Source organism: Nicotiana tabacum, chromosome 4 (assembly GCF_000715075.1).
Source record: "Nicotiana tabacum cultivar K326 chromosome 4, ASM71507v2, whole genome shotgun sequence".
NCBI classification, from domain to species: Eukaryota; Viridiplantae; Streptophyta; class Magnoliopsida; order Solanales; family Solanaceae; genus Nicotiana; species Nicotiana tabacum.
In genome coordinates, this window is record NC_134083.1 from 1,205,938 (window position 1) to 1,350,116 (window position 144,179).

A 144,179-nucleotide genomic window follows, 5' to 3' on the forward strand; every position below is an offset into this window, starting at 1 on the left:
GCATGCTTAGGAATTGAGCTCGGTCTAAATAAATAAAAACTAAAAAGTAAAAAAAAAACATGAGCATGATTTAGAGTTTTTGTTTTATTTAGTTATTTATTTATTTATTTATTTTATTATATTATTCGCTAGTAGCATGTTTAAGCCGATCACACTTGGGTAGGCAGACAAGTCCTTGCCAGCTCGAAGCAGCTAATCAAATAAAGCATGACAGCGGCAGAAGTGGACACCTTCAGCAACGATGCTACAAACTAACCACTATCTTTTCAAACTAACAAGATTTTCTTTGTCTGAAACAGGGGCAAGAAATTTTGTTTGCTCTGCAGGGATCCTCCATGAGGAAAGCATGTTTCAATTAAGTTCAGTTTTAAATTTTAAGGACCCTCATGGATAATGGGATTTAGTTTTTAGTTTTCAAGACCCTCCTAGATAATGGGATTTAGTCTTTAAGTATTCAGAACCCTCCTGGATAATGGAATTTAGTTTTAAATTTTCAGGACCCTCCTGGATAATGGGATTTAATTTTAAATTTTCAGGACCCTCCTGGATAATTGGATCTAGTTTTAAGTTTTCAGGACCCTCCTGGATAATGGGATTTAGTTTTAAGCTTGCAGGACTCTCCTGGATAATGAGATTTAGTTTTAGGCTTTTAGGACCCTCCTGGATAATGGGATTTAGTTTTAAGCTTTCAGGACCCTCCTGGATAATGGGATTTAGTTTTAGGCTTTCAGGACCCTCCTGGAGAATGTGATTTAGTTTTAGGCTTTCAGGACCCTCCTGGATAATGGGATTTAGTTTTAAGCTTTCAGGACCCTCCTGGATAATGTGATTTAGTTTTAAGCTTTCAGGACCCTCCTGGATAATGGGATTTAGTTTTAACTTTTCAGGACACGCCTGGATATTGGGATTTAGTTGTAAGTTTTCAAGACCCTCATGTATAATGGGATTTAATATTTAAATTTTCAGGACCCTCCTGGATAATGAGATTTAGTTTTAAGTTTTCAGGACCCTCATAGATAATGGGATTTAGTTTTAGGTTTTCAGGACCCTCCTGGATAATGGGATTTAGTTTTAAGTTTTCAGGACCCTCCTGGATATTGGGATTTAGTTGTAAGTTTTCAAGATTCCCCTGTATAATGGGATTTAGTTTTAAGTTTTCAAGACCTTCCTCGATAATGAGATTTAATTTCAAGTTTTTTAGGACCCTCATGGATAATGGAATTTAACTTTTAAATTTTTAGAACCCTCTTGGACAATGGATTTTGCTTTTAAATTTTCAGGACCCTCCTGGATAATGAGGTTTAATTTTTAAGTTTTCAAGACCTTCCTGGATAATGGGATTTAGTTTTAAGATTTCAGGACCCTCCTGGATAATAGGATTTAGTTGTAAGTTTTCAGGACCCTCCTAGATAATGGGATTTAGTTTTAAGTTTTCAGGACCCTCCTGGATAATGGGACTTAATTTTAAATTTTCAAGACCCTCTTGGATAATGGGATTCAACTAACACTCACAAATGTTCCTGGTACAAACTAGGGTAGAAAATTTTCTTTGTTTTGTCTGTTTTGTTGTGATTGCAGGCACCCACCTAGAGAATGAGAAAATTTATTTCAAGTTTCAAGTCAGTAGCAGGCGCCCACCTGGAGAACGAGGGAATTCATTTCAGAATTCATTTCAAGTTTCAAGTCAGTAGCAGGCGCCCACCTGGAGAACGAGGGAATTCATTTCGGAGTTTATTTCAAGTATCAGCATTAGTAGCAGGTGCCCACCTGGAGAACGAGGGAATTGACTTCAGAGTTATTTCAAGTCAGTTGTAGGCGCCCGCCTGGAGAATGAGGGAATTCATTTCAGAGTTAAATTTAAATTCAAATCAACAGTAGGATCCCGCCTGAATAATAGGGTCAATTCAAGTTAGAAGTAGGAGAAGCTCGCCTCAAGAATACCAGTCAACAGTTCGAGATGCACAACAAGACTATAGAAGATTCAAGATAGAACAGTAGATAAGATTTTGTAATTTTTCTTGTAATTTTTATTTTATTTTATTTTTATTTTTGATGTAATGACAGGAACCGCGAATCGGAACCTCTACTACACTTCACTCGACTCTCCACCTCGGTAACCTTCTCCAATTTTACTACTTCTGAACTACATGTTACCTGATTCCTTTCTAACCAAAGATATTTAGGCAGCACAGATACCAGGGCTCGGTCACATTATCCTTTCTTTTAGTTTTATTCTCTTTTAAATAAAGATCGGGTCAAAAACTTGTCTTGTCTTTTCATTGTCTAAAAAATATTTTGTATTTCTAGCCAAAGAGGGGCAGCTGTAGACATGTAATTTTTTACCCTCCCCGAAAATTTACACATTTTTAGCCTTTAGATGTTTCATTTAATTCTTATATTTTTACTTTGCCTATTTTTGACCTTTTTGCTTTATTTTCTCTTAAAATAAAAATTACAAAAATATTTTCCTTTATTTTAGCTAATAGGTATTTTATATAGTTACTTTTAATTTATCTTACTTTCCAAGAAATTAAAAAAAAATACTAATATAGTTTTGACACTTTGTTTTACAAAAGATAGTAAGAAAAGTTTCACAAAAATAGTTTTAATTAGTTTAGTGTGATTTTTAAGTTGTAGGTCTTTAGCGAATACTAAGTAGAATTTAGATTTTTCTAATATGATTATTTTCTTTCTCTTTTAATATTACCTATTGTCCTAGATAATTAGTAATTTACATAACTATGTTTTAAGTTAGTCCTTAAAAGGAAAAAAAAAAGAGAACGAGGCAAATATTGGAAAGAAAGAAATGAGTTCTTCTCTAGGCTCTAGAAAAATCCAATATAGAACCCTTTTGGGAATTTATTTTAACTTTTATTTTTATTGTTATAAACAACTTTTGAATTTTGTCTTCTTGTATAACAAATTTTAGGTGGACTCCCTATTTCAATTAATGCCCTCACCACCCACAAAAATTTCCCATCATATAGTGCACACTCACGATTGAGAAGCGAGCACCAATTTTGTTCACAATTTTTATTTCAAGCACGGGTCCACACGAGATTTTCTCTCTCTCTAAGTAAATAAATAGATAAGTTACAATTACACACAACAATTTTTTAGAGGGAGAACGGATAGAAAAATTTGGAAAAAAAGCAGAGGAAAAAGATAGGGTTTTAGGTTCTCCTCCAATTTTCTTTTGATTTTCTGCTAGAGTTGATTCATATATTAAAAAAAGAAAAAAAATCAGTTTTGTTTTCATTTGATAATCGAAAAATACAAAAAGATTTTGGGTTCTTCTTTTACATTTTTGTTCAAGAACAAAATGGATGTTAGTTGAGGTTTGAAGCCGATTCGAGTTGTCGTCCGTTGTTCGAGCTCACGGTTCTTGCCTTATTCTTGCTGTTGTTGTTTGTAATTTATGGTTCGAGTTCTCGTCGCACTGTAATCACCAGAAATTTGAATATATCAAAAGCGATTTCAGGTCCATTTCCTTTCTGTTTATCTTACTGTTGGGTTTGATTATAAGTATGATAAGAACTTTGGTTTGAAATGAGTTTAAAGGTTTAAAACTCGGTTAAGTTTGTTAAAAAAGGGGGATGAACATGAAATGAATTCAGTTAAGGTTGTTAATTCCGAATGAACTATAGAGTTCATGGCTTGGCTTCATGGTTTGCTTGATGTTTTCTGTACTGATCTTCCTTGTCTTTTTCAGCATGAATCTTAATTAAACTATCAGGTTTGTTTGGATTGTTTCAGTTTCATGTTCTGTTGGAATTCATGAGTGATATTCCTAGTTTGCCTCAAATGTCTCTTGCTATAAAATCCTCACGAGGCAGTGCTATTGATTTTAAATTTTATGTTCTCAAATTGATAAAACAAAGTTAATCCATGTGATGTTAATCTTGAGTTTTGAATGAACTGTGATTAAACTTGGAACATTCTGATTATTTAAGTTTATGCCAATTATGTTGGAGACATTAAGTTTGAAATTGGATCTTGTTTGAATAAAAGGTTAATCTATTTTGTGAAAATGGCATGTGAATAGTTTAGAAATTATTTATTATGTGAAAATAGCATGTTAATGGCATCGTTGGTTAGTGTAAATGGATTTTTCATGAAACGTATCTCTATTTTAACTCTAGTGTAATGAATATGAGTCGTGAAGAATTATGCACTTTGTTCTCCTATGAATTGTAGCGGAGTGTATCGTTTGTTTTAAAAATGGATGATAAATTGTGAAAGACTATTACCTCAGTGAAAGGGTACTTTGTCTTGTTTGGGGTTTTTGAATTAAGAGATGATATTAGTGGGTTAAATGGCACAATTGGGATTTTAACATAGCTCTTATCATACTTATAATCTGCCTTTCATTATTTAGTCTTATTTTATTTTTTTATCTTTCCTTTATTTTATTTTATTTGCTTGCTAGTTTCATGTGATTTGGGTAAATGTTGTGATTGAATGATTATTTGCCTTCCGCACATTTTGTTAAATGATATTGGGTCTTGGAAAGTGGGAAGATCGAGCCTGTTAGCTATTAACCTTGACTTGCATGCTTAGGAATTGAGCTCGGTCTAAATAAATAAAAACTAAAAAGTAAAAAAAAAACATGAGCATGATTTAGAGTTTTTGTTTTATTTAGTTATTTATTTATTTATTTATTTTATTATATTATTCGCTAGTAGCATGTTTAAGCCGATCACACTTGGGTAGGCAAACTTTAGGTCTTTTCTTTTATCTTAGGTGAGAGGTCGTCCCTTTAGTTTATTATTTATCTGAGGAATGCCCCGTAGTACTTGTATTTGGAGGCCGTGACGAGCATCGTGAAGGAAACAGTGTAGGATAGATTAGAATTTTTATTATATTTTCTTTTAGTATTTTCTTTGCTTTTCTCTTATTTTTCTTTTATTAGGTGGGGACGACCTCGAGCTTCTTTTGTTTTTATTTTCACTTTTGTGTGTCTCTACCTCAATCAGAATAATCGTAAAAGCCAATCTGATCAAGTATGCAGTCCTACTAGTTACAGGACTTGGGGAGTGCCTAACACCTTCTCCCCGAGTCAAATGAACCCCCTTACTTGGATCTATGGTGCAAACTAGTTTTGGAGTCTAAATGTGTTTTAAAAGGAAAAATCATTCTTAAAAAAAATGGTGACTTAGCACACTTAAACTAAATGTCAAGTGGAGACTCTGAAAATCCTTTGAAACACAATATTTGTCAGTTTTCAAATTGAAACCCTTTGAGCTTTAAAATCTTTTTATTCTTTTAAAGAGGGGTTAGTGAGGTAAAAAAAAAGGGGTGTGACATTCTCCGCTCTGCATAATTTGGAATAATTATATTTGAATTTTGATCAAAAGGAGAGTCCCATTCAATCCTAAACCCCTCGATCTTATCAGTTACGAAATAAACCGATTTCATTAAAACATAGTCCAAACCACATTAAGTGCCTAGATTCTAGGGACACTCTTCAATGTCTTTTCAAACTGAATTTTAGTTTGATTAGACTTCTGTAAAGGCTGTTGTTACCCAATTAAAGACTTCCACTTTAAATTGATTAAGCCTCAGTTTCTTCCTCACTTCTCAATTCTCAAGCGGTCAAGAATTTCTCTCTTCTATCATCTTCCAAGCTCACACAAACCCAGTTTTCAAAATTCCCAAATACAGAAATGACAAACCCTTCTGAGAATCCCTCATCACCACCTAAAGAAATCACACCTATACCATCTATCACACCTTCAACCATGCCCACCTCTAAAAAAAGCAGAGTCAAGATGCTTGCTCCCAAGGTTGTTACGGGTAGAGGACAAATCAAGGAAATAAATGAAAAATTAAAAGTGGGTAGGGAAGAAGAACCCCAGAAATCTGAATAATTATTCAAGTCTGCTACTGAGGGGAAAGAAATGGTTTCTTCTGAGATAGAATAGGTAACATCTGGCCCTAAAGTTACTCCTGAAATCATATCTGAGGTTGCTACAAATCTAAAAACTAGGGTTGTTCTAGTAGGAACTGTGGCAGGTGTTGAAACTACTGAGTCTGGAAAGGTTGGTGGTAAAAATGAAAAGAGAAAAGAAAAGGAGAGTGAGGGTGCTCGAAGTGCTGTGAGGGGTATGGGAAAAGGAGTGGTTGATTCTTCTGTCATGACCCAAACCGATGGGCCGCGACGGGTACCCGGTACCTTACTCAATCGAGTACCAACATAACGTATCTCTTTGTATCATACTATCATAGATAACTGAGCCGGAAAGGTTGTCTTGAGATAAGTTGAATATAACATAAAATACAAACTTATACATGTGACATACAAGCCTATACGACCGACATGAATATTTGTAAACTCAAAACATAGGCCGACAAGGCCATACAAGTATCCATATACATGACATCTGTCTACATGCCTCTAAGAGTACATAAATGTCATAAAGACCAAGACAGGGCCCCGCTATACCAATCAACACATGTCCTAATCATACTGACCAAATAGAAACTCCGGAGCAAATGGAGCGCACCAGCATCTTCCGCTGAGCTGATAGCCTACTTGGAGGACTCTCGACCTGTCTATCGGGACCTGCGGGCATGAAACGCAGCGTTCCCAGGCAAAAGGGACGTCAGTACAAATAATGTACCGAGTATGTAAGGAATGAAAATCAGTAAACAATAGACATGAGAGAAATATGGAGTAAAAAACTCGACATGTATATCTGAATAACTCTGTGAATCACTTAATATTTATAATGTCATGCATATGCATATAAATGTCATACCATACATAGGTATATGCGTTCATAACATCATCAAGCCTCTGAGGGTATCCCATTATATCATTTCGGCCATTGTGGGCAAATCATCAACGTATACCAGCTGATCAGGTGGTGGTGCGTATATAACATTGTAACCTTTTTCCATATCCTATATACATATAATATACATATATACGCATATATAACGCCATCTGGTCATGGGTCAATGTAAATGAATGCAATGCATGAGAAGTACGTCAATAAAATCTTTCAGAGTGTTTGATTAATATCATGAAGTAAACTTTATCAACTTACATATTTTCTGAGACCCATGAATAGATGATAGAATAATAGGACACATGGGGAATCAAGAACATAAGCATCGCTAGCATTTCTATGAATAGAGTCATTTATGGAAGTTGTGCATTTACTCGTTTCGTTTGTATCATATGGATCATGCCAAAAGGAAAAAAAAGGATAGCCTTAACATACCTGAACCGATTCTCTTGATAATTCCTCTAACACGTGTCTTGCGACAACATGTAATGGCGGATCAAAGTAGGAAAAAATCCGTATGATATTCTTGAGAAAGATTATACCGGGCTTCTTTAGAGTCACGTTGCTAAGAGACTTAAGGAACTTCTTGCTTGAATTCTTGAATTCTTGCGTGAATATTCGTTGCCTAACATTCTGATATAAGACCTTTCTTTAAGAGTGGATATGTGAGTGACTCTTTCTTAAAAAAAGATATGTGGCTCACGTTTTGAAGAATAAGATCTTTGCTTTCATCCGTAAGCTTCAAGCTTATGTATTTCCCTCTTAACTTATGTAGTATATTAATCTCTTATCTTTGAGATTTGTGGGGCCCACCCTTTTGTGATGTTTAAGCCACAAAATCCTCCAAATTTGCCACCTATTTTATGGACTTAAGAGTCACAATCCATGTCTTTGTGGGCTACCACGTTTTTGGCTTTATAAAGATTATCCAATAACTTAATTAAGCTTATCCACAAATCCTTAATTAACTTATTAATCTTCCACTAACCAATAATTCACATAATTAGGAATTATCTCAAATTACTTAAAATACTACTCACTTTTAGCATACTTTATACACCTTACTATCATGGCCATGTGGTACCTTGTATGACACTAGTCCATAAATATCGGGTATTTTAGCTCGGGCCGTAGTTTATCCCAAAATATCAAACTTCGACGAAATTCATTTTCTTCGTTTTGCTTACCCTCTCACCTTCACGAATTTACTTATCACTTGTTTGAAATAGCATAATCCTTATAATCCCAAAATGATCTCATTCCCGAACCTACGTCGATTAACTTACGACGAAGCTTTAACGTACGAAAATGCGGAATGTAACATCTCATTTCCAAGCTTACACTAATTTACTTATGGAGTACTTCCACATACGAAAACATGGGGTGTAACATCATTCCCCCCTTTGGAACATTCGCCCTCGAATATTGACTGATGCACTTATCATTTTCATGACTTATGTCTTCCAAATACTTTAGTACTCTGCTTGCTATCTAGGCAATTGTTCTGTGAATAATTCCAAAGGCCAGGGCATTCCCCCTTTAGGCCTCTTTCTCACACCACGACTTGTGGTCGGAATCCTTTCAATCTTGTAACTGTTGCTACCTTTTATCATGCAGCATGTACGACTCTGACTTTGTAAGTGCGCCTATGCGACTCTTCTCTCCTTTTTCCTCCAGCTTTTAGCCAATCTCTAGGCCTCACTTTGTAAACATATACAGAGCTTAATAAGATGTCCCTCTGGGCATCTATAGGTATACTGAAGTTCTTCTGTCGGTACTTTGTCGACCTTACAAATATTGTTAAATCTTATTTCATAGACCTGGTTATTCATCCGTATGACTTTACTGCATCTTGGTTTATCGTTGCTGAGCTCTGCTACAAAATTCCAGCTTACTCTCGTTGCTTATCCTATATGTATAAGTCTAAGTCCTTTAATGCTTCCTCATTACTGTTCATCTTAAGTCCTTTAATGCTTCATCATTACTGTTCATCTTAAGAATGGCGGCCTAATCTCATCTCATACTTTGTGACTTTTGTCCATCCATTATTGATTCACCTCAATATTGATCTACAATATACCACTGATAACTTGAAACTTCTTACGTAATACCTTGCCACTAGGGCTTACGTTGCATCGAGGAATATTTGAAGTGACTTTTCTGATCCACATGGGGGCGATACGATACTATACTTCCATAATCGTATTTCATAGTATCCCAATGTGATTTACCTTACACGGGTATTTTAATCCTGTACAATTCATGAAATCATTACTCAATCGAAGGCCTAAATGTCATCCTTCATCTATCACAATTACACCCTCATTCTACTACCAGGGCAGCATTCCATTTCTTCTAAATGCTACTAGTCTTAGACTCTTTTGAGTTCATTCAGGCTATACTGAGCTTTCTATGACTTAGACAAACCATAAGCTCTCTTGTTTTCATGGGCTTAATCCCGAGGACTTATCCATTCTCATCACCTTCTCACTCGCCCTTTCTTATCCTTATTCCTGTCTTCCTAAAACCTTGTCGATTTACCATAGTTTAGCTTGCGACCTACACATATTCGTTTAAACTACTTGCAACCTTCCTTCAACTTGCTTGCACCACAGATTTCCTTGCATTATTCTGTAATATCAAGCGAGACATCGCATCGTCTCTAACTCTTCTTCACTCTCTTAACTAGACTTCTCGATACCTAGAAACCATAGGCTAGAAGGTATGCCATTGACGACGCTGCTATCATTCTTGGATATTGAATCCTAGCGCTTCTAGCCTCCTATCTGAAGTATGGACTATTCACAACCTTTCTTTACATTACTTGCCTTAAAATCTCGTATCACATCTTTTATCTCTTTCATAACCTTCCTTCCACATAGGTATAATTCACATTCACAACTTGAAGCTCTATTATAATACTTGCACCTTTGGTGCATACCCAATCCGGTGAGAGCTTCATACTGACTTCTTATGAGGCTGGTACTCTTCTGACTGGCTCTATCGTAGAGCCGTTATGGAATATAGCTATTGTACTATCTCTCTTGTACCTCTGATATTTAAGAGTGATCCTGCAATGTTCTCAATCGCGAGGTCTATAATTTTCTGGGTCCAATAATCAGACTCCTGATTTACTTAGTTAATGTAACTTTTTAGTTTCCTCTTCCTTCTGATCAGCCTTTATGTAGGCTTAAGCTATCTTTAGACATGCAGCTCTTGGTATTAGTTATTACTTTAGCCTTTCATGGGCGCTATGGAATATCCATGACACAATCTTCTAACAATTCAATCATTTGTCTATGCCCTGGGCTCAATTCTTTCTTTTAACTTATACCGGAGTCTTCTACAGCTGTATGATTGTCAACATATATACTGCATGGATAATACTCTGAAACCTTAAGTGCTTTCATAACGTAACTAACTCTGGATCATTGATCAAATGATTCCTTCCGTTCCTTCTCAGCTTCCTTTAAACATAAGTTATTACTTTTCCTGGTCTTTCTGACCCTTTGTTGCGTGCATACTTATCTTATCTTAGTTTCCATGCATGTCGGAATTCCATACCAATCATATGATCTTGAATATCACTTCTGATTTTACTTCCCATTTATTAGCCACGGTAGGTGCCACTTTCTTATGGAGTACATACAATGTCGTTGTGAGACTGTTGTTATAAGACCATTCATTCTTTAGGTCATTGAGCTTAGGTTGGAGCCTTCTTCCTTATTTTCTTAGCAAATCTTTTGTTATAGTACTTAGGGATACCTTCTGGCCCTAGTAAAGCTGCGAGCTTATTACATCGTATACCCAATGGAATTCTTGATGTTCGTACTCACCTATAAAATTCCTTAGTTACTTACCTCCACACTTATGTGCTTGTACGATTGCTCCTGAACTGAAGTTTTGACTGTCTTCCCATAACACTCATACTGTATCTTTAACTATCCCAACTCCTATCTGAATATTTCTCAAGGTCACGATGCCATATCTGCGAGACTGAATTTCCCATGTTGGGGTTCACTCTATTTATCTTGCACGATCTATTGATTTATCTGTATCCTCTTTTCTAGCCATAACTAGGCTCTTTCTGAATCAACTACTAACTAATCGTTGGCCCATTCTCATCTCAATATTCCGCGTAATCTTTCTTGGGTTATTTCCTTTGTCTTAACTTACGTCTCGCACTGGCTCCTTATCTATTAATGACATCTCGGGTAGGAACCCTTACTTCCTCTCCTTGACGTCGTGCTTGCATAATGTTCTGGAATCATAGCATATCTGTAGGATTTGAATGAGTGCAATCTTATCCCTTTTTCATTTTTGTCGCATTCTTCCTTTACCATTCCATAGTTACTAGAACCACTTAATTCTGACTTAATGTCACATCACACCATATCCCCCCCTTTAGGGGAGTACTAAGAATTGGAGCTACGATGATCTACATATAGATGTTTTACCTTTTCATCTTTGGCATCTTTTCACATTATCGATGATCCTTACTCTCCTCGCGGTAATCCTTCTGTACCAAGGATAACGAAATTCCTCACTCGCGAGGGTGACACTTAGTGTAACTGGCACATACAGTCCCTTAATCTTAACTTTGCTCACCTTGCTTGCTTTAGGGAAGCGTCTTCCTGAATGACCTTTAAAGGGTATTCTTCTGTCCTCCATTCTATTATCGCCGAGACGCAATCTCTGAAATTCTCATGATGCTGACTATTACTCAGTCCCTAGTTCATGTTTAGTTTATCTTGTTCATCAGTCCATGCTGATTTCTTATTACACTGGGGTCTAACTTTTCCTTTTGGTAATCATGTTGGAGTCACGAACCTATTTCTCGAAATGAGGATATGACTTTATGGCCTATACTCTTTTGTTGTCTCAAGGCCTATCACCTCTCGTCTTTTCCTTCACTTGACTATAGACTCTGTAATACTGTCACCTTTTTGATCTACCTTTGTCATCCATGTATCACATCTTACTCATAATGCTTCATTAACTCTCTTCTTATTTCCCTGCCAACATCTCTATCTATCACTTTATTCTGAAAACTCGAACAAGACATTCTTTTGCTTTTTAGCTCCCCTTGCTCCATCTACTGGCTCTTCGGGTTGCCTAACATTCTTTCTCTACTAGGGACGGAAGCCACACTAAGGTAATATTTATCCCTTCAAGGCTTCAAGTGCCTATCTTTGTAGTACTCATATTTAGCTGTACTATTTTAGAGTGCACTATCTGGGTGTCTCACAAGGAGATCTATTATCATATTTGCACTATCCTTCGGAAATGTCAACTAACGCAAACAATCCATCAATCATTTTTGGTTACTCTAACCCCAGCCAGATCCTGATATCCCGTACTCCTTTTAAACCATATCTGTTAGCTCCCATAGGGCATATCTGATATGGGTGTGACTAATTGTACATACTTCTATTACAATTGAAGGTAACTCAAAATGCTTATATTTCTCTGCTTGAATTGTAAATACTGTTTAATCTTCATTAACTGGGTACCTCGTACCCTTCTTCACCTTGCTTCTTTCACTTGCTGAAACTTGTGTCTACCTTCTGAATCTCTCATTGCTTTTCACCTTATGGGTGGATAGATATCCATGCCTTAGGGCTCCTTTTCCAGAAGCTTAAACATCTTAGTACATACATGATCTGCTGAATATCTCATATTTATCCATCATAAGCATGATGCAAATATTTATGAATAAGATAGAGTTTAGGAAATTGAGTTCATACAACTGAGCTCTACCACACGATCTAGAGTAAGAACAAAGAGTGACAACCCTAAATTCCCTGTAGCCTCCTGCTTATAAGTGTAGTGCAAAACACATCCATAAACAAGACTCTACTAGACACGGCTTGTAGACTCCCTAGGATAGAACTGCTCTGATACCACTTTTGTCACGACCCAAACCGATGGGCCGCGATGGGCACCCGGTACCTTACTCAACCGAATACCAACATAACGTATCTCTTTGTATCATACTATCATAGATAACTGAGCCGGAGAGGTTGCCGTGAGATAAGTTGAATACAACATGAAATACCAACTTATACATAAGACATACGAGCCTATAAGACCAATGTGATCTATTATATACTTAAAACATAGGCCGACAAGGCCGTACAAGTATCCGTATACATGACATCTGTCTACAAGCCTCTAAGAGTACATAAATATCATAAAGGTCGGGACAGAGCCATGTCATACCAATCAACACATGTCCTAATCATACTGACCAAATAGAAACTCCGGAGCAAATAGAGCGCACCAGCATCTTCCGCTGAGCTGATAGCCTACTTGTAGGACTCTCGACCTGTCTATCGGGACCTGCGGGCATGAAACGCAGCGTTCCCAGGCAAAAGGAACGTCAGTACAAATAATGTACCGAGTATGTAAGGAATGAAAATCAGTAAACCATAGGCATGAGAAAAACATAGTGTAAAAGACTCGACATGTATGTCTGAATAACTCTGTAAATCATTAATATTTACAATGTCATGCATATGCATATAAATGTCATACCAAGCATGGGTATATGCATTCATAACATCATCAAGCCTCTGAGGGCATCCCATTATATCATTTCGGCCATTGTGGGCAAATCATTAACGTATACCAGCTGATCAGGTGGTGGTGCGTATATAACATTGTAACCTTTTTCCATATCCTATATACATATAATATACATATATACGCATATATAACGCCATCTGGTCATGGGTCAATGTAAATGAATGCAATGTATGAGAAGTACGTCAATAAAATCTTTCAGAGTGTTTGATTAATATCATGAAGTAAACTTTATCAACTTACGTATTTTTTGAGACCCATGAATAGATGATAGAATAATAGGACACATGGGGAATCAAAAACATAAGCATCGCTAGCATTTCTATGAATAGAGTCATTTATGAAAGTTGTGCATTTACTCGTTTCATTTGTATCATATGGATCATGCCAAAAGGAAAAAAAAGGATAGCCTTAACATACCTGGACCGATTCTCTTGATAATTCCTCTAACACGCGTCTTGCGACAACATGTAATGGCGGATCGAAGTAGAGAAAAATCCGTATGATATTCTTGAGAAAGATTATACCGGGCTTCTTTAGAGTCACGTTGCTAAGAGAATTAAGGAACTTCTTGCTTGAATTCTTGCGTGAATATCCGTTGCCTAACATTCTGATATAAGACCTTTCTTTAAGAGTGGATATGTGAGTGACTCTTTCTTAAAAAAAAGATATGTGGCTCATGTTTTGAAGAATATGATCTTTGCTTGAAGCTTTTTCATCCGTAAGCTTCAAGCTTATGTATTTCTCTCTTAACTTATGTAGTATATTAATCTCTTATCTTTGAGATTTGTGGGGCCCACCCTTTTGTGATGTTTAAGCCACAAAATCCTCCAAATTTGCCACCTATTTTATGGACTTAAGAGTCACAATCCATGGCTTTGTGGGCTACCACGTTTTTGGCTTTATAAAGATTATCCAATAACTTAATTAAGCTTATCCACAAATTCTTAATTAACTTGTTAATCTCCCACTAACCAATAATTCACATAATTAGGAATTATCTCAAATTACTTAAAATACTACTCACTTTTAGCATACTTTATACACCTTACTATTATGGTCATGTGGTACCTTGTATGGCACTAGTCCATAAATATCGGGTATTTTAGCTCGGGCTGTAGTTTATCCCAAAATATCAAACTATGACGAAATTCATTTTCTTCGATTTTCTTACCCTCTCACCTTCACGAATTTACTTATCACTTGTTTGAAATAGCATAATCCTTATAATTCCAAAATGATCTCATTCCCGAACCTACGTCAATCAACTTACGACGAAGCTTTAACGTACGAAAATACGAAATATAATATCTCATTTCCAAGCTTACACTAATTTAATTATGGCGTACTTCCACATACGAAAATATGGGGTGTAACATCTTCACCTACTCTTGTTGGTTTAACTAAAGAATCAAGTGCTATGGTAGTTTGGAGTGAGGAATCCATTGGAGAAGAAAAGAGTGTGAGAGAATCAAAGGGAAGTGGGTCTGGAGAAGCTGCTGAAGGGTTGGTTCGATTAGGGAAAGATGCTCAAGAACCTGTTCCATCTGACTAGGAAACCATCGCAGACCTGCTGAAATGGGTGACTGACAGTTACAATTCCAAAAAGAAAAGGAGTTCAGGAGTCAAAGTTCCTGGCACTGCTAAGGCAAACAAGAAGAGAAAGCTGCCTCTTCTATCCCTGTAGAGATTCCTCCTACAAGAGGAAGAGCTACAAGGAGTCAGAAGGAGCAGAGTGAGGCTGAACTGGAAAAGGCCTTAGCAGAAAGTAAGAGAAAAGTTGTTGCTAAAGGAAAAAAGAAGGTGGTTGAGCCTGTTGAGGCTGTTGAAATTAATGAGATGGACCTGGTCCTTCGAGATGAAGAGGAGACAGAGGAAATGGAGGTTGTGACTCCAAAGGAAAAGAAAGCCAAGGCTTCCACAAAGAAGTCTATTTCAAAAGCTAAGTCTGCGGAGCCATCTACTTTGGCAAAAAGAACCAGGTCTGCATTGAAATCAAAAAAAGTGAAAATAGTGGAGGAAGAGGAATGGAGTGGAGAAAAAGAAGAAGAAGAATCTGATGCTGAGAAGGATATGATGGTTAAGTTTGGGAAGAGAATCATCTTAAAAGGTAGACTCCTCAGGGATTTGGAGGAAGCAGGTATGGTAATGCTACTGGAGAAGTTACAATTGCAAGGATAGAAGGATATGGCCTTTCAGATGGATGAAAGGCTGGCCAGAACTGAAATTGTGGAGTTCATGGCAAATTGTGAGATCAAAAATGGTAGGGTCACAAGTGTGGTAAAGGGGGTGAAAGTGAGTTTTGATGATAAAGAATTGGGAGAGATCTTAGGTGTACCTGCTGAAGGGTATAATGATTATAAGAAGCTTAAATGGCCAAGTATAGAGAATCTCCCTACTACCCTTGCCGTTACAAGAAAATTTGGTGACAATGATGAAGAGCTTGAGCCAAAGATTATGTATAAAAGTGAGATGAAGCCTCCCCACAAAGTGTTATTCGAATTTGTTAACAAAGTTATCCTACCTAGGCAGGAAAGGAGGCACATTGCCACATTCATGGAACTGGTCCTTATGGAATGTTTGGACATTGGGAGGAAAATCAATTGGCCTCGATTCATTATTCAGCTTCTTGATAGGGTTCTAACTGGCACCAAAAATCATTCCATACCCTATGGCTTCATTCTCACGGCTGTACTTGCACACTTCAAGGTACCCATAAAGAAATGAGAGGTTAGTACAAGCAAGGATCACTTTGGGGCAAATACGTTGATTGCTTCCTACTATGAAGTACACACCACTCCCAAAGAACCTGGTTCATCCAAAAAGGTATCTGTGAACAGCAAAGTGCGAGCTTTGGTGCAAGAAAGTGAGGCTAAAGATGCTGAGATTGATAGGCTGAAGAAGAGGTTGGCAGAGGTGGAGACTGAGAGAGATACTCTTAGAGCTGAGCTGGCAAAAGAAAAAGAGAAGAATGATGGCATTCTTCAGGATATGCTGAAACTGCTCCAAACCAAAAGCCAAGAACCTAGTCCTTCCCAGCCTTATGCTTCCTAGCCTAGTATAGATCAACTAGTGACCCAGTTCGGAATTTTTTTTGCTTCTTTTGCTCATTATCCAATGTTTTTATTTATTCTTATGCTCTGTGGTAGGATTTTATCAATCAATAAAATTCACTGCTTTTTTCTCTAATTGTTTGTAATATTTCTTAGATGGCTAATATCCTTAGATTGATAGATGATGATTGACTCCATGATTGCATTTGAAGTAGCCTCAGTGTACATGAGTAATTTCTATTTAAAATCTGGTTATCTAACAGTATTATACAACTTTTCGATGATGCCAAAATGGGGAATTAGGTTATGCTTTTACTTTGGACTGTGATATTTATAACCTAATAAACATGGTCCTTGATGATAAGTGACTTTAAAAAGGTAAAATGTTCTAACATTGTGTTGATGTTGAGCTGAGTTGAAACAGGGCCTACGCTTATGAAAAGTACAGAGTTTGTCATCATCAAAAATGGGAAATTTGTTGGCCTAAGTGAAGTTTGTTTTGAAGATTGACAAAGGAACTCAGGCATGAACCAGGTCCATCCCATGTGTACACAGACACGGGCAGATTCGAGTATGAGGGATGCACGTGAAGAAGATAAGCTTAACTTGGTATATCTGATATCTCCTGATCGAAAAGGTTGCATAATTGATGAGTAGAAGGACTCCTTACTCAAAGAGAATACTATCCAAGATAAGGGAGGAGTTAGAAGTTGAAGTTAACTAGAACTCTTCCACCAAGGAAGAGTAGCATTAGAACTCTAGTTATTTCTTATTCTACTAACTCTATATATTGCAGGATGTTCTCATTCTACAGGTACGCACAAATGCTGAAGTTAAACGTGAATTGAGAGCAAAATAGCAAGGCATTTTGCAAGCAATTCTTGTGTGATTCAAGTGTGCGAACCTGAAGCTACATGAACCGGATAGAAGAACCAGTTCCAATTGTCTTTCTTTTATTCTAGTTTCATTGTAGTAGGTGGATTTCAAATTGTACCTTTCAGCTTTAACTAGAAGCAATTGTATTAGGTACTCTGAGTATTTAAGTTAGAGTTAACTTGAAGTTGTCGCAACAGTTAGAGGCTGGCTGCCACAATGGGATTAGAGTTAATCCTTAGGTTTAAAAAGAGTTTTGTAAATGCTGTTTTGGCTCATTGATTTAGTGAAGTGTTGGAAAAAATCCTACTGTTCACCTTTTGAGCCGGGTGTTTTCCACATAAAAATACTTGTGTTCTTTACTTTCCACATTTACTATTTTTGCAACAGTAGTATAAGGAACACTTAGAAGAACCAGGTCCTTCTTTAATCAGTGCATGCGAAAATTGGGCACCACACAAATCACCCCCTCTTGTGTGGCATTGACATATAAAATATCAATTTACCTTCTTTTTTTTTTTTTTCGTCGTACTAGTTAATACTATAGTATTTACTAAGGAAAACAAAAAATATATAACCTCTCACAAAATAAATAATCTCTCACAAACTCGATGCCTTTAATTTTTGCGAGCTATGTCTTGAGATTGCACGTAAACTTCAAATTTTGAATTTGTCTAGGTAAGGTATTGTGAGCTAAACGAAAGTTGCTGATGACCCTTCTGCATCTTCTTCTTTTTGTTTTATTAGTAGAGCTTGTGCTACTTCAGGTAGGGTTGTTTGTTGGTTGAAGTGATGAGAGTAGTATTTCGTAACAAAATGGATACAACTGATGAGGGTAAAGCTGATGAGAAAAACAGCGCAGAAAAACAAGAAGATGGTAAAGAGGAGATGAGTCGCTAATTTGAAGTATTGCTGCTTCCTCAATAAATCTTTAGGGTGCAGCTCCCAATTTCCCAACACTAATGTCCATAGTATACCGGCAGCCATGCACGCGAACACCAGCGCTTTTATTCCTGGATCCACTTCATAATCACCTCCCCTTTCTTCTTCGTCTTCTTCTTCGCCCCATGACCTCATATATATTATGTGCAATTATATCCTGAAAAATTTAACAATGCACAGATAACAATATATAGATAGTATATGCTCTTTTGACAATTCTCCCTACTTCTACGGTATATAATCTTTGTTTTATTCGACGACGGAGACCAATGCAGAGTTAAAAAGTGAAATCCATATTTATCATGTTATGTAAAATCCTATTTGGTTACGATGTCAAACGCTTAAGTCTTAAGTAATTCAGTAGAAAATACGCCTGGCCCTGTTCGTTTGTTGTTCGTATAGTTCCCTACTCTAACTAAACTCACACTGCATAAGTCTATTTGGTTTCAAATCCTACTTCAACTCTGCTTCAAACGTGATCTAACCGGTATCTTTCAATATCCAAAGAATTCCCCTTTTCTACAAACTCTTCTAAAAGTCTGTTTGTGTCTGTGAGTTTATTTCAAGATTATACATCTTGGACCTAACCTACTCACAGAGTAACAATCGTTGAACGTGCCTTTGGTGATATCTGATAAAGAAAAATAGCAAAATAAAATTATCTTGAACAATTTTCAAAGTCAGAGACATCATTTTCTTGGTCTACGATTTTATCTTCCAAAACAAGAACGACTCTTGTGGAAAAATAGATAAGAAAAGACAAGAACGACTCTTCATTTTCTTTCACCTTCTCTTCAAAACGAAGACAATTTAGAGTGTTTTTTTAAACTTGTCATCCGTTCTATATTGACGTAAAAGACAATGTGAAACAAGCCTTTTTATCTGTTTACATTGTTTTCAGCAATGCATAAAAAGAGTCAAAAGAAGGCTAACCAACCAAATAGGATAATCTCTCCTAAAAGGGTACCAGCCGCTGGATCAAAGGAAAATTTTGCCAGACTAAATCCACGCCGTTGTCCTGCCGACTGAACGTAAAAACATGCGATCAACTAAGCTGTTAATTTTTTTCCCTCAAGTGCAGCTTAGAGAAATCTAGAGATTGGTGATAGCAGCCGCAGATTGTATAGTGCCGGCCAAAATATGCTGCCAACAGTGGCGGAGCCAAATTGTTTTTAAGGGGTGTCAAAATATATAAATATTAACATACGAAGGTTTAAGAGGATTCAAAATAATATATATGTATAAAAGAAATTTTTTTACTCGACTAAAGTATTCTTTTTCCGGCAAAGGAATGTCAATTGACACTCCTTAGACTAAGGTGGCTCCGCCACTACCAACACCCATGACTTTGGAGTTTTTACGTTATGTTGTTCTATCCAAGTTTTGTCATTGCAACAAAATATGCTGATCCACGGTCTTACATGTAAATGAAAAAAAGAGTCTTAGAAGAGCTCCATTAACCGACAGCTTATGTGCTCACAAACATTCTTGTGCTGCACCAGAGATGAACATATTACGTTCCCGCTGCAACTGCAAACACTCACCAACTTACACTATCCTACTGAGCAATTACACTGATCAGCCTCCAAAGTTCAAATCAATCCGTCGAGAAAAAGAATGATGTATCAAGAAATTGCAGCTAATAATTGCATCAAAAATTGCATAGCGAATCCAATATTAATCAGAGTCCTGTGTACTCTATCTTTTTCAGTTGTTTTGCCTTTTCAAACTCTGCAGCATGGAAATTCTTTTCTACTTCCCAAGCTAGTTGAGACATACAATTGAAAGATGATTTTGCGCCCTTCTCGTCAGTAACTTCTCTGGGGAATGGGATACGGGCTTCAAATACATCATTTTGAGGAGACCTGAAGCGGACATCAAAACCTAATCTATCAACCCAGAGCATCTTGGCATCAGAAACCTGCGAGTCCAGCCCAAGAAAAGCAAATAAATAACTAAGTCATCAAACAATGGTGAAGAAACAACCAGTAAAAAATTGTAATTTACTTCAAAGCACACAATAAACTAGGGAAGATTAGATTACATTCCTTGAACTGGAGCACGGGTCACAGATATAAGCATTCAACTAAACTACTAGGTAATGGATAATATTACAAATCTATACTGCAAACTTAGCGAGCTTTTACTTAAAAATGGGACATGGAGAAAATGATCAAATGTTACCTATCAACTAGAAAGAGAGCGAGATAACGATCAAACACAACTCTCGAGCCAGGTAAAAGGGCACATATCAACTATTAATGCAAACCAGGGCCATCACAATGCTACAGCTAATCCTATTTCATAACACAAAGTCTGACAAGAGGGGGTTGCTCAGATGGTCAGCACTCCCCACCTACAACCCCAAAAAAAAAAAAAAACCAAAGCCTAAGCTCCGCAAAGTTCTTTGTCTGTTGCTCTGGGAACTCTTATTTTTATTCATCTTGCGTTAAAATCTACAGCGCCTAGATGGTCTATATGCCCCTATCCCAACATTATCTTCTGGACTATTAGAGTTCCTTAATATTCCCTTTGTCTCAAAAATATTGTCCTACACTCCTACTTTCCCTTTTCAGCACTTTTCTAAGAAGGAAATTGTAATATATTTCGAACAACTTTTACTCTTTTCAACATAACTGTGGCCTCAGTAGCAGAGCCAAGATTTTCACCAAGGGGGTGTCAAAATTTAAAGAAGTAAATACACAAAAAAGTCAACGGAATGCAATACATAGTATATATATACATAAAAGAATAATTTTTACCTACCTAAACGGTGTATTTTTCCGGCGAAGGGGTGTCAGTTGACACCCCTTGGAGCTATGTAGCTCCGCCACTGTGTGGCCTATAAACTTCTCTACCTTAACAAAAACATAAGGGTGGAATTTTGTAATCAATATGCAAGTCACATGTTCCACAAGTAGTGAACAGATCTTAATGTCTACATGAAAACCACACAGTAAGTACCAGAAATTTTGTCATTTTATATGCATATGTCGGAAGTAAAATATTTTCAAGTAAATATATACAGAAAACTCAAACAGGCTTAGAACTGTTCTATATTGTATTTCAGACGAAAAAGAGAGAGAAATCTAAAGATATGAAAGTCCAAATATGAATATGATATAGGTAAAAACTAAAAATTAGTCAAGGTGCACAAGTGGCTCGGACACCACCTTGATTACCAAAAGAACAAACAAAATTAACTAATCTGAAACTTGGCTAGTTTATCTTATCCTCACACAAAGGACACTACTTGAAACAGAAAAGAGTTGGTACACCAAGACCTATAATGGAACTAAAGTGAAAAAGAAAAACTAAACTGGAAGTAAGAGAAAGTCAAAAGCTATGTTCCTTACAAACCTGGAAATCCAAGTCAACATAGATATTGCAAAACCGTAATATGTCTTCCCTATTGTGAGTATTTATCTCTTCAATCATTCTTTCTGCAAAGTCTCGAAGAGGATCAGGGTTCGCCAACTTGTAGTCTGATGAAGTGACCCAAATTCCATCCTGAAAGTAGTTTATCATCTCATATTATCATTATGGTAGCTGCAATCAGCAATCAACATGAACTATACTATACTACTTAGGGCGAAAGAATAAACTTGAAGCTGTTTAGTGTGGATAATGTAAATTGTTCTATTATTTAAACAAATGTTATCATATCGTATTTGACTAAAGCTAACCTGTTCTGTTAAATGATAAAAAGGAATATTAACCAAGCATGTTATCAAATGGAGATTAAATCAGGTTAAGTAATCTCAACCAAAGAAGCCAAAACAAAGCTATGACTGGTTCATGGAAATCAATGAAATAACCATAGCAAACAGACAAACAAACCTCTGCAAAATCTTCAAGTTGCAGTACCCGTTCCACAGAAAGCAAAAATAAGTGGTCTTCATCTACTTCATGCCCAAATCGTTTTTTCCAAACTGAATGAAGCTTCTAAAACAAGAAACTTGGTGTCATCAATAGAGAGTTCAGATTATCATCGAAGATCAAAACTTGGTAAAATTCATCAAAAATAAAGCATCAACTTAGAACATATGACATCATTAAAATTGAAAAAAAAAAAAAGCACAAAGAACTGAAGCACAATAAATCCAGTCATGCTTAGTTACTATCAACTCTACATTTATTGAAATTAGTGAATATCATGCTTGGGGATAAATGTTTCAGATAACCTCAGGAATATGTTACTATGTAATATTCCTTTCAAAATGACAACACTTCTTTTACACTGGCAAAGCACTGAAGCAGAGAAAAATCGCTGGACGATAATGGATATGAAAGATGGAATATCTCCATATTCAATCTATTCCTAGGTATCGCTTCCCTCTAAAGTCCTACATTTCATCACATCTGAGGTGCATAGACGATTTTCCATCTTGTCCTAGTCAGGTGCTGAAAGATCAACTTGCATGCTTTCTTCACTCTCTTTTAGTAACCAAATGACATTATATATAACTCGAACGATACTGTGCACTTAACTATGCTGGAAATTCATCTTAAGAAATGCAATAGTCAGTGTAAATTCCTAGTTTGTATTCACAACTTTTGCCAGTATATGCATCCATCCCAAATTCCCAACTCCAAAACTCCAATAAAAGTTCGATCGGATAGACAAGTGACATAGCTTTATAGTTTCAATCCAGTATCACCTTTAGCATATAGTAGAGTAATGCATAAATAAAAAATACATTTTTTTCACCTTCAAAGCTGTCGTATCTTCTGGCTTTTCAAGAGTCCCCTGTATCGTGCACTGTGGAGTCCGCAATCCATATTGCTCAAACTGATATCAAGTTCAAATTTTTCCAACATCAAAAAATCAAGTTGATAACTTTAATTAACACATATGCATAATGTTTAAGATACATCTGTACAGACCTGAACATGGATGCTAGACTTGCAATTGACAGATAATTTGGAAGTGGCGTCATTCAAAAAGAGGACAGGAGTTCCATGTGGGTCAACAGCGAAACGGACACCAAAGCCTAAAGGCCAACCATCTAGGGTGGGCGTGGATAAAGTTCCAACTGAAGATAATTCCATAATTGTCCTCGAAACTTCAGCTGGGTATGGTTTCCCATTGTTGGTTTTTTCTGATTGAATTGGCTCCGATACAACTGAAACTGCACATCTAAGAGGCCCAATTGAAAATCTTGGACATTTTGGGAAGGTGAATTGAGCTCTATTCCAGGATTTACTGAAAGGTAGTGCAACTTTAGAGAGACGCGTCGAGGGAAGAGATGAAGTTGGAAGGTGGGTCGTCATTCAGATTCAGTTTCTCAGAGAATTGGGTAACTTCAGGAGCAGAAGAAGATGATGAGAAGCAATCTTTTATCTAAAACGGCATATGCAAATTCAGTTCAGAAATTTTCTTTTCTGCTCTTTTTTATTTTTAGTTTTGTAGGATTAACTACACTGATTTCAAAAATCGTACTATTTGTTTTCAAACTACAGAAAATAATTAGAGTTGATATTATTGAAATAGAGTGTTTGGATTGACTCATAAAAAGTAGCTCCAAAAGAAAAAGTCAATAAGTTTGTAATACCCAATTTTTTTATTTTTGGTTTATTTTTATATTTTTCATGCCTAAAATAAGCGCTTTTAAGCCTCTTTTAATTTTCAAACATCACAAAAATTAGAAAAATACTTAAAAGACAATAAACACTTAAAATAAATCAATTCATCAAATAATACTATTGTTACTTCAAAACACGTGATATTATATTATATATCAGAAATAGTTGACAATCAGATTTTCATTGTTTTGAACATTAAAATCAACCGTTAATTTGGACATAGAAAGTGGAGTATGCAATATCTAGAGAATGTTCTCAATTACACCTTTTATCCTAATTGTTTACCCGAAAAACGAATAGAGTTGAATTTATACGTAGTTCTAAGGATATGTGATATAGCTTGGTACAAATCGAAAAAGTATGTAGAAAAATATCGAATATTGACTGTAAAAAAGGAATGAAATACAAACCAAACTAAGTAGAAAACGATTTACGGATAAGCAAGATAAATCAATGTACAAGGCTCACAAAAGGATAATTTCTCCTGTATCTATACGTGAATATCAATAATCTTTTCAATAAGGGAGTGTGTAGATGCCTTAATATTCCATGCTTTTACAGAAACGATAGCCACTTTTTTATAATGGAGGGATCTTACTTTGGATATAATAAAAAAATACATAGTGGGGATCTCATGATAGATTAGTTAATTTAGTTTTTTCTTAATTTCTGTCGAGATTCTCTCCCCAAGTGCGGCTACAACAGGTCTTGTCTCTTAGCTCGATCTTGGTCGGACTTGATATTGGTCGATCTCCAGATTTCGAGCTTGATACTGACTCGAGCTCGATGTTGACTCGGGCTCGGTGTTGGAACGGGCTCGGGTCTTGAGTTCGATGACGCCACTTCACATTATAGTTCGATTTGGACTCGAGCTCGATAATGACTTCGAGCCCGGTATTGATCGGTCCCTTAATCTTGAGCTTGGTAACCTGGCTTCGGATCTCATCCCGGTATTATGAAAACGACCCTTGATCCATCATGTTCCAATCTTGACTAACCACATGAAGAGCAAAACCGGTTCTGACCGTATACAGATAGTCCCCTCGTTTCTCGGGAAGAATGTGGCGAGAAACGACATGATTTTCCAATGATACGACTAGATATACACTGACGTTTGCATCGAGCTCGACCATGACGTATGTGATAACTGTCCCGTCGGTTCAGTTACCAAGGCATTAAATGTGTGTCAGGCGATTGTCGGCCACTGCTGATATTGAACCGTCATTGCCAACTCTGTAAATAGTCCCCCTCTTTACCATTTTCTACTTTTAGATCTTCAATCTCTAAATCTTCTAAGTTCTTTTTCGCATCTTTTGAGTTCTTCATCTGTAAATCTGTGATTTTCACTGCAAATTCCTTTCTCAAAACACCAAAATACTTCTGATCTTTGTTCATAGAAATTTAGATGGCCAAAACGTCAAAAATTCTTCCTCAAAAAGAGAATGCCTCTTCATCACAGCCTGCCGGCGATAAAACACCGATGGAGCCAAGACCTGAGGAGTGTGTTCTCGGGGTGTGTGTTCTCACTTCTGATTTTAAGACCGACAAAGCCTCGCCGATTCCCGGTCGATGCGAGCCAGTATCGAGGTATATGTGCTCGATAACTGAGGGATATCTTAAACATGTAAGGAAAGATTGCAACTCGGAGAACAAAGAAGTGATAATCCCGGCTCCCGAAGAAGATATTACTACTCATGTGAAAGGGTTTTTAAATGTTTATACTTACCCTTTCACGTTGGGCCCCCTCGACCCTGTTGTCATCGATTTTTTCCGACAATACCGCATAACCCTAGGCCAAATCCATCCTTCTTTTTGGCGAATCGTTATTCCGATCCGCTTCTTTGTAAACAAAATCGAGGGGATGCCTTTCACCCTCGACCACCTCATCAGGTTGTACAGCCTTCGCCTCTATCGAGGTGGGTTAATAAAACTCCAGCGCCAGGCCACCAAAGTGTTATTCTCGAGCATAGACGAGGACAAGGACCGAGGCTGGATGGGCCGATTCGTTCGAGTGAAGACTTCTGACCTAATCCCGGCCGAGAAGATGCCATTTCCCGAGCAATGGAATATGAAGCGTAAATACAATCCTACTGTTAACTCCCATTGTTTTGCTCCTTTGGTTCTTTCTCACCGATATCCTTTTCCGTGATGTAGCGGTTGCTTGGATGCCCGGTGCAATTCCTAACCTTAAGAGCTGGGTATGGGACCTAGCCTCGACCTCTAAATATGCCGAGCACTCGTGGCGCGATTTATTAAAGGGCCGATGGGAGGCCAAAATACATGGTAAGCTTCTTTCCCCCGTCTTTGTTGACTTCATAAAGCGTTTCTTACATTTTTTTTTATACAGGCCTTGGCAAAGATGTCATTATGAGGCCCTTATCTGGTGAGGAAGAGACTTCGATCCCGGCACCGAAACAGGCAAAGGACAAAAAGAGGAAAAAGATTTCGACCTCCGAGGATCCGGAACCTAAGAAGAAGAAGGCCCGTAAGCCGAGGAATAATATCATCTTTCTGACCGAAGACTCTGTTCGACATCTTAGGGATGAAGATGAAGAAGAGGAAGATGATGACTCCGGGCTGGTGGCCCGAGTGAAAATGAGCACCGAGGCCCCAAAGGCTATTTAATCGATGAAGGCAGCAGAGATTCTATCTCGTGATGGGGGAATCTCGGAAAGAGAATTGATCAAAGTCCTTGAGTCATTGAGGATCGAGGCTACCTCTCACTATAATGAGCCAATGGTGGGTACGACTGCAGGGGCTGATCTCGAGGCTCCCCGAGATGGAGAGAATGCCCCAAGTGATTTACTCGGGGCAATAGAAATTGGAGGCTCCCCGTTTTCGAGGAAGCGATTCAAGAAGCTCGGGCCTTGAAGACCCTTTCTATCGAAGGGGTCCACGGAAGGGAGGATCCCTTCCGTGATTATTTTACTGGGGTCGAAGATGCTATCGGCCTAAGTGACTTGGAGGTCCCGAGGAAGGACTCGGGCAAGGCATCGAGCCTTTTAACGAAGTGCAGCGAGCTGTGAATCAGGTAAGCCTTAACTTCCCTTGTTGGTATTACCCTTGTGTTTGTTTTTCTCTTTTAACTTCTTTTCTTCTTTCTGTGTAGGCCTCAGTGCTTCATCGGGAAGCATGAGACCGACCTTCGAGGGCTCTCGGAGGAGAGAAATACCCTTAAACTTCTTTGCGGGGCAAAGAGAAGAGGAAATCAAGGACCTCTGAGTTGAGTTGGCCAAGGCTCACCAAGATCAGTCCGACCTGATCGAGTACGTAATGAAACTCTTAAAACCTCATGGGCTCGATTCAGGAACGGTGGCTAATATTTCGATCTCACACCTGAAGCAAAAAATCGAGATGATCGGGCAGCTCCGTGAGGAGGTCGACATGATAAAGGCGGAGACCTTGGGGTGGAAAGAAGGCATGGACCGCTTCGCTACAGAAAAAGAGACCGCTTTATCCCAATTGTCATCGGTCGAAAATCAGCTTCGAGGCATGAAGGAAAAAAGCTCGATTCAGGCAAAGAAAATAGAATGAACTTGAGGCCCGTTTGGCTTCTGAAATTGCAAAGGCCAAGTTTGAAGCCGAAAAGGCAAAGGCCGAGGCAGAGGAGATCGTTGCCTTCTATCGGGCTGATGCTAAAACCGCTCAAGTACAAGCGAGAAAGGCAGTCGAGACCACTCAAACTCGAGCATATTGGGTTGATGAACTCGCCAAATGCCAATCTCGGAGGGAAACCCTCGAGGAGATCCATGTTCTAGGTTTCGATCTTACCGAAGAGATTATAAAGGCTAAAGAGCTTGAAGCTGAAGCTGGATCTCTGACTTCTGATGATAATGATGATGAAGACGAGAGCAAGAGCGGGTCTGAGAGTAGGGAGGACCTCGATGGAGAAAAAGCTGCCCCCTTAAGTTTTTCCATTTTTGAACTTGTAAATGTAGGGTCCTCGATGATGATGTAGAGTCCTAATCGGACTTTGTAAATGTTTTCATATATATATATAAAGATCTCTTTTTCCGACTTGTCTTCATTTCATTTTCTTGCCTTGTGAAAATTTTTTCATTCATGCCTTATGAAAGTTTTGTTCATAAGTTCGAGGCTTTAGGCAATTTGATCGAAGTCGGACCTTGTAGTCATTACGATTGAGTTTACCTGAACTCGCATTAAGAGTTGTCCTTGGGCTTAATAGTCGAGTGAGCGTTTGCTCAAACTCGAAGTAATGTATCCCTTAGGCTTTATGGTCGAGTGTTTGATCGTACTCGAAGTAAGAGTAGCCCTTAGGCTTAATAGTCGAGTGAGTTCGTTTGAACTCAAAATGAAAATAGCCCTTAGGCTTAATGATTGAGTGAGTGTTTGCTCGAACTCGAATTAAGGTAGCCCTTAGGCTTAATAGTCGAGTGAGTGTTTGCTCGAACTCGAATTAAGAGTAGCCCTTGGGCTTAATAGTCGAGTGAGCGTTTGCTCAAACTCGAAGTAATGTAGCCCTTAGGTTTTATGGTCGAGTGTTTGATCGTACTCGAAGTAAGAGCAGCCCTTAGGCTTAATAGTCGAGTGAGTTTGTTTGAACTCGAAATTAAAACAGCCTTTAGGCTTAATAGTCGAGTGAGTGTTTGCTCGAACTCGAATTAAGGTAGCCCTTAGGCTTAATAGTCGAGTGAGTGTTTGCTCGAACTCGAATTAAGAGTAGCCCTTGGGCTTAATAGTCGAGTAAGTGTTTGCTTGAACTCGAAGTGAAAACAGCCCTTAGGCTTTATGGTCGAGTGAGTATTTGCTCGAACTCAAAAAATTGGTAGCCCTTAGGCTTAATAGTCGAGTGAGTGTTTGCTCGAACTCGAAGGAATGTAGCCCGTAGGCTTTATGGTCGAGTGAGTATTTGCTCGAACTCGAAGTAATGTAGCCCTTAGGCCTTATGGTCGAGTGAGTGTTGCTCGAACTCGAAGTAATGTAGCCCTTAGGCTTGTCGGTCGAGTGAGTGTTTGCTCGAACTCGAAGTAATGTAGCCCTTAGGCTTATCGGTCGAGTGAGCGTTGCTCGAACTCGAAGTATTGTAGCCCTTGGGCTTATTGGTCGAGTGAGCATTGCTCGAATTCGAAGTATTGTAGCCCTTGGGCTTGATAGATAGTCCCCAAGTGAGAATGGTTGCTCAAACTCGAAGTGAAAACAGCCCTTAGGCTTTATGGTCGAGTGAGTATTTGCTCGAACTCGAAATAATAGTAGCCCTTGGGCTCGATAGATAGTCCCCGAGTGAGAATAGTTGCTTGAACTCGAGTTGAGATAGCCCTTAGGCTTTATAGTCGAGTGAGGATTTGCTCGAACTTGAAATGAAAATAGCCCTTAAGCTTTATGATCGAGTGAGTGTTTGCTCGAACTCGAATTAAGGTAGCCCTTAGGCTTAATAGTCGAGTGACTGTGCTCGAACTCGAAGTAATGTAGCCTTTAGGCTTATGGTTGAGTGAGCGTTTGCTCGAACTCGAAATGAAAACAGCCCTTAGGCTTAATGGTCGAGTGAGTGTTTGCTCGAACTTGAATTAAGGTAGCCCTTAGGCCTTTCAGTCGAGTGAGAATGATTTCTCGTACTCGAATTAATGGCAGCCATTGGGCTCGATTGATAGCCCCCGAATGAGAATGATTGCTCGAACTCGAGTTGGGATAGCCCTTAGGCTTTATAGCAGAGTGAGTGTTTGCTCGAACTCGAATTAAGAGTAGCCCTTGGGCTTTATGGTCGAGTGAGTGTTTGCTCAAACTCGAAGTAAAAACAGCCCTTAGGCTTTTCAGTCGAGTGAGTATTTGCTCGAACTCAAAATAATGGTAGCCCTTAGGCTTAATAGTCGAGTGAGAATAGTTACTCGAACTCAAGTTAGGATAGCACTTAGGCTTTATGGTCGAGTGAGTGTTTGCTCGAACTCGAACATATGTAGCCCTTAGGCTTATGTGGGGCTTGATCTCGTTGATTTTTCGGTTGGCAGTCCCTGATTTATGGGGTAATGGTCGGCCCTTAAGCCTGTTTGCCTAATAGATCACGAAATAGAGGAATTTTTCTAAGATATGAGATATCGGTAAAGAAGAAATTTCTCTTTATAAGTCATTATACATGTGTTCATGCTTTGTGCCAGGGTTCGAGCAAACTATACGAGCATGGTTCATTTTGACCATTTGGCCCTTATAATTTTTCCTATCGAAACCCTGTTGTCATGAATTAACTTTCTTGCATTGAACTTGATAATCGAACTTGATATATTCGAGGGTAATGTCCCCCAGTATTCGAGGTTGATTGTAAAGAGGCCTCGTATACTGTTGAATTGTTCTAAGTTAGCACGATCAATGGTTGCCTCATTAAAAACTTTGCCGAAAAACCTATTTGAGATAAAACCGGTCTAAGGGAAAAAGAGTGCAACGCGTGCTTTCAGGCCTAAAGGCATCGAGTTGAATAATCCATCACTGTTTCTGGTCGAATTCCTGCAAGGGTTAATTTCAAAATATAAATGAACATAGGAGGGTCGTACCTTAGCAGTAATATCGTTTTAGGTGCGAAATGTTCCAATTGCTCGATAGTTGTTTGCCGTTTATCACGCCGAGCTTGTAGGACCCCTTTTCCGACGATTTCGAGGACCTGATATGGTCCTTCCCAGTTCGGAACCAGTTTTCCTTCATTCGGATTTCGGGTGTTGAGGGTGACTTTCCTTAGTACCAAGTCCCCGATTTTAAAATATCTAAGATTGGTTCTTCGGTTGTAGTATCTTTCGATCCGCTATTTTTGGGCGGCCAATCGGACGAGAGGGACCTCTCATCTTTCGTCTAATAATTCAAGGCTTGTGTTCATGGTCTCGTTATTCGACTCCTTTGTTGCATATCGAAACCTGATGCTAGGTTCTCCGACCTAAACCGGGATCAAAGCTTCGGCGCCATAAACCAACGAGAATGGCGTTGCTCCGGTACTGAATTTCGATATTGTGCGATATGCCCATAGGACCTCGGGCAGTATTTTTCTCCATTTTCCTTTGGCGTTGGTCAATCTCTTCTTGAGATTTTGGATGGTGGTTTTGTTGGTCGATTCGGCTTGTCCGTTTCCGCTGGGATGGTACGGTACCAAAAAATATTGCTCATTTCTGCAAACTCCCCACAACCCCATAAACCAAAACACATGCTCCTCCATAACTTTGCTTATATTAACCAACACATCACACCCTACTTCTTCCCTCTTCCTACTCATCAACTTTCTTCTATTTTCCAACTATTCTGTATTCTTTGTATGTTTTCTTGATCTGGGTATTTCAAGAAACTAGCCAGAGATGATAACTTTATCTAATTTCTATCATGTTATGACTGCTGTTGTGCCACTTTATGTGACTATGATATTAGCTTATGGTTCTGTTAAATGGTGGAAGATTTTTTCCCCTGACCAGTGTTCTAGTATTAACAGATTTGTTGCACTTTTCGCAGTCCACTTCTCTCTTTCCACTATATAGATGGTAATAATCCTTATACAATGAACATATCAAATTAAAAATATCCCACCATTTGACAATCTAATCTCCATCCAATCAAGAAATCAATTCAAAATATAGTGCCTTGAGAAACAGGATTTTAGCTTACCAAATTCTCAGCACCAGGAAGGTTTCCGTTTTTGGCAAGATTGACAGCAAGCTCAAGATTATTCAACTGCAACAAAATTTATAAATTTTTTTATGTCTTTCATGGTCATAGATTACCAAATTTTACAGTACTGGAAATGCATCTACAGATACATGGCACCAGAAATCGAGAAAGAAAAGAAAGAGGGAAACTTGATTCGCTTCACATTAATTTTTTTAAACCTAGGGTTTGAAATAGTATAAAATCCCTAAGTTTCAAAGTACTTTGGGGGAAATCAACAACTAAAAAGTAGGGGGTGAGTGTGTGAGAGAGAGATAGAGAGAGAAGGGGGAGGGAGGGTCGAATTACCTAGATATGGAGTGAAGATACAGAGGGGAAAATACGATATGAAGGGAGGCGTCTTGAGGGAGGGAAGATACAGAGGGGAAATGCTATGTGAATAGAATGAGGGAAAACTTAAGGTTACGTGAATAATAATACTTTCCCACTACTACCCTAGGAAATCTCCGTGGAAAATCTTTTTCATAATTATAAGAAAAATTTAAATATTTAAAAATATCCGTTCACACTGAGTCTATGGGAATATGTAAAAAAAAATTATTTATTGTTTAAGTTCCCACTGTCCTCACTGGGAAATTTTTCAATTTTATATAATTATTTTTTTAATGACTTTTCCCACAGAATTAGAGGGAACGAAGTTATGTGCATTTTTGCGCCAAAATGTTCCCACGGATCTTCACTGGCAAAGGATATTTTTTTTCTAGGAAAAGAAATTTTAATTTTCCCATTGTATTTCGGTGGGAATTTCCACTGAAAATTTTTCCGTGGAAAAATGATGTGTTTCTAGTAGTGGGTGTTGATAGGATTCTTTTGATTTATGATCCTCGAGAAATTTAGTTACTTTGCTGCCGATGAATTATTTTCCATTATCACATACAATCTCGGCTGGCACCCCGAATCGACATATGATGTGGTCCCAAATGAAGTCTATCACTTCTTTTTCCCTGACTTTTTCGAAAGTCTGTGCTTCAACCCATTTGGAAAAATAATCAGTCATAAACAAAATAAACTGAGATTTACCTGGGGCCGATGGGAGGGGGCCGACGATGTCCATCCCCCATTTCATGAAAGGCCATGGAGATAAGACCGAGTGGAGGAGCTCCCCGGGTTGGGCGCATGTCTTTGACATTTGTCGTATTTTCGAACGAACTCCCTTGCATCCTTGTTCATACCGGTCCAATAATATCCTGCTCTGATTATTTTATGGACCAACGAATCGGCACTGGAATGATTTCCGCAGGTGTCTTCGTGAATTTCTCGTAAGATGTAATCGGTGTCTCCTGGTCCCAAACATATTGCCAGTGGACCATCGAACGTCCTCCTAAATAGCGTTCCGTCTTCGGACAAGGTGAACCGTGCTGCCTTTGTGCGCAGAGCCCTCGAATCTTTTGGATCTGACGGAAGCTTCCCGTTCTTGAAGTACTCTATGTATTTGTTTCTCTAATCCCAGGTTAAACTCGTGGAGTTTATCTCAGCGTGGCCTTCTTCGATTACCGATCTCATGAGTTGTACGACAGTCCCCGAGTTAAGTTCGTCATCTTCGACCGACGAACCTAAGTTTGCAAGAGCGTCGGCCTCGCTGTTTTATTCTCGAGGTACATGTTGCAAAGTCTATTACGTAAATCGATGTAGAGTAACTTGTAGTTTATCCAAGTACCTTTGCATTCGATCTTCTCAGACTTCAAAAGTCCCGTTGACTTGATTTACCACGAGGAGGGAATCACATTTAGCCTATATGACTTCGGCTCCCAAGCTTCTAGCTAGTTCGAGACCTGCAATCACGGCCTCATTGTTAGTCAATTTTGTAGTTCTAATAGACTTCCTTACTACATTACCTGTGGGTGATTTTAGTACGATGCCCAGTCCAGACCCTTTTGCGTTCGAGGCAACGTCCGTAAAGAGGGTCCAGACCCGAAGAGGTACCCGATTTTATCAATAATTCCTTTTCAATCTCGGGTACGAAGGCCGGCGTAAAGTCAGCCACGAAGTCTGCTAAGATTTGGGATTTGATAGCGGTTCGAGGTCGATACTCGATGTCGTACCCGTCGATCTCTATGGCCTATTTGGCCAATCGACCTAAAATTTCAGGTTTATGCAAAATATTTCGAAGAGGATAAGTTGTGGATATCTAGTTTCGGCCTCGCCTAAAGCTCGACTGACATAATAAATAGGGAACTGTGTACCTCGTTCTTCTCGATTCAGGACTCCACTTACCGCTATCTCCAAGACAGCTAAATACAGATAAAGTTATTCGTCTGCCTTCGGGGTATGGAGAAATGGCGGGCTCGATAAATACCGTTTTAGCTCTTCCAAAGCCTGCTGACAATCCGGAGTCCATGCAAAATTGCTTTTCTTCTTAAGTAGAGAGAAAAATCGGTGGCTCCTATCTGAGGATCTCGAAATGAATCGTCCCAGGGCGGTTATCCGTCCCGTTAGTCTCTGTACGGACTTTACATTATCTACCACTATGATGTCTTTAATAGCTTTGATCTTATCGGGGTTAATCTCGATTCCTCGATTAGACACCATGAAACCGAGAAACTTGCGCGAGCCGACCCCGAATGCACATTTTTCGGGGATGAGCTTCATATTGTATTCCCTTAGTATGTCGAAAGTTTCCTGCAAATGCTTTAAATGTTCCTCTGCTCGCAGGGATTTAACTAACATGTCATCAATATAAACTTCCATTGATTTTTCTATTTGCTTTTCGAACATTCGGTTTACTAGGCGTTGATAAGTTGCACCAGCATTTTTTAGACCGAATGACATTACATTATAACAGTAGGTACCGTACTTAGTGATAAACAAGGTCTTTTCCTAATCCTCCGGGTCCATCTGTATTTGGTTGTACCCAGAATAAGCATCGAGAAAACTGAGAATCTCGTGGACGGCTGTGGCATCGATCATACGATCGATATTGGGCAAAGGAAAAGAATCCTTAGGGCATGCTTTATTCAGGTCTTTATAATCTATGCACATTCTAAGTTTGTTCCCCTTTTTAGGGACTACCACCACATTTGCTAGCCATTCGGGGTATTTTACTTCCCGAATGGATCCTATTTTAAGAAGTTTGGTCACCTCGTCTTTGATGAAGGCATGTTTGACCTTATACCGGGCCCTCATTTTTGGTTTTACCGGGTGGAATTTTGGGTCGAAGCTTAGCCTATGAGTGGTGATTCCCGGTAGGATCCCTGTCATGTCGAGATGGGACCAAGCGAAATAGTTCATATTAGCTATAAGAAATTGAATAAGCTTTTTCCTGAGCTCGGGATCTAACCTCGTGCCCAGGTATACCTTTCGTTCGGGCAGATGTTCGATTAGCATAATTTGCTCCAGTTCTTCGACCGTTGATTAGGTAGCGTCGGAATCATCGGGGACCACGAAGGATCGAGGGACCTCGTGTTCATCATCTTCATCAGTCTTCTGATTTTCTAGTTGGGTCAAAGCTGACGTTTGTGATTGCTATTTGGTATTTCGTCCCCCCTTCGAATCCGATCCTTTTGTCGATGATAGTGAGGATATCGAAATTACTTCATCGACGACAAACATCTTTTTCGCGGCTGGTTGCTCTCCATAGACCGTTTTGACTCCCTCCGATGTTGGGAATTTCAGAACCTGGTGGAGGGTCGAGGGTACAGCTCTCATATTGTGGATCCACGGTCATCCAAAAAGGGCGTTATACCTCATGTCGCCTTCGATTACGTGAAACTTCATTTCTTGGATGGTTCCGGCCACGTTTATTAGCAGAATTATCTCACCCTTAGTAGTCTCACATGCTATATTGAATCCGTTTAGAACCAGGGTTGAAGGCATAACCTGGTCTTGTAGACCGAGCTGCTCTACGACCTTCGATCTAATAATGTTGGCCGAACTACCTGGATCAGTTAACACACGCTTAACTTGAGTTTTATTCATAAGTACAGATATTACCAGTGCATCGTTATGGGGTTGCATGACTCCTTCTGCATCATCATCATTAAAGGACAAGGTTCCTGTATGTCACAACCCAAACTAACCCCTGTCGTGATGGCGCCTATCATGAAACTAGGCAAGCCGACTCATTTCCAAAACAAACCGATATTTTCATTTCAAAGATAATTTTAATGTTATTTAACATAAAAACCTTCGTAAAAGAGTTCAAATGAAAGAAAACAGAAGTGCAGAAAAGAAAAGCCTGACATCGGGGTGTCACTAGTCATGAGCATCTACTACAATCTGTCTAACAATATCAAGGCTAACTCAGCCTGAAAAATAGCTAAATACAACTAGAGAAAGATAAGAGGGAGAAGAGCAGGGCTGCAATCGCCAGGCAGCTACCTTGCTATCCCTCGAAAAATCTGCAATCAGAACAATCAACAACCGCTACGGTGTCCAGCTACACCTGGATCTGCACACAAGGTGCAGGGAGTAACGTGAGTACGCCAACTCAGTAAGTAACAACAATAAATAAAGACTGAGCAGTAGTGACGAGCAATAAAGCATATAACGCTCATATCAGGAAATCTCAGTAAAATACCACATGCTTTTAAAATGAGGATTTGAATCAAAACATCTCGTTTAAACCCAGTTCCAGTAAAAATCATTGAAAGATATTTTTCAACAGTTTTCAAACAGAGGAAAAATGCAAAGGTGAGCAAAATGATGAAATCATAAACAGCTCCTCGGGCAAAACATCACTCATATACAGCCCATCGGGCAAACCTCACGGTCACTCGTGCCACTCGGGCATACCTCATAATCACTCTTGCCACTCGGGCATACCTCACAATCACTCATACCTCCCAGTCACTCAGCACTCGGCATCGACACTCGAACTTAGTAGGTACCTGCGCTCACTGGGGGGGTGTATAAAACTCCGGAGGGGATCCTTCAGCCCAAGCGCTATAATCTGCGCGGACAACTCACGTGCTATAATAATAAAGTATGCTGCAGGCGGGCAGCCCCGATCCACACTCATCCTCACAAATCAGGCCCTCGGCCTCACTCACTCATAAACCTTTGAAGCCACTCAGGCATTTCAGTAAAACAGGGCACTCGGCCCAAAACATTTATATGCATCAAAATATAGTCATAAAACTGAGTTATGTGGTAAACAAGTATAAACATCACTGAATATAGATTTCCAATCGAAAACAATGAGAGGATGGTAAGAAAATGCCCCTAAGGGTCCAAACAGCATTGGCACAAGGCCCAAACATGGCATTCAGCCCAATTTACAGAAACTCTTTCTAAAACATATAAGTATCATATGGTTTCAACAAAGTATGCAACTTTATAGTTGCTACGGGACGGACCAAGCCACAAATCCCCAACAGTGCACGCCCACATGCCCGTCACCTAGCATGTGCGTCACTAAAATAGTAGATTGATACAAAATCCGGGGTTTTTTACCCTCAGGACTAGATTTACAACCGTTACTTACCTCGAACCGGTCAAATCTCTACCCCACAACGCTCTTGCCTCTGGACTCGGCCTCCAAATGCTCCGAATCTATTTACAATCAGTACAATACCATCAATACGCGCTAATTGGATGAATTCCACAAGAAAAACTACAAAATTAGACCAAAACCCGAAATTGACTCAAACCCGGACCCCGGGCCCACGTCTCAAAATCCGACAAAATTCACAAAACTAGAAACCTCATTCACTCATGAGTCTAACCATACCAAATTCATCAAAATCCGACATCGTTTAGTCCTTCAAATCCTTAAATTACTTCTCCAAAAATTCCCAGCCCTAACCCCTCATTTTCACTAATTACAATGACTAAATAACGGAAAATCACCATAAATACAAGTATTAGGGCTCAAGCAACTTACCTCACTGCTAGCCCTTGAATCACCCTTCAAAAATCACTCCAAAAGCTCCACAAACCGACTTGAAAATGGTGGAAATGAACCAAATTCCCAAAGGGTTCTATTTATGGTTTCTGCCCAAGTTTTTCGCAACTGCGGCCATTTTGTAGCACCCGCTCGACCGCACCCGTGGTCCAAGGAGCCGCACCTGCGCAACTCGCTTACGCACCCAGACTCCGCATCTGCGGCAAACCCGTCGTACCTGCGAAGTACGCCAGGGAGTAACGTGAGTACGCCAACTCAGTAAGTAACAACAATAAATAAAGACTGGGCAGTAGTGACGAGCAATAAAGCATATAACGTTCATATCAGGAAATCTCAGTAAAATACCACATGCTTTTAATATCAGGATTTGAATCAAAACATCTCGTTTAAACCCAGTTCCAGTAAAAATCATTAAAAGATATTTTTCAACAGTTTTCAAACAGAGGAAAAATGCAAAGGTGAGCAAAAATGATGAAATCATAAACAGCCCCTCGGGCAAAACATCACTCATATACAGCCCCTCGGGCAAACCTCACAGTCACTCGTGCCACTCGGGCATACCTCACAATCACTCTTGCCACTCGGGCATACCTCACAATCACTCATGCCTCCCAGTCACTCAGCACTCGGCACTCGCACTCAGTAGGTACCTGCGCTCACTGGGGGTGTGTACAGACTCCGGAGGGGCTCCTTTCAGCCCAAGCGCTATAATCTGCACGGACAACTCACGTGCTATAACAATAAAGTATGCTGCAGGCGGGCAGCCCCGATCCACACTCATCCTCACAAAGCAGGCCCTCGGCCTCACTCAGTCACACACCTCTCAAGCCACTCGGGCATTTCAGTAAAATAGGGCATTCGGCCCAAAACATTTATATGCATCAAAATAGAGTCATAAAACTGAGTTATGCGGTAAACAAGTATAAACATGACTGAGTATAGATTTCCAATCGAAAACAATGAGAGGATGGTAAGAAAAGGCCCCTAAGGGTCCAAACATGGCATTCAGCCCAATTTACAGAAACTCTTTCTAAAACATATAAGTATCATATGGTTTCAACAAAGTATGCAACTTTACAGTTTCTACGGGACGGACCAAGTCACAAATCCCCAACAGTGCATGCCCACACGCCCGTCACCTAGCATGTGCGTCCCTAAAATAGTAGATTGATACAAAATTCGGTCAAATCTCTACCCCGCAATGCTCTTTCCTCTGGACCCGCCCTCCAAATGCTCCGAATCTATTCACAATCAGTACAATACCATCAATACATGCTAATGGAAGTGAATTCCACAAGAAAAGCTACAAAATTATACCAAAATCCGAAATTGGCTCAAACCCGGCCCCCGGGCCCACGTCTTGAAATCCGACAAAATTCACAAAACTAGAAAGCTCATTCACCCACGAATCTAACCATACCAAATTTATCAAAATCCGACATCGTTTGGTCCTTCAAAACCTTAAATTACTTCTCCAAAAATCTCAAGCCCTAACCCCTCATTTTCACTAATTACAATGACTAAACAACGAAAAATCACCATATATACAAGTATCATGGCTCAAGAAACTTACCTCACTGATAGCCCTTGAATTACCCTTCAAAGATCACTCCAAAAGCTCCACAAACCGAATTGAAAATGGTGGAAATGAACCAAATTCGCGAAGGGTTCTATTTATGGTTTCTGCCCAGATTTTTCGCACCTGCGGCCATTTACTCGTACCCGCGCGACCGTACCCGTGGTCCAAGGAGCCGTACCTGCGCAACTCACTTACGCGCCCATACTCCGCATCTGCGGCAAACCCGCCGCATCTCCGAAGGCGCACTTGCGCATTTCTTCCGCTTCTGCGAAGCCTGCCCAGCATTTTCCTTTTCCGCATCTGCGCCCCACGTTTCGCACCTGCAGGCTCGCAGATGCGACCTCCAACTCGCACATGCGCCTCCTGCCTAGCCCAGCGTTGCCCGCACCTGCGCACTCTTCACGCGCACCAGCGGCCTCGCACCTGCGACTCTTCCTTCCGCAAGTGCGGAAATAGCAGAAGCAGTAGCTCCAGCTGCAAATTCCAACTTTGACAAATCTGTTAACCACCCGGAATCACCCCGAGGCCCTCGGGACCTCAACAAAAATTCCAACAAGTCATATATCAACATACCAACTTAGTCGAACTTTCGAATCACTTAAAACAACATCAAATCATTAAATTACCCTCGGATTCAAGCCTAAGAACTTCTAAATTTCCAAATTCGGCAACCGATGCCGATACCAACCAAACCACATCGAAATGACCTCAAATTGTGCACACACATCACAAATGACACTGCAAACCTACTCCAACTTCGGGAATTCCATTCCGACCCCGATATCAAATTTTTCACCGCCGATCGAAATTGACAAATTTCCAATTTCGCCAATTCAAGCCTAATTCTACCACGGACCTCCAAATCACATTCCGGACGCACTCCTAAGTCCAAATTCACCTAACGGAGCTAACGGAACCATCAGAATTCAAATCCGAGATCGTTTACACAGGTCAACATCCGGTTGACTTTTCCAACTTAAGGTTCTAAATAAGAGACTAAGTGTCTCATTCCACTCTGAAACCACTCCGGGCCCGAACCAACTAGCCCGATATATCATAATATAGATTAAGAGCATAAAGGAAATAAAAATGGGGAAAACAGGGCTATAACTCCCGAAACGACCGGCCGGGTCATTACATCCTCCCCCACTTAGACATACGTTCGTCCTCGAACATGCCGAGAGTTGTTCCAAAAGCTAAGAAATGGCTGTGTAACTTTCCCATGCACATACCCGGGGGTGATCCCACGTCACCCTATCCCATACAGGTCCGATAGCACAACATAACTGAAATTCCTCAATTCATCCTAGCCCACAAGCCTTCAAATCAAATTTTCGACATCCGAAATTTCTTATAAGATCAGAAGTTCGCATCTACATACTGTATAAGTCTGAACAAGCTATACCAAAAGCCGTACCCATAACTCAAATTCAAATTCTGCATAGCTCGAATGCTCGAAGCAATGATTTCAAATCACAGTATCGATTCAAATCAACCCAGTGCTGGTAATAAACATCATATCATACAAAACCTCGTTCTAAAACCTTCATACACTGCCGATGATGAAAGAAACATACCGAATTCATAACCATTCATTAGACCAACAGGTCATGGAGCTCCCGTTCCTTCTACAAGAACTATAGCCAATTTCAAAGCCGACTTCCGATATTATCCTCCCAATTATACCACAATCAAATCTGATAGCATCCATTCTAGGCCCAATGACCTCGTCTCATCCAACACGACCACTCTAATGACATGACACATCAATACAATCTAAAGCAACAATCTGTGCAATCCGTGCACCAGATAGCAACATTCCAAATGTACCCAATCATAACAATGACCCAAACAGGAGAACCGTTCCGCAAGCTCGACGAGTACCACCCCGACGTAATGCTAAGAACCCATCACACACCGCAGAACCATAACACACGAATCTTACACGAGGGATCATATTTCCACATAACTCTACTGCAATACGCGACCCTATCCAAATACTGGTCCATATGAAACACCTCAAGCCACCCTGCTAAAATCAATAACCATGCGCAATTCGACATCAAGTACCCAAAGTGCATTACCATAACCACGAAGAAGCAAACGACACCATGCCATATAAAACCCGAAAGAACATAACCAATACGCCATCAACCAAGCAATATCCAATACTATTCTCGCTCAAATTACGCTATAAGGCCACAATAGAACCGCACCATATGTGCATATAACCACGAATCATAACTCCTCGTAGCATAGAAGAGTAACTCACAGATCATTTCATAACACGAATAAGCTTCACATCAACCGAAGGGCATATCCTTCAACAATAGCAGTATGGAGCCAATCAATCCGGCTCGGTGTAGAATATACATCCTAAATTGGGCCTACCAATGGGCCCCCAAATGAACTATGGTCAGCCACCAATAGATAAACAACCTCCAAAAGTCCACAATGATGGAATCATAATACCTTCTATCATCTGGCTAGCTCCGGCCACAACTTCACAGTCCACAACCATGAAATAATCTGCTCTTGAGAACTCCCAATCTCCAATTCCATAGAACATATGAATCACCATATTTGATTCCACCTCCACCGCCCGAATGCCTAACACCTCTCTCATACACAATCATCTCACGAGAAATACTTAAAATTCTTCAGTTCCACCTCACAAAAATTTGAATATCAATACTCGATCAACTAGGAGAGTGCCGCAATACCGGCGAAGTACCCATAAATCAAAACACACTGCCCCTTCTGAAATGTACACTCTCATCAAGCTATACCAGATAGTAATATCATTTACCTAGTCACCGGAAACTGTTCATGCTGCCAAAGAATTTATGACCTTCCCTTCAAAACTGAACGGTGACCTTGTACATGTAAATCTTATTCCCGCACAACACACCACATCTATTATGCCATCGTGTGACAAGCATAAGAATTCCATTATCAACTCTGAGTCACTAGCAAATTACATACTTTATTAGTCAGAAACCTCTTTCTTGCTTCTTTCTAGGAGGAAATCATAACACACAACACATTCCGTACATCGGTAGAAAATATCCGGTTCAAACTATGGTAGAACCCATCCTGAATACTTTGAAATCTATTCGCACATAACCAAGCTATCTGAACTGAATTCCTCTAACTCCACCAAGCCACACAGGTTGTCAAATTCGAGAGCATTGGCACGAAACACCTGTAGATACTAGCCACATCATAAGTACCCAAAGAACCGATCATACCCATTACTGTGCTAACCCGCTGTCCTAATTCTCCAAGTTCTTTCTATATTGCCTTCAAATTGCTACTTTTTCCTTGTTAGAACACTACTATCCTTAACTAAAACTTACCCCCACGAACTCTAGCATAGAATCACGATGCCCTAAGGCTTATAAGTCGCCGAATTCCCTTTTTATGTATTCCAAAAGTTCCACAACAAAAAATGCTTACTCCGAAGAGACTTTATGTGAACCTAAAACTGTTTCCTTCACCTTCTTGATACTGAAATGCATAATTCACAATGATATAAGATGCCACGAGTCTCAACACCGTTCAATGCAACTCCCAGTTTTCTAGCCATATTTATAAATCTCGATACCATTGTAACCATTCTCGAATTAACCGACCAAACGGACCGAAATGACCTGTGCCCTATTAGCACACCAACACCCAAGGGAACAAAGAGTAACCCACACTCCTACGCAACCGAGCAAATTCCCGCTCTATGTACACTACATTCTCTGTGAATAACCACTCAATTATTTTATGGTCCTCCTATAACCATAGGGTGTAGTACAACTTGTGTCCAAAAATTCCTTTACCCGAGTCATCCTCGATCTCGACCTCTGCAAGTCATAACTGATTCACCGGTATACCTCGAACCGAAACTAATACGACCCATAACCGTGCAATCAACTCGTCGATAACAGACTCCCCCACTTAGCCTTAAGCTGCAATTATATAAAATTAGAACCCGTAAGGATTTCTCCTTCTCAATTACCAAGGTCTCGCACCGTTAACCAGCCAGACTTCTCGAAGTCTTTTATTAAGCCTTTTATGAACATTCTGAATCTCCAGCCAAAATCACACACGCGACCTCCTACCGGGTAGCAAGTAATATTCCTCGCAAAAGCTTCATCAACATCACGCCACCGCTAGCTGCACATAAGAGATAACCCACATGTGGAATTCCTTACCGACATCTTCCAATGACACTGCACTGGGTGCAACGACCACTAAATCCGTAAATTCTCCTGAGTTCATGCTCTCCCACCATTTGTATAAGTCTGAACTTTCCCTATTGACATCAATTGTACGTCAACAATACCTTCCGAACTCAAGTCATATTGCACCTGACACGATAATCAGATCTCCACGCCTCTATTCATTTCAAACACACTCCTTTCTGCCATTTTCAATTTTCCTTTGTACACTAACCATCACTCCAAATAGAGTCTGCAAGCCGATTCACATACTAACACGATTCCAAACCATTCTACACTTTCTCAAGGCGCACGACTACCCTACTAGTGAATTCATATGCTAATCTGCCACTCTTACTTCGGTTAAATCATCTCCTTTAAGAAACTTCTCAACCTCTACTTCTCCTACTTGACCTGCTAGTACTTCAACCACCGCGAAACACTTCCCGTCATGTCTTCCCTCGTACTTTGCTACCCAACCACTGCATCAAATCGAAATGTATCTCTGTCGCACCTGAACCAATAAAATATTACTGACTCTAAGTCTCTTCAAAAATTATCTTTCTCGAGCCACCAACATCAAAAATACCCATTCGCAACCACAATTACTACACAATCACTTACTCTTCTTGAGTCCAAACTCATTGACAAGACATGAGAATTTAATTTGCCCCAAAATTTAACAACGTGAAAGATCCTTCAAAACATTCACACTCGAGACCGTACGTCACATCAAAATGAAAATCAAGCGCCCAATGGCCTTCCTTTACATTTCAAGGAAACACTTCTCGTCACATTCAAATCGTCTTAACACATCCCGCAGTTACATCATACTTATCACAAAGCCATTCCACCGCTCATCGAGCCACGAATTCCACTCGTAGGGGCATTACCTGACATATGAGTCCAAATGTACAGGTTACAACTGAAGCTACCGAGCCAAAACTATGGTTTAAACCTGGCTTCAAGTCCTCCAGACTAGCCCATCACCAAAACATATAATACACATCTCGAACCTCGTTCATAGAATCACAAGTTAGTGATGCACAACTGATACCGAGCGCTCATGTGCACATACGAATGCGTGGAAGGAATTCAAAGAGTTATGCTTCAAGCTGAATCAATTTTGCACGATAGAATATAAGAAAGTGAAATTTTCCTAAGGGTTCTGCAGCCTCTCAAAGATAAGTACAGACGTCTCCGTACCGATCCGCAAGACTCTACTAAACCTGCTCATGACTCGTGAGACCTATGTAACCTAGGCTCTGATACCAATCTGTCACAACCCAAACTAACCCCTATCGTGATGGCGCCTATCGTGGAACTAGGCGAGTCAACTCATTTCCAAAACAAACAGATATTTTTATTTCAAAGATAATTTCAATGTTATTTAACATAAAAACCTTCGTAAATAAGTTCCAATCAAAATAAAAGTGCGGAAGGAAAAGCCCGACATCGGGGTGTCACTAGTCATGAGCATCTACTACAATCTGTCTAACAATATCAAGGCTAACTCATCCTGAAAAATAGCTAAATACAACTAGAGGAAGATAAGAGGGAGAAGAGCAGGGCTGCGATCACCAGGCAGCTACCTTACTATTCCCCGGAAAATCTGCAATCAGAACAATCAACAATCGCTACCGTGTCCAGCTACACCTGGATCTGCACCCAAGGTGCAGGGAGTAACGTGAGTACGCCAACTCAGTAAGTAACAACAATAAATAAAGACTGAGCAGTAGTGACGAGCAATAAAGCATATAACGTTCATATCAGGAAATCTCAGTAAAATACCACATGCTTTTAAAATCAGGATTTGAATCAAAACATCTCGTTTAAACCCAGTTCCAGTAAAAATCATTGAAAGATATTTTTCAACAGTTTTCAAACAGAGGAAAAATGCAAAGGTGAGCAAAATGATGAAATCATAAACAGCTCCTCGGGCAAAACATCACTCATATACAGCCCCTCGGGCAAACCTCACAGTCACTCGTGCCACTCGGGCATACCTCACAATCACTCTTGCCACTCGGGCATACCTCACAATCACTCATACCTCCCAGTCACTCAGCACTCGGCATCGACACTCGAACTTAGTAGGTACCTGCGCTCACTGGGGGGGTGTATAAACTCCGGAGGGGATCCTTCAGCCCAAGAGCTATAATCTGCGCGGACAACTCACATGCTATAATAATAAAGTATGTTGCAGGCGGGCAGCCCCGATCCACACTCATCCTCACAAATCAGGCCCTCGGCCTCACTCACTCATAAACCTCTGAAGCCACTCAGGCATTTCAGTAAAACAGGGCATTCGGCCCAAAACATTTATATGCATCAAAATATAGTCATAAAACTGAGTTATGCAATAAACAAGTATAAACATCACTGAATATAGATTTCCAATCGAAAACAATGAGAGGATGGTAAGAAAAGGCCCCTAAGGGTCCAAACAGCATTGGCACAAGGCCCAAACATGGCATTCAACCCAATTTACAGAAACTCTTTCTAAAACATATAAGTATCATATGGTTTCAACAAAGTATGCAACTTTATAGTTGCTACGGGACGGACCAAGCCACAAATCCCCAACAGTGCACGCCCACACGCCCGTCACCTCGCATGTGCATCACTAAAATAGTAGATTGATACAAAATCTGGGGTTTTATACCCTCAGGACTAGATTTACAATCGTTACTTACCTCGAACCGGTCAAATCTCTACCCCACAATGCTCTTGCCTCTTGACTCGGCCTCCAAATGCTCTGAATCTATTCACAATCAGTACAATACCATCAATACGCGCTAATTGGATGAATTCCACAAGAAAAATTATAAAATTAGACCAAAACCCGAAATTGACTAAAACTCGGACCCCGGGCCCACGTCTCAAAATCCGACAAAATTCACAAAAATAGAAACCTCATTCACTCACGAGTCTAACCATACCAAATTCATCAAAATCCGACATCGTTTGGTTCTTCAAATCCTTAAATTACTTCTCCAAAAATTCCCAGCCCTAACCCCTCATTTTCACTAATTACAATGACTAAATAGCGGAAAATCACCATAAATACAAGTATTAGGGCTCAAGCAACTTACCTCACTGATAGCCCTTGAATCACCCTTCAAAAATCACTCCAAAAGCTCCACAAACCGACTTGAAAATGGTGGAAATGAACCAAATTCGCAAAAGGGTTCTATTTATGGTTTCTGCCTAGGTTTTTCGCAACTGCGGCCATTTTGTCGCACCCGCGCGACCGCACCCGTGGTCCAAGGAGCCGCACCTACGCAACTCACTTACGCGCCCAGACTCTGCATCTGCGGCAATCCCGTCGCACCTGCGAAGGCGCACCTGCGCGTTTCCTCCGCTTCTGCGAAGCCTGCCCAACATTTTCCTTTTCGCATCTGCGCCCCAGGTTTCGCACCTGCGGGCTCGTAGATGCGACCTCCAACTCACACCTGTGTATCATGCCTAGCCCAGCGTTGCCCGCACCTGCGCACTCCCCATGCGCACCAGCGGCCTCGCACCTGTGACTCTTCCTTCCGCAAGTGCGGAAATAGCAGAAGCAGCAGCTCCAGCTGCAAATTCCAACTTCGACAAATCCGTTAACCTCCCGGAATCACCCCGAGGCCCTCGGAACCTCAACAAAAATACCAACAAGTCATATATCAACATACCAACTTAGTCGAACTTTCGAATAACTCAAAACAATATCAAATCATCAAATTACCCTCGGATTCAAGCCTAAGAACTTCTAAATTTCCAAATTCGGCAACCGATGCCGAAACCAACCAAACCACGTCCGAATGACCTCAAATTGTTCACACACATCACAAATGACACTGCGAACCTACTCCAACTTTCGGAATTCCATTCCGACCCCGATATCAAATTTTTCACTGCCGACTGAAATCGCCAATTTTTTAATTTCGCCAATTCAAGCCTAATTCTACCACGGACCTCCAAATCACATTCTGGACACACTCCTAAGTCCAAAATTACCTAACGGAGCTAATGGAACCATCAGAATTCAAATCCGAGATCGTTTACACATAGGTCAATATCTGGTTGACTTTTCCAACTTAAGGTTCTAAATAAGAGACTAAGTGTCTCATTCCACTCTTAAATCACTCCGGGCCCGAACCAACTAACCCAGTATATCATAATATAGCTTAAGAGAATAAAGGAAACAGAAATTGGGGAAACGGGGCTATAACTCCCGAAACGACCGGCCGGGTCGTTACACTGTGGGTGCGTAATCCTGAGTCCGGGATCGCTTCTCTCTTATGATCGACATCTTAGTGCGTTTAAGCATCGGACCTTGGGGGGTATCGATCCCACCAATGATCATGTGGATGATGTGTTGTGGCTCTTCTTGTTCGTTTTGTCTACTGAAACCCCTATTTTTGAAATGGTTTTTGGCCCGGTTACTTAAAAGTTCTCGAAGGTGCCCTTTATTGAATAACCAGACTACCTCTTCTCTCAGTTGCCTGCAATCTTCTGTTCTGTGGCCATGAGTGCCATGATATTCGCACATTTGATTGGGATTCCTCTGGGCAGGATCGGTCTGCAGGGGTCGAGGCCATTTAGTATCTTTGATGCGTCCGATAGCTGATACGATGGCGGATGCATCGATGTTGAAGTTATATTCCGATAACCATGGTGCTTTCTTAGGTCCGGTATGCCTGTCGAACCCGTTCCTGTTCATCAGCCCCCAAGACCCTTGGCCTCGATCACCTCTTTTATCGCCTTGTACAGAGTTACGTCTTGGTTCGTTACCCCTATGATCTCCACTATACGGCTGGTATCGATCCCTGATCGGCCTTTGTTCTCGGTTGATGTCCCTTTTAATAATGGACCCAGAACCCAACTGGTCGTCTTCAACTCTGATCTTCGATTGATATCGATTGTGTACATCGGCCCAGGTAACAGCTGGGTACTCGATCAGGTTCTGCTTCAACCGTCGTGAAGCTATCGAGCTTCGTTCGTTCAGACCTTGAGTGAAAGCTTGAACAACCCAATCGTCTGTGACTGGTGGTAGGTCCATTCGTTCCTTTTGGACTCGAGCTCGATAATGACTTCGAGCTCGGTATTGATCGGTCCCTGAATCTTGAGCTTGGTAACCTGGCTTCGGATCTCATCCCGGTATTATGAAAACGACCATCGGTCCATCGAAGGGCAAATCGGTTTTGACCGTATACACTAATAAATCTGACCTTATTAATTTTATTGGTCAATTATTCACATTTTTATATGATATCTTTATTTCTCAATTACTCTCCTAATAAGTCTAACGTTTGATCCACCTTTTAAAAAAAAAAAAAATCGCATCTTTCATTAAATGGAAATATTGTTTTTCCTCTTCAACGGTCGAGCTAATAATAATACTGTAATACTTCACATTATTGTCTCAAACTTGATTCGACATCTTACCAATACCAGTTACCAGTAATCATTTCACTTTTGGGATCTTCTTTCATTACACTGCAATTAATTTTTATTTCAAACTATTGTTCAAGGGCTCTATTATGATTTACTTTATCTAATGGTTCAGTAAACACACTTAACGTGGGTTACAATTTTAAGTCCAACACTCTTTCTTTTATTCCCACTGGTGCTAACAATTACTACCTTCAGTCTCAAGCAAATTGGAGTGGTGCAAAAGGGAAATAAACAACAAATATATATTCTATTTAGCTTTCATCTGAATATCCAGATTCCTAAGTGATCCTCATAAAAATTTACTTGTAACTAGTATTTACACCTCCAATGAATATAAAACACGTGTCTTTCATATACATATTTATCACTCAACTATGCCAATGCGACCACGATTCTCCCCCCTTGTCCAACAAATTGCTCAATGATCTGATCTTCATGTGTTGTATCAGTGTGTGAAGATTGTGTTTATATATCTATATTTTAAGAAAGGAACATATCAACCTCGGAAAAGGAAAATTGTCGCCCAACATCCCACTCTAATGTCAATTTTTTAATTTTAAAATTCATTAATGTTTTTCTGACTCTCTGTATTTTTGCTCTAAATAAACCGGGCTCCATAAGGCAAAAAAACTAGGACATTTCCTGCAAAATGCAAATACTCGCCCTACAAAAAGGTACTCAACTACAGAAGATCATCCAAAAGAAGTTTTAAGGTTTTCCATCAATAAACAATATTAAGCTTTTTAGTTGCACTATCCTGGTCAATGTCAAGAGAAACCACCATGAAAGGTAACCAATCCATTTTTTGTTTCAAAGTATAACGAAAGAAGAATAGAAAGCACAGATGTTGATGGAGAAACAAAACTAGCAAAACAAGAGGTGCTTGCAGCTCTTCAAATTTTCGCTTCACCTTCTCTTGGTTTATGCGCAGAAACGACCCACCAGAACCTGCAAGGACACCAAATTAGACATCATTCATGACTTCATGGTAATAATGCTTACATAAAAAGCTTAGACACACTCGAGGAAATGTTTGGTGTATAACAGGTTCCCCGTGAAGGAGGGGTGTGTAGTAGGGATTTGGCTACAAGCGCGGTGGGGGGAATGTAAAACTATGCATTGAACCTACATAAAATTCATCCACAACAAGAACAAGTGGAAAAAGAATAATTGAAACTACTAGGATGGACCTTTTAATCTACATTAACCTGGAGAAGCTTGGAACCAAAACAAAGGAGAAACAAAATACAAGATTCATGTCCGAGCTAATAACTATTCTATTTAAACTTGCAGGATATAAGTGAGTCCTCCATAAATGCTTCATAATAGTACTTATTTGAGTGAAATAGAATCTGACACTTCAAATTCATAGTTGGCACTTGGCACCAACAGATATTCTGAAAAAGGAAGTGGTAATTTTGGCATCAAAGAAGTAAGTAGTAAGAACCTGGACCAGGTCCACTGCAACCAGACGACCATTAACTCGACCTCCAACAGCAACACCAGATGAACCAGCACAGAGTATAGTCAGTGGTCCTTCTTGCTGAACTTGACCATCTTCAGATATAATATATTTCCCCCCAAGCTTTATTATTGAAAATGAACCCTGCAGGATGACATGTTTAAGATAAGTATCTTAAGAGTTCAAGATCGGTAAATTCCAAATTCCAGTTTACAGAGTAAGAATGGTTAACCAACGATGAAATTTAATAAGCAGAATGAGCAACATAACAGTGCCTTATAATTGATATATATCTTTTTATACTATTTGTTATTTTCCTTCTCAAAAACAGTGCCTTCAACAAAAAATTCCAAGAGGTATGGAAGGGCACTCCTAATTTTAAATAGTTTATTTCAGAAACTTCATAATTACAGTCAAGATCCATATTATTACTAACCTTCCATTTTTAAGTGATACAGTTTGCACGAATTGTGGAGTCTAATATCTATATTTGACTCAAATAATAGAAGATAATTAAAAAGGTTAGTCTTTAGGAAAGTAGGGAAACATCACATAAGAAATATTAATATAACTAAAAGGTTAGTTTCATAGGGAAACATGACATCATATTTAAATTGAGTTGAAAATTGAAGTTCAAGCATAAAACTCGTGAAAGTCAAGCAAAATCATATCATTTATAAGTATGTCAAAGATTTTGAGGTTCAGGTTGGAGTCTAAGCAAACCATAGACAGTTTTTTTCACGTATTTGTCCCAGAAGAAACAGGTCTGCACATGACAAAGCGAGTTTAAACCTTTAATGGGCCATATAACAATTCAACACTTCCAAATTGAAAGTCTGTTACAAAAATTAGGAAGGAGGACTACTTTTGATAAAGAGGAAGGAGGACTACTATTTCGTAAATAAGCTCCATACTTAACAAACTTTCCAAGAACAGACTTGGTTGTACACCCTTTCTAATATTGAAGTTAATAGATTTCAAAAGAACAGCTTACAGATTACCACAATTATAAGTGAGAAAATGTAAAGTTATATTCGTATCTAATTACCACAACAACTGTTTAGATTATCTGTGCTAAATTAAGATGCCGAATCTTTTATGTAGTTACTAAAACGTTTACGTTATACTCTCAATAAAACAACTTAATGATCTTGGAATAGTGCTATTTAGGTTAGCCAAATTGATTCTTCATAAGGAAACATGACACTCCGACAGGGCAGAGAGAGTATTTACTACTACAAATTTTTTTATCCATATTGAGATTTTTTTTTTTTAATTATCACAATACTTTAGTATATCTAATTTATGAAGCTTAATAGTTAATACTTCCTTAGCTACGTCATCCTAACCAGTTTGCGACATATAAAATTTATTTTATTAGCTTATCCAATGCTAATTATTATGGCAGTAATGTGTTTAAACCCTTTTGACCAATCATGCATACTCGTCGAGTCTAATGAATGCTAATTATAGTATCTATAATGAGAGTGTCATAACATTTTAGTTTAAGTATCTTATGAAACTGAGTCGTTAAGACTTCCTTAGCTACGGGATCCTAACTAGTTTAAAGTATGTTGAGTTTATCTTATATTAGCTTAACGAATGCTAATTATTGCGGTGCCTAATATGTTCAGTATCTTTAGACTAACCATGCACACTCGTCGAGTGCAATGAATGGATTCCCACTTATCTCAGTGAAGAAAAAGAAATTCCCTTTTTGAGATTACCATCAACAACGTTTATTCCAATTTAACTACAAAAGGATCAAAAACCAGAAACGCCAATAAATGTCAAACACACTTCAAATCTTTGTTTAGACTTCCTTCCTGGTCCCACCAGACAAAGAAAAAGACAAGGAACAGAATAGGCACCATCTCAGTCTCCAAACCAACTCGAGAGCATATATGTGCACATGTAACTCGTTGAACGGGAAAGGCTCCATTGACACGCTTCTGTTCATTATTCTTTCTCTGCCTTATATTAAAGAAACACTAATCCATTTTAACTTTAGTGGAGCAAACTCACCACTTTAGATCCATTTCGTGACTTGCCCATAAGTCAAAAGTTCAAACACCATACAGCTCGACTACATTTGAGCTCAGCTAACATAAATAAAAGAAGCCTCGCAGGCTTGAGTTTAGCTTAGCCTTCTTAAGCTGTATTAAATCTAGATTTGCCTTCCAAATCCCAAGGAAATCATTTAAGTTAAATGCATTATTTCAATCACACCTTATTAGGCTCTAGCATTTAGAACACAAAACGTAGCTTCTAAACCTAATGAGATTCCTCTTACCAGTAAGAATTCTTACACACATAACATTAGAAATCTCCTTTGCATATCTAGAGAACACATTATGCGCACTACCTATTAAAGGAGAAAAACAGAGATTCACTATCTGCAATCCATTATAGTTCCTTGTAATGATCTGCCACGATCGTTGCTTTGGAATAAACTCTTGAGATGCAAACAGAAATAATGCAAATAAGATAATCAGGTACCTTATCTGAAGCTGATGAATTTTCTGTATCCATTATCGGGTGCAAAACTGAACCAGTAGCTGACAAGATAATGCCCGTCTGCGTGCGACCATGGGAACTTACAGAATTAGTGGTGCTGTTCCGAAAATAAGACAGAACTTTTTCTCCAACATCCTGAAAGGTAAATGGAGTTCTTTGAGTGCACTTCTATCACCCACTATGTACAGCTTGCCTACTTTTGTAAAAAATCTCATTGCTTAGTCAAAAGAAAATGGAGAACATGAAAGAAGTACATTTCCAATTTATTATCAAACAAATCTGAAGCGGTAATAAACTAATGAACATGACAACCATTGGGAAGATTAACAGAAGGTCCGCAATCTAACTGCAAACTACAAGAAGAGCCTGCTAGTTTTCACTGATTGCTACTACCCATAGAGAAGTTATAAAACAAGACATAATACATCAAACCACGTTAGTCTTTTACTACCATTCAACAGGATGGCTAAATTTAGTATGTCTAACAAATGGAGGGAGGAGAAAAACATCATGATGACCGCCACCGAGCTACGTAGCATTTTACATTGCTATTTTTTTAAAGTCATATTCTTGTCTATATATTTCGTTTACAGCCATCTGGTAGGCCACTGCAATTATCCTTTAGGCCTCTAGGCTTATAAAATAAGGTAGAAAACCCACATCCTTTGTTATTACTATAGAATATATCAGCCACATCGTTGATCCAAAATTTAAAAATTAAAGCTTATGTAACAAGTTTATTACCCTAACCACTTTCACTCTTATTTGTCAGGGAACAAAAGTGCATGTCGGGTTTTCTGCAAGCATATTTAAAACCCTAGAGATATGCTTCACGCAGTTTTTGTTCCATATGACCTGATTTTCTCGATGATATCAAGATATATGTAGCTGACCTCAACTTGTTTAGGATTGAAGCATAGTTGATTGATTCAATATACGCAACTACCTAATATAACCTACACCAACAGTACTACACATAGGTAATGTATCCAATTTTCTTTTTTTCCAGATCATAATGATCCACGTATTAGAGAACATTAAGCTAGTATGCCAAAAGAAGCATTTCCAACTGCATAAAAGATACAGCAATATATAATGGTCAAGCCAGTAATGTAATCTTCAAACACCAATGGGTGCCTTCTGTTTACGAATGAGAACTTAATCAATTCTTCTTTTAATATTATACTATTGAGAGTTGAAAATTACTTACATAAGGTACATGTAGCGACTGGAGGATAAGAAAGTCAGAATTGCAATAGTGAATGTCAAAGACACGGGTGATGTAGGGTCTTGGTAAGACTTATTAATTTCAGGTAGTACAGTAATTGCTGAAAACTTTATATTTATTTACTTCTTCTCTTTTCTTCCTTTTTTTGTAAATTCAGATGCTTAATAAGCAGTGTATCTTCCTTCCAGCGAGCTTCTGACATTATTACTCAGCACCAAGGCAGAAAATGATTTTTCAACAAATAGTGAAATATTACCTCTGGAAGAATTCTTGCCACTAATCTATCAAAACAAAAATATTCCTTCTTCTATTATTTAGCAAGTTCCCTTACGAGGTAAGAAGCTCCGAAGAGAATTAGTCTCCTAATTTTGGGTATGGTTTTGTACTAAATTTCTACAGAAAACGTCGAAAAGTGACACCTCTATCATGGCCAGAGGCAAAATAGTTAGACTTACTAATGGAAAGTCATACAATAGGTAAGCAGTCAAGATATCAGCAGTGAAATTGTGTTTCTGGGAGTAGCCCAAGGGTGTTAGAATGAAGACCACAGGAGACCAGGGTTTGAAGGCAAAGTTATACGGTACCTATATTGGTGGAAGGATGCAAGTACTCAGTGGAAATAGTTGAGGGGCAAGTACATTGGCCCGGATGCCACCGTTATTTTAGAAAAATATTGGTTTCAAGGATTGCAAGTACTTTATAGTTTAACCTGCTTGAAAATGTTGTCGGAAACACGAAGAGCCATAGATACATGCAGCTTAAGCCCAAATTTCTAGGATAGACCACGGACAAAGGATCTTTAGCTAAAAGGTTTGATCAACAGTCTGAGATTCTAGAAAGCTTCCAAAACTTTAACCGTGCTATGAACAATGTTTTGTGTTTTGGTTAGGAAATAGAGGTTTTATAAACAGAATGAGAACTTTCTGGAAGGTTTGGCTCTATGTTTTTAGGTTTTGGCGGTGACAAGAAACCATCAGCAGCAAAGAATGATTTGAGCGAATGAAAATAAAAAGTCACCTTCTTAGAAGATAATGAGCATAAAACTTATGGCCTTAGTCTCCATCCATTGTCCATTTACAGTTATTAAAATTCAGCTCCTTGGTTCAATTTACCATGCTAAAATTCAAAGTCTCCATCCACAAAGCAATGCCATATTGTCATTATGAAGATGATGAAGCAAACTAAATCAAGGAGACATAAGCACACTTGGTGGAATCGGAAACGCATTACATGAAAAGGACAACCAGATAATTATGGATTGCACCAGAACAAAAGCATACTAGATGACAAGGTAAGAAATATACTTTTCTTTCACAAATAGAAAAGGTAAGAAATACACCGATGTTAGAGAAGAAAATAGCACACAGAACAAGAAAGTTTTTCATGTCCAAAAGAATATGAACACTGGAGAAGTACAAAAATGAAACCTCTCCTGAATTGATAATCAAGGAATCCGCAAGTAACCCTTCATGCTTTGGTTCTGCAAGAATAAATGTAATAAGAGTGTTTAGTTTCAGAATTTATATATGGAGTATTACATGAATGTTCTGTTACATGCACAACATAAATATTCAACTGACAGAAGCATTGAATACGACATACGTGTCGAGGAGCATCAATGTAAAATATGCAAACAGTTCTAGAAAAAGCGTATATCTATAGAACCATATGATCTGGGCAGCACAATAGCATTAGTCCCCCACCAAAATTAACAGCATTAGATCGCAAAGCAAATGGGTATTATAAGTTAGAGAGCTTTGAGACACATAACACGCAGTCCTCTTTATTCTTTTTGCACACACACATTCAACCTGACCTCATGAAAAATACTTTGAGCAATAGAAATTTTAAAAGAGCATAGGTTGTGCAACTAATAACAATAGAATTTGTACATTCAACTTGCTTTCCAACTTTTTTTTTCTTTTTTTTTTCACCAGGGGGATGGTGTCCAGATTTTCTTCCTTTTTCCTTTTTGGTTGATAAAGGAGATGGGAGAAAGATATAAAACCCCACTCCTTTTCCTTTTGAGTGGGAGAGGGTGAAAAAGAAAGAAAGAAAGAAAGACACCATTTTCCATATTCCTTTTCTTTCCTTAATAGAGGTTCGGCAAAATCTAGAGGTTTTGAAGACACGGGACATATGTGAAACAAAACTGGAAAAAAAATCAACAATTATACAACCAAACAAAAATTGGATAGCCAGTACCATCAGCGCGGGCTTTCATCTTTCTGGGTCGTCGAGGTCTAGCCGAACTGCCAGAAAGTGAAGGTGCCTCGAGGGCAAGCACACATGTCTGATCCATCCCCTTTTCAATAGGATTCTTGCCCTTGTTCTCTCCCATTTTAGTGTTTTTTTTTCACCACTCAAGAGTTGAAACTGTTGTTCTATGTTGAATCTTCTGTTTTGAGATGACACAACCAAGGTGAAAATATTTGCAGGCTTTAGGGGATTTCTAACCAAGCCAGTTACTAAGTTATCAATAAAGCAATCCAGTTACTAGATTACAGACTGAAAAAGTAATAAATGCAGCCTATTTGTTTTCCATCTATTGGTTCTCCTAAGTAAGCACGGAATTGAAATAAGCCCCAGATTGGAAAATCCTTGACTATTTTCTTTTTACAAATATAATCCTACTCATAGGCATTAATAAAGCGCAATCCAAACTTTAGTATTCAATTGATCAGGCTTGATCAATATAGTGGTACCCAAAGCAAGGTAGACTTCCTTCCCCCTCTATCCCCAACCCACTACCGAAACAAAATAAAACAAGAAAGACGCATCTAATCAAAGACTATAGTCATTCATGAGATGGTTTATACCTACATTGTTGACACATTAAGGGCGCCTCAAAAGGCAGGCATTCATCAAGTGCCAACAATTCTAATACACGAGACATTACGCGACAATGAGAATAGAACTTAATTCCCAGATACAGTCAAATTTTGAACAAGCTAAAGCTATGCAGTTAACACGTGCTGAAGCAATGCAAGAGATTACCAAAATCCAAAAGTAGTAATGTAATCAAGTCTACAATTACTTTAACAAGAACACCTATCAAAATATATAATAAATAAATAACCATACTAGTTTAAACATAAGTGGGAACCAGTTAAATACCTTTCCATATTTTCCCTGATTCTAGAAATTCACCTTGATATTCATAAGCATCTCAATAAACTGAACTAGAACCCCAAATTACCTTTTCTGCATTCTGCCAAACAAAGAAAAGGAAAAAAAAAGAGGCCATTAAAAAAGCTTTTTAATTTACCTGAAGAACCACTAATTTCTGTCAAATATTAAAATAAAAATACCTGAGGAATTACGGTTTTCCTATTTCGAATGTTCTACACATAATGGGAATAAGTAAAACACTGACGAAAGGCCTCGTTTATCATATGCTTTGTCAATAAAAGGAAGTTCTTGTTTAATCCTCCAATCAAAATAGAATTCAGAGGGCGAGTGAGATTCACTGATTCTGAAGGGAAAAAGTGGCATATTGATTTAATTGACGAAATTGCCCTCAGTTTCAGGAACATTTCAAGGGTATTATAGTAAAACCATAACCCGGGTATAATAACGGAGCCCCGTTACAAACGAGCTCTGTAATCCGTTTCGGTCAATCGAAGAAAGTGAAGGAGGAGAAATGGCGTCGAATGCAGCGGCACCCTTTTGGAGAGCGGCGGGGATGACTTACATAACATACTCGAATCTGTGTGCCAACCTGGTCAGGAACTGCCTTAAGGAACCCTACAAGACCGAAGCCTTGACTCGGGAAAAGGTCCACTACTCCATCTCCAAATGGGTCGATGGCAAGCCTCAGAAACCCAGTAAAAAATCCGCTTCCACTTTTTTTTTTTTTTTTAATTTGTGCTATGAAGTTAAGATATTTTGCTTAATACTGATTTGATTGCTCACACAGCTTTAGATCTTTTCGTTTCATTTTCGTTTCAAATTCGCTTATTAGGGATGGACGTGTATTTAGTTTAGGGTCTTCTATATGAATTCTGGCAAATTTGTTATTTTGAGGTAGCATAAGTAGCTGTTTGCTTTGAGATTTCATTTTCCCAGAAGGAACATTCGGTTTTCTCATTCACTATTTCAGTTCTAAAATCAGTTTAAGACAGGTTTCTACAGATCAAATCTTATAGTTAGACTGAGCGCACCAATTTATGTAACTAACTTATATAGGAGGGAGGTGGATTTTGACAAGGATTTTGAGTGATGTTAAGTTTGCATTGAGCTCTATTAATCAGTGATCTCAGAGCCAACTGATTTAGTTTTTTTTATTTTTGATTTCTTCCCTCTTGGTCGTTTAGCTTATGCTGGATTTGAGTATTATTCGTCCTAATATATGTCCCTTCTTGCCATTGTTTTCTAATTTAACTATTTGGTATTTGGTTTCTCCTCTTTGTCAACTTATAAATAGCAATCAGAAATATCTTACCAATCCAATTGGGTTTTTTCTAAATGGTGTTAAATACTTCATTTTCTTATCCAACCAAGCCAACCACAAATTATTCTAATTAATTTGGTACTGCTCAAGGGGGGGGGGGGTTTATATGTCCTCAAGACATGATCCTTTCTTGCCACTGACGTCTAATTTAGTTATTGTGTTTTTGGTTTCTTAGTCTTAGCTCTTTGTTGTTTAGCACTTTAGCTTATTATGGATTTGACTATTATATGTCCTCAAGACATGATCCCTTCCTTCCGTTGTGTACGTAGCAGCGCAAATTAATTCCAGTGCAATTACACATCTTACCACCATCTGCTCTAGTTATAGCTGATCTTTCAACTAGAACAATAATATCATTCTGTCTCCAACATCTTATCGATCATCAGAACATATATCATGTTAGTCAAGGTCTTAGATTTCCAGGAATGTGCTGGATTTGGTTTCTCTTATAGGCATTAAAATTTTCTGTATTTAACTCTTTTTTGCTGATAGAGGATTAACCAAGTGTTCAAACATAACCTTGTCTGTCCTTATCCACCCCAGTTCTTGCCTTGGCTCATTATGAAAAATATATAGTGTGTTTAGTTTTCCATGTTAATATGTTACCTTGAAAAACTATTACTTAATAGTTATTTTCCAGTCTTTGGTTGAGTATAAAGACAGGGGACATATGATAAGGGGGGCCGTAGAGATGGTGCGTTGGTGATATTTTGGGGTATTGAAAGTTCGATAATAATGTTTATCATGTTTACATCTTGAGTGAAACAGAACTGGATAGAGGAGGAAGTGGAGGATCAGAATGGTGAGACTCTATTAATAGATATTAACGTGCGACTGTAATCTACAGATATGTTACAGACATGCATGTATCCGCTCTTTATATTTTGCTTCTACATGCTGAGTCAATAAATGGTTGAATTTATGAAAATTTAGGAATTCAGCATGTTGTGTGACTTTCTTCAGAAAAATTAAAAAGAGTAGTCTTATTAGCATGGCTGTTCACATGTTGATGTGGTGCCTTGGATACATAAAATAAGCAAGCCATCACTTAAAGATTGGTACAATAAGGCAGAAGACGAAAGTCGTGCACTTGTGTCTTATGTTTAATTTGCTACTTAATTAGTGTATTTACATGCAGGATTAAGTTCATACTTCTACATGATTGTTGTGTGTTCCTTTTGGTGTTTCAAATATTTTTTATTTTGGTGGGTCGAGGGGTGTGGAGGATGGGGTTGACTAGTCCGTGCATTCGTTATTTGCTTTACTTGCCTTATTTTGGTTTTAGAAATACTAGTAGTTTGCTCACTGACAAAAGTTTTTGTCTTAACTTCGTCACAGCCATCCGCTCAGACACCCCGGAAGATTGAAAATAAGGTTGAATCTCAAGCATTTTTTCTTCTTTTGAGTGAAATTTGTACTGCCTTGGCACTATACAGAGTGCTTATCTGCTGGAGGTTGAATTTGGGACATTTTAACTTTCAATAATATGGCCAATAGACTTTGATCTTTTCTGTTGGATGGAAATGAGATAATCTTTCTCGTGTTTATGTTGAATCTTCTACAACAACAACACACCCAGTATAATGCCACTTTATGTTGAATCTTCTATTTTTTTTTAAATTCAAGTGAATTGATGATCACTAATTTGCAATTACGCCTAGCGGTGAATTTAATACGAGGATGCTCTAGCCTGTGTTTGAGTAGGCGAGAAGTTAACAAAATTTTGCTCGTAGCTAAAGCGACTGTCTGAAACTGGTCGTTTTTCGTTGCCCTGTCTAAAGAAATGTGAAATTCTTATTGGTGTCATTGTTGAATTTCTTTCTTTATAAGGAGAGCCAAGTCCTTGGGGCCATAGCTCTCTGAATGTAGTACACCGAGTCACATAAAATGTGTTGAAATTCTATTAGTTTTGATACTAGAAGCAGCAATAATTAAACGTTGCAGATTAATTATAAGAAGAATGTCAACGATGTCATCTCAACAGGAAGACAACTAATATTGACGTGTTTTAATCAGATACCAAGCCATATCATTGTCTTTCTTTTAAGCTAATTAATTGGTCCTCATCCGTTGTTGCCCCATTTTTAGCTGACCATTCCAACAGTAGCTTATTTTTTTGGGCAATCTTGTCTTTTAACCATTCTTTTCTTTTCCTTCTCTCTTATTTTCTGAGAGGGTGTTGGACTTGAGAGTGTCTTGGAAGATGAAGAGTAAAACTTAACTAAGCAACTGGTAAGTGGTTGAGTTGGTGAATGCTGTTGAACAAAGAGAATGAGTACATGTAAAACAAAAACAAAACAGATAAACCATTGGTATTCTTTCGGTTTATGCCACATGTACATCTCTAGACTCCAAGTATCTTCATACGCAGGTTTAAAATGAAATACAATTTAAATTGCCTACCATAAAACAGATTATTCCACGCACAAAAGGTCCTCTTTTTCTTCTTTTCTATGTGTTTTCTTATAACGGGATTGTGAACTGTGCGAAAGACTGTGAAGCAGCCTAAATTGTTTTTGGCCCCAAGTTTAAGGTGATGATCAACTGCTTGATCATTTTAAACAACTAGCTTTTATGTAAAATTTTGTAGAGCTTTCCCTTTCCTTTTAGTATTCTCTTTACACCAATGTTAAACTCAATACAATCAACTGTTTACAAATTAAATACACGTTTCATTTCATTTGTGAATTTTCGCTGTTGGTGTTTGGAAGTTTGAAGAACTCTTTTTTCTTGCTGACAATTAATTTTGCCTATATTGTCGAACAATATGTTTTGGCTTGAATTTTTAACTTGATGTCATCATATTATTCGTTAAACCGTAAATTTCTTGTTACATATAAGTAGTGATTAATATTTCTTATCTGAAATTTGAGAAAAATGTTACCAAATAGGCATAGATATAAGCTTACTCTAATTGAATGTTTTGATACTTAGTGATTGTTACTATTAACACTGTCATTCTACATTTATACGATAATATTGACTGGCCACAACATTTAAGATAGTAATTTGACTTTATGTATTTGTTATTATATTTCAATATTTTCAAAAGACAAAGGGTGTGTTTGGTACGAAGGAAAATGTTTTCCAATTTTTTCATGTTTGGTTGGCTTAAATGTTTTAAAAAATATTTTTCTCATGAACTCATTTTCCTCCAATAGGCCAAAATTTGACGAGCTAAAAATACAACACAAAATTATGCTCGCTAGTCGAATATAGTATAGAAAATATTGTATCCACAGGGATTAGATTTAAACAGTGTTTTCGTAGCTTCTAGTTTAATTGTTATCCAAGATGATCGCCAATTTAGATTTGTGTGATTAAAACTAAAATTAACTAAAAGTCTAAACTATTGACTAATGACAATCACAATAAAAGTAAGCAAAGACGATATTAATTGGAGAAAATAGGGGTTGATTGGATAGGTGTAAGATATGGAAAATATTTTTCAAAATTTTTTTTCAACATTCTCCATCCTATTCCCTATCCCCACCAAGCCCAAACCACCCCTACCCCAATCACCCAACCATCCCAACCCCTACCCCCACCCACACCAACCTCGTTCACCACCCACCCTAAATAGAAATATTATTAAGAGTATTTTATTTTCATGTTGCAAATAGAGTACTTTTTTTTAATTTCAACAAAATGAGTATATTCTTTTCATGACGTAGAAAAAAATACTTTCTTTCATTTCAATAAAATGAGTACTTTTTTTCATGACGTCGAAAAAGTATTTTCTTTTATTTTAACAAAAAAGAGTACTTTCTTTTCATGATGTAGAAAAAATATTTTCTTTCCTTTCAACAACCTAAGTATTTTCTTTTCCTGATGTAAAAAAATATTTTCTTTCATTTTAACAAAAAGAGTACTTTCTTTTAATCATGTAGAAAAAATAATTTCTTTCATTTCAACAAAATGAATACTTTCTTTTCATGATGTAGAAAAGTATTTTCTTTTATTTCATCTAATTGAGTATTTTCTTTTCATAATATACAAAAACTATTTTCTTTCATTCAACATAATGAGTAATTTCTTTTTATGTTATAGAAAAAATACTTTCTTTTTTAACAAAAAAAAATATTTTTTTTTTAGTTATCGAGCTCAAATTTCAACGTTGTTCGTGTGTGAAAAAGTAAAATAGCACATTAGTTCCTTTGGGTTTGTGTGAATTTTGAAAAGAATAATTAAATTCTTGAAAAAAATAGAATCCGGGAAGGGGGGGAGTACAGGAAACGCGAGGATTTTGGGGAAGGTGGGTTGAAGAGAGTAACATAAAAAATTATTTTCCTAAAAATATTTTATACTCTCTAACCAAACACTAAAAAATTTTTTGTGAAAAAAAACTTTCACTCACAGACTAAACAAGGAAAAATAAGTGATAAAATCACTCATTTTTCGTGAAGATATTTTTCAAAACAATTCCTCCATACCAAACACACAAAGTCAGAACTTGCTTTAGAACAAGACGCTCAAAGAAAAACTAAAGACATGTAGATTTGCTTGTCTCACGAGGCTTGGGTGTCATGTGCCCTTTACGCTCTCAAGACCCAAATACAAGACTTACCTCACTGTTTTATGTGCAAACGTGTGTGATTTGCCTAGTAAACCTTGAAACCCCGTTAGTTGACATTTCACATACAAAACTCAAAAGCCCTCATAGTTATTCACAAATGTGGGATTAAAGACTTGCAACTCAAAACCAGAGTCCTAATATAGTATATTCTCCGTCGATGGACACAACGAAGAGTACTTATGGAACCTTTCATTTGAAAACAAATAATCGGTGTTAAAATCTCAACGCATGTTAGGGTAAAGGTAGTGTTCCATTATATACTAAAGTACAATATTATGAATTATTTCTAAATTATTAACTTGTTGGAAGCAAATCACGTTGGAATTGTATTATATGATTGAGAATAGTAGCTCCCGGGAGAAAGTTCAAGAATTGTAGTACTCATAATAATTTTTGATCTATTTACTTAATCGGGAGGGAGTCCGTAGACATAAATTTTTCTTTCTAACATGATATTCTCCGTATAAGGTTTGTATTTCTAGGACATTGTAGCTCATTTGAATCTCATGTTACTTTATACTTTTTTGTATTATTCATACTTACGTTGGCACGCTTGAAAATTTTTGTTAGAAAATTTAATATTTTTTATTTTTAAAGTTATGTGATATGCTTGGTGATAGATATAATGTTCAAGTGCCGTAAATATTAAATAATGATTACTCCAAAAGTTAATTTGACATAAAAATATCATATTCCAAATCATGCTAATCTAAAATTTCACGTATATGGTGATAATGTCAAATATTTCAGAACAATTTAAAATGGAATAGGGAGTGAGTTATATAAAAGCTAAAAGGTATGGACCGCGTAAGGAAAGTTGAACAAACAGCACACGGAGGCAACCGGGCAGTAAACGTTAGCTAAGAAAGAGAAAATTCGGTGGCGTGGGTAGGCTGGCGATTAGCGAACCAAAACCCAACGCTATCAAACAAACTCAGCCCTCTTTTTCTCTTTCTACATTCCGCCAACCAACTAATCTCCTGTTGTTTCGTCAATCATAATCCATGGCAGCAATAGCAAGTCGATTAGATCTATAGCCTTTTGATTTTCCTATATTCAACCCTAACCATTCGCCCATTCAATTTTCTTTGATTCACTAGTCATGGCTTCCGTGAAATCCTCTCGGTCAAGAGCACACGCGGTCACTCCGTCTAAAGGAATCAACAAAGAAAGCGGCACCAAGCTCGAAGAAAATCTCAACGTCTTCAAATCCGATAATTTCGATGCTGATGCCTTTGTTCAGTCCAAATGTCATTCTCTCAACGAGAAGGTCCAATTCCTCAATTCCCCTCTTCTTTTCTTTGTTAATAATTGACTGTTAAATTTTCTTAAGTAAACTTATTCACCTGTGATTCATCTAAAATGTTGAGTTTCATTATTTTATTCGATCGGAAGGAGGGGGGGGTTAGAATTAAGCATTTACCTTAGGCCATAGGATTAAATTAATAAATATCTCATATTTTATTATGTTGCACGCTCTTTAGCTACACCACTTAGATACATTTGTATATGATGTAAAATGATGCAGTTATGTAGCTCAAGCTTGAAAATTTCTCAAATTAATTTACTCTTCATACGTATACTTCTTTTTATTTAACTTAACTACATCTTGATGTTCTATGCAAAATCTTGATTTGGATATCAGCTCGTTTTAATTCGGAGAGTTCATCTCAATATTCTTAGTTATTTACATTAATGCTAATGATGATTGCCAATTTCCGCCTGTCTACTAAATTACTGTAATTGTTTACTAGACTTGTTGCACGAAATGTGGTCATATGGAAATTTTTGTTAACAGTTGAGGATTTCTCCTTTCCTTGAAGCTCCATAATTTGATGAAAAATGAGGCTTTTTCTGAGTCTATAAGTTGTTTGAAGAGTTAAAGAGAGACAGAGACTATCGAAGCATTTTCGATTTTCATATATCTCTTTTCTTGTGTTAGACATCATTGCATTTTGAGAGGAGGGGAGGAACTGTTTCAACATACAGCTTTACATGGGTAAAATGTAATCCCCCCAGTGCATAATTGGGTGGAGAATGATGCTGAATGAGGAGGTATCGGATGACTGACCCATTATCCTGTCATTGGAGGCAAAAAAGTATGCAAGGATGAGTCATCTCAAAACTAGAGTAGTTGACAGCTGAAAATGCAAAATAGCGCCAAAGTTTGTTGCGGCTTTAAGGGCAAAGCATAATTAAAGAATTGGCTTTAACGAAAAAGCGCTAATGAAGAAAAACTATGTAATGCAACAAAAATAATTACAAACACAAACAACAATTATTTGGATTAAAGACTGAAGTAACTATAATAAAGCAAAATATATGAACTAAGAATCATACCAATCAAGTTAAAAGCCATTTTGAACTTCCAATTTTGATGAAAGGAAATAGTTTTATGTTTTCCAAAGCAAGTTTTTGTACTAAATTTCAATTTCTTATTCCTACTCCCCCAAAAAAAAATTTATAATTTTGTTTTAACAATTAATGTATCAATTTACCAACTATATTATCTAATACTGCCATCTTAAACACATAGCCCATGTCTGATGCAGCACACCCCTTAACACCTTAGCTCCTGTGCTAAAGTTCTACTTAAGCGAGGCGTAGCGCTCAACCTTGCTTTACCTGAGCTTTAGGGCTTAAGTGCGCCTCAAACGAGTTTTTAACAACACTGCTCATAACCCCTTTTATCCCTATATAATGGACTATTTAATTGTTTAATACCAGAGGAGGTTGTATTAATAGCCAGGGGATGAGAGTCTTACAGAACTAGAATTTAGGAAGACTGATTCATTCTTTAAAAAAAAAGAATTTAAAAAGAATGATAACCCGTAAATTTTAATTACCGAATTATAGACCCTTTTATTTAACCAAATGTTTATGTGCTTAAACAAACTAAGAATATTGTTATATGTTTTTTTAACAAAACTAATTTTGTTCACAGAACCGCAGCACCAAGAGGGTACTGATAGTATGAAAAATATAGCTAGCTTGTCTCCTCTATGTATGAAGGAGTATATGAAGTCTAAGACTATATTAGCATCTTAATAGTATTGTACATTTTATAGTAACCACAACACTCTCTTAGTGCTGGTTTTATGATATCTATAATACTAACAAAAGAAAGTATTATACGTTCTATATTGCTTTGAGGTTTTAGTTTTTAAAATTAACAAATCAACGAAAATAAAAAAATATAAATTAGAATTAAAAGAATTATCCGAAGATGTCTTACCCGATGACTTATCCTGGGCGAGGATGACTCATCCAAAGCTATTCGATTATAGATTACCAGTCCGTGAGCCAAAACATTCTCTATTATTCATCAAAAGGCAGACACAAGCAGTTATACTAAGGGGTCGTTCGATAATGCATTAGAGAAAATAATGCATGCATTAGCTTACTAATCCCTTGTTTGGTACACTTTTTCAACCTATGTATTACTAATGCAAGTATTAGTTATACAACCTATTTGGTATTATCCTATGTATAACTAATACACAGCAAACCATGGTATTAGCAATACCAAGGCTATTAATGCATGCATTAGCATGGTTAAAGACAAAATTGTCCTTAAATTCCCTTAAAGCTAAAGAATATGGAGGGCACTTTTGTAAACAAGTAAACAACTAAAAATTATGCTATGTATTTTAATTTTTAATACACCACACTAAACAGTGGATAAGAAATAATCTCTGCATAACTAATGCTTGCATTACTAACCCATGCATTACTAATCCTTGCATTACTAGTACACCTTATTCAGCACTATTCTAATATACCCTACCAAACGACTCCTAAAGGTTATTATTGCCTCTATTTTACAAAGTAGCTTGTTACTATTGCTATCAGTTTACAAAAGAGGCACAGAAAATGCTCAAATTCTACTTCTTTCTCGGCCTGTTTCCCCTTGCTTCTACGTATAATCTATTCTGTTTAGAGGAGGCAATGCCACATGTTACTATACTCCTTGCTACTACATAATTTTCATTAGCACCTTTTCATGAATGTCACTTTCTCTTGAAAGACGCTCTGAATTTTCATCATGCCACAAGACATGAATAGCTGTTGAGTCAGCTTCATATTTTAAAGTAGTAACGATGTTGCAGCTAGTTATTGTACTCCTTTCTGGTATCATAATTCTCTTTGGCACCTCTTAATGAGTACCACACTTGTTTTGGTATATGCCCTGAAGTTTGTTCCTTCCACAAAGACTTATAAATCGTCTGAGTCAACTTCATAGTTCATAATACAGTTTGAAACTTTTCATCTTTTGTTTTGATCAACCATAACGTCTCCTGCGAGTTGGGACTACAGGTAGTTGCAATGTTGACAAGTCGAACATGGCCATAAAACTGGAAATGGGTGAATGATAAGGATGATAACTACTTCCAGCAGCTACTTTCCGTCCACCAGATTTTGATTGTTCTTTTTTTTTTTCCTTTTTTTCTTTTTTTATAACCGTGGTGTCCAAGCCAGCTTGCGTGCTTTGATTGTTCTGTTGCTTTCGTGGTCATGGTATGGAGGAAGGAATGCTTTTGAGTGTTAATAGGGAAAAACACTAATTCTCAGAATCTTTTAGATTTGGGAGAGGATTCAGCTCATTTGACTAAATTCATCTATGATATGAAAATGGTTTTAACAGCAAAGTCATATTTGGGTGTCCATAATTTTATCCTTGGTGTTTAAATTCTTTTGTGCAATGACTGTGGTGAGGTGTTGATAGAAATGTCCATGTATTTGCAGGAAATAAGGCAGTTGTGCTCGTATCTATTGGATCTGAAAAGGGCTTCTGCTGAGGAAATGCGCAAAAGTGTGTATGCCAACTATACAGCTTTCATTCGGTGAGTCCTTGATGTAGCTGCTATAGGACCCTCCTCCCAAACTGAAATACCTATGAATCAAGAGAAGTCTCCCATTGGGCATGAAATTCTGACCTACTACTGACTTTTCAACTGTTTCATATTCTTTATCTGTAGTCTGAGGCAACCTTGACTTCTGTGTTTCATCAATGCTTACCTGCTTTGTACTTCTTTGTCTATATTACTTGCAGCACATCAAAAGAGATATCAGATTTGGAGGGTGAGCTTTCATCCATGAAAAACTTGCTATCTACTCAGGCAACTTTAATTCATGGTTTAGCTGAGGGGGTTCATATTGATTCTTTGTCTGATGATGCTCCTGAGTCTACCTCCAACGGCTCTTCTAATGATGAAGTTAAGGAGCCTACGGACCTAGAGAAGTGGCTAACGGAGTTTCCTGATCTCCTAGATGTTCTGTTAGCTGAAAGGAGAGTAGATGAAGCATTGTCGAGTCTTGATGAAGGAGAACGCATTGCATCTGAAGCAAAAGAGAAGAAGACGTTAGGTCATGCTGTGCTTTTGTCACTACAAACTGCCATTGCTGAACGTAGGCAAAAGCTAGCTGATCAGCTCGCTGAAATTGCTTGCCAACCTTCTACTCGTGGTGCAGAGCTTCGTGCTGCTATTTCAGCTCTTAAAAAGCTTGGGGATGGGCCCCGTGCTCATAGTTTACTCCTTAATGCTCATTACAAGAAATACCAATTCAACATGAAAAATCTCCGTCCATCTAGCACCTCTTATGGAGGAGCTTATACTGCCGCCCTTTCACAGCTGGTATTCTCTGCCATTGCTCAAGCAGCGACTGATTCATTGGCTATTTTTGGTAAAGAGCCAGCTTATACATCCGAGCTAGTGATGTGGGCTACTAAGCAGACAGAGGCATTTGCACTTTTGGTCAAAAGGCATGCATTAACTTCATCTGCAGCTGCTGGTGGCTTACGAGCTGCTGCAGAATGTGTTCAAATAGCTTTAGGACACTGTTCTTTATTGGAAGCTCGTGGGCTTGCACTTTGCCCTGTGCTTCTGAAGCTTTTTAGACCTAGTGTTGAGCAAGCGCTAGATGCCAACTTGAAACGAATTGAAGAAAGCACTGCTGCTTTGGCAGCTGCTGATGATTGGGAACTCACGTATCCACCATCCGTTACACGTACATCCGGTAGGCCAGCCGGTGCTGTTCTTGGCTCTACAGGGGCATATCAGCATAAACTTTCAAGTAGTGCTCATCGTTTCAATTTGATGGTTCAGGTAATGCTATTAACAGAACTGATGACCTGATAAAGCTAAATATAATAATATTTCCTCGTGAACACCTGCTATTTGGTCATAGACACAGCAGCTTGCCTTAGGTGCTTTCCCTGCTAGCAGAATTTGCCCTTTAATCCTCCACAGTGATCGGAAGACAATCTTTATCTTCTACTCTATTTATGTGGTAATTTGCAGTTTTTGAGCGCACTTGCATCGGTAGAAGCAGGAAATTTGATTTCCTTGATATGATCATGAAATGACATCACTGCAACATGAAACTGTGATCAACATCTTTTTAGTTGTGAGATCTGAAAATATTTTATACAGACTGACCTTTATGGAACATCAGAAGAGCATGTTTCTCGTCTTATCATCCCTAGAATATAGATCCAAATTACTTAAACCTTGTTTATGCCAATCTGTAATGTTGATGCCCTGCATTCCCTTTCTCAACTTTGTTACTGGTTCTTGGCTGTAGATATTCAACATAGATTATTTGCAAGATCTTACTCTTTCTCTTATATCAAAGTGTTACTTTTATAGTATTATTTTGATTTGTTACAGTAGATTTAGTGTCAATCTAGTATCAAATTTGTTTCTATTCATAGTATGGCTAGAACTCAATGTGCTTAGGAAATCATTTTGTGTATGATGTTGTTGCCAATGGTCCTGATGTCTTTTACTTTATTCATTTTGCTACTCCTGCTGCTTATCTAGGATTTCTTTGAGGATGTGGGACCATTGCTAAGTATGCAGTTGGGAGGGAAAGCTTTGGAAGGTCTATTTCAGGTGTTTAATGCTTACGTGAACACACTTATAAGAGCATTACCTGGCTCCATAGAGGACGAGACCAGCTTTGAAGGTTCAGGAAATAAAATTGTTCGCATGGCCGAGACTGAAGCTCAGCAAATTGCTTTGCTTGCAAACGCATCTTTATTGGCAGACGAACTATTGCCACGTGCAGCTATGAAGCTTGCTCCCTTGAATCAGGCTAATTACAAGGATGATCTTCAAAGAAGAGCTTCAGATAGGCAAAGCCGTCACCCGGAGCAAAGGGAATGGAAGAAGCGTCTTGTGAATTCAGTTGACCGGTTAAAGGATAGCTTTTGTCAGCAGCATGCTCTGGATCTTATTTTCACAGAGGAAGGGGACAGCCATCTCTCTGCCGAAATGTATATAAACATGGAGGGGAACGCTGACGAGATAGAATGGTTCCCTTCTCTAATATTCCAGGTGCAGTTTCCTCTTCCGGAGTTTTCTTATGTAATTACATGCCACTTTGAATAATTAGGGTTGTTCAACTACAAGAGCTGCTGAAAAACTGATGTCTTTATTGTGTGTTAGTTACTGCAGCTTGGAGTTTGCACCTGCTTCTTACCAAACATGAGCATTTATTAATCATTAACACTAAGAAAACAATTTTAAGAGCTTTGATCTTCAATTTTTTGGATACTTCATTATCAACACTAAGCAACCAGAAAATGAGATCTCAGCTCTTACACTCTTTGCTTAGTTTTTTTTTTTTAATTTAAAAGGAAAAAACACTAAGCAAACAGTGTAACAACTGAGATCTCTTTTTCTGGTTACTTATCGTTAACAATATAGTAATCTAAGTTGTAATCGACTAATCGTGATAAGAGCACTCCCTTTTCCTAGTGCCTATTCGTCTTTTTGTCTATTAGATTCCAACTTAAATATCCACATCTCGAGGTTTTAGTGGGAGTTCCTGTTTATACATGAGCAACTGTTTATGGTTGATAATCTGTGGTTATTTGTGATTCTGCCAGGAACTTTATGTCAAACTAAACAGAATGGCTGCCATAGCTGCTGATATGTTTGTAGGAAGGGAAAGATTTGCAATATTGTTGTTGATGAGGCTTACAGAAACTGTCATCTTGTGGCTTTCACAAGATCAGAGCTTTTGGGATGATATAGAGGAAGGACCAAGGCCATTGGGTCATCTTGGTCTTCAGCAGGTTTGTAATTACTGGTATCCACTTATCTTGTTTTGCTCCCCACTGCCAATATGTTTTGTAACACTTCATGTTTACCATTGAACTTTTTGTAGTTCTATTTGGATATGAAATTTGTCACATGCTTTGCTTCGCAAGGACGCTACTTATCTAGAAATTTGCTTCGGGTTGTCAATGACATAATCTCTAAAGCAATGTCAGCTTTTGCTTCAACTGGGATGGATCCATATAGGTATAAATTCCCCTCACTTTACGGAATTTCATCCTTTTGCCATTTATCTGATTCTGAGTATATTTTGGGATGCATTAAGGATCACTTCATTTGGTACATAAGAAGAAATAATCCCTATGCTCTGTAGATTAATACTATGCTTAATTTACGGTATAAAACTCTGCATTTAGGGGGCAGCCGCTTCAACTTATGTCATGACTTACAGGGCAAAATCCTATATAGTTTGTATATCAAAATTATATATTTATGCTTTAACTTAACCGTGGATATTGCTGGCAGTGTTCTCCCTGACGATGATTGGTTCACTGAAATTGCTCAAGATGCGATGGAGAGGCTGAGTGGAAAGCCCAAAGTTGCTAATGGGGAAAGGGATCTGAACAGTCCAACTGCCTCTGTCTCAGCTCAATCTATGTCTTCTGTCAGATCTCACGGGAGTTATTGATGTATAATTAATTCTACTGCTGTAAAATATGTGATGAATGATTGATCTTGGTTTGGTTAGCAAGTGTATTGATAGAAAGCTTCTCTTGTCTTCCTTTTTATCTTTTTAAGGTTCCTTTTTATTTTTTCCTTGGCAAATTTGTAGATTGTGCTGGATGGTAGTGAGTTTAGGAAATTCTTTGTAGTGTTCATCAGGCAAGCATTTGGAATTTGTATATGCTGATTTTATTATTTGATCATGAATCCAAAGGCTCTTTGTCTCTTTTATATGTCGTTTACAGTCCTAAAAATAATTGGTAATATGATGCCAATGGACCGGGCGATCGAAACCCCTGTGAACAGCTCCCAAAATTGTCGATCTGTAAAGTTCTCTTCGGTTTTCTGAGATTCATTTCCTATCCAGCTTAAGTCTTGATGCAAATATCACAGGGAGAAACTGTCCAGTTATAATGAAGTTTGGTCAATTATGCTAATGCTTGCGTATCATGTTGTCCTCATGATTATAACAGCGGTGACATGCATAATCTCTTTTTAGTGTCTCTTTTTTTTTCTTTCTTTTGGGTAGAAAACCTTTCCGTCTTGAGCGATTGCTCTTCTGGAGAATGAGGAGTTTTCTTTTCTAGCAATTGGCTACCTAGTGTCATTTCCACTTTTTTGAGTATCAATCAGGATCTAATATTTGGATGATACATAAATCCCTCCTCATAATTTTCAGTTGCACACTTTAGCAAAAGTAGAAAGCAGCACGCTGAATTTAACTCTAGCATTTGAAAACCTCTTAGAGTAATTTTGAAAGTTAAGCTGATAACTTTCTTACTATCTGTGATGAATATTTTACTCTTTAGTTAAACGAAACTAAACCTGAGTGCACTAATAAGGTTGGACTTTTGCCAAGTAACTCCCACACTCACCCCTAATTAACACCCCACAGTCTAGAATGTTAAGAAAATTCATTGTAATGAAACTGATGTTAGCGCCTCATCGTAATACAAAAACTGTTATACTCTAGGGCCACCAAACAACTGCTTTTGTACATATATTTTGATAGATAGATCTCACTCCTAATTCTACTGTTAGCGGGTGCATTGAACAATGAAAAATGGAGAACGAAATTTTTTTAAAATAAAGATACAGAGAAGTATCAATCACACAACGAATTTCTTGTTAGTTATGCACAAGACCTCTAGAATCATTTACGGAGAATATTTTGTTAGTTCTTCAATCATTCCCATCCTTAGTAGGTTCTTCTATAAATTTGGGAACTTCCCATCCTCATCAGCTTCTGCCAAAGTTATGGACTTTCCATACTCAGTAGGTAAGTTGGAGACACCAAGCTTTCAATGATCACAATGTATCCTAACATCTGGATGCATGAAGCCATTATTATACCACATTAAACTCTCCGATAATGCTCTTACCGCCTTCACCCATGACTCTAGAATCTCGTAATTCTTCATTAGCCACAAATCAGTCTTGTTCTCATAGTAACAAAATAGGCATAGATTCTCCCGAAGAACCTACTTCGCAATCAACATCACTACCTATGTTGGGCAACACTAAATCTTCAAATGATTCATCCATAAGGTTAAATGTAGAAAGAACTCATATTGAATTCTTATCACTAATAGAATTCTCAGCAATCCAATGGATCTTTTCATTCAAAAAAATTTCAGATTGTTCGAGAAGTCTTGAATCCTTCACCAAGAAGTTAAAAGATATAAAACAATCCATTACAAGAATCCAAAATTTGATACCTTTTAAATGGATCTCCACGGAGAAAATGAAGTTCAGTATGTCTCAATAGAACCGGTGTCCTAAAACCAAATTTTAATAAGGGGCCTTATTTTATTTGCTTATGATGCAGATATCTTACATAATATCGTATAAATATTTACATTGATTTTTTTCTTTCTTTTTGTCTATAGTGTAGTAATCTTATAAAATATAATATTAATATTTATATTAAAAAATATTAGCCACGTATTTACAATGTATTACCTTGGATCTTATTGCAAAAAATATTATTTACGAATATGAAAGTTTGAGTAGCTAAATTCAAAGTTCTAAAATATTTTTATTATTATTAAATAGACAGTCTTTCTTTTTATTTTTATAAAGATTTTGTACTTTTATTTTTTTTTATAAGTTTCAATGCGAAAATAAGGAACAAAATTTATAATTATAAATATTTTTGGGCCCCCAAAATTTAGGCCTAAAACAAAGGCTTTACTAGCCTCCGCTTGAGCTGCCCCTGGTAGAAAGTCTAGCCCTTTTTATCATCATGGTTCTTGAAAAGAAGCTTATAATCAGGAGATTCTAGTTTCTTGGTTGAAAATTTGAGATGAATTTCTACAAATTGAGGACTCGAGACGAGGGAACACCAAGATTCAGAAACACACTTCATCCTCATCAATGCTTTTACAAGTAGGTACAAGAGTATTTCGGATATCATATCTTGGTGAAAAATTGAATCAGTCTGCCATTGATGTTCATGCTCTGTGCTTCGACATTGCGCCTTCCAAATTTTGGCGTGTTTCAATAATTTGAGTCAAATGGGAGAGTTGAGGTGTGATTTGCCAGAACTAGTATATGAATTCAAACAGGAGCCGCGTTGAGAAAATTAAATTCTTATTAGTCTGTTATAGATTATACCCAAGATACATACGTATCTAATTAATTTTTTATTTTTTATTTTTTATCTTTGTAAATTCAAACAAAATCTAATCATATTGACATCGACAAACGAGTCACCACACGATGATCCACATTGGTCATTCAAAGAAATTTTGTACATTATTCTTTTATGAATAATTTTTTAGCAAAAGTTTTATTTAATAATATTAATATTATTTTATAAAATTATGTATTGCATGACTCGACATACACGTGTAACGTACATGCCAAAAGACTAGTTATTATTAAATAAATAGTCTTTCTTTCTATATTTATAAGGATTTTATATTTTTATTCTTTTTTCTATAAGTTTCAATATTGTCTAAGCAAAAATAAGAAAGAAAATTTACAATTAAAAATATTTTTGGGGTCCCAAAATTTAGGGAGCCTAAAGCAAAGGCTCTACTATCCTCCCTATTGTAGAAAGTCTGGCCCTTTTCATCATCATGGTTCTTGAAAAGAAGCTTATCATTAGGAGATTCTAGTTTCTTGATTGAAAATTTGAGATGACTTTTTACAAATTGAGGACTCGAGATGAGGGAACACCAAGATTCAGAAACACACTTTATCCCCAGCTGTGCTTTTACACGTAGGCGTAAAAGTATTTTTAATATCATATCTTTGTGAAGAATTGAATCACCCCGCAATTGATGTTCGTGCTCTGTGCTTCGACATTGCGCCTTACAAATTTTGGTGTGTTTCAAGAATTTGAGTCAAATGGGAGAGTTGATGAGTGATTTGCAAGAACTAGTATATGAACTCAAAGGGGAGCCACGTTGAGAAAATTAAATTCTTATTAGTCTGTTATAGAGTATACCCGAGATACATGTGTATCTAATTAATTTCTTATTATTCATCTTTGTTAGTTCAAATAAAACCCAATCATATTGATATCGACAAATGAGTCGCCACACGATGATCCGCGTGGGTCATTCAAAGAAATTTGTACATTATTCTTTTATGTATAATTTTTTAGTAAAAGTTTTATTTTGATAATATTAATATTATTTTATACAATTGTGTATTGCATGACTCGGCATACACGTGCAACGTACGTGCTAAAAAACTAGTTATTATTAAATAGGCAGTCTTTCTTTCTACTTTTATAAGGATTTTGTACTTCTATTCTTTTTTCTATAAGTTTCAATAATGTCTAAGTAAAAAGAAGAAAGAAAATTTACAATTAAATATTTTTAGGGCCTAAAGCTTTTCTACTAGCCTCCCTGTTGTAGAAAGTCCAACTCTTTTCATTATCATGGTTCTTAAAAAGAAGCTTATCATCAGGAGATTCTAGTTTTTTGTTGAAAGTTTGAGATGGCTTCTTACAAATTGAGGACTCGAGATGAAGGAAGACCAAGATTCAGAGACACACTTCATCCTCATCAACGCTTTTACAAGTAGGTGCAAGAGTATTTCTGATATCATATCTTGATTAAGAATTGAATCAGGCTGCCATTGATGTTCATGCTCTGTGCTTCGACATTGCGCCTTCCAAATTTTTGTTTGTTTCAAGAATTTGAGTCAAATGGGAGAGTTGGGGTGTGATTTGCAAGAACTAGTATATGAAATCAAATGGGATTCGCGTTGAGAAAATTAAATTCTTATTAGTCTATTATAAAGTATACTCGACATATATACGTATCGAATTAATTTCTTATTATTCATCTTTGAAAGTTCAAACAAAATCCAATCATATTGATACCGACAAACGAGTCACCACATGATGATCCACATTGGTCATTCAAAGAAATTTGTACATTATTCTTTTATGTATAATTTTTTAGTAAATGTTATATTTTGATGATATTAATATTATTTTATAAAATTGTGTATTGCATGACTCGGCATACACGTACAACGTACGTGCCGAAAGACTAGTTATTATTAAATAGGCAGCCTTTCTTTCTACTTTTATAAGGATTTTGTACTTTTATTCTTTTTTCTATAAGTTTCAATAATGTCTAAGCAAAAAGTAAATAAGAAAATTTATAATTAAAAATATTTTTTGGGCCCCAAAATTTAGGGGCCTAAAACTTCTCTACTAGCCTCCCTGTTGTAGAAAGTCCAGCCCTTTTCATTATCATGGTTCTTAAAAAGAAGCTTATCATCAGGAGATTCTAGTTTCTTGTTGAAAGTTTGAGATGGCTTCTTACAAATTGAGGACTCGAGATGAGGGAAGACCAAGATTCAGAGACACGCTTCATCCTCATCAATGCTTTTACAAGTAAGTGCAAGAGTATTTCTGATATCATATCTTGGTTAAGAATTGAATCAGTCTGCCATTGATGTTCATGCTATGTGCTTCGACATTGCGCCTTCCAATTTTTTGTCTGTTTCAAGAATTTGAGTCAAATGGGAGAGTTGGGGTGTGACTTGCAAGAACTAGTATATGAAACCAAATGGGAGTCGTGTTGAGAAAATTAAATTCTTATTAGTCTATTACAAAGTATACTCGACATACATACGTATCGAATTAATTTCTTATTATTCATCTTTGAAAGTTCAAACAAAATTCAATCATATTGATATTGACAAACAAGTCACCACTTGATGATCCACATTGGTCATTCAAAGAAATTTGTACATTATTCTTTTATGTATAATTTTTTAGTAAAAGTTTTATTTTGATGATATTAATATTATTTTATAAAATTTTGTATTGCATGACTCGGCATACACGTACAACGTACGTGCCGAAAGACTAGTTATTATTAAATAGACAGTCTTTCTTTCTATTTTTATAAGGATTTTATACTTTTATTCTTTTTTCTATAAGTTTCAATAATGTCTAAACAAAAATAAGTAAGAAAATTTACAATTAAAAATATTTTTGGGGCCCCAAAATTTAGGGGGCCTAAAGCAAAGGCTCTACTAGCCCCTCTGTTGTAGAAAGTCCAGCCCTTTTCATCATCGTGGTTCTTGAAAAGAAGCTTATCATTAGGAGATTCTAGCTTCTTGGTTGAAAATTTGAGATGGCTTTTTACAAATTGAGGACTCGAGATGAGGGAACACCAAGATTCAGAAACACACTCCATCCTCATCAATGTTTTTACAGGTAGGCGCAAGAGTATTTCTGATATCATATCTTGGTGAAGAATTGAATCACCCCGCCATTGATGTTCGTACTCTGTGCTTTGACATTGCTCCTTCCAAATTTTGGTGTGTTTCAAGAATTTGAGTCAAATGGGAGAGTTAAGGTATGATTTGCAAGAACTAGTATATGAAAGGAGAAGGGAGAGAGGAGACAGAGTTCTATGTATATAAGACTCTTGTGGAGATAAGAAAGAAACTCATAAGATATAACTTAAACTAGACCTCCTAGATTGGCTTGGAGTGCCTATCCTTATCATGCCTCCTCAAGATGGGCTCAATCTCCTTGAGACCAATCTTGTTGACAAAGTGTGTAAATGATTGTTTAGGCAAGGCTTTTGTGAAGGCATCAACAAGTTGATCGCCAGTGGGTATGTGATTAACATAGAGCTCATTGCCTTCTACTTGATCTCGAACAAAGTAAAAAATAATAGCTACATGTTTCATACGACCGTGAAAAACTGGGTTGCAACTAAGGTAAGTAGTACCAATGTTATCACAAAACACCACAGGAGAACTGGATATTGGGATGTGAAGCTCCTTCAGCAAGTTGGTTATCCAATTAAGCTCCGCAACAACTTTATATTCAGCTTTTGTGGAGGATCTAGCAATTGTTCATTGCTTTTTGGAGCACCAACTTATGGGATTGTTTCTAAGAAGGATAACATATGCTGAAGTCGAATGTCGCTTATCAAGAAGTCCACCCCAATCAGCATCCGAGTATGCTTGAAGTTTGAGTGAGCTATTGGGATGTAAATGGAGACCATATGTGATAGTGCCCTTTAGGTAGCGTATAAGTCGTTTGGCAGTATGCCAGTGCTTCCAACTAGGTGCATGCTGAAATTGAGCAAGTTTGTTTACTCCAAAGCAGATGTCTGGCCGAGTAAAGGTTAGGTATTGTAGGGAACCAACAACTTGCCTATACAGTTTGGCATCATCAGGTGTGAAATTATTATTCAGTGAGAGTGCTTCACTGACTGACATCGGTATGCCAACACTGTTAGAGTTTAGCATGCTAAACTTTTCTAGTAGATCAGCAATAAAGCCACTTTGAGAGAGAATTAAACTATGTGCATTTTGTAGAACTTCGACTCCAAGAAAGAAGTGCAATGGACCAAGGTCTTTAATGGAGAACCTATCACCTAGGAGTTAAATGGTGGTTTGGACTTGAGAGGAGCTGGAACCAGTGACCACAATATCATCAACACAGATCATGACAAAGCGAAGCGAGTTAGGAGAGCATTTTATGAACAGAGAATCATTTGATTTTGCTCTAAGGAACCCACAGGAAAGAAGAAAGGTTTTAGCTCATTGTACCAAGCTCTAGGAGCTTAACGAAGTCCATAAATGGATTTATGAAGCTTGCAGACATGTTGTGGAAAGTTGAGGTTGACAAAGCCCGGTGGCTGCTGCATATAGACAACCTCATTGAGAGTTCCTTGCAAGAAGACATTACTTACGTCTAGTTGACGTAAGGCCACTTGAACGACACTGCTAGAGTGAGAATAAGCCTAATAGTAGTGTGTTTTTATTATAGGACTGAAAGTGTGATGCTAGTCGACCCCAGGACGTTGATGAAAACCTTTGGCTACTAACCTAGCTTTGAATCGATCAATAGATCCATCAAGTTTGTGTTTTACATGATAAACCCACTTGCAACCAACACCGTTATGTGATGGGGAGTTAGGAACCAAAGACCAGGTATTGTTTTTAAGAAGATCACTGAATTCATCTATGATGACCCAAAATATCATCTTTAAATTTAATAATTAATTCTATATTTTAAGACCTCGAAAAGCACCATTTATCATTCCTCGACTTGTGCGCTGTCCGTATAATTTTTCGGAAAGTTTTTATGTGAAAAATGGATTAAAAGGTGAAATAGAGCTTTAAAACTCAACTGGTTGACTTTGGTCAACATTTTGAGCAAATAGATCCGGATCAGTGTTTTGACAATTCCAGTAGGTCCGTATCGTGATTTGGGACTTGGGCGTATGCCCGGAATCGAATTCAGAGGTCCCTAGCCCGAGATATGGAATTTCGATAAAAAATTAAAAGCTTAAAAGCTTAATAATTTTTAAGAAATTACTGATGTTGGATTTATTGACTTCGGGTCCGTATTTTGGTTTCGGAGCTCGGTATAGGTCCACTATAATAGTTATGACATATTTGCCACATTTGGTGAGAATCAGAGTTGATTTGACATGATTCGGACATCTGGCTGTAAAAATATAAGTTTTAAAGTTTTCTTGAAAACTTCCTTTGATTTGATGTCTGATTCGTAGTTCTAGGTGTTATTTTGGCGATTTGATCACGCGAGCAAGTTCGTATGAGATTTTTGGACTTGTGTGTATGTTTGGTTTGGAGCCCCGAGGGCTCGGGTGAGTTTCGGGTAGGCTACGGGATGAGTTTGAACTTAGAAAATCTGCTTTTTCTACAACTTCAGGCTTCTGGTATTTCCTTCATCGCGTTCGCGAATGTACTCTCGCGAACGCGAAGAGCAAACTGGGTTGGCTGAATCTTCCTTCTTTGCTAACGCGAAGAATGGGTCGCGAATGCGAAGCTATGGGGACTTCACCCTTCGTGAACGCGACCAACTCAACGCGAACGCGAAGCTTTTGAGGCCTGGGGGAGGGATCTGTTGTCCTGCTACGTGAACGAGCACTGGCACACGAACACGAAGGCCAGGAGGGAAAAAGCCTTTGCGAACGCGAAGGAGGACTCGCGAACGCGAAAGCCATGGGCTGCTATTCATCGCGAACGTGACATGCCCTTCGCGAACACGAAGAAGGCCTAACGCCTGTGACTTAAAACAAAACCAAAACGGGATTTTTCCTCTTTTTCACAAACCCTCAATTAGAACTCGGTTTAGGCGCGATTTCAAAGGAGTTTTTCACAATTTCGAACTGGGTAAGTGTTCTTCATCATATAGTGATTATATTTCATAAATCTAAGTCTATATTCATCATTTATTTTGAATTTAGATGGAAGAAATTGGAAGTTTTATAAATTCTTCCAAAAACGAAAATTTAAGATTTAAAGGTCCATTTTAATATCGGAATTGGATAATTTTTGTATGGTTGAACTCGTAACGGAACGGGTGTTCGAATTTTGTGAATTTTTCCGGAATTTGAGATGTGGGTCCCACTGTCGAATATTTTAATGAATTTTAAATTTTTATCCGGAAAATTAGTACATTCATATGGAATTAATTCCTATGATTCGCATTGAGTATATTGAATTGTTTGTGAATATATTTGAAGCTTATGGAGACAAATTTAAAAGAAAAAGTTGTGGTCGAGTAATTGATTGGATTTTGCAAAGCAAGGTAAGTGTCGTGGTTAACCTTGACTTGAGGGAATAGAACCCTTAAATTAATTGTTATGTGAATTGCATGTGAACGACGTATAGGCGAGGTGACGAGTGTCTATACATAGTCAAAGAAAATGACGCCAGTGTTGGTATTACCCAAAGGTTCAGGATCGTATACGGTATATTGTGACGCATCTCACATTGGGCTTGGTACAGTATTAATGCAAGATGGTAAGGTAATTGCATATGCGTTGCGGCAGTTGAAAGTTCACGAGAAAAATTATCCTGTTCATGACTTAGAATTGGTAGCCATTGTTCATGCGCTGAAGATTTGGAGGCATTACCTCTACGGTGTCTTGTGTGAGGTATTTACGTTGGAGTTGTTGAAAGACTATGATATCACCATTTTGTATCACCCCGAAAACGCCAATGTGGTGGCCGATGCTTTGAGTAGAAAGGCTGTGAGTATGGGCAGTCTTACGTATATTCTGGTTGGTGAGAGGCCATTAGATGCAGATGTTCAGACTTTGGCTAATCAGTTTGTGAGGTTAGATATTTCAGAACCCAGTAGGGTTCTAGCTTGCGTAGTCACTCGGTCTTCTTTATATGAGCGCATCAGAGAGAGGCAGTATGATGATCCTCATTTACTTGTCCTTAAGGACACGGTGCGGCACGGTGATGCCAACTAGGTTGCTGTGGGGGAAGATGGGGTTATGCGAATGCAGGGTCGTATTTGTGTTCCTAATATGGATGGGCTTCGTAAATTAATTCTTGAAGAAGCACACAGTTCCAGGTATTCTATTCATCCAGGTACCGCCAAAATGTATCAAGATTTGCGGCAACATTATTGGTGGAGGAGAATGAAAAAGGATATAGTTGCATATGTAGCTCGGTGTCTGAATTGTCAGCAAGTTAAGTACGAGGATCAGAGACCTGGTGGTTTGCTTCAGAAGTTAGAAATTCCTGAGTGGAAGTGGGAGCGTATCACTATGGATTTTGTTGTTGGGCTCCCACGGACTCAGAGAAAATTTGACGCAGTTTGGGTCATTGTGGACAGGTTGACCAAGTCATCACATTTCATTCCAGTGGCAGTTACCTATTCTTCAGACAGGTTAGCTGACATTTACATTCGTGAGATTGTCCGCCTTCAAGGTGTGCCTGTGTCTATTATTTCAGATCGAGGTACGCAATTTACCTCACATTTCTGGAGGGCTGTACACCGTAAGTTAGGCATGCGGGTGGAGTTAAGTACAACATTTCATCCACATACAGACGGACAGTCAGAGCGCACTATTCAGATATTGGAAGATATGCTCCGCGCTTGTGTTATAGACTTTGGAGGTTTTTGGGATCATTTCTTGCTACTTGTGGAGTTTGCTTATAATAATAGCTACCAGTCGAGCATTCATATGGCTCCATATGAGGCATTATACGGAAGGCGATGCCGATCGCCAGTTGGTTGGTTTGAACCGGGAGAGGCTCGATTTTTGGGTACTGATTTAGTATAGGATGCCTTGGATAAGGTCAAGATTATTCAGGATGGACTTCGCACAGCTCAGTCTAGGCAAAAGAGTTATGCCGACCGAAAAGTGTGTGATATTGCATTCATGGTTGGAGAAAGAATATTGCTCCGAGTTTCACCTATGAAAGGTGTAATGAGGTTCGGAAAGAAGGGCAAGTTGAGCCTTAGGTATATCGGAGCCTTTGAAATTCTTGAAATGGTAGGTGAAGTGGCCTACTCGCTTGCATTACCACCTAGTTTATCAGTGGTTCATCCGGTGTTCCATGTGTCTATGCTCCGAAAAAATCGTGGTGATCCGTCTCATGTGTTAGATTTCAGCTCAGTCCAATTGGACAAAGATTTGACTTACGAGGAGGAGCCGGTGGCTATTCTAGCCAGGCAGGTCCAACAGTTGAGGTCTAAGAGTTATCCTTCAGTTCAGGTGCAATGGAGAGGTCAGCCGGTAGAGGCATCTACCTGGGAGTTTGAGTCGGACATGCGGAGTAAATATCCACACTTATTCACTAGCTCAGGTACTTTTTTCTAACTCCGTTCGAGGACGAACGTTTGTTTTAGAGGTGGAGAATGTGATGACCCAAAATATCATCTTTAAATTTAATAAGTAATTCTATGTTTTAAGACCTCGAAAAGCACCATTTATCATTCCTCAACTTGCGTGCGCTATCCGTATAATTTTTCGGAAAGTTTTTATGTGAAAAATGGATTAAAAGGTGAAATAGAGCTTTAAAACTCAATTGGTTGTCTTTGGTCAATATTTTGAGCAAATGGATCCGGATTAGTGTTTTGACAATTTTGGTAGGTCTGTATCGTAATTTGGGACTTGGGCGTATGCCCGGAATTGAATTCCGAGGTCCCTAGCCCGAGATATGAAATTTTGATGATAAATTAAAAGCTTGAAAGCTTAATGATTTTTAAGAAATTACTGATGTTGGATTTATTGACCTCGGGTCCGTATTTTGGTTTCGGAGCCCGGTATAGGTCCACTATAATATTTATGACATGTCTGCCACATTTGGTGAGAATCAGAGTTGATTTGACATGATTCGGACATCCAGTTGTAAAAATATAAGTTTTAAAGTTTTCTTGAAAACTTCCTTTAATTTGGTGTCCGATTCATAGTTCTAGGTGTTATTTTGATGATTTGATCGCGCAAGCAAGTTCGTATGAGATTTTTGGACTTGTGTGCATGTTTGGTTTGGAGCCTCGAGGGCTCGGGTGAGTTTTGGGTAGGCTACGGGATGAGTTTGAACTTAGAAAATCTACTTTTTCTACAACTTCAGCCTTCTGGTATTTCCTTCATCGCGTTCGCGAATGTACTCTCGTGAACGCGAAGAGCAAACTGGGCTGGCTGAATCTTCCTTCTTCGCGAACGCGAAGAATGGGTCGCAAACGCGAAGCTATGGGGACTTCACCCTTCGCGAATGCGACCAACTCAACGTGAACGCGAAGCTTTAGAGGCCTGGGGGATGGGTCTGTTGTCCTGCTACGCGAACGTGAGCACTAGCACATGAACGCGAAGGCCAGGAGAGAAAAAGCCTTCGCGAACGCGAAGGAGGACTCGCGAACACGACAGCCATGGGCTGCTATTCATCGCGAACGCGAAGAAGGCCTGACGCCTGTGACTTAAAACAGAACCAAAACGGGATTTTTCCCATTTTTCACAAACCTTCGATTAGAACTCGGTTTAGGCGTGATTTCAAAGGAGTTTTTCACGATTTTGAACTGGGTAAGTGTTCTTCATCATATAGTGATTATATTTCATAAATCTAAGTCTATATTCATCATTTTTTTTTTATTTAGATGGAAGAAATTAGAAATTTTATAAATTCTTCCAAAAACGAAAATTTAAGATTTAAAGGTCCATTTGATATCGGAATTGGATAATTTTTATATGGTTGAACTCGTAACGGAACGGGTGTTCGGATTTCGTGAGTTTTTTCGAAATTTGAGATGTGGATCCCACTGTCGAATATTTTAATGAATTTCGGATTTATATCCGAAAAATTAGTAAATTCATATGGAATTAATTCATATAATTCGTATTGAGTATATTAAATTATTTGTGAATAAATTTGAAGCTTTTGGAGATAAATTTAAAAGGAAAAGTTGTGGTCGAGTAATTGATTGAAATTTGCAAAGCGAGGTATGTGTCGTGGTTAACCTTGACTTGAGGGAATAAAACCCTTTAATTAATCGTTATGTGAATTGAATGTGAACGACGTATAGGCGAGGTGACGAGCGTCTATACGTCGTCAAATTAATTGTTTGCCTGCTTACTTGAAAAACAAATCATAAATTATTTTAAATCATGAATTAATTATTATAATAATCATTTCTCTCCTATTCTTTGTCAAATATTAATTCTTGAATTCCTGCATTAATTGTTACATGCTATTTGAATTATGTGCCTTAATTGTTATTTGACATTTAGCATATTAAATATTAAACTGCATATTTTCTCTCTGATTTTTATAATAATTTGCTATTTGCCTTGTTTGTTTCATAATTAAATCATAATTATTGTATGCTTGTTGTCTTATAATTTTATATTAATTATTGTATTTATTGGGGAAATTGCTTCTATAAGAATTGGTAAATAAATATGTTGGAGGATCGGGTTACACGCCGCAACATAATTGATTATAATGAATATGTTGGAGGAGCGGGTTGCACGCCGCAACAGAATTGATTATAATGAACATATTGGAGGATCGGGTTGCACGACGCAACAAACTTATTAAAAGTTTATATTGGAGGATCGGGTTGCACGCCGCAACAGACTTATTAAAAGTCCATATTGGAGGATCGGGTTGCACGCCGCAACAGACTTATTTAAAAGTCGACATACATATATATATATATTGGGGGATCGGGTTGCACGCCGCAACAAACTTGATTAAAATGAATATATTGTGAGAGCGGGTTGCACATTGCAATAGAATTGAATGTGAATATATTGTGAGAGCGGGTTGCACGCTGCAACAGAATTGAATGTGTATACATTGTGAGAGCGGGTTGCACGCTGCAACAGAATTGATAAATATAATAATTGGTTATGACTGCTGAGTTGGCTTCAATTATTATAAATGAATTACCTAATTTATTTCTATTATTGTTGTTGTTACTAATATTGCGTACAGGTAATGTAAGTGACCCGCCTTAGCCTCGTCACTACTTCGTCGAAGTTAGGCTCAACACTTACCAGTACATGGGGTTGGTTGTACCGATACTATACTCTGCACTTCTTGTGCAGATTTTGGAGTTGGTCTCAGCGGCGTACCATAGACTTGCTCGGATTTCAGCTACCAGAGGAGACTTGAGGTATAACTGCATGGCATCCGCAGTTCTGAAGTCCCCGTCTATTTTACTTTAGTTGTGTGTTTATTTTCAGACAGCTTTATTTTATTTAGACCTTTATTTATATTTATTCTAGAAGCTCGTGCACTTGTGACACCAATTCTAGGATAGTATTTAGACACCGTTATTTTTATGAATTATTTCACTATATTTCAAACTTTGCTTCCGCATTTTTTTCCTTGATTATTAATAATTTAAAAAAATTAGTTAATATTATTCTAACGTTGGCTTGCCTAGCAAGTGAAATGTTAGGCGCCATCACGGTCCGAAGGAGGAAATTTTGGGTCGTGACATCATCATGCATAGCAGCCCGCCACTCAGGGTATTTCTTGGCTTGAGAAAATGTGGTAGGAGCAAGAGGTAGCTGCTTTGGTGAGGATACAACAAGGTAGTCAAAATGACCTTAGGTTTGAAAATGTTGTTCTGTGCTCTAGTGACCATGGGATGATTGGAAGATTTCAACCTAGGCTGTGGTTGAGACAACGATGATTGAGATGGAGAAGACATATCAGTAGGTGAATTAGGTGTAAAAGATACCTGTGAAGGAGAAGATGAACTTACAGATGTCTCTGGTGGCGTGTCACCCGCAATGGTTGGAGTTGAGGTGATCTCTGGAGTGACCTGTGCAGCAAGTTGTTCAAGGTGTGAAGGTGTAGGGAGTGGGATTGGTGTAGCAGTGTCACCTTGCGAGTTGGAATGTACAGAAGGGCTTTCTGAAGGATAGTTCCAAGAGTCAATATTGTGAGAAGATGCTCGGGCAAGAACGGAAAAGTTTGATTTGAAGGGAAAGATATGTTCAACAAAAGAAACATATCTGGAAAGATAATTTATAATTAAAAATATTTTTGGGGCCCCAAAATTTAGGGGGCCTAAAGTAAAGGCTCTACTAGCCTTCATGTTGTAGAAAGTCCAGCCCTTTTCATCATCACGGTTCTTGAAAAGAAGCTTATCATCCCTTTGCTCGAATTACCCCCGATCTTTTCTTTTCTTAGTCATAAATAATCTACCAATGCACCGATAACCAGAAATCGCACAAGCAGACAACCACGCGATCCAATCATAGACGGTGGGCTCCCCCACTTAGCTTTAAGCTACCATAAAGATTCCTCATTCTCAATTACCATGATCTCGCACCGTCAACTCGCCAAATTTCTCGTAGTCCCTTGTTAAACTTTTTATGAACATTCCGAATTATCAGCCCTAATCATATGTTCGACACTTTGCCGGGTAGTAGGTAGAACTCTTGCAGATTGTAAGGAGGACTTATTAGGTGTTGAATGCCATGATTCAACAGAAGAGACTTGAGAGCAACAAATTCGCCTCCTCCATCTGTATAGAATGTTTTAATTAACATATGAAACTGATTTGTTATCATGCGAGTGAAGTTTAGAAATATATCCTTAACTTCTGATTTAGCTTTTATGGGAAATAACCAAGTGTATTTGGTAAAATAATCAACAAACACCACATAGAAACAAAAATTATAAAATAGAAGAGATAGGGGAAGGACCCCAAACATCAGAGTAAACAACATCAAATGGTTTCGTACTAGAAATAGTGTTTGCACCGCAGGGTAGTCGGTGACTTTTATTATATATATACATGAATTGCAAAAGTTGAAAGACTCATTATTCACTACTGGAAGCTTAAAGCATGAAACACAAGCTTTAGTGATGCGAGGTTGTGGATGACTAAGTCGAGCATGCCAAAGATGGAGCGATGGTAATACTTGTGTGGTGAAATGAAATTTTGGGAAACTAGGTGATGAACAACTTGCTGTAGATGGTCATTCGTAGAGATCTCCATTACTCTGACCTTGCAGAAGACATGCTCCCGTATTCAAATCCTTCACAAGAAAAGAATACGGAAAAAATTCAACAGAGGTTAGATTTTGACGACAAAATTTCACAACAGAAATTAATCTTTTCTTAATATAAGGAGAGCACAAAATATTATGAAGTTTAAAGGAATTGGGAGGTGAGGAAAGAGAAGTATGGCCTATGTGTGTGATAGGAATAGTTTTACCATCTCCAACAATGATTTCATCCGTACTTGGAAATTCAGTAGAGGCCTGTAGAGATAGAGAACTATTGGTAATGTGATGAGAAGCTCCAGAATCAACTATCGAGTTGTTGGAAGGGCTGGAAGCATAATCCATATGATTGGCAAAGTTGTCTTGAGCTTCAATTGCATTATGAGATCTTGAGTGACAGATTTGGCTATATGGCCATATTTATCACATAACTGACATTGGATACGTTGTTGGTTGTTGCGATTAGTGTAAGAGGGATTGAAAGAGGTAGGATATTGAGATGTGTTGTTACAATGAGGGTTGGGGTTGCCTTCTGATGTGTTCCTGCGATTGAAAGTAGTAGGGTTTTTATTCTTGGAATTAGAGTTGCGGGACTTTTGGTGAAATTGGGCAGTGATGATTGGTGCGACGCTCTTTGGTTCTGAATGTTTTATGAATATTTCATGTGCCAGCAGTTTGTTGTAAAGTTCTTTGAAGGAAATAGGGTTATCTCTAGCCCTAATAGCAGTAGAGAGTTCCTTGTAGTCAGAACCTAGACCACTTAGAACTTTGATAAAAATTTCTTCATCCGATAATGGGAAACCACTAAAGGCGAGATCATCAATGATTGATTTGATTTCTTTCATGTATTCACCAAACTGAACGTGAGTCCTTTTTTTGGTTGGCAAGAGTATCACGAAGGCCGAATATGCGTGAATGAGATTTATTGGCATAAGTGGTTTGAAGTATATTCCAGGCATGGTTGGCAGTGGATGCGTGAGCTATCAGAGGTGCTATTGTGGGATCAACTGATGCCATGATGGCATTGCGAACCAGACTGTCTTGCCTTAGCCAAAGGTGAAAGGTGTTGTTGGGAACTTCTTTGTTAGATTCATCTGGTATATGAGTGGGTGGAGGAGTGGATGAACCATCAACAAATCCACGAAGATCATATCCAAAAAGATATGTGGTGACTTGGGATTTCCAAGTGGAGTAGTTCGAACTCCCAAATAGTTTCAAGGAGAGTTGGCTGGCAGGATTGAAAGAGATGAGTTGAGAGGGTTGAACAATGCTGCTCTGGTTGACTGGAACGATGAGTGAGGAAGAGGTTGATGACAAAGATAGTGGTGTTTTGTCACCCATTCTGGAAAAAAAGGACAACTCGTGTGAGTTTATTTTAAGCTTTTGATACCATATAAGAGTTGATAAGAATTGTAAAAGGCTTGTCTATGTTGATTATAGTAGAGAAGTTTATATATTACTATAAGAGGAGAAGGGAGAGATGAGACAGAGTTCTATGTACATAAGACTTTTGAGGAGATAAGAAATAATCTCATAAGATACAACTTAAACTAGGACTCCTGGATGGGCTTGGAGTATCTATCCTTATCAATATATACATATCGAATTAATTTCTTATTTTTCATCTTTTAAAGTTCAAACAAAATCCAATCATATTGATATCGACAAACGAGTCACCACACGATGATCTACATTGGTCATTCAAAGAAATTTGTACATTATTCTTTTATGTATAATTTTTTATTTAAGGTTTTATTTTGATAATATTAATATTATTTTATAAAATTATGTACTGCGTGACTTGGCATACACGTGCAACGTACGTACCGAAAGACTAGTTATTATTAAATAGACAGTCTTTCTTTCTACTTTTATAAGAATTTTGTACTTTTATTCTTTTTTTTACAAGTTTCAATATTGTCTAAGCAAAAATAAGAAAAAAAATTTATAATTAAAAATATTTTAGACGCCCCAATATTTAGAGGGCCTAAAGCAAAGGCTCAACTAGCCTCCATGTTGTAGAAAGTCCATCCCTTTTCATCATCATGGTTCTTGAAAAGAAGCTTATCATCAGGAGATTCTAGTTTCTTGGTTGAAAATTTGAGATGGCATTTTACAAATTGAGGACTCGAGATGAGGGAACACCACGATTCAGAAACACAATTCATCCTCATCAATGCTTTTACAGGTAGGCGCTAGAGTATTTCTGATATAATATCTTGGTGAAGAATTGAATCGCCCGTCCGTTGATGTTCGTGCTCTGTGCTTTGACATTGTGCCTTTCAAATTTTTGTGTGTTTCAAGAATTTGAGTCAAATGGGAGAGTTGAGGTGTGATTTGCAAGAACTAGTATATGAATTCAAATGGGAGCCACGTTGAGAAAATTAAATTTTTATTAGTCTGTTATAGAGTATACCCGAGATATATATGTATCTAATTAATTTTTTATTATTCATCTTTGTAAGTTCAAACAAAATCAATTATATTGACGTCGACAAACAAGTCGCCACACGATGATCTGCATTGGTCATTCAAAAATATTTGTACATTATTCTTTTATGTATAGGTTTTTAGTAAAAATTTTATTTTGATAATATTACTATTATTTTATAAAACTGTGTACTGCGTGACTCGGCAAACACGTGCAACGTACGTGTCGAAAGACTAGTTATTATTAAATAGACAGTCAATCTTTCTACTTTTATGAGGATTTTATACGTTTATTCATTTTTATATAAGTTTTAATATTGTATAAGCAAATTTAAGAAAGAAAATTTACAATTAAAAATATTTTTGGGGCCCCAAAATTTAGGAGGCCTAAAGCAAAAGCTCTACTAGCCTCCCTGTTGCAAAAAGTACAACCATTTTCATCATCATGGTTCTTGAAAAGAAGCTTATAACCAGAAGATTCCAGTTTCTTGGTTGAAAACTTGAGATGGATTTTACAAATTGAGGACTCGAGATGAGGGAACACCAAGATTCAGAAACATACTCCATCCCCATCAGTGCTTTTACATATAGGCGCAAGAGTATTTCTAATATCATATCTTTGTGAAGAATTGAATCTCCCCGCCGTTGATGTTCGTGCTATGTGCTTAGACATTGCGCCTTCCAAATTTTGGTGTGTTTCAAGAATTCGAGTCAAACGGGAGAGCTGAGGTGTGATTTGCAAGAACTAGTATATGAATTCAAATGGGAGTCGCATTGAGAAAATTAAATTCTTATTAGTCTGTTATAGAGTATACCCGAGATACATACGTATCTAATTAATTTCTCATTGTTCGTCTTTGTAAGTTCAAATAAAATCCAATCATATTAACATCGACAATCGATTCTTCACACGATGATCCGCATTGGTCATTCAAAAACGTTTGTACATTATTCTTTTATGTATAATTTTTAGTAAAAGTTTTATTTTGATAATATTAATATTATTTTATAAAATTGTGTACTGCATGACTCGGCATACACCTACAACGTACGTGTCGAAAGACTAGTTATTATTAAATAGACAATCTTTCTTTCTACTTTTATAAAGATTTTATACTTTTATTCTTTTTTCTATAAGTTTCAATATTGTCTAAGCAAAAATAAGAAAGAAAATTTATAATTAAAAATATTTTTGGGGGCTCAAAATTTAGGGGGCCTAAAGCAAAGGCTCTACTAGCCTCCCTATTGTAAAAGTCCAGCCCTTTTCATCATCATGATTCTTGAAAAAGAAGCTTATCATCAAGAGACTCTAGTTTCTTGGTTGAAAATTTGAGATGACATTTTACAAATTAAGGACTCGAGATGAGAGAACACCAAAATTCAGAAATACACTTCATCCTCATCAATGCTTTTACAGGTAGGCGCTAGAGTATTTCTGATATAATATCTTGGTGAAGAATTGAATCGCCCCGCCATTGATGTTCGTGCTCTGTACTTTGACATTGTGCCTTCCAAAATTTTTATGTGTTTCAAGAATTTGAGTCAAATGGGAGAGTTGAGGTGTGATTTGCAAAAACTAGTATATGAATTCAAATGGGAGCCACGTTGAGAAAATTAAATTTTTATTAGTCTGTTATAGAGTATACCCGAGATATATATGTATCTAATTAATTTCTTATTGTTCATCTTTGTAAGTTCAAACAAAATCAATCATATTGACATCGACAAACAAGTCGTCACACGATGATCTGCATTGGTCATTCAAAGAAATTTGTACATTATTCTTTTATGTATAAATTTTTAGTAAAAGTTTTATTTTGATAATATTAATATTATTATATAAAATTGTGTACTGTATGACTCAGTATACATGTGCAACGTACGTGCCGAAAGACTAATTATTATTAAATTGATAGTCTTTCTTTTTACTTTTATAAGGATTTTGTACTTTTATTCTTTTTTCTATAAGTTTCAATATTGGCTAAGCAAAAATAAGAAAGATAATTTATAATTAAAAATATTTTTGGGGCCCTAAAATTTAGGGGGCTAAAGTAAAGGCTATACTAGCCTCCATGTTGTAGAATGTCCAGCCCTTTTCATCATCACGGTTCTTGAAAAGAAGCTTATCATCCCTTTGCTCGAATTACCCCCGATCTTTTTTTTCTTAGTCATAAATAATCTACCAATGCACCGATAACCAGAAATTGCACAAGCAGACAACCACGCGATCCAATCATAGACGGTGGGCTCCCCCACTTAGCTTTAAGCTACCATAAAGATTCCTCATTCTCAATTACCATGATCTCGCACCGTCAACTCGCCAAATTTCTCGTAGTCCCTTGTTAAACTTTTCATGAACATTTTGAATTATCAGCCCTAATCATATGTTCGACACTTTGCCGGGTAGTAGGTAGAACTCTTCGTAGAAACTTCATCAAAATCATGCAACCGCTAACCTGCTCACAGGAGATAACCCACCTGTGGAATTCCATACCGACACCTTCCAACAATATTGCACTGGGTACAACTACTACGAAATCAGTAAACCCTCCTGAGCCCATGCTCGTCCACCGGTTGTACAAGCCTGCCCATTCCCCATTGACACCAACTGAAAGTTCGACAATACATTCCAAACTCAAACGCACAAGTCATAAATCACGATAAAAACCTATTCCAAGGCTCGGAACTCCAAACGGGCATTGATAACATAAAAATTCACTTCAAATCAAACTTAAGAAATCCTTAAACTTTCAAAATGTCAACCTTTAATAATTGGCATCGAAATACTCCTAGGCGACCCGATACTCAACCTGAACATACGTCCAAGACTGAAATCATCATACAGGCCTATTGGAACCTTTAAATCCCAATTCCGAGGTTGTTTACTCAAAAGTCAAATGCTTGATTAACTCTCCCAACTTAAAGCTTCTAAATTGAGAATTTTCCTTCCGAAACAACTCCGATCTTCCGAAATTCAATTCCGACCACACGTACAAGTCCTAAAACATTAAGTGAAGCTATCAAGGCCTCAAACCGCCGAACGACACACTAGATCTCAAAACGACTGGTCGGGTCGTTACAATCTCCCCCACTTAAAATATACGTTCGTCCTCGAACGTGCCTAGAGCTGCTCCGGAGTTGCCCCAAAATCACTGTTCAATACCTTGTGCACCTATCCATGCCACCACAACCCAGGTGAGCACATTAGCTCGCGCCAGACTGAAGATCCTCCCTTTTATTTTAGCCAACAAGCCTTAGGACCAAATTCCAACTTCTGAATTTCCTTACAAGACTTGATCCTAACGTACGAACACTGTACCAATCTCCACACGATGAACCCACACATGATCATCCATCCATGCTGACATCACACAATGCACTACATAACTCATTTGCCCATGGTAACCTCCTCCAAGCACAACAACTGCAAATCACTGACATGATGCCCATAGCATACCTCATGACACATATAAGCCCGGTCTCAACCCTCACAATAATGCAACGAAGAAGGAGACGTGCAGGAACTCATAACCACCTGTCAAATCAATAACTCCCGGAGTTCTCCGCTTGACAAGAACTGTTACCTCATTCTGAACTGAATAATGACATTTTCTCTTTAATATACCTTACATAGATCTGATCGCACCAACTTCAGGTCCAATAATCCCGTCTCACCCAGTACAAGCTGCTCAGGCAATAATCCACCTCAAATACTGATCAAGATCTCATATAACCCCATAAATGCGCCAACAAGTTACAACCCGAATACGACATATAAGGGAGAACGAACTCTGGAAAAAGAACTACCCGGCTTGCGTAATGAATAAAACGACCGAAGAGATTCTATGAACCTTTCTCAGAGAATGATAAACAAATACACAAAAATAAGTATAGGGATCCGTACTCAACATTTAATTATTGCGGTGTGCAACCCGATCCAAATAACATACTCGTGGCAGCGTGCCACCCGATCCACTCATAACAATCAATAAGAAAATACTCATCGAGCCATAATTCTCATACCTACGGAATGCCCGAATATCGACCACAAGTATGCCAAGTGCATAATACAACCCTGGGGAGACGGATAGCGCCATGTGCTACAAAACTCGAGCTCGACTACGGTGCAATAACGACAAGCTAGACAGGACCACAACACACGTGTAAAAAATCAAGCCGTCTCATAACCCACATGGCATAATCGAGTATTACAGAGAATAGCTGACAACGGGAATAACACCCAATACTCGAAGACTTCTCCATAAACAGTACTAGGCTGAATGAGCACATCCAATCTGATGTTAATCTACTAGAGGACCTCAAGACGATTCCACTTATCCCATGCTAGGTTAATAACCTTGCAAGGATCCACAATAACCATATTCATGGCACATAAGAGCAGTCGTCGAATCCGAACAAACTCACACAGTCCACAACCAAATAAATAGAGCGCCTTTCAGGCATAAACTCCCACATTAGCGATAGTACCAGAATCTCCATACTTGATTTCAATCTTTAACAATCAAGTGACTAATATGACACACTTATACAATTTTTTCTGTTGGATACGCTTCCACGACCTTCTGTACCAGGTAGCAAGTCTGCACTTCCACACCACTAACCGTACTAATTTTGTAAAGCAAATCAAGAACCCACAATTCGATACACAATTCCTCTTCTACAAAACACCATTCTCAGGCGACACTAAGATAATGCTAGCTCACTCTGAACATCTGAATTCTTCCCCGATCATCTAAGATCGTGACATTCTTATCAACACCGAGCCACAACCTTGATCCTCAACTTTCAATTCCCATGCCGCTCACTGCACCTATTATGTCGCTACGTGAGAGTACAAGAATTCATCATAACCCCTGAACTACTAGTAGAATGAACACTCCATTGGCTAGGAATATTTCACTTAACTCATTTCAGAAGAACCATTGCAACACGCAACTGAATTCCCATAACCGCATAAAATACAAATCTCAAATCGTGGTCTAAACTGCCATAACTCTTCCGGGATCCATTTACATATAACAAGGCCATTTGAACCAAATACCTCCCAAATCAATCAAATTATGGTAGTTGTCAAGCCCGCGGATACAACCACAAACCACATGCATAACTTAACACGCCGAAGGAACTAATCATTGCCACAATCATGTTGATTCAAACCATTACTAACTAACCCTACTTCTTCCAATTTACTCTTGACTTGCCTTAGAAATAATAATAGCTCCATTCAAAACATAATTGAACTTAACAACACTCATCCCGAGTGACCCAATCCACGAGGCCACATCATCTCAATACCCATGAACCATCTCATACCCTCCTCAAGCGCACAATGGCATCTCCCACTGGTACACCCATTCTGCAAGACCTTCCGCGAATCCGAAGTTATTTCTCCCATTCCTCCAATACTACCCCACAGACTCGATGATAACATAGAAAATTCCCCAAGTATTCTTCACACCCTGCTGCAAACTCCCGGTCTTCAGCCACACAACAAACCCAAAAATCCTTAGACACTGCACTTATTTCCTTGAACCCATTAGAACCACTGTTGAGAGTCACCCACTCCGACTTGGTCCCAAATGTAATCAAACTCCAACGCTCCGTTAGCACATGAACACTTTAAGATGCAAATTCCCTAATAATCAATATTAGGAACAATTTAACTATATCTTAAGTCATTTAAAAAGAATTGGCGGAAAAATTATTTACTTAATTTTTTAATAGTTAAAAATAGCCATTTAATTAATTCACTAATATTTAGGTATAGTTATTTAACGCAGCCACGCAGTGAGCACAAAGCGAACTATTCTTTCGCCTTTTACTAAAGAATACCGTGTGCGCGCCGCACTTAGTGGCATGCGCTAATTTTTGGAGGGGTTCTCCTCTGTTGATGATACTGATATATTGTCTCTTTTGTCTTTTTCGTTTTCTTAAGCCGAAGGTCTATAGGAAACAACCTCTCTATTCCATGGGGTATTGGTAGGGGTAAGGTCTGCGTACACACTACCCTCCCCAGACCCCTTACTTTTGGAATTTTACTAGGTTATTGTTGTTGTTGTTGTTATTTAATATATATTTAATATTTAATTATAAAGTTAATATTTAAATTCTTAATTTATAACTCCTAAATTTAAGGAAAATTCTCAATATTCGAAATCTTATGTTACGTAGAGTTGGGATTTAATTTAGGCAAAATTCCTTATAAATAAATCCTCGCCGTTAAACAAATGGCTTTAAATATACATAGAAAAACTTTTATGGTCAAATATGGTATGCAAATAAGTTCAATGCAATAAGGAAAGAAGAAGGTATATCCAACATGGAATAATATGGACAAGATCTTAATTGGTTTATAACTTCTAAATTTAAGACAATTTTTTTAATATTAGGATTTGAAAGGTATTTCTAAGAAAGAGTTTATATAAAGTGAAGTATTAATCAATTTAATTTAATATATATTTAATATTAATTATAAAGTTAATATTTAAATTCTTAATTTATAACTCCTAAATTTAAGGAAAATTCTCAATATTCGAAATCTTATGTTACGTAGAGTTGGGATTTAATTTAGGCAAAATTCCTTATAAATAAATCCTCGCCGTTAAACAAATGGCTTTAAATATACATAGAAAAACTTTTATGGTCAAATATGGTATGCAAATAAGTTCAATGCAATAAGGAAAGAAGAAGGTATATCCAACATGGAATAATATGGACAAGATCTTAATTGGTTTATAACTTCTAAATTTAAGACAATTTTTTTAATATTAGGATTTGAAAGGTATTTCTAAGAAAGAGTTTATATAAAGTGAAGTATTAATCAATTTAATTTATTTTTAATATTAAGACTCCTACATGGTTTAAAATAATAATATATTTTAATAATTAAAATTTTAGTTGATTTCACATTAAATAAAGTTGTTATTTTATTATTTTTTAATATTAACTAAATTTTATGGTTTACAGTATAGTTATTGGATTCTACTCTTGCTATAGTAATTTATTCCTTTTTAATTTATCAGAGAAATTTATATAGTATTTTCTATTGATTAAAGAAATAGAATAATTTATATTTTGCTCGCGAAAAAGAAAAAATCACCTTCTATTAGTTACCATGCTTGTGTGAGTTAGAGAACTTGAAAATGATGGGGAAAAAGGAATGAACTTGAAAGAGCTTTTCTTAAAAAAATTCAAAAAATTTTCTAAATTATTAAAGGCCATATGTTCTGGCTGAAACTAAAAAGGAGGCATGATAAGTTATAAAATTCATATAGTTAAATTATAGAACTGAAACTAAATGTAGGTGAATATATAGAGTAATGATTTAGGAATTCTATGAAACAAAGCTTCTTCCTTTATTGAGTTAGCTATATATGATTAACAATCATCAATTCAAGTGCATAAATTTTTAATTTGTAATCTTACATAACTTTTAGCATAATATTTACGGAAAAGGCTCATATATGCCAGTGAACTATACGAAATTGTACACATTTGCCCGTCGTTTAAAGGTGGGCTCACATATGCCCTTGCCGTGTATAAGATGACTCACATATGCCATTTTTTAAACGGATCTCACTAATAAAATATTTAGCACCAGATTTTGACACGTGTCACAATCTGGTGCATTCCATCTCTACACTGATTTAAATAATAAATCAACCCGAACCATCACCCTTATTTTATTAAACCGACCCTACCTGGTACCCTACAATAAACCCCAGTCCTATTATATTACCCACTCTCTCACCTCTGCTTTCTTCTCCTAAATTTTCCTCTCACCATAGCTGATTGGTCAATACAATGTGAGCTCATTATTTGAAAAGTGTGCTCATCTCAACTGGTTTTAGGTGCAGAATGGTTTAAACCCATAATTGATTGCTTATCAGGACTTAAAAAATCCAGCTTTCTTATTGGAGGTCAACAACAGGATATTGATATTTTCTTAGCAATTCTTTTTTGTTTTCCAGTGATTTTTACCATTGACGTGTATAACATTAATGACAGAAGGCAATAAATTATGTTTTCTCTTGGATTCCACTTTCATGTTGTTGATTGTTATTGTTAAAGTGACGTTGGCTCAAAATTCTGCGCCTAGTGATGATATTCTGTTGAACTGTGGAGGTCATGAAAGTCTTGAAAACGCCGATGGTCGAAAATGGGGTTCAGATGTTGGGTCAACATAGTTGAAGGGTAGCAAGTCGTGGAGTAATATAATAGGATTGAGGTTTATTGTAGGGTACTGGGTCGGGTCGGTTTAATAAAATAAGGGTGATGGGTCGGATTGATTTATTATTTAAATTAGGGTATAGATGGAATGCACCAGATTGTGACACGTGTCAAAATCTGGTGCTAAATATTTTATTAGTGAGGTCCGTCTAATAGAGGGCATATGTGAGTCACCTTATTCACGCAAAAGCATATGTGAGCCACCTTTTAACGACGGGCAAACGTGTACAATTTTGTATAATTCACTGGCATATATGGACCTTTTCCGTAATATTTGTGTGATTCTTTTTAAAAAAATCACTCACGAGATAGGGTACGTGTACTCTAAGGACCCGTTTGGTCATAGATTTTGTCAAAATAAATTTGGATTTTATTTAGCAAACACATGTTTGGCCATAGATTTTGCCTATATTTTGGCCAAATCCCAAATCCCAAAACCAGCTGGTTTTGGGCCAAAATATCACCATTATATTTTTTAAAAATTGTCCCAAATTTTTATATTTTATAAAAGAGCCCACCATTTATTATTTTGTAACGATGTTGCTTCGTCTTCTCCGTCATCTGATAGTGTATCATGTAGTTTATTATAAAAATGATAATTTTGTATCAAATTTATTTATGTTCAGGACTATAGTTTGCGATAATATAATGAATGTTATTGATAATGGTACTGTTGAGTATTTGTGATAGTTTTTAGAACTTGTGTGTATAAGTCATATTTCATATTTTTCCAAACCAAACTTCACCCAAAACAGATGTCCAAACACATTTTCATCTTTAAACTAAATTTTACCCAAATTAAAATTTTCAGAATAAATTTGGAAATATATCTAATTGCTCGTATATCTTCGTAACACAGTATAAGTACGGGGTCGCGAGGACGTTTTTACTTTTTTTCTTCTAACGAGGACCATTCTTCACCCAAAAGAAAAAGAAAAAGAAAAAAAAACTTTCTCTTTGTCGTCTTTCTTATACCCAAAAGTCCCAAATCGCTCGTTCTAGGGTTTAGATTGTATAGTGCTGTCATTGGAATTGAGCTTTGAGCCAAAGGATTCATCGATTGCAGATGGCCGGTACTGGGATTCACCCATACCACCAACAATGGCCCCCAGCTCCAGGCCCTCCGCCTGCTTCTGCTGCAGCTCCGCCACATCACCACCCTCCATCAATGCCTATCGACGAGGTAAACACGCATATCCTCACACATTCAAATTCGCGCTTTATCCGCCGTTGTTCTGATTCATTACGTGTGCTGGCATTTTCAGGTTCGGACAATATTCATCTCTGGGCTACCGCAGGACGTAAAGGAGAGAGAATTGGTGAACCTTTTGAGGTGGCTACCAGGTTACGAAGCATCTCAGGTCAATTTCAAAGGCGAAGTTCCCATGGGTTTTGCCCTATTCTCTAACCATCAATTCGCTATCGGTGCCAAGGACGCCCTTCAGGTCTTTTTTCATTATACTTTTATTGAGATTATTTCCCGCCATAAACGTATTAATTTTGCATGGATTCGTTCTTGGATGGATTTAGGGTTTGTGTTTCGACACGGAGGCGAAATGTATTCTGCACACGGAGATGGCAAAGAAGAATCTCTTTGTCAAAAGAGGTGCTTTTTTATTCTTCAAGTTATCATTTTTAGCTTCTTGCTTTTATTGAAAAGTTAAATTCATATAATCGAGGTGTTGCATAAAAAAGAAGCTTACTTTCTTTGGTTAAATAATGCAAGTTTTACAAATTGGGGTACTATCTTTGGTGGATTTGTTTGAGGAGCTCCAATAAGCCCATGCTCGAGTGAAATGTTGTAGAGGATGTTCACAAAGGCAACTGAGAAGTCATTTAGGATTATTCTCTTAGTCTTTCGGGGGGGGGGGGGGTTTGTGAAACTAACTAATATGAACTCAATAACATTTAGTTACAAGTGCAGTTTTGTTCGAGTCAAAGACAACTTTCCAACTGTCATTTTCCAAAGAATAAGTACATACTCCATTTTATTTGAGTATGTAAAGACTCCTGGGCCTAACTCATTCCAAATTCTAGGCCTTGAGGTGATGATTGCTTAAAACTATATAGGAGACCAAATACCCCATCCACAACCACTGTGTTACTCTAACAGAGTAAATGCTAAGCGATTGTCAGTTGGAAGTCTATGGTCCATTGTATTTCTGACAGCATGTGCTTATGTAACCATAAACTTTAAGGTGCTTGAGAAGATTAATAAAGAATTTGACTGTTAATATTAAAAAAAAGAAAAACAAGAGTTTGACTGTTGTTCCTTTTTAAGGCGACTCAGCTTTTCACATAAATCTTACAAGAGCAAGCTATTGTATGTGGTAAGTGCTGGCTAGTAATTACTCAGTGAGATGTGTTGTGGACTGTCTTGAGTTTAGTTTACATATCTAGAATTGCTTTGGTTGATAATCTCTAGTTTAAATTCGTGTGGGATTGTGTGCTGGATATTAGGACACTGCTTGGAGAAGGCTATACGTACTCAGAGGGTCAACCTTGTTCTTTTGAGTAGATATCCAATGAAAAGAACTTAAGTAACTTACATGAGATTTCCTTAGGGATGGTAGTAGGTGAAACTTCAACTAACTTTTGTTTGAACGTCAAACAGTATTGTAACCACTCTGTCAGGAGATTAGGGAATTAACATGTTTTATTGGCTTTGCCTGTTCTTCCTCCTGCACCCGTTGCCACCCAGCCCACATTAGAGGGTAAGATTTGCGATGCGGAAAATGGCTATGTCTATTGTTGTAGAGGATAAACCTTGGTGCAAACGGTTCTTAGAGTCAAAATACGAGTTCCCCTGAGAAAACTGCTTATTCACCTTGCTTGGATAATTTCACGTTAGTGTTAAGCAACGCAAACATGAATACTTTGGAGCACTTTACTGATTAAAAAGAAAAGAAAGGAAAGGGCAATACTTTGGAGCACATTTATAGCTCCTCAACTTTATAGCTTTAGTATGGAATTTTCTGGTTTCTAATTTTCTATTGGTTTTTGTTCCACTATTTGCAAATTTTCTTAATTTTCCTAATTTGTAAGTGATCTTTTAGTGCCTCAGATTACTCTTAACTCTTTTTAAAAAAAATGTATTGCCCTTGTTGTTGTAATCATCTTACCTAATGCTTACATGAATTCGGTTGCAAGTTGGAAGATTTCTCGCTTTTCTACTAACCTAAAGGGCAGGATTTATCTTTAGATAGTACATCAAGATACATAAAGAAACTCTAATGGCTTAATTAACAAAGGTGATATCCAGAGTTGTAACAATTATAGGGGTATCAAATTACTGAGTCATACCATGAAAGTGTGGGAGAGGGTGGTTGAAGCGAGGGTGAGGATGACGGTGTCTGTATCCGACAACCAGTTCGGATTCATGCCGGGTCGTTCGACTACAGAAGCTATACACCTTGTTAGAAGGTTGGTGGAACTATACAGAGAGAATAAGAAGGATCTACACATGGTGTTTATTGACCTAGAGAAAGCGTATGACAAGGTTCCTAGAGAAATTCTGGTTCCTAGAGAAATTCTCTGGAGATGTCTGGAGGCAAAAGGTGTGTCGGTTCCCTACATTATGGCGATTAAGGACATGTATGATGGGGCTAAGACTCGGGTTAGGACAGTAGGAGGCGACTCTGAGCATTTTCCTGTTGTAATGGGGCTACACCAAGGTTCTGCGCTCAGTCCGTTCTTATTCGCCCTGGTGATGGACGCGTTAACACACCATATTCAAGGGGATGTGCCATGGTGCATGCTATTCGCCGATGACATAGTTCTAATTGACGAGTCGCGAGCCGGTGTTAACGAGAGGCTAGAGGTTTGGAGACATGCTCTTGAGTCTAAGGGTTTCAAGCTGAGCAGGACGAAGACGGAATACCTGGAGTGTAAGTTCAGCGCTGAGCCAGGGGAAGTGGGCGTGGATGTGAGGCTTGACTCGCAGGTCATCCCGAGTAGAGGCAGCTTCAAGTACCTTGGTTCGGTTATCCAGGGGGAAGGGGAGATCGACGAGGATGTCACACACCGTATTGGGGTAGGATGGATGAAGTGGAGGTTAGCTTCTGGAGTCCTGTGTGACAAGAGAGTGCCACCGATACTCAAAGGTAAGTTTTATAAAGCGGTGGTTAGACCGGCCATGATGTATGAGGCTGAGTGTTGGCCTGTTAAGAACTTACATATCCAGAAGATGAAAGTAGCAGAAATGAGGATGTTGCGGTGGATGTGCGGGCACACTAAGATAGATAAGATTAGGAATGATGATATTCGGGAGAAGGTGCATGTGGCTCCCATTGATGACAAGATGCGGGAAGCAAGGCTTAGATGGTTCAGACATGTTCAGAGGAGAAGCCCAGATGCTCCGGTACGGAGGTGTGAGCAGCTGGTTATGGAGGGCACGAGAAGAGGTAGAGGGCGGCCTAAGAAGTATTGGGGAGAGGTGATCAGGCAGGATATGGCAAGGCTCCAGATTTCCGAGGACATGACACTTAATAGGAGGATGTGGAGGTCGAGTATAAGAGTTGTAGGTTAGGAGGTAGTTGAGTCGTGCCTTACTTCGTAACATGGTGGGACTAGCCATGTAGGTTTTTTTTTTTTTCTTTTTTCTGAGATAACTAGTGGGAATGTTGTGGCTTACTATTTCTTTTTACAGTGCAGGTCCTATTTACTAGCTATCGCTTTTGCTTTACATCTTTTTTCTAGATTTCATGAGGTTCCTATTTTTCTTATGACTATTGTGGTGATACTAATATTTACTAATATTGTCTCCCTTTACTTTGCATCTTTCTTCTGGATTTCATGGTGTTCTTATTTATCCTATGATTGTTGTTGTGATACTAATATTGTCTCCCTTTTTGCCTCTTTTTGCCTCTTTTGTCTTTTTGTTTTTTTTTTGAGCTGAGGGTCTTAAAGAAACAGCCTCTCTACTCCTTCGGGGTAGGGGTAAAGTCTGCGTACACACTACCCTCCCCAGACCCCATTAGTGGGATATTACTGGGTTGTTGTTGTTGTTGTTATTATTGATCTCCATTTCTGAAGCTCTTATGTTATTTACTTGTTTATAGTTATCACAATTCACAACTACGTTTACACGGGATTCTACTATTTTTATGATAACAATTCTCCTTTTTTGATTTGTTTGCAGGGATTGTAGGTGATTCAAATGCACATGACCAGAGTAAACGTTTGCGTACTGGGGGTGATTACACACACTCTGGTTATTCAAGTCCCTCTCCTTTCCACCCCCCTCCCCCTGCACCTGTCTGGGGACCACATGGGTGAGAGTTTCTCTATATGCAAAATGTTTGTTTTAAGACGAACTCCATGATGAAAAGTGTGATAGTGATAGGGATTGATTGTTCTCACAACATAGAGCTAATTCCTGGAGTAGTATAATCAAGTTCCTCATTGGTTTATTTCTTTTGAAAAAAGAAATGAAAGTTAAAAGGAGGTTAATGGTTCCTTGTTAATGGTTGTATCTCCTTTATTTCCTACCCAAACCCCCCAAACTAAAAAAAGTACAGCGATTCTTGTCTCTCAGGTATCTCGCTCAAGCTCCTCCACCGTACGATCCATATGGAGGCTACCCTGTTCCTCACATGCCAATGCCTGCACCTGCTCCTGTGCCAGCACCAAGCAGTTATGTGCCAATCCAGGTGATGCATGCATGTCTCTAACTTTGTCATTTGTGTTAGATTTGAAATTTTTCCAGAGTTAACTAACGGTTGACATCTTTCCTGCATGCCTTTTTGTTTATGTTTCCTTTTTAGGTTTTGTTCTTTCTGTTTTTGATTTGGGTTTACTATGGCATATGCGCTTAGGACTAGAAATATTATTTTTATTGTTAAGTTGGTTGGATCTGACTTCCTTCAGTATGGTAATATCTGTGGTTCTGCTGATTCTTTTGAGACAGTGTTACTGCTGAAATTGTTGGGAAGTGTTATGCTTTATACAGCTGGTGGATGTAGCATTTGTGCAGTATATGTTCGTTCTAAAGATTATGCATCATGCATGACATAGTTTGTATTTTGCTGTGTCCACTGATCTATTTATTGCATTCTTGTAGAATACTAAAGATAACCCTCCTTGCAATACCCTATTTATTGGCAATCTTGGAGAGAATATAAACGAGGAAGAGCTGAGAGGCCTTTTCAGCGCGTACGGCTCTGCCATTTGCTATTGCTTTTATGCAAAAGTTGACTATTTCTTATTTTTCTGTCTTAACTATTTTCTAATCTATTCATTTGCTTAATGTACTACCAGACAACCTGGTTTTAAACAGATGAAGGTTTTGAGACAGGAAAGACATACGGTGTGTTTCATTGAATTTGAAGTAAGTTCCTTGCCTGTCTGGGATCCCTTTTTATGCATTTTTTGATTGTGTGCATATTTTATGCTCCTACTTCATGTAATCATCAACTTCTGTCTGGCATATGCAGGATGTGAATAGTGCCACCAATGTCCATCACAGTTTGCAGGGTGCTGTCATACCGAGCTCTGGTTCAGTTGGCATGCGAATTCAATATCCTTTATTCTTGTTTAGCAGTCTCATCTGCTGGAGCTTGATATTTTTCAATCGTGCCTTTCTCTTGCTTCTGCCACTCTGTTGTTTTAGCAGTCTGAATCTGACTGCCGATTTGGAAGTGCTGATTTTTTTTTTTCTAATATAAAAAATATCAAACACTTCCAAGTGTTGACTTGGAGTTGATGTTGGGGCAGTATCCTGTGGGCTTGGTGCCTCTGCAGATACAACCTAGTTGAACAAAATTATCCTGAGTTGGGACACTGAAGGGGCAATATTTGCATGCTGAAGCTCTCTTTGGTATTGGGAGCTTGGAGCTTCCAGAAATTGGATAACTATCTGTTTTGAAATATCATTGAGATTTCAAAACACTTCCAAGTGTTTTCCCTTTGGTATTTGGAGCTTGGAGCTTCCAGAAATTGGATAACCATCTGTTTTGAAATATCATTGAGATTGCTGTTAACAGGATGACACCTGACTAATGTTTTATTCCTGATGTTGGTTTGTTCTTCCTGCGAAAATTTTGTAGCCAACCTTCTAAAACTTTTTTCATTTTCTTTTTCTTCCGTGAGATGACACAAGTCCTTTTTGACATCCAAAAGGAAAAGAGAAGATGATGATAGTGCTTTATCTACCTCTGCATGTGACTTTTGAGAAGGCCAAATACATCGACAGCCCCTTAAAGTTGTCCGCACTTTTCACTTAGACGCTCTATCTTAAGTCCGTTCCATCTGAACATTTCAACGAAGTCTTTACTGTGTCATTTAGACACACTATGCTGATATGGCAAGGTAAGTGTTTCTTACATTTTCCAAGCGCGTGAAATCATTCCAAAAAACAAACTCCACATACTTGTCGAAAAATGTACAGCTTCTGCCAGAAAATTTTCCGGCCATCTTCTTAGCCCAATTTTTTTTAGATTTGTTCTCATTAATACAATTGTATCCTTCTTTAGATCTGGGCACACCATCACCACCTTTAAATCTGGCCACCATCATAAAGTTCTCATTTTGAAGATCTGGTTGGCCACTGCAATTCTGGCCATAAAAGTAGCAGCGTCCCTACCTGCCTACCTCATCTTCTCCATTATCTTCCACCATGGAATGGCACGAACAAGAACGGTGACAAGAGCCCTCTCATTTTCACTCGTCCGGCGAAATTTTATTTTTCTGACGAAGTTTCATTTTTTTCTCAATAGTTAAATGTGACTTGAATCAGATTCGGCTAGATTCGAGCGGATCTGACCGGAAATAACAAGTTTTTGGTTTCCCTTTTGCATTGGTGTCTTCTCCTCGTTTTTTCTTTTTATTTCTGTCTACAGGTTATAGATCTAAAAACATATGGTGAAACTCCACCATCTTTTAATTCGGTCGGAATTTTATTTCCGGCAACTTTGTGGTTTGGTCAGATTTTCATTTTTCCGGCAACCTGCTTATGTTCGTTGATTTTTATGATTGAGTCCCATCTTTGGTACATTTAGATTGGGTTTGATTTCACTACTCTCAACTATTGTATTATATTCTGTTTGTTTGCCAATGATTTTATTGGTCGTTTGCTGCTGCATTTTGAAGGAAAAAAAAATGGCCAGGGGATCATTGGGGAAGATGACAGACGGGTGGGGTTAAGGTAAAATACACGTGTCTTTGTCTTATTCGTCAATCTGGCGTGTGAATTACACGCTCCTTTTGTGTGTGGCTGCCTAATAATTTTGTGTTCAAATGACACATTTGAGCTGTGCTTGGAGTGTTCAAATGGAACAGGCTTAAGATAGAGTGTCTAAGTGAAAAAGTGCGGACAACTTTAAGGGGCTGTCGATGTATTTGGCCTTTTGAGAAAGGGTTATGTTTCCTTAGAACCATAAACTTTATTTATAGCCTTTTCCCAAATACTTATGTAAGCAGAGGTCTATATGAAAAGAGTAAGATATGGTACTTTATGCTACAAATGTATAGTCACCATCTCATGGGAAATACTCCTTTTAGTTATCTGAGTTTTAAATTGTATAATCTATCACAACATTCTTTGGATGGCCATGTTTCTCCTTAATATTCAGCTACATATTCAAAGAATCCATTTGGGAAAAGGAAGGATGGCCACCCAGCTGGTGCCCCTAATGCAAATGGAGCTCCTCCACCTCTTACCTACCAGTAGCTGCAGGGGATGTATTCTGTTCTCTATGCTCTGCCAAATACAAACACATCATGCAGCTGTTGCATGCATCCTTGCTATCATCAAGTCATGAGCATTAGCATCTTGACATGAACATCTTTTTGGATCATATCATAGTTTATCCAAGACATGCATTTGAAGCACGGTCATCTCAAAAATTGTCAGCTTATTCAGGGTTCACATTTTATGACATGTCATAGGAAGGATGCATTTAATTTCTGGTGTTAAATCTTGTTGGTCTATTATGTCACATGCTATTCTACATTTTGAGAATTGCTTTGCTGAATATATTTTAGTGCTAAGATATATTTTTAAACCCTCAAGTCTAACTTCTTTAGCACCTTATCATCATATTATGTGTGGAATGAAATAGAATGTGCATCATAAAGTGAGATCATAATGCGGTTAGAATGCATCTCAACTCTCTGGTTAGGGTTGTCAGTCACTCCATTAACCTTGTAATGCAAATTGATGATAACACTATAACATCCATGTTTCAGATCCTAGACGGCTGGATTGTCTGGAAATAGCATTGTGTTTGTGTTATGCAGGTAATTGTGCAAAAAGACAGTGCTTCCTTTTATTTGGGGATGTCCAATTGCTGGAGTTGCTTTGTCCAGGTATTTTGTTCCGCTTGCAGAATGTGCACATCATATTATAGATGTTGATGCGGCACCCTACGAGAAGATGGTTCTGGTTTGTTTCAGGCTGGTGTGGTAGCTTTGAACTTTCTTGCTTGTTTCCTTTTAGCTTTTTCAGCTAACTCTAATTGCAAACAAAAGTTGATTCGTGGAAATTTTATACATAGTTGACTGGTTGGATATATGATCTGTAACAATTAGAGTTGGGTGGCTTAGAAAAGAAATAGTTAAAGGATTTTGTAGGAATTAGGAAATCCAAATCAGCCAGCATTACTACTCTTAAAGGTGCTGACCGAATAGCTTTATTTCATTGATTAATAGTATTACGGAACGGTACATGACATCATGGTGCAGTGACTGCACCGAATCTCTCAGCGGTAAGTTATATGCAAATAGTATTTGCATATTTGGGGGTCGTTAGGTTGGATGGACTGGAAAGATAATCTCCACATAGTTAGTGCAGTCAACAGCGAGATTGATGGACACTCGGCGAACTTTCCAGCGCATGTCATGGCAAACGGCAACTTTCTTTGCTTTCTTCATAGTATGAAAGCAGATGATTATGTTGGTGATTGCACTATAAAAATACAACAACTAGTTATTTTGGCTTTAGTGCGTTTTAGCAAAGAGTTTATGGCACGTTTCCCAACAACTTCGTCCTGTGGCGGAAGTATTTACCCGATCCATTAAACTGGTTACCGTTTGGAGAAAATTCTCCCCGGTAAAAGGACAAATATTGAAGAAGGAAAGGCCCCAAAGAAGATAAGAAGCAAACAAACAATTTAGGCCTTTCAGTTTGTATTTCTCATTTTGTTTCAATTTTATGCCCGGTTTGAAATAGTAATTCGATTTTCATATAATTTAAAGTGTGGTAGAAGAGAATATTGAAGTTATTGCAAAACTAGTTGGTGAAACTTTTTTTGCCAAAACTAGTTTATAGGGACGCTGAATTTCAAAGTCAACCGTAAGCAAAATAATGGTCATTTTTTTTGATAAGGAAAAGTAATGGTCCTTGGTAGAAAAGCAGATCAAATCTGTAATAAAATATGGGACAGCGGGAATGTTTGCCAGAAAATTCAGCTAGTTTACAGACATATGTACTGTACAAACATATGGGACATCGAAACGATACTTTTAGATATGAGACACACAATTACATATAGAGAAAATTTACTCATATCCAATATTTACATGAAACTCGTTAGGACCGCAAAAAAACAGGTGCCATGCGGAAGCTAATAAAGCAAACCTTGAACGACGATAAATCAGAAAGTAAAAGAGAAATCTATCAAAAGAGACACAAACATTTAACGTGGTTCAGTCAATTGACCTATGTCAACGGCGGAGATGAGCAATCCACTATATTAAAAGAGAGTACAAAATATCGAGAGAATAACCTCACGAAGAGGCAAACACAAGTGACACACTAACACTTATTCCGTAAAGTTCCCCCCTAAACACAACACTCAAAACCCCATATGGCTACATTGTGGATGCTAATAAATGAGAAGGAAGGATCCTCAATTTATAGAAGTGCAAATATTTTTCTACAGGGAAAGGAACTAGCCAAATATGTGAGATATATAATTTCCTTCTACAAGAAGGAAAACATAATTATGGTAAATATGTTGCCATTTCTTTCAAGAAATAGGAGAATCAAATATGGTAAGAAAATCAGGACCACCTAACAATTCTCCCCCTTGACCTGAATTTTCTGACAAAATAAACTTGATCCACCTTCTTCACATAGCCTTCAACAAGTCGCATCTCCAAATCTCCACCACAAAGTTTGTCTCAACGTGCGTAGCGCACTGGTAAAATTTCTCAGACAAAAATCACGATTATCGTCTAATATGTTGCGGCTAGAACTGAACCCGCCAAGATGAACCTGTCTTGAACCTCGCTCTGATACCACTTGTTATGACCGCAAAAAATCAGGTGCCATGCGGAAGCTTATAAAGCAAACCTTGAACGACAATAAATCAGACAACAAAAGAGAAATATACCAAAAGAGATACAAACATATAACGTGGTTCGGTCAACTGACCTACGTTCATGGCGGAGATGAGCAATCCACTATAATAAAAGAGAGTACAAAATATCGAGAGAACAACCTTACAAAGAGGCAAACACAAGTGACAAACTAACACTTGTCCCGTAAAGTTCTTCCCCTAAACACGACTCTCAAACCTCGTATAGCTACATTGTGGATGCTAATGAATGAGAAGGAAGAATCCTCAATTTATAGAAGTCCAAACCTTTTCGTACAAGGAAAGTAACTAGCCAAATATGAGAGATATATAGTTTCCTTCTACAAGAAGGAAAATCCAATTATGATAAATATGTTGCCATTTCCTTCAAGAAATAAGAGAATCAAATATGGTAAGAAAATCACGACAACACCTAACAAAACTTATTACGTAACTTGATAAGCAATTAGCAACAACAATAATTTTTATGAATTATGGACCATAGTCCATAGTACATATTTATTTATGGACTATACTTTGAATCTTTGGTGATGTTGATATACCTTATACAAATCTTTCTGTAACTTTGTAAAAGGTCGGATCTCATGCATTTTTTCGGGGCCGGTTGGTTGATTATATAGTAATAAATGAATAATTAAACCCAGCATAAAGTTGTGCATGAGATAATACAATTCTTGGTTGGTTGTATAAAAAATAATCAGTATAATAATACATTATTCATCATATAATTGGTGTTGGTGATATTAAATTATAGCGATTGCATTATATTATGGAAAAATCTATGTATGTATTATGCCTTCCTTCTTAATTATCGTATGAAACCTCATAACTAAGACGGGACAGTGAGTGGGTCTGTGGGTGGCAGTAGCTACCGGTAGGAGGTCTTCGTCGTCGGACATGGAATTTGGGTAAAAGAAGGTCAATGAAGAGGAAGAATAGTGCTATTCGGCAGAAAAAGAAAATGTGGGCCACGTCCGGCAGAAACATTTAGGGGACCATTTCTTTATTAAGGTATGCTTTACTGAATAAAGAATTCGACCTCAACTTCCCTCCACTCCTTATTAAGGTTGTTAAAACTCCACTCCTGTTTTACAGAGTTCACATTTATCCCTTTGACAGCCCTTATTATGCTTTTTCAACATGTTCCCATTTCCTTTTCACACTTAGAAGACCAACACTCTATTCTACAAAATTCCAAATGAAGAAGAGCAGCTTACTTCTTCATTTGTTTTCCCCTCCTTAAACTACACTTCAAATTTCTTCACAACCGCATTGTTCTTCTTAATTCCCACACCCCCAACTATTTTACTTAAAAATCCAGTTTTCAGTGTTACTCTCTTACTCTTCTTGTTCAAATTATGAATGCTGCTTTTAAAAATTTCATCTTTTTCTACTGCTGCTGCTTCTCTGTGTCTGGTTATGCTCTTAGCTCTGATGGCACAGCTCTACTTTCCCTTCTTAGGCACTGGGATACTGTACCCTCAGCTATTAACTCTTCTTGGAATGCTTCTGATGCCACTCCTTGTTCTTGGGTTGGTGTTGAATGTGATCGCAAACAATTTATCACTTCTTTGAACCTCTCTGGCTACGGAATCTCAGGCCAATTGGGGCCCGAAATTGGTCATTTGCAGCGCTTGCGTACCATTGATTTGGGCGTTAATGCTTTCTTTGGCTCCATTCCTTCGCAGCTGGGAAATTGCACTCTTCTTGATTACTTGGATCTGTCCTACAACGCCTTTACTGGACAAATCCCTCAGAATCTTGGAAATTTACAGAGTTTAACCTACATAAACTTGTTTTCAAATTCATTGACTGGTAATATTCCTGATTCCTTGTTTACTATCCCACACTTGGAGACCATCTTCTTTAATAGTAACAAGTTAAGTGGTCCCATTCCATCTAGCGTTGGTAACATGCCTCAGCTTTTGTCTCTCTGGCTTTATGATAATGAGTTATCAGGTCCTATTCCTTCCTCTATAGTAAACTGTACTAAATTGAAAGAGTTGTATTTGAATGATAACCGTTTAGTTGGTAGCCTGCCTGAGAATTTAGATAAGCTAGTACACCTTGTTTATTTGGATGTAAGCAATAATAGACTAGAAGGCACTATCCCTTTCTGTTCGGGTAACTGCAAATATCTTGACAATCTGATCTTGTCATACAACCATTTTAATGGAGGACTTCCACAAGGTTTGGGGAATTGTAGTAACCTAACAGTTCTTGCTGCTATCTCTTCTGGTTTAAGTGGCCCTATTCCTGCTTCTCTGGGCCAGCTCACAAAGTTGGAGAAGCTTTACCTTACTGACAACAATTTCTCTGGAAAAATACCACCCGAGCTGGGCGAGTGCCAAGCCTTGCTGGAATTACTTTTACCGGAAAACCAACTGGAAGGTGAAATTCCTAGTGAACTAGGGTCTCTCAGTCAGTTGCAGAATCTCTTTTTGTATTCCAACAATTTGAGTGGTGAAATTCCCCTTAGCATTTGGAAGATTCAAAGCCTTCAAAATGTTCTTGTCTACAGGAACAACCTGACCGGAGAGTTACCTCTTCAAATGACCGAGTTGGAACAGCTGAAGAACATATCCTTATTTGAAAATCGGTTTACTGGAGTTATACCTCAAGGTTTGGGGATTAACAGCAGTCTAACACTGCTGGATTTCACCAACAACAACTTTTCAGGTCCTGTTCCACCAAATCTTTGTTTTGGCAAGCAACTGAATAAGCTTATGTTAGGTTATAATCATCTTGAAGGTGGCGTTCCTTCTCAATTAGGAAAGTGTTCTACTTTGACGAGAGTAATTCTCAAAAAGAATAATCTCTCAGGTGCCATTCCAGATTTTGTTAAGAACACAAATCCTATTTTCTTGGATCTCAGTGAGAATGGCTTCAGTGGGAAAATACCCCCAAGTTTGGCAAATCTTGGCAATGTTACATCAATTGACTTATCAATGAATAAGCTCTCAGGGTTTATACCACCGGAGCTGGCAAACCTTGTCAACCTCCAGGGTTTGGATCTGTCTTACAATAGTTTGGAAGGTGTACTGCCACCTCAACTTTCAAACTGCCAGAGACTGTTGAAGCTTGACGTAAGTCATAATTTGTTGAGTGGCTCGATCCCGTCCACGTTTGGAAGCTTTAGAGAACTATCCGTTTTGGGTCTGAAGGAGAATGATCTTTCAGGAGGTATTCCAACCTCCTTGTTTGAACTCAAGAAGCTCTCCATGCTGCAGCTTGGTGGAAATGCACTCAGTGGGGGCATTCCTGCAGCAATTGCGACTGCATCAAGAGAAACACTGAGGTGGTTAAATCTGAGTAGTAACAGGTTGACAGGTGAACTTCCTGCCGAGCTAGGGAAATTTACTTTCCTGGAGGAGTTAGATATAGCTGGCAATAATCTTTCTGGAACTTTAAGAGTTCTTGATGGAATGAGTTCGTTGATTTTCGTCAATGTATCACACAACCTCTTTTCTGGTCCAGTGCCAGCAAATCTGATGAAGTTCCTAAACTCAACTCCTACCTCTTTCTCAGGAAACTTGGGACTTTGCCTGCGCTATGATCCAGAAGAAGGCTCAAGTTGCACCGAGAATAGCAATCTACGACCTTGTAATCTTCAATCAAGCAATGGAAGACACCTAAGTGGAGCAGAAACTGCACTGATTGCACTTGGGGTGCTGTTATTTACCATTTCCTTATTCCTAGTAATTGCTTACATGCTTCTGTGGCGCAAAAATTCTGGGAAAGAAGTTGCAATATTTGCTCAAGAAGGTGCTTCGTCCCTGCTTAATAAAGTATTGGAAGCTACAGAGAACCTAAATGATAAGTATGTCATTGGGAGGGGAGCACATGGAATTGTATATAAGGCCATCTTGGGTCCAGGGAAAGCGTATGCTGTGAAAAAGCTGGTGTTTGTTGGTATAAAGGATGGAAGCACAAGTATGGTTAGAGAAATTCAAACAATTGGAAAGGTTAGGCACCGTAATCTTGTCAAATTAGAAGACTTCTGGCTGAGAAAGGATTATGGACTGATTCTTTACAATTACATGGAGAACGGGAGTCTTCATGATATCCTCCATGAGACTAATCCACCCGTAACATTGGAATGGAGCGTTCGTTACCGTATTGCTCTTGGAACTGCTCAAGGGTTGTCATATCTCCACTTTGACTGTGATCCTGCCATCATGCATAGAGATATCAAGCCCATGAATATCTTGTTGGACTCTGATCTGGACCCTCACATATCAGATTTTGGCATTGCGAAGCTTCTGGATCAGTCTGCTGCAATTTCCCCCTCCAATACCCTCCAGGGTACAGTTGGATACATGGCTCCAGGTATTTTCCTAATTTTCATTTATTCTTATACAGCCTTTCAGTTTGTCCTCTCTTTAGAGACCTCGTTGTCTGTAGAAAATAATATATCTATGTCTTGTCTGTTTTGTCGACAGAGACTGCATTTGCAGCTGCAAAGAGCAAGGAGTCAGATGTTTATAGTTATGGTGTTGTCCTGTTGGAACTTATAACTCGAAAGAAGGCCTTGGATCCTTCACTTTATGGGGGTACAGATTTCGTGAGTTGGGTTAGGTCTGTTTGGGCAGAAGCTGAAGAAATTCAGAAGATTGTGGATCCAAGCATTTTGGATGAATTCATAGACTCAAATATCATGGAACAAGTAATTGAAGTGCTTTCACTGGCTCTTAGATGTACAGAGAAGGAAGTTAGCAAAAGACCCACAATGAGAGAGGTGGTCAAGCAATTAACAAGGTCCAGTTCGAGTATAAGAAGCAAGTACTAGCTATCAATCAGAGGCCACTCCATGTAACTTCTGATGTGTTCTAGGTACAATAGACTTCTGATTAACGTAGTCCTAATTTTGTAGCTCTCAAAATTTGATTTCTGAATCCTTGTTAGGTTCCGTCTCTTTGTATTGGTAGAGGATGGTAGAAATCTATTTACACTACTGCAGCTTGGGAAGAGAAGGCGTTTGCCTTGTAGCTGTAAATGTTTTTTCCATCATGTATGCATGGATGAAAACTAAATATAACTTACTGCTGTGACTGTTCATCTTAGCTAATCTTATTCTCAGGCAAAAAGCAATTCCTTTTGCAATTCTTAGCAGGATCTACTATGTTAAAGCCATATCCCTATTTACAAAATTTCCTTACCTTTATCTATAGGCTTCTATATATGATTGCTTCTCTTTTCTGGGCAAATCGGCTTACCATTGAATTGTGAACCAATCTTTCGGTTAGAAATGGGAAAAACTAACATAGTGAGACCGGATTTCATGGTAGTCCAAGGTTCATGTTGTCAAAGTTGGAAAACATATACAACAAGGTGAAAATGTCAAAGTGCTAATCTCGAGCTAGTTAAGACTATCAACTACCTAGTATTTTCCAAGTTCATTATTCAACAACGAGTTTGCAGTCCTACCGTGTAGGGTAAGATGCAGGACTCAGCAGTAGTTTATCGACGTTAACTTGTGTTTCCCAAGTGGTGCATTTTTGTGCATGACATTTGACTTCAGCAAGAGTTTATCGACGTTAACTTTTATATATCCCCTTGATGTGTTTATGTTGAGGAATGAAGTCTTGACAATAGGGTTAAAAGAAAAACAAAGAAGGGTAAAACAACTGCTTAAGACAGGAAGTTGTGACAGACAAATCCTAAATTGCTCAAGTTTAAACTATTGGGTCGAAACATGTCAAACAGAGTAACCCTACGGGTCTACATGCAACCCAAATCCAAATATCCAAAATTAAATATTGAGATTGAAAATTATGTAAATTGGAAGAATTTAAGCTAATAATTTAAGAAACATACATTAGTTTCACTTTTTTTTTTCAAAAATAAAAATAAAAAGGTGGGGAGGTTGGATCTTGTTGGGCAGGTTGAATTAAGGTCAGTTATTTGACTCATCTTGACCCCCTTATTAATTTGACCCTCCCAAGTTAATGCCTATATGCACCTCTATTTAACAAGTACAAAAGTTAGTTAAGTCATGAAAGAGTGACGATCCTGAGCTACAAATTGTAGAGGTCTAGCAACTTTCAGGAATAATACATAAGTTGGTCACACAAGTCCTTGCAGTTAGTGCCTATGAAGCGTATGGAGAAATGCAGCCATTTTAGTTGGTTTGATTCTTATCTGATGTCGAAAAAGATGAGGCAAGTAAAACGTTAACAAGTAAGAAATCAAAGAATTGCACAATTAGCTGGTAGTATGTACAGTGCAACTTTACAGTCAACTCAGTTATGCAGATGGAAGAATTACTCCTGAGTGTTGTACATCAGACATGTCTTCCAAATTCAAAGAATGAATTGTCGCAGTAGTGGCATCATGCAGCTCTTCTGGTGCAGAGGACACTATTTCATTGGAGTTGGAATGATTTCTTGGTAAATTTGGTGGTTGAACAGAATGGTCTGAAGAACTATTTGGACTAATTCCAGATTCTGGAAGTTTATCTTGGGGTTGTCCAGATGAGAGGTCTCTCTGATCGAAGTGTCTGCAAATTGCTACAACTTTTGACCAAATTGTGATTCTAGAATTTGATACTCTTCTGTGGAAATCTCTGTACTTGTACAAGTAGCTGGCTATAAAAATGAGGAGGCTTACTGCTGTAACTCCTCCTGTAATGGCAAAAAGGCCTTTGAAACTTTGCAACGAGATCGTGATTGAGTTCATATTGTCATCTGGTCCTGCGCAGGTTTGTTCATTTCTCAACCAATGTTGCTCCATTTCCAATATCTTCCCATTCTCTGTTAATTCTATGACTGCTCGAGACACATCAGCAACTAAAGGAGATCCTTTAGGGAAAACCTGTTTGATTTTAAATGCAGTAGCATGAGATAGTCATTTTCAGGGCAAACTAATCTTTACAAACAAGAACAGCGTGGATGGAGATGAAATGTCTTACAAAGGCAAAGCCGTCCGTGCGATAGGTAGGCCCAACTGTCATATATTTGTCGCAATGTTTGGATAGGAAGAGCTTGGAGTAGGGAATGACATCATAGTATGCTGATATGCCACCACTTTTACTTCCTCTAGACAAGGCTTCATCGCAGTCATATGGGGAAGTGAATGTCCTGATCCTGGAATCATCAAATCCCTTTTTTCTCAAGAAGTCCACTATGAATGAGCCTTCTTGGCACCCAACAAAATCTCTATTCTTGATTAGCTCGCTAACATCTGTGATTGCTGGTTGTAGTCTTTGTACGGTTAATCTTGATGATAAGCTTGCAGTGTAAGTGGAGTTCAGGATGAGTATGACGAACATCCATACCACTACAACCAGTCGAGCTAAATTGTTCACTATTCTTTCTCCTACAAACAGATCATACATATTTGTGAGTTCACGTGTTGTCCTGTACCCTATTATAGGAAAATCTTTAAAATAAAATCTGAGAGATTTATTTAGTACTCACGGTGTGCAAATACTAGTGTTGAGAAGGGAAAGTAGAAGATCATGCCAACATGTTGAGAAGGAGGACCTCGAAAGGCAGAGCTCACCCTATGTTCAAGTATCCAGACCGCCAGACCCGTAAGAAAGAAAAATGCTATACTTGTTAGCCAAAGTTCTTTCTTTAGGGGCTTTAGGAAAGCCCATATATCATTGACATCTTCGTACGTGATTGGCACGATGCTAATAACTCCTCCTTCTGCAAATGGCAACGTGAAGTCCACGTATTTTGATCTGTTTGCTGTGATAGTTATATCTCCAATTGCAGCATCATAGTTCTGCATACATTGTATCATTACTGACTGAAGTTAGTAATTGTTCACTTACTGATTTTGCAGGAGAGGACGGAAAATAAAGTCTACCCAGCTTACCTGAAGAAACACTTGGTAAATAAGATCATTATAAGTCCCTGCACTAGAGCCATCAGGATTTTCAAAGGGAACAAGCTCATATGGCACAGAATATGGCAACGCTTCCATGACAGATTTGAACACGTCTATGTAGAATCCGCTGATAATGTGGGCATTGACCTGAGTGTCCTTTACTACTCTCACAAAATCCGTGAAACCAGCTTTCACTGGCACTCCAATTCTTAGCTTTTTACCAGACATTGGAACTTCCCATCCCTTGGGCACGACTGTTGAATCACCAGGCCATATGATACTCCTCATATTTTCCCTTGAGCTTGTATCATGAGTTGTGGTGTTCCAATTCAGTTCCCTCCTTATTCCAAGAGATGGATTCCATATTCCTACTTCCTTCTGTCCGTTCCCAAGCACATTAATTATCTGATAAGATGATGACTCCATCTTGCCATTTAAAAGGCGAAACTTCCCTGAAAGCCCCTCAAATTTGGTCTCTGATATTGCTTTTAGAAGTTTTGGGCCGACTTCTGAGTTCCCAAAATTGAAAAGGTTTGAAACATTGAGATTAACAGTTGAATTCTCTAAAGTTTTCGGTGGCTCTTTCAATCCAACTCTTTCTGCAGCCATAGCCAGTGCCCACAAAGTATCATATGCCCACAGGCAAAAAACGCTCAAATCTGCTCGTCCGATGCCAGGACTTTTCTCAAGGGACTTTTTCTTCAACCTATTAGAGAAAGACCGGAGCTGTTCAGATTTTGGTGTAAGAGGTTTCACACCTAATACCCCTTGCATTGCTTCAGCAACATCAGAATCCATCAAGTAGGCTAAATCCATTAGTCCACTGGTGATGATCCAGGCATAGCCCTTCTCCATCATTCCGATTTCTTTGGCTTTCAGAAAGAGTCTGGCGCCAAGTGTATGTGACATGTGGACCACAAACACCCTTGTTTGTAAAGTCATCATCTTGTATAGCTCTTTGAGTATAAATTCATCACTTGCCGAAACAGGAAAAACACTTTTATATGAAATGTGAGCATTCACATCTTGGAATGCATTAGATAAGTAGGGAACAATGCCACTACCATATTCTGAGTCTTCAAATATCATAACAACCTGACTCCACTGGAAGGTTTTAACTATGGCAGCAATGGCGCCAACTTGAGTGTCATCGCCTTGTGCAGCTTGAACAAAGTAAGGAGTTCGAGTATGAAGAGAAGGACTTGTTGCAGAAAAAGAAATTATGGGGACCTGAGCTCTGTCTCCAAGATCCATCAGAAAGTTGGCTTGAGCTGATTTCTGAGGACCTAAGATTGCATCTACCTTGATATCTTTCAGCAAATTGAGACCTGCAACAAGGCAAATAATGTTGATAAGTTCTCTTCAGTTCTAAGGTTTAGCAATCCGATGTAGGTGCTTAATATGCAATAGTGTTTACCAGCAGCAGCAGCTTCAATGGCTTGTCCTTGAGAGTCCCTAACATGAAGAGACAGCCTCGGCGAGTAGTTGCTGTGAATCAAATAGAAATCAGAGAGGGCAATGGACATGCAGCTTAGACACATACTTCCGACCACTGACTTCAAATCAAGAATCACTCCCACTTGGAAGTTAGAAGTGCGATTATGGACGCTCCTTTGTGAATTGCTGAAAGTGGAACACAACCAGAGTGAGGCACAGAATAGTAGGATCAGTTTCATCTCCTTCCAATACCTGAATTGGTAGGTCGAGACGTTTCAAACTACTCCATATATCACAAATTATCAATCTTCTGTCTTCGGTATTTCGGGGGTGGGTTGTGTTAGTTGACTTGGTAAAAGTCCAAGCTTGCTTTCAATATTCTAATGTGAAGATACCTTACAGTTGATTCTTTTCTTTTTAAAATGTATTATATAATGCAGTTGCTTCAAATTGGCGTTATCCTAAGTGACATTGTACCTGATCAAAGATAAGTACTATACTTCTGTAAAATTAAATCATAGGAAAAGAAATATTTTAGAGACTCAGATAAAATAGGATCTTTTGAGCTCTTAACAGGCTAGTATACAACTGACGAAGAGGGTGTGAATTTTCTAGTTTAGAAATACGGAGAAGATTCAGAATAGGACCAGTATTTTGTTATTTTGTGCATTATTTCAATTCTTGAATCCTTGACTTGGTTTTGTAATTTTGATAATTTTTCTGGATTAGAGATCATTGACAGTGAAATACATAACTGAAGACTGATGAATTGAGTAGGAATCTGGACTTGTTGAGTAATGCAAACAACGGAGGAAACGACTGGGAAATTAGGCTTCAAAATTGACCCCCCAATTAAAAGTTAAATGACTAACTACTTGAACTAAATTTATAATGTAGAAGTACAGGTACAACACACACACGTTCATTTCAACATCAAAGAGGCACCTACTAATATTATTAGTAATTAGTAGACAATCACAATGTTAATGCACTCAGGTTTTATAACAAACTAAGGAGTAAAAATATTCAGTCTGGAACAGTTGAGAGAAGTTAGCAGCTTACGATGGAGCATGTGCTGAAAAATCCTCCCTCACAACCACCAATTTTGCAATCGCTTTCTTCTTTAAATGAATTTGAAGTTTGACTCTACTTTCTCGTATATATGGATTCTGGATTTTATATGGGGGGTATAAAATGAGAAAAGTCTACTAATTTGACATGCAAGGCAAGCCACCTATTTCAATAGGCACGTCTCTCTCAAATCCAACTCATTGAGCTTTGTCGCGTAAAATTAAAACTTGCACGTACTAGCATGATACGAGAGAAATCAGATTTTAATTTCCAGGCATAGACCACCGAGTCATGCAATACATAATTTTATAAAATAATATTAATATTATCAAAATAAAACTTTTACTAAAAAATTATACATAAAAGAATAATGTACAAATTTCTTTGAATGACCAATGCGGATCATCGTGTGGTGACTCATTTGTCGATGTCAATATGATTGGATTTTGTTTGAACTTACAAAGATGAACAATAAGAAATTAATTAGATACGTATGTATCTTGGGAATACTCTATAAGAGACTAATAAGAATTTAATTTTCTCAACGCGGCTCCCATTTGAATTCATATACTAGTTCTTGCAAATCACACCTTAACTCTCCCATCTAACTCAAATTCTTGAAACACACAAAAATTTGGAAGGCGTAATGTCGAAGCACATAGCACGAACATCAAAGCACGAACATCAACGGCGGGGTGATTCAATTTTTCACCAAGATATGATATCAGAAATACTCTTGCGCCTACCTGTAAAAGCATTGATGAGGATGAAGTGTGTTTCTGAATCTTGGTGTTCCCTCATCTCAAGTCCTCAATTTGTAAAAAGCCATCTCAAATTTTCAAACAAGAAGCTAGAATCTCCTAATGATGATCTTCTTTTCAAGAACCATGATGATGAAAAGGGCTAGACTTTCTACAACAGGGGAGCTAGTAGAGCCTTTGAGGCCCTCTAAATTTTGGGGCCCTAAAAATATTTTTAATTTTTAATTTTCTTACTTATTTTTGCTTAGACATTATTGAAACTTATAGAAAAAAGAATAAAAGTACAAAATCCTTATAAAAGTAAAAAGAAAGACTATCTATTTAATAATAACTAGTCTTTCGGCACATACATTACACGTGTATACCGAGTCATGCAATACACAATTTTATATAATAATATTAATATTATCAAAATAAAACTTTTACTAAAAGATTGTAACGACCCGACCGGTCGTTTTGAGCTCTAGCGCGTCGTTCGGCGATTTGAGGCCTTGAGTAGCTTCACTTCATGTTTTAGGACTTGTACGTGTGATCGGAATTGAATTTCGGAAGATCAGAGTCGTTTCGGAAGGAAAATTCTCAATTCGGAAGCTTTAAGTTGGGAGAGTTGACCAAGTGTTTGACTTTTGAGTAAATGACCTCGGATTCGGGATTTGAAGATTTCAATAGGTTCGTATGATGATTTTGGACTTGGACGTATATTCGAGTTGGGTATCGGGTCGCCCAGGAGTATTTCGATGCTAATTATGGAAGATTGGCATTTTGAAAGTTTATGGATTTCTTAAGTTTGATTTGAAGTGAATTTTTATATTATCGATACCCGTTTGGAGTTTCGAGCATTGGAATAGGTTCGTATCGTGATTTATGACTTGTGCGTAAAGTTTGGCGTCATTCCAGAATGTTTAAGTATGATTCGGACGCGCTCGGCGAAGTTTGAAAGTTTAAAGAAAGGTTTCGATCGTCGATTCATAATTTTGATGTTGTTTGACGTGATTTGAGGCTTCGACTAAGTTCGTATCGTGTTTTAGAACTGGTTGGTATGTTTGGTTGAGGTTCCGGGTAGGGCTGCTTATCGGGCGGATTGGGCGGTTATTTGCTCTTAACGGTTTGGCTTATCGGTTATCGGCTTTTAAATATATTAATCCGCTAGCCACCCGATAAGATATCGGGCGGATTGGTATCAGTTTAGCTCTTATCGGGCGGTTATCGGACGGTTTATCGGATTGTTTGCTGACTGCTTTGACTCAAAATAAAATTTCTATGCTTAGCAGACTACATTCCAGTCTATAGAATATGGCACCTAAGAAGAGAGCTAAATAGAAGAAATATAGAGCTACATTCCAACTTATTTTCCAGTAGAATCATCTCTGGGGATGAGCCTATTAACAACTTATAACTATTAGAAGAAATAGAAGAGAATACCGGGTATAACACATGACATCAAAATTATCTAATAGTAACGAACTGGAATAGTAAATTATAACTAAATGTCTAATAGTAAATTAGTAATAGATAGAGTACTAGTAGTGGAAGAAGGATTTTTGATATATATATATATATATATATATATATATATATATATATATATATATATATATATATATATATATATATATATATATATATATCTTAACGGGTTAACGAATTATCCGTTAAGAAAATTGAATAATCCGCCCCCAAACCGATAAGCCGTTAATAAAAAAATTTTAATCCGTTCCCCGTTCGTTAAACTGATACCAATAAGCCATTAAGCCTCGGTTTTGGTTCGGTTTTCGGTTTCGGTTCAGTTTTGAACACCCCTAGTTCAGGGGGCCTCAGGCAGAGTTCGGATGGCTAATGAATCAAGGTTTGGACCTGAGGAAAAACTGGAGTTCCAGTTCTAGTGTGATCGCACCTGCGAGGTTTTGGCCGCAGGTGCGAGACCGCAGAAGCGGCCCAAAAGTCGTAGAAGCGCATGAGGTTGAGGTTAGCTGGATGCGCAGGTGCGAGGAATCCACCACACATGCGAGCTCGCAGATGCGGGCAAGGGAGAGCATAAGCGAAAGGTGAAGAGGCATGGCTTTCCGCAGATGCGAAGGCCTAAGCGCATGTGCGCTTCTGCAGGAGCGACCAAATCTTCGGCAGAAGCGGAGCTGGGCAGGCTAGTGAAGGATCACAGAAGCGAACATTTTTCCGCAGAAGCAGGTTTGGCTGGCCATAGAGGGGACCACACTTGCGATGGATTGTTCCGCAGGTGCGGCTAATGGTCCGCTGGTGCGAAAGTCGCTGGGCATAATGCTTTGTTGAGTACGTGATTTTTGCTCATTTCCCTCATTTCTCTGTTGGTTTGGGCATTTTTTTGGAGAGCTTCAAGGGGAGATTTCATGTCTAACCCTGTGAGGAAAAAATTACCCCGTATGTGCTGTTCTTATTGTATGCTACATGTTGTGGAAGTTGCGCACGTATGAGGTGACGAGTGTCCGTGCGCATGCTATAGTTCCTGATTATGCCCGGGTAGACTTAGGTTCACGCCATGCTTTAATTATATTTTTTGAGTTATCCTTGCCTGTATAATTCCCTTATTTCACGTTGCGACCTAAGACTAGGCTTGCGTAGAGTGATAGACTCGCTATTGTAGAGATTTGACGAGCTACTTGATTAGCCGCAAAATAATTGTGTTTCCCTTACGAAATTCTCTCGCGTTGTGCGTTTTCATTGAAAAGCTTCTTTACATTTCATAACGCACACGTATCTTCGTGAGTGGGGTCAAGGACCCGTTAAAGCTTCATATTCTAATGGGATTGGGCCGTTCACCTCAGCAGTATCATATTCTCATGGGAGCGGACTGTTCGCCTCAGCAGTATAATAAATGCATCTATGGTTCGTGCCGTTCGACCCTCAGCAGTGTACATATTATAGTGGGATCGGGCCATTCGCCTTAGCATTTCTATAAATACTCTTATGGGATCGGGCCATTTGCCTCGTCAGCTTTATGAAACGCTCTTATGGGATCGGGCCGTTCGCCTCGACAACGTCATGCGTAATATTTGACAAGAAGCCATCGTATCTGTGAGCTTTCCTAATTTGAGTTGTGACGACCTATCTGGTGGAGACCATTTTACATATATACTCTTGTTGAGGAGGTGATCGATAACTGAGAGCTTGTATTTACTATTCAGAGGAGGAACGTACTACGTACCTATATTTGTTTATACTGTTTATTTACTTTTACCTTGCCTTATACTTGTTTACTTTCTATTGCACTTGATATATTGGAGCACTAGTAAGTGTCAATGTCGACCCCTCGTCACTACTTCTCCGGAGTTAGGCTAGATACTTACTGGGTACACGTTGATATATATATATATATATATATATATATATATATATATATATATATATATATATATATATATATATATATATATATATATATATATATATATATATATATATATATATATATATATATATATATATATATATATATATATATATATATATATATATATATATATATATATATATATATATATTGGGCGCAGAGGCGCGGCTATTGCGGGGACTTTATGGTAATTTGTATTCCATATTACGATTCACAGGATATAGAGTCTCCATCAGAGTTACTTAAATTCTCCTGTCTAACTTGTATTCCAGGCAAATGTTGTATTTTATTATATTTCTTAGTAGATGCTCATTCACTTATGACACCGGGTTTTAGGGGTTCCTAGTGGATGTTCATTATTGTAGTCACGTAATTATTATCATTTTATCTTGTAATTTATACTTTATACGGAAATTGGTAAAGAGAATCACGGGTTTGACCGAGTACCAGATTTTTACTTTATTTATTTAATGGGATTTATGATTTCAAAAATATTAAAAATGAGTAATTAAGTTAAAAAATTCATTGTTGGCTTGCCTGACGGCGACGTTAGGCGCCATCACGGCCTATAGGGGATTTTGAGTTGTGACAGTTTGGTATCAGAGCGTTAGGTTCACTTAGGTCTCACGAGTCATGAGCAAGCCTAGTAGAGTCTTGTGTATCGGTACAACGACGTCTGTTATTATCTTCGAGAGGCTACAGGGCTGTTAGGATCACTTCCCTTCTTGATTCCTCGTCGTACAATTTGATTCCACTAAGGATCATGCCTTCGTTTCCTTTCTATTAATTCTTATACAATGTGGAGTGCTTGTTATCAATTGGGCATCGAGGAGTTGTAATGGTACTGCAGATGTGGTGCATGATGTTTCTCCCTGCATATTTGATTGGGCTATTGTCATCACCTCATGGAGGGATGCTCTATCATTTCAGGACAATGTTGGTATTGCCTACGGGTTCGCGGCTATGCACGGTGCATTATGCTATTCATGAATGATTATCACACAGTGTTGGTATAAATGATAAGATGCTTATTTATGTGCCACAACAATGAATGACTTGAAAGGAGGACTACTCGGTTCATGGCTTAGAGGTTCGACATTTAATTCCAGCGGAGGAAAGGCAATCGGACTATGGGTGTTCAGGGTTTATTTGATGGAGTAACGAGATTTGATATTTTCGAGTGTGGAGGAATTCTTATTCGTGATGTGGTGACGTCGTCCTTGTTTGAATGCATTAAGGCTCGTTGGTGTTGTGGTCTTCTTTGATTTGCCTTGTGGGCAGGGTGTTGTGAAATGGTGCCTGGGAAGTGGTTGTCAGAGATGGATTTCAAAATCGAATTGGTATTTGTAATGTTGATGGCTCGAGAAAGATGATCTTCGGGGAGGCTTAGAGTTGGTGGCAATTTATCCGTTCGGATGCTATAGATGGATTATGATTAGAGGTAGAATTTTGGCAGCAAAGGAGGAGTAAGGACATGGTGGGATGTGTCTCGCAGTGATTGAATTGCTAGCAGGTCAAGTATGAAAAGCAGAGGTCGAGAATTTGCTTAAAGGAGATGGTTTAACCGAAGTGGGGGTGGCAGAGTAGCATATGGATTCTGTGGTAGGATAGCCACATGCTTTGAGGAAAGTTAGAGCGATTGGGAATCATGGTGGAGAGTGACTATGTCTACGAATTTTATTTGGAATAGTGGCTACTATGCTAAAGAAGGTTGAATATGGCGGAAATAAGTTTGCTTGGAATGAAGAAGGGTATAAAAGCTCGATTATCATTATGGGATGCGACGTGAGTTTGAACTTGGAATATATTATCGGACTTTCAGTTGATGTCAATGGGGAATGAGCAGACTTTTACAGCTGATGGACGAGCATGGGCTGAGGAGGATTTACTGATTTCATGGTAGTTGTACCCAGCGTAGCATCGTTGGAAGATATCAGTATGGAACTCCACATGTGGGTTATCTCATGTGAGCAGGTTAGCGATATCATGATTTTGATGAAGTTTCTATGAAGAGTTCTACTTACTACTCGGTAGAAGGTCGAATATGCAATTGTGGTTGATAATTCGGAATGTTCATGAAAAGTTTAAAAAGAGACTGTGAGAAATTTAGCGGGTTGACGGTGCGAGATCATGCTAATTGAGAAGGAGGAATCTTTGTGGGTTCTAGATTTATGTGATTGTAGCTTAAAGCTAAGTGGGGGAGCCCACCGCCTACCACTGAATCACGTGGTTGTCTGCTTGTGCGGTTTCTGGTTATCAGTGCGTTGGTGGATTATTTATGACTAAAGAAAGAAAATATCAGGGGTAATTCGAGCAAAGAACTTGATGAATGTGTGCTATATTTTGGCTTATCGATTCAGGTGCAAGTTTTAGAAAGACTCAAAGTTTATGCTTCTTGTGGATGTGTTGTACAAGGAAAGTAACAATTTTGGCTCTTAATATCATAGTATAAGTGACTTTACCCTATTTTATGATTTCTTTCGCCGCAGTGTTATTCTTTTAGAAATAAATTTATATATTCCGAGAGATGTGTTACGTAAAAATGTATTTTACTTATATAATAAATGTAAAAAAATTTAAATTGGATTGATTTGTCAATTAGTTAATTCAAATACTTAGTTATTTGTTCTCAATATTAAAAAAATATTTATTTTCGTTGATTCAAATTCTTAATATATATTAGTCCATCCCATATGATAAATATTTAACCACAATTATAATTTTTTCAATAAGAATTTTATTTACAAAGGATAAAATATTGATGAACAACTCAGTTTTGAATCTGTGTCCGCGGGACTTTCCATTCCCCCTCTCTTTCTCTTTTTTATTGTTGAATATCTACTTTGTTATATGTTCTAAGTGTTGAATGTAATTTTCAATCATTATACAAAAAATGGATGAAGAAAAAATATGTTATTTTAGTAGGTAAAAATGTATAATAGTTCGAATAGATAGAGATAATCTTCTTCAACTCTAATTCATACTTCTCAAGTTTATCTCCATGAGCATTTTGATCGAAAGGTCCCAATATGAATATGAACGGTTGAGGAATATTAAATAATAGGAAAATTTATGGAAGATATTATAGTTATGTGTATAGTTTAAATAAGGAAAAATATATTATGAAGTCCTAATTATTAGCATTTTCTACATAGTTTCCATAAGAATAAAAATTCAAATTGATTCCAAAGTTCTAAATATTAGGAAAGTAACTTAAATTACTATTTAGTCCGATGTGAAATTGATTTTGAAAGGGTAAAAAAGACGAACGATATTTCGCTAAGGGCTTCGTGCTTTTAATATAGTATAGATAAATATAGATATAGATATTTATGCATTATATTAACCATTTAATTGCAACTTTAATGTTTTAAGAGATACCTTTTCTTTAAAAAAAATATTCTTTTTTCTATTTATCCCTCAATATTGAGTATTTTTAATTGAGATCTATGGTGTTAAATATAAAACTATTTTTCTACATACATTAAAAATAAGATGAAATAACAATACTACTACTAATTTTTCTATGTATGTTAAAAACAAGATGAAATAACATGTGGACAGTGGATCCGTAAAAAATAACTTTAAAGTCTTTAGTGAAACCTTCATCTCTTGGATGAGAAATAACCTACACAATTTTGAATAAACTTCAAGGAAATTCAAACTAACATAATATCAAAAAATGAACAATGAATATCATTTTGTTAAAGAATTAGGTGAGTCGAGATCAATTTAGGAGAGAAGAACAACAAAAACAATATGATAAGCAAAAACATGGCTTGTAATCGTCAAATTCAGATACATGTAATGGAAGCCCTTTATAATTTTAAAATTCACATAGATCTATATTTATAAAAAGAAAAATCGTTGTTGTATCCCTAGAGTTGGAGATTTTGGATTTGATGGAAAAGTAAGTCGTATAGCATATTAATATTAAGGATCTCATGTCCCGTATGCTTCTCTCTAATGTGCCACCCATGTTTCTTAAAACTCATTTAATTAATATATTTATTGGTGATCACCTGTTAGATCTATAATTAGTTTGTATAGATGTCAGATTAGAGCCATTAATAATCAGAGACAAGTTAAATTGTAACATCACAATAGGAATCAAAGATATAAGAGCATTTGCTTTGGTGTTATTGTTTGACCAAAAAATATAGATCCTGGTTCAACCAATTAGATTTAAATAAAGAAGAGTTAATCTTAGTTAAAAATAATATCCTAAAGACAAAATAATCGGTGTCGTGATAAATAACAAGTATATTTGTCCGGATGGCAATGAATATAAGCATAGTAACAGTATTCAATGATCCAAAAAGATGGAATATGACACTAAATAGTAACAGATAGCAATAAATAACATTTAAGTAAATAAAACGTGTGAGTCACCCGAAAATGGATGAGATCACTTGATATTCTTTCTGACAATGATGAATGATTGATAAGTCTTTGAACACTTAGGTTGTTCTTGGATCTGGTGAAAATGCCAGACAAGAATCTTAGTAAAATTGTTGTTTTTGTATGCTTGCAATAGGACCCGATTCTCTCTATAAAGTCAACGTGTTTTTTACAAATGAATATCTCATGTCCCCTATCATTGTGTCTCTTTCTATTCATATGAAACATGTTCCTAGAAACCCTAATAGTACAAGTGCAGAGAATATACATTAGAATATTCTCTTTAGTGTACTATCTTGAAATTAGCCGTTATAACTCTGTCAAGAATGTTCGGCCTCGACCTTGATCTTTGATGACTCCTCGACCTTAATCCTTGTTGACTCTTCGACCACAACCTTCATTGTTTCCAGAGCCACTTCGTCCCTCGGCAGGTCTCTATTAGAGTCGCATTGGTGACACATGGCGGCCTGTGAATGCCTCATTAATGCTAACATGACTTAATCATATTAGAGATAATTTTTGACCCATACGGTTCTGATCTACGATATAATCATGTAGCACATGTTTAGAGGATTATAATCCTATAGGTTAAAATCATACCTGCTGAAACTTATTTGTTGTATTAGTAAATTAACAAAACTATATTTTTTAGTAAAAAAATTAATTTGAATTTTCAAATAATAGGACTAACACTTTTGTTATAATATGGGAGTTGTATTTTCTTTATTATTCTGCTGGCCTCCGCTAAACCCAACTGATAATGGAGAACCAGTACATGGCGATTTCTCTCTATACATACAGATACAATTGTTTATTTTCTCGGCACAAATTTTGTTTATTTAATGAATGGTTTAGAGTTTGAGATGTGAACATCTTATTATGTTTTTCATGAAATAGATAAATATCATATTTTATTTTTGCTTAATGACTGTTTTTCAATAAAAAATAATTAATCTTGCGATTAAACTTTGAGATGAGTTTATCCACGTTTGGTTTGGGATAAAATCATGATATAACTAATCCCGAGATTAGTTATCATGAGATTGTAGTGTTTTTTATTGAAAAATAAACTAATCCCAAAATAATTAATCATGAAATAACTTGTTACTCAACCAAATAATCATTTCAAACCCGCGAATGTGGTCCGTCATGATCAATGTCGAATAAAAAGAATGTGATGAAGAAGAAAGCAGAAAGCTATTATAGTTTGATAATTTCCTCCTTCCCCACCACCCCTTCCCTAGTCTATGATTAAATTCTATAAAGTTTCTTTTGAATATAGTGCGGTACTTTACAAAAGAGGAGAACATTACACTTATAATAATGAACACGTATACCTTCGCGATGCTACGTTTTATTCCGCGATAAAGATTCGTTTAATATGTTTCTTTTTCTTTTTTCCCTAGTCGTTACCCAAATATTATGGACGCTTAAAATAAGAGAATAAGTAGTCCTGGTAAATGAAAAGCTGAGGTTACATGAGAAACAACATCGCTTTGATCTCTTCGAACAAACACCTAAACGACCACATTAATTAAGTAGAATAGGCAGACACACCTTAAGCCAAACTGCAAATATATATATGCCTTCTCCAGACTGTAAAATATTAAACTTAGCACTCATATATATAGTCTTCCGTAACAAGAAGGCGGACTAGCAGCATCTATTTGAGCTCAACATTCCAGCAGTCAACCGCAGGCGATTGTTATTCTCCAATAATTCCCAGCATAAATACTGGATTTTTCTCAATAATAAGTAGTAGTAAGAAGTTCCTTCATTCCACCACAAAGCATTGGGTATCTGGACTATAGTTTGAGGAAGACAAATTCTTCAATTGCAGATACCTCTCCAATCTTCTTCTGAGTATCCTTGTTTGGTTCTTCGTCTACTCCAATTGCCATAATTGCCTGCTTTCTCCTCACGGTTCTTCCAACGCTCATAAAGCTAACATTCACATTACTCTCACCAAGTATGTTTCCAACTTGCCCGATCATACCAGGTTGGTCCACTTGTTTGCAAAGGATGAGGTTACCCTCCAAGCTCACATCAACGCTAAATGATCCAACACGTGTAAGATGGGGAACTCCGTACTTCACTTTCCCCTCGATGCTGATATTCCCGTTCTCTGATAAAGCACTTGCAAATCTTGATTGCACGTTGCTAATTTGAACCTGGATTGTCTCAACGGGATATTCTGGAGAAGAATCAACAATAACACGTTCTTCACTAATCCGAAGACCCTTCTGCTTTGAACTGAAATCTGCATTTACAAGGTTGATGATCGTATCAGATATAGGCTCAATAATGCCTTTTGTTACCATGGCTCGGAGAAGTCTAGTGTCCAAGCTATCAGGGTCCCTGGCCGATTTATAAACCACTTTCACATTCTGAATTCCACTCCCACCAGTCACTAGCTGTACAGCCAGTCTACCTAGTTTCTCAGCAAGCACGACATAAGGAGCCAACTCGGACAATACCTGATCACAGAAGCAGGAATTTCATTATCCTTGCCATTGGTTGTGACTCAAAAGAGTAAACATATAAGCACATAATGGTATAGTTTACCTCAGGAGGGACCATTGGAGCATTCACAGCGGTAGCAGAAAGTTCCCCATTTAGAGCACCAACAACAGCCTCAGCTATTTCAATCGCAACTCCTTCCTAAAAAGAATAAGATTTTGAACTTATATCTCAAGGAGCAGAAAACAATATACTCAAACAAAGTCCATATGACAAGCAGGTGCAAATAATTTGTGTGTGAATGTCAATTGTACCTGTGCTTCTTTTGTGCTTGCTCCAAGATGAGGTGTAACAGTGACATTCTCATGTTGCACTAGTTTACTATCTTTTGGTGGTGGCTCCACCGTGAATACATCAAGTGCTGCCTGTGAAAGAAACCAATGACTAGTTAATATTTCGAGCTTCAAAGTTAATTGAATTAAGGAACAGAATTAAGTGAATCAACTAATTAACATACCTGAGCAACTATTCCACTGTCAAGGGCTCTAACTAATGCATCTTCGTCAATAACACCCCCTCGAGCAACATTTATAAGGCGGACTCCTTTCTTCATCTTTGCGAATGTGTCATCATTGAATACCTTCTTAGTAGCAGGTGTAAGAGGCATGTGGAGTGAGACGAAGTCCGCAGTGGCTATGGCCTGCTCAAAGGAAACCAAATCCACACCAATAGCGCGAGCTCTGTCAGCTGGTGCATATGGATCATGGGCAATTACATGCATACCGAGGCCTTTTGCACGTCTTGCAACCTCGGAACCAACTTTACCAAAGCCCATAACTGCTAATGTCTTCCCAACAAGAGAAACACCCACGTACTTGCTTCGCAACCATTTTCCTGTAAATTAATTGGTTATTTCATAATAATTGTATATTGCTTCACATGACACCATGAATCAGAGTTCAGATCTAGATACTCAGCCAATTAAAGAATACAAACCTGTCATATTCTTGGACTATCCATTCCTAGAAACCAACAGATCTGTTTTCAAAAATCCACCCCCCTACCCCCACCCCCAAAACCAACCAACCACCACACAAAAAATAAAGAAGAAAGAAACTTGTCCCTGACAAGATTGTCTAAATTTGTCGTTATCCTCTAACTAGTCAAGCTAAACTTGAAAAATTGAAGCTTCAGAATACATTTGTGTGAAATTGAAAAGATAAGTAATACTCCACTTCCTTCAAAGTTTGTCTTTTTTGTGTTTAAGTAATTTTTAAGAAAACAAATTAGCATATAAATCTTAGAGTACTATTTTTGATTTATAAACCTTAAGAAGATGGTTTGTACTAAATACAAGACTACCATCTAATGAAAGAAGTAATGATCTAATCTTTAAGTTAACAATAAAACTTCAGTACCTAACCTTAAACTCTACCTGCCCACCAATGCTTCTTTTTCTGTTTATAAGTAATCAAATTATTTAATTAATATAGATCCAACAACTCACTCAAAAAAAAGTCAAAGTTCCAACAAATCAAATAAATTTACGTTTGAAACAAAAAAATACATACCGGGATTCGCAAGCTTTGATTTTTAGTTTTCAAACAAATTCTGTCACATATTTCTTACAAATGAAGACCGAACCCGGTCCTTGTCCTAGTTCCTAATCAAGATACTGAGAATTTAGCAAATACTTCTTATTTCAGATCTATGCAATAAATCATCAAAAACAGCAGTAGAATTATAATATAATAGTAAAAGAAGTATAAAAAATAAAAATAAAAAGTACCAGCTTTCATGGAAGCATCAGCCTGAGCAACGTTACGGGCCATGGAGGTAAGCAAAGCGATGCCATGCTCAGCAGCAGCAATTGTATTAGCTGTGGGCGCGTTAACGACGAGGCAACCAAATTCAGTTGCAGCTTGCAGATCCACATTGTCTATCCCAACACCAGCTCTTCCGACGACTTTAAGACGTCCCTGTGCAGCCTCAAAGACTTGTCGAGTCACCTTAGTCCCACTCCGTACAATAAGCGCGTCGCACAGAGAGATCTTAGCGCAGAGATCCTGAGGAGACAAGTCGTACGAACAATCCACGTTGCCGAAACTCCGGAGCAGGTCCAGACCCGCTTCTCCAAGTTTCTCGGAGACGAGAATGATTGGCTTGGGAATCGAAACGACACCGTCAAGATCTCTCGCGTTGGAGAATGAGATGTCGGCTGATTCAACAGTTTTGAGAACATTACAAATGGTGGAAGAAGAATTTGATGGAGAAAAAGAAGCAGAAACAGAGTGGACGAGTTTGAGGGAAGAGGAATTTGAGGAGGCGTGGAGGAAAGAGAGATTTGAAGGCTTATTATGATTTATAGAGGAAGAAGAAGAAGAAGAGAGGAGAGAATTTTGAAGGGTGGTGGCGGCAGTGCGAGGAGAAGGAGTGGACGCCATTATTGTGGAGAAAGAAAACTCAAAAGTTGTTGGAGGTTTGAGGTTATGGACACTAATGAAATAAAAGATGTTTTGTTTATATAGAACGGAGAATGATCATTGATGGATGAAAATAGCATCTCCGTATTTGGTGGGTATATATAATAATTTTGTTTTTCTAATTTGGACCAATTACTTACCACTCTTGACCTTTTTGACAAACTTCCTAATTAATAGGATAGCATTTTTACTAAATGCTAAGCTATTGTATCCTTTCTCCTCTTCTTCTTCCTTCTTTTCTGGAGAAAGATAAAAATATCTTTTACTCTATGCCAAAATGTTAAGCTCCCGTTTCGCCATAGAATTTGCGAGCTTTTTTTCAAATTTTATTTTCGCTCAAATATCGGTTTGTTTATAAATTTTAATCATTTAAAATGTACAAATCCCAAAATAACTCTAAAGTAATTTTTGAAATTTTCTATTCACAAAAACTTTAAATTCTTTTCAAGTAAAATGCATATCCAAACATAATTTCAACTTTCAAAAATTATTTTTATCTCATTTTCGAAAACTTATTTTTTCAAATTTTAACTAAGTTTATGTTCAAACGCTAGCTTAATTTATCCTCCGTAAAAATTGGTTCATACATACTCTTAACAAAATGTCTTATTTTTTGGCTTTTGATTCTTAATGGAGCTCCGAACCAAATTATAATTGAGGGTAAATTTATCAGCATCTTTTTTCTTGAAATATTTTTTATACGTGGATTTCTCCCATTTTACATTATAGATTCGTTAATAGTAAAAGGTAAATACGAGCAGATTTGTTAACAAAAGAATTGAATTGACGCAAAGTATAACAAAGTATAAAATTAAGCACATCTTATGATCTTATCTTCTCTTTCTTTTTCCTAATTGTTGTACCCTTTTTTGCTTTGTTGGAACAAATTAAAGTGTGGAAAGCGAAAAGGATAAAGTGTCATCATCGAGAGAGAGAAAAAATGACATGTGTTGATCAAGTGGGATAATATTTTCCATAATATCATTATATTTTGATGTCAAAATTGGCGAACTACATGACCCTCTATTTTATTGTAGATGTCAAAATCCCAAACCATCTCCCCCTTTTATTGTCAAGGCTTACGTCGTTCAAAATCGAACCGAAATCGTTAATCGAATCGATAGTTTATTGGCTTATTGGTATCAGATTATCGGGATAATGGATGGTGAACGTATTGAGATTTTATAATTAACGGCTTAATGGTTTGGGGTGGTTTACTCAATTTTCTTATCGGGTAAACCGTTAACCCGTTAAAAAAAATTTTATTTACAATTTTACTCCTATGTATATAAAGTACTATTGAAACCCTAAATGGCTAAATCCCTAATTTTTATTTTCTAATTCTCAATTGTCTGCAGCCACCAAAGACAGAGAAGTCGTCAGTCTCGTCTCTCTCTTGAACTGAAAATTGAGAAGTCGAAAAATCAAAATCTCAATGATTAATACGTGTATGTCTGTATGAGTAGTCTTGATGGTATTAAAAATTTGGTTAATACATGTTACACCTAATATTTTTGTACATGAAAGTACTCGTAAGTCAATTGATGTAAGCTTGAAAATGAGATCCTCTTTGAAAGTAAATAAAGTGATTTAATGATGTTACGTCCCATTTTCGCAAGCCTTTAAGAGTTATCATTCAGGGACAAATATTTCTAAGGGGACATGTTGTTACACCCCGTACATCAGACGTCACTGTCATTATAGGATTATCTAATGTAAGCTCAAAAAGGACCAAATCCTTCTACAAGGATAAGAAAGGTTTACCAAAATTTTAAGTAAGTTAAGATGAATATGAGACTTATTAATCATGATTTAAATAAGTTTAAAGTCATGATATGACTATATATGATGTTTGGATATGAAATATAATGTTTGGGGAAAATCAGATTTAAGTTGCGGAAAAACCAACTAAGGATTTGCCTTGTAATAAAATTTTTTTAGCAATACATTTTGTAAACTTTATGATGTCATTTTGGGACATATTATATACCACATTGAAGATCTTTGAGTCTAGTTTCTAACGCATTTAACCGTTCGTCGTTATAATATCGGAGTAGAGAGATATTTGCATTTTCGTGAGACGGCGCAAGCATCACCTATGGGATCCACAAAGTCGGGGAAAAATTTCAGCTTGTATTTAAGTCAATTCTCCATCGTTTTAACTCATTTTTCTGGTCCAAAACAGTTCCTAAATCCTCCTTAATGCTCTCCAATAGTTCGTCCATGATTCTAGGGTGAGAACCTAAGATGAAAACATGAATCCAACACTAGAAATCTCGTGGTGCTTGCTAGATCGTAGTTCTTCGTCTTGTGGCTGTTTTGGATGGTTCTTCAAATGTAAGTAACCTCAGATTTCGTGTTGTTCTTGTTTATTAAGGTAATAATCAGTCCCTCCTTTATATATATTAGATTTTTAAGGCGAACTAAAAGTGTTTACACACCAACTTGAACACCAAAAGTTGATTCAAGAAGAGAATACAACACCTATACTATTGTGGTATTATTGAGGATAGTTGTGGGATGTGTTTGGCTGAAATTTCGTGTTGTTTCTACTGTTTAAGGTGAGTATAAAATCCTACTACATGTACTTGAAGTTATTTGTGTGTTGGTTCCAATGGACTGTTTTGGAAAGGTTGTTTCCATGAACTATAAATGGCTAGAAAATGGGAAAAATAACTTGATTATGATATGGTTTCTATTGTTATGCATGTATATATGTTTATCAAGTGAATTGGTGAAAGAAGCATACGAAACTTGAGATTGGAAGTGAAGATTAGCTTAAGTCACTTCTATGGTGTTGTATTGCCATTGAGGTGTGAGACCCAGGTATTTTTCTCTTCTCTTACGTAATATACGTAACGTGGCGTAGTTATATTAGGTATATATGATTGGGTATAGCACATTGGGAGAATAAGACTGAAAATGTATGGTAATATCAAGGAACTAAACTAAAGCTTTAAGTCAAAGGAATCCCTTAAACAAAGGTTCATGGTTAAAGAAATGGCTCGGGTAGCACCCCGCGCGTTCGGAAGGTTTAAGTTAACTTGCACCTGTGAGATAAGACTAAGAGTGTATAATATGCTAAGAATAATGTGTTATGAGGTATTACAATATCACACTGGTCACATGTTAAGTTTTGGAGTCAAGCAAGTTGCAAAATAAAGGTCGGCAAAAGTTATCGTAAATTTCTCTAATAAATTTTCTAAACTTTGGGTCAAATATATCAGATCATTTCTCCCAATATATAAAGAGTTATGGGACCCAAAACCTACCAAATCGAAGGTCTACGAGTCTAGTTTGCAACCAAAGAAATCTCATATCAAACCGACATTAGAGTAAAATGTTATGACTATTTTACCGCGGACTGTCCGGGCTGAAATCGGGTCGCGAACCGGGTCGGGTCAAACAAGTGGTATAAGTCGGAAAATCCGACTTTTAAGACCCCAAAATATTTTATCTTCGTACCAAAACAGTGAGAAAGCTTAAGAGAGGGTTTCATGGTATTCTTGAGTGATTAAGGTGCGTTTTAAATGATTTCTATCATTAAAGTTTGCCCCCGTGCCTAGAAGCGCAATCTCTATGCTTTGCAATCGTTTTCCCCTTCTATTAGCTATGTTTGGAGCTATTTTTGGAAGATAAAAAATTGTTGTTCTTGCTGGTTCTTCAGGATTTATACTTGGTTTGCCAAGGTAATCATCTTGGGATTCTTTTATGATCGTTTTTACAAAGTTCTACGGGCGTTTCGTCAAGTTAGGGTCATATGGCACATCTGCCGATTTAAACTCATTTATGAACTGTTTATAGGTGCGTATAAGCTGCATATATATAGTAGTTTCGAAGCTTAGGACGTAAGGAACAACTTTCGTGAAGGAACTACAGGCATTCAGACATTCGTTGGAGAGGTATGTTAAGGCTAAGCTTCGTCCTTCCTTTTAGCACAAATTTTGGGAAATTCCTAAGACGCCAAATGTGATATTTTACTATTCTGTTGCTAGAAAGACCTTCTGTGAAAGGCATTGGCATCGTAGCTAAAGTATTTTTATGATGCTATTAGGTTGATATTCCACTCGTTCGGTTAAAAAGGGTATTCGACATCTATATATGTCATTTTGTCGGCTTTCTTAAATATATGTCCATATATATGAATTCTTATTCGTCTTTGGGTTGTGTGACTTAAAAATAAAGGCATTTAGTATTTGCGATCAGTCCTTCTTCCTTGTTAAAGTGTATTTTAAAATCTCTAAAGTGACACGTCGATTTCAAAATTCTCAAATATAATTTTTATGTTTAAACTACTAAAATATTTTTTTTTTTTTTTTTTGAAATACTTTCTTTTACTAATTATCAAGAAATCAGGTATAAGGACTAAGTGAAGCACCTTAAGCTTTTTATGAACATATTCAGAGTTAAGTTATCTTTCTAAAAGTCGAGTTAAGTTTTTAAACTTATTAAAAAAGATATGAGGTTCCACGAGACATTTGTATGCGATACGAAGGTGATTATGAGATTATGAGAATAAGAGTACCAATGAGCCAAGGTTGGCTAAGTTCTTGTTATGGCCTATTATGTGCATTCAAAGTTCATATCATACATGACATATTATGCATGGACTTCGAGCTATAATCGGAGATAAAGGGCCTATTTGCTTGAAAGACTATATATATTGTACAGATGGCCACAGGTTGGCAATATGATACCGGTTAGCTACCGGGAGAGACCGCCATTGCTAGCATTTGGTTGGGTATGTCATGCATTTATATCAATATATATGTATTCACGACATACAATTACACGAGCATACCATGCATATTTTATTACTATGAGGTCAGATGTCGGCCATGGAGGCTACCAGAGTTTCAGTGTCAGGAGGTCGGATGTCGGCCATGGAGGCTATCGGAGTTTCAGTGTCATGTGGTATCTTTATTACCTTTTTACATCAGCTATGTATGATTCTACTTTCTGTCTTACATACCAGTACATTTTTATTCGTACTGATGTCCCATTGCCTAGGGACACTGCAGTTTTGTTTCGTGCGTGCAGGTCCAGGTAGGGACTCTGATCGACCCCTCTGCTAGGATTTCAGGGTTCAGCTGTGAGTTGGTAAGCTCCACCTCTTCCTGGAGCTTTCATAGGATGGTTACTTTTGTTGTACAGTTTGGGTATAGTTGGGGCCTTATCCCGACAATGCTTATGACACTCTTAGAGGCTATTGTGGACACAATATTCTGGGTTTCTTTTTGCTGCTTTCAGTCTCCAGCCCATAGGCTTGGCATGTATATATAGGTGTGTAGGCATGTATGTCTTCAGTCGCGGCCTCGTCAGCCAGCTAGTATTTTATTATTTTGGCTTGTCTACCTATGTTTATATGGCTTATTGTTATTCATGTCATAACCTTACGGTCCAGGCTTAGTATTTCAGATGTTGTGCTGCCCGATCTGTTGGGCCCCCAGTCTAGTTAGCTAGTATGTTTAGTGGCTAACTCGATCAAATACAGTATCGAGTGCCAGTCGTGCCTCCCCTAGTTTGGGGCGTGAATTGAGGATTGTTGTAAGCTAAATATAACTTGGATATCGACTTGAAGCTACTGTAGGAGGTATGTATATTGTGTTACTGCATGTGCTTAAGGTTATCTTGACATTGATTAAGTTATATGGATGGACTGGACATGAACTAGTGAATAAAGTTGCTAATTGAGGATAATTGGAGTTATGGATTATTTTCTTTGTTATAAATATATGGTATAAAGCTGGAATCACTGATGAATGATTTCATGATCATGTTAATGATACTAGTAAGTTAAAGTAAGAAGTCTATAAGGGGTGATATGGGGTATACAGATTCCAATTGGGCTTGTAGCTCGTCGTGAAGTAGTTGTGACTTGTTGTTGTTATATGGTGTCTTGTTATTGTTAATTATGTATTGTTGGATTTCTCTGGTCATTGTTGTTGGTGTATGGTATTGGAGGAGGCTCTTGTTACTGGGGAGATGCTGCCCAAATTTACATAAACGAGCTACTAGTAGTCCCAACCAATGGCCAAAACTAGTAGTTTTAAGGTCCAAATCTGCCCCAAAGGGATTTGGCCGCCCACCCTACCTAATTTTAATGACTTTTCTTATTCCTTAACAACCACCCTACCTAATTTTAAGGACTTTTACTCCTATAAATAAGGAGTTCTTCTCATTCATTGAGGACTTCATTATTGATTAAGAATATCATACCTTGAGAGTTCATTTGAACAACTAGAATTAAAGTGCAGAAAATAAAAGATATTGGAAAATTCAAGGAAAGATTCCAAGACCTTCCAAGAACGCAAGTTCTATAGCCTTGAAAAGGTCAAAGCAACAACGTTTTGATTTATTGAAGAAAGTGAAGGCGTTTGATTTCTTCACTAAATCAAGACGTTGTTGCTTGGATCTTGTCAAGGCTATAGAACTTGTGTTCTTGGAAGTTCCTAGAATTTTCACCTTGAATTTTTCCATATCTTTTATTTTCTGCACTTCAATTCTAGATGTTCAATTCCTTATTATTATTGCTTCCACGTTTACTTCTCAAATTCTTACTCTAGTATGGATTTCCGATCTTGTTGTTATCAAGTGGTATCAGATGATAGCATCCTAGAAAGCTCGACTATATTGAGGGACAAAGATAAAGCTTTGGAAGCTCCAAGAAGGCCATTTACAAGATCTCAAGCTAAAGAGTTGCAGACTAAGGTTGCTCGACTTCAATGGCAAATAAAGAAGCTTTTAATTATAGAGGACGAGCTCAAGCCCAAATGAGATGAATTGTGCAAGTTTTACAATTATTTGGTGACCGAAATTGAAGTCGATGAGGAGGAAGATTGGGTCCCGAACTCAGCCCTTAAATCCAGCAAATGGGTACCCAGAAGAGCTCAAAATGAGCTTAAAAGATGTCCAAAAGGGGGTGTTTGAAAACGAGCCCAATTGGAATCCAAACCAATGGCCCAAACTAGTAGTTTTAAGGTCTAAATCTGCCCCAAAGGGATTTGGCCGCACACCCTACCTAATTTTAATGACTTTTCTTATTCCTTAGCAACCACCCTACCTAATTTTAATGACCTTTTATGCCTTAGCAGCCACCCTACCTAATTTTAAGGACTTTTACTCCTACAAATAAGGAGTTCTTCTCATTCATTGAGGACTTCATTATTGATTAAGAATATTATACTTTGAGAGTTCTTTTGAACCTTTGTTACTTATGCTTTGAGATTTATCTTTCAACATTTACTAGTTCTTAGTTCAAGGTAGTAAGATAACTTCTTTATTGTGATATCATTGATTACTTTGTGGTGTTCTTAGAAGGCGATTAATACGAGTTATTAATTATTGTCTCAAGTTATTCGTAAAGGGGTCAAGATCTGAATCTATTATTTTAATTTGTTTTTAAGTAAAGGCGTTTGATTTCGTCAATAAATCAAAACGTTGTTGCTTGGATTTTGTCAAGACTATAGAACTTGCGTTCCTGGAAGGTCTTGGAATTCTTTCCTTGAATTTTTCCATATCCTTTATTTTATGCACTTTGATTCTAGTTGTCCAATTCCTTATTGTCATTGCTTCTGCATTTACTTCTCAAATTCTTACTCTAGTTTGGATCCCCGATCTTGTTGTTATCAAGAAAAATAAAAAAATAGAAAAAAATAAGGAATTGGTTTTCCCATTATTTCCCTTAATCTCTTTTGATCTTCAAACATTTGAGAAGGAGATAAAGGTGCAAGAGTAAATTTCCTGCCATTTAGCTCAAGAAAATATCTATTCTTCCTTCCATCATGAAAAACATTCCTATCATACTGCCAAAGACGACCCAGTAAGATATGACAAGCTTGCATAGGGATTATGTCACAAAGAATATCATACTTTGAGAGTTCTTTTGAACCTTTGTTACTTATACTTTGAGATTTAAATTTCAACCTTTACTTGTTCATAGTTCAAGGTAATAAGATTACTTCTCTATTGTGATATCTTTGATTCCTTTGTGGTATTTTTAGAAGGCGATTAATATTAGTAATTGATTGTTGTCTCAAGTTACTCGTAAAGCGGTCAAGATCCGAATCTATTGTTTTGATTTGTTTTTAAGTGAAGGCATTTGATTTCTTCAATAAATCAAGACGTTGTTGCTTGGATCTTGTCAAGGCTATAGAACTTGTGTTCTTGGAAGCTCGTGGAATTCTTTCCTTGAATTTTCCCATATCCTTTATTTTCTGCACTTTGATTCTAGTTGTTTAATTCCTTATTATTATTACTTCCGCATTTACTTCTCAAATTCTTACTCTAGTTTGGATCCCCGACCTTCTTGTTATCATATATGGTATTGGAGCAGGCTCTTGTTACTGGGGAGATGCTGCCCAAATTTACATAAACGAGCTACTAGTTTAAGTTGCAGACTTAGCCTTTACTCAACACTGATTTTGAATCTCCTTATGCTATGGTAGATTGAGTTGAGTTATTTGAAGAATTGCTTGGAAGGTATTAAGGACTCGATGGAGTTAATGTATGTTAAGGCTATCCATTCTTTTCTTTTGGCATGATCCATATGATACAAACGAAACGTGCAAACGCGGAACTTTCATAAATAACTCTATTCATAGAAGTACTAGGGGTGCCTATGTTCTTGATTCCCCATGTGTCCTATTATTATATCTTCTGTTCATGGGTATCAGAAAAATACATAAGTTGCTAAAGTTTATCCGAAGACATATTGATCTTATGACATTCCGAGAAATCTTACTGACTTACTTCATTATGCATTGCATTCATTTATACATGTACATTGACCCATGACCAGATGGCATTATATACGCGTATATTATAGTATATGAGATATGGAAAAAGGTTATGGCGTTATATACGCACCACCACCTGATCAGCTGGTATACATTGATGATTTCGCCCACAGTGGCTGAGATGATATAATGGGATGCCCTCAGAGGCTTGATGATATTCTGTACACATATACCTATGCATGGTATGGCATTTATACGCACATGCATTACATTAAAAAAAATTCATGATTCACATAGCTATTCAGAATTACAAGTTGAGTTCTTTACTCTATGTTTCTTTCATGTCTTTTATATACTACTGTCATGCCTTACATACTCGATACTTTATTTGTAATGATGTCCCTTTTGTATGGGGGCAATACGTTTTATGCCCGCAGGTCCCGATAGACAGGTTGAGAGTCCTCCTAGTAGGCTATCAGCTCAGCGGGAGGTGTTGGTGCACTCCACTTGCTCCGAAGTTGCCTATCTGGTCAGTATGATTTGGACATGTATTAATTGGTATGGCGGAGCCATATCTCGAACTTTATGACATTTATGTACTCGTAGAGGCTTGTAGACATATATCATGTATATCGATACTTGTATGGCCTTGCCGGCCTATGTTTTGAGTATACAATTATTCATGTCGGTCTTATAGGCCCGTATGTCGCATGCATAAGCTTCTATATCATGTTGGGTCATCCCATGTCGAGTATTCTATTATGTTTAATTCTAGTTATCTCTTGACGGTCTTTCCGGTTCATTTACCCATGATAGTATGATAAGAAAGATACGTTATGTTGGTACTCGGTTGAGTTAGGCACCGGGTGCCCGTCGCAGCCCTACGGTTTGGGTCGTGACAGTACGTGTATGATAATATGAGTTGTCTTGAAGACTCTTCGATTAAAAAATACAGTTTGGTTAGATCTTAGATGGTATTAAAAAATTGATATTGATTTGAAACTGTTTGGTATTGATTGAATGATTGTTCAAAAAATTTCTATTTGGTTTAGCCGATAAGCCGCCCGATAATTATTAACCCGATATCAATCCACTCGTTGTCTTATTAGATGCTAGCGGATTACTACATTTATAATCTGATAATTGTTAAGCCGAACCGTTAAGCGTAATTATTCGCCTGATCCGCCCGATAAGAACCCCTAATCAAGGCATGTAATCTAATAGTTCATACACTTTACGTTTGTAAATGTTTACATAAAGGGCAACCCGGTGCTCTAAGCTCCCGCTATATGCGGGGTCCGGGGAAAGGCCGGACCACAAGAGTCTATTATACACAGCCTTACCCTATATTTTTGCAAGAGGTTGTTTCCACGGCTCGAATGAATATTTACATACAATGTCCTATTTGACCAACAAAAAAAAAGACATACAATGTCCTATTACTTTTTTTTTCCCTCCTTTTTTAATCTCATATGTAATGAGAAAAATAAAAATGTATAGAAAGCTAAAGACTTCCTTCTTTTTTCCTCCATGTTGAGAAAGAAAGTCACTTGCGAATCAAGTCCACTTTTTAACCAAATTGTTGACATAAAAATAAACGTGGATCCAGTAATCGTGATTGCTAAATACAGCTCCTTTATTCACTCTACTCCAATATTTTTGAAGACAAAAATGTTTAGAATACTATGGCAACTACAACATTATACATTTATAGCTATAAAATATAGTGTAGCTAAATATATAAATTTTCATGGCAAAACACTTTAGCCACAAAAAAAAAATTCCGTACCATTCATAGCAAGAAGTAGCGTAACTAAAAGTTAGCTACAATCTTTACATGGTTCGTGACTAAGGACTAATACTTACGAAAATTTTCTATGTTGTAATCGTAATGATAAAATATCTTGCCACGGAAAATATACTTATAGCAAGCGATTTTGTTTTTATGCCACGACGATAAAATTTATAGCTATCTTTGTAGCAAAGAATTGATTTGTTTGCCATGAAAATTCAAATTTTGTAGCTATTTTTATAGCTTTGTCTCGTGACAACCGTACTTGTATTTGAGTTCCACAATTCATAGCTACGAATTAAAGTATTTGCCACAAACATTTTCGTATGAAGCTAAAAATCTATTCTTTTTTTCCCATGAAATATATAGAATTATAGCTAAATATATTCGTTTGCTACGAAAGTGAAAATATATAACAATATTTCCGTGGCAATTATAGATACATTTAGCTGTTAATTCAATAATTTTATTGCTATAAATTGAAAAATCTGTCACATAAATTGTTAACAAGAATTTGTGTAATGTAGC

The 144,179-nt window shown here is 37.7% G+C and overlaps 6 protein-coding genes, 1 long non-coding RNA gene and 1 other non-coding gene across 10 annotated transcripts; 4 read left to right on the forward strand and 4 right to left on the reverse strand.

The window, feature by feature from the left end:
* Nucleotides 1-19,601: 19,601 nt before the first annotated feature.
* On the reverse strand, nucleotides 19,602-23,752 carry LOC107781666 (glutamyl-tRNA reductase-binding protein, chloroplastic-like). Of its 2 annotated transcripts, none has more exons than XM_075250632.1 (5): nucleotides 23,135-23,699; nucleotides 22,959-23,039; nucleotides 22,088-22,189; nucleotides 21,608-21,757; nucleotides 19,602-20,168 (listed from the first exon to the last, which is right to left on the reverse strand). In XM_075250632.1, the coding sequence occupies exons 1-5, from the start codon at nucleotides 23,519-23,521 to the stop codon at nucleotides 19,929-19,931; spliced, it is 960 nt and encodes a 319-aa protein (XP_075106733.1). In that variant the 5' UTR covers nucleotides 23,522-23,699; the 3' UTR covers nucleotides 19,602-19,928. The 2 variants fall into 2 exon arrangements, with proteins under 2 accessions (XP_075106733.1, NP_001312248.1); NM_001325319.1 differs by having other exon boundaries at nucleotides 19,884-20,168; nucleotides 22,088-22,192; nucleotides 23,135-23,752.
* A 25,497-nt stretch (nucleotides 23,753-49,249) lies between these two features.
* Nucleotides 49,250-57,211, reverse strand: LOC107762398 (uncharacterized). Its single transcript, XR_001642780.2, has 6 exons — nucleotides 57,073-57,211; nucleotides 56,879-56,972; nucleotides 55,189-55,241; nucleotides 52,516-52,668; nucleotides 50,002-50,160; nucleotides 49,250-49,502 (listed from the first exon to the last, which is right to left on the reverse strand). It is a non-coding gene; the product is annotated as an uncharacterized LOC107762398 (long non-coding RNA).
* Nucleotides 57,212-63,592: 6,381 nt separating this feature from the next.
* LOC107762396 (exocyst complex component EXO84B) lies at nucleotides 63,593-71,810 on the forward strand. Its single transcript, XM_016580755.2, has 7 exons — nucleotides 63,593-64,060; nucleotides 67,537-67,634; nucleotides 67,844-68,897; nucleotides 69,615-70,130; nucleotides 70,685-70,873; nucleotides 70,966-71,102; nucleotides 71,382-71,810. Exons 1-7 carry the CDS (start codon nucleotides 63,893-63,895, stop codon nucleotides 71,542-71,544), a joined length of 2,325 nt encoding a protein of 774 aa, XP_016436241.2. The 5' UTR covers nucleotides 63,593-63,892; the 3' UTR covers nucleotides 71,545-71,810.
* A 23,729-nt stretch (nucleotides 71,811-95,539) lies between these two features.
* Nucleotides 95,540-95,656, forward strand: LOC142180515 (U5 spliceosomal RNA). The gene has a single exon (XR_012709136.1). It is a non-coding gene; the product is annotated as a U5 spliceosomal RNA (small nuclear RNA).
* Nucleotides 95,657-98,892: 3,236 nt separating this feature from the next.
* On the forward strand, nucleotides 98,893-106,999 carry LOC107762394 (uncharacterized). The gene is made up of 9 exons (XM_016580754.2): nucleotides 98,893-99,173; nucleotides 99,256-99,435; nucleotides 99,521-99,596; nucleotides 103,131-103,263; nucleotides 103,527-103,641; nucleotides 104,052-104,143; nucleotides 104,249-104,318; nucleotides 104,425-104,507; nucleotides 106,565-106,999. The coding sequence occupies exons 1-9, from the start codon at nucleotides 99,057-99,059 to the stop codon at nucleotides 106,656-106,658; spliced, it is 960 nt and encodes a 319-aa protein (XP_016436240.1). The 5' UTR covers nucleotides 98,893-99,056; the 3' UTR covers nucleotides 106,659-106,999.
* A 3,356-nt stretch (nucleotides 107,000-110,355) lies between these two features.
* On the forward strand, nucleotides 110,356-117,238 carry LOC107762392 (uncharacterized). Of its 2 annotated transcripts, XM_016580752.2 has the most exons (3): nucleotides 110,356-113,637; nucleotides 113,751-114,141; nucleotides 117,100-117,238. In XM_016580752.2, exons 1-2 carry the CDS (start codon nucleotides 110,667-110,669, stop codon nucleotides 114,095-114,097), a joined length of 3,318 nt encoding a protein of 1,105 aa, XP_016436238.1. In that variant the 5' UTR covers nucleotides 110,356-110,666; the 3' UTR covers nucleotides 114,098-114,141; nucleotides 117,100-117,238. The 2 variants fall into 2 exon arrangements, with proteins under 2 accessions (XP_016436238.1, XP_016436237.1); XM_016580751.2 differs by lacking the exon at nucleotides 117,100-117,238 and having other exon boundaries at nucleotides 110,359-113,637; nucleotides 113,751-114,374.
* LOC107762393 (glutamate receptor 2.8-like) lies at nucleotides 114,501-119,191 on the reverse strand. Its single transcript, XM_016580753.2, has 5 exons — nucleotides 118,562-119,191; nucleotides 117,133-118,472; nucleotides 116,727-117,039; nucleotides 116,219-116,625; nucleotides 114,501-116,121 (listed from the first exon to the last, which is right to left on the reverse strand). The coding sequence occupies exons 1-5, from the start codon at nucleotides 118,818-118,820 to the stop codon at nucleotides 115,555-115,557; spliced, it is 2,886 nt and encodes a 961-aa protein (XP_016436239.2). The 5' UTR covers nucleotides 118,821-119,191; the 3' UTR covers nucleotides 114,501-115,554.
* Nucleotides 119,192-129,614: 10,423 nt separating this feature from the next.
* LOC107808555 (D-3-phosphoglycerate dehydrogenase 2, chloroplastic) lies at nucleotides 129,615-133,287 on the reverse strand. The gene is made up of 5 exons (XM_016633084.2): nucleotides 132,428-133,287; nucleotides 131,156-131,532; nucleotides 130,953-131,063; nucleotides 130,744-130,839; nucleotides 129,615-130,655 (listed from the first exon to the last, which is right to left on the reverse strand). The coding sequence occupies exons 1-5, from the start codon at nucleotides 133,080-133,082 to the stop codon at nucleotides 129,984-129,986; spliced, it is 1,911 nt and encodes a 636-aa protein (XP_016488570.2). The 5' UTR covers nucleotides 133,083-133,287; the 3' UTR covers nucleotides 129,615-129,983.
* Between the last annotated feature and the right edge of the window lie 10,892 nt (nucleotides 133,288-144,179).

What these genes read in the sequence shown, in the direction of transcription:
- LOC107781666 (NM_001325319.1), bottom strand. Translation starts at nt 23,521, where the DNA reads ATGACGACCCACCTTCCAACTTCATCTCTTCCCTCGACGCGTCTCTCT. An exon ending in AGTCTAGCATCCATGTTCAG is followed by an intron (nt 23,040 to 23,134) that starts GTCTGTACAGAT and finishes ACTTGATATCAG; the next exon opens with TTTGAGCAATATGGATTGCG. An exon ending in AAGATACGACAGCTTTGAAG is followed by an intron (nt 22,193 to 22,958) that starts GTGAAAAAAATG and finishes TTCTTGTTTTAG; the next exon opens with AAGCTTCATTCAGTTTGGAA.
- LOC107762396 (XM_016580755.2), top strand. Translation starts at nt 63,893, where the DNA reads ATGGCTTCCGTGAAATCCTCTCGGTCAAGAGCACACGCGGTCACTCCG. An exon ending in GTCATTCTCTCAACGAGAAG is followed by an intron (nt 64,061 to 67,536) that starts GTCCAATTCCTC and finishes ATGTATTTGCAG; the next exon opens with GAAATAAGGCAGTTGTGCTC. An exon ending in ACTGGGATGGATCCATATAG is followed by an intron (nt 71,103 to 71,381) that starts GTATAAATTCCC and finishes TATTGCTGGCAG; the next exon opens with TGTTCTCCCTGACGATGATT.
- LOC107762394 (XM_016580754.2), top strand. Translation starts at nt 99,057, where the DNA reads ATGGCCGGTACTGGGATTCACCCATACCACCAACAATGGCCCCCAGCT. An exon ending in GAATCTCTTTGTCAAAAGAG is followed by an intron (nt 99,597 to 103,130) that starts GTGCTTTTTTAT and finishes ATTTGTTTGCAG; the next exon opens with GGATTGTAGGTGATTCAAAT. An exon ending in TGTGTTTCATTGAATTTGAA is followed by an intron (nt 104,319 to 104,424) that starts GTAAGTTCCTTG and finishes TGGCATATGCAG; the next exon opens with GATGTGAATAGTGCCACCAA.
- LOC107762392 (XM_016580752.2), top strand. Translation starts at nt 110,667, where the DNA reads ATGAATGCTGCTTTTAAAAATTTCATCTTTTTCTACTGCTGCTGCTTC. An exon ending in AGTTGGATACATGGCTCCAG is followed by an intron (nt 113,638 to 113,750) that starts GTATTTTCCTAA and finishes TTTTGTCGACAG; the next exon opens with AGACTGCATTTGCAGCTGCA.
- LOC107762393 (XM_016580753.2), bottom strand. Translation starts at nt 118,820, where the DNA reads ATGAAACTGATCCTACTATTCTGTGCCTCACTCTGGTTGTGTTCCACT. An exon ending in CATTGAAGCTGCTGCTGCTG is followed by an intron (nt 118,473 to 118,561) that starts GTAAACACTATT and finishes GCCTTGTTGCAG; the next exon opens with GTCTCAATTTGCTGAAAGAT. An exon ending in TTTACCAAGTGTTTCTTCAG is followed by an intron (nt 117,040 to 117,132) that starts GTAAGCTGGGTA and finishes CAATGTATGCAG; the next exon opens with AACTATGATGCTGCAATTGG.
- LOC107808555 (XM_016633084.2), bottom strand. Translation starts at nt 133,082, where the DNA reads ATGGCGTCCACTCCTTCTCCTCGCACTGCCGCCACCACCCTTCAAAAT. An exon ending in CAAGCACAAAAGAAGCACAG is followed by an intron (nt 130,840 to 130,952) that starts GTACAATTGACA and finishes TATTCTTTTTAG; the next exon opens with GAAGGAGTTGCGATTGAAAT. An exon ending in CTCCAATGGTCCCTCCTGAG is followed by an intron (nt 130,656 to 130,743) that starts GTAAACTATACC and finishes TTCTGTGATCAG; the next exon opens with GTATTGTCCGAGTTGGCTCC.